Source organism: Lytechinus pictus, chromosome 15 (genome assembly GCF_037042905.1).
Source record: "Lytechinus pictus isolate F3 Inbred chromosome 15, Lp3.0, whole genome shotgun sequence".
Classification (NCBI taxonomy): Eukaryota; Metazoa; Echinodermata; class Echinoidea; order Temnopleuroida; family Toxopneustidae; genus Lytechinus; species Lytechinus pictus.
This window is the reverse complement of record NC_087259.1, coordinates 9,788,919-9,933,097: the sequence shown is the minus strand read 5'-3', so window position 1 is coordinate 9,933,097 and position 144,179 is coordinate 9,788,919. Positions and strand designations below refer to the sequence as shown.

The 144,179-nt window shown below is 36.7% G+C and overlaps 7 protein-coding genes and 1 long non-coding RNA gene across 20 annotated transcripts in view; 5 read left to right on the top strand and 3 right to left on the bottom strand.

Annotated features, from left to right (window-relative positions):
• Positions 1 to 3,968, top strand: part of LOC129277240 (uncharacterized) — a 4,801-nt gene extending 833 nt beyond the window's left edge. The window contains exons 2-3 of the mRNA XM_064110605.1: positions 832 to 1,113; positions 1,770 to 3,968. Of these exons, the coding sequence (XP_063966675.1) occupies positions 832 to 1,113; positions 1,770 to 2,050 (563 nt within the window). The 3' untranslated portion in view covers positions 2,051 to 3,968. The remainder of the gene's footprint in view (positions 1 to 831; positions 1,114 to 1,769) is intronic.
• Positions 3,969 to 9,503: 5,535 nt separating this feature from the next.
• On the bottom strand, positions 9,504 to 42,950 carry LOC129277729 (serine/threonine-protein kinase Nek7-like). 2 transcript variants are annotated; one of them, XM_054913880.2, is made up of 8 exons: positions 42,831 to 42,950; positions 33,024 to 33,166; positions 31,790 to 31,852; positions 30,920 to 31,030; positions 25,538 to 25,646; positions 24,448 to 24,650; positions 20,915 to 21,028; positions 9,504 to 15,792 (listed from the first exon to the last, which is right to left on the bottom strand). In XM_054913880.2, exons 1-8 carry the CDS (start codon positions 42,853 to 42,855, stop codon positions 15,679 to 15,681), a joined length of 882 nt encoding a protein of 293 aa, XP_054769855.1. In that variant the 5' UTR covers positions 42,856 to 42,950; the 3' UTR covers positions 9,504 to 15,678. The 2 variants fall into 2 exon arrangements, with proteins under 2 accessions (XP_054769855.1, XP_054769856.1); XM_054913881.2 differs by lacking the exon at positions 20,915 to 21,028 and adding an exon at positions 20,150 to 20,260.
• Positions 42,951 to 64,424: 21,474 nt separating this feature from the next.
• On the bottom strand, positions 64,425 to 90,832 carry LOC129277728 (aqualysin-1-like). Its single transcript, XM_064109963.1, has 8 exons — positions 90,661 to 90,832; positions 80,595 to 80,735; positions 79,193 to 79,322; positions 75,149 to 75,264; positions 72,165 to 72,306; positions 70,453 to 70,637; positions 67,388 to 67,559; positions 64,425 to 66,562 (listed from the first exon to the last, which is right to left on the bottom strand). Exons 1-8 carry the CDS (start codon positions 90,829 to 90,831, stop codon positions 66,417 to 66,419), a joined length of 1,203 nt encoding a protein of 400 aa, XP_063966033.1. The 5' UTR covers position 90,832; the 3' UTR covers positions 64,425 to 66,416.
• A 680-nt stretch (positions 90,833 to 91,512) lies between these two features.
• On the top strand, positions 91,513 to 115,170 carry LOC129277727 (aqualysin-1-like). 2 transcript variants are annotated; one of them, XR_010295779.1, is made up of 9 exons: positions 91,513 to 91,746; positions 101,458 to 101,598; positions 102,126 to 102,255; positions 108,090 to 108,205; positions 109,485 to 109,626; positions 111,157 to 111,347; positions 113,043 to 113,214; positions 113,803 to 115,045; positions 115,110 to 115,170. XR_010295779.1 is itself a non-coding variant. In XM_054913878.2 (8 exons), the coding sequence occupies exons 1-8, from the start codon at positions 91,576 to 91,578 to the stop codon at positions 113,946 to 113,948; spliced, it is 1,209 nt and encodes a 402-aa protein (XP_054769853.2). In that variant the 5' UTR covers positions 91,513 to 91,575; the 3' UTR covers positions 113,949 to 115,170. The 2 variants fall into 2 exon arrangements, 1 of the variants encoding a protein (XP_054769853.2); XM_054913878.2 differs by having other exon boundaries at positions 113,803 to 115,170.
• Positions 115,171 to 122,265: 7,095 nt separating this feature from the next.
• On the top strand, positions 122,266 to 124,981 carry LOC129278317 (solute carrier family 35 member G1-like). The gene has a single exon (XM_054914517.2). The coding sequence runs from the start codon at positions 122,820 to 122,822 to the stop codon at positions 124,203 to 124,205; it is 1,386 nt and encodes a 461-aa protein (XP_054770492.2). The 5' UTR covers positions 122,266 to 122,819; the 3' UTR covers positions 124,206 to 124,981.
• A 1,535-nt stretch (positions 124,982 to 126,516) lies between these two features.
• Positions 126,517 to 142,524, top strand: LOC129277238 (solute carrier family 35 member G1-like). Of its 11 annotated transcripts, none has more exons than XM_064110492.1 (3): positions 126,517 to 126,642; positions 127,824 to 127,970; positions 128,347 to 131,456. In XM_064110492.1, the coding sequence occupies exon 3, from the start codon at positions 128,406 to 128,408 to the stop codon at positions 129,708 to 129,710; it is 1,305 nt and encodes a 434-aa protein (XP_063966562.1). In that variant the 5' UTR covers positions 126,517 to 126,642; positions 127,824 to 127,970; positions 128,347 to 128,405; the 3' UTR covers positions 129,711 to 131,456. The 11 variants fall into 11 exon arrangements, with proteins under 11 accessions (XP_063966562.1, XP_063966566.1, XP_063966567.1 ...); XM_064110496.1 differs by lacking the exon at positions 127,824 to 127,970 and adding an exon at positions 139,643 to 141,706 and having other exon boundaries at positions 126,527 to 126,642; positions 128,347 to 129,745; XM_064110497.1 differs by lacking the exon at positions 127,824 to 127,970 and adding an exon at positions 131,771 to 133,161 and having other exon boundaries at positions 126,527 to 126,642; positions 128,347 to 129,745.
• Positions 129,810 to 135,038, bottom strand: LOC129274501 (uncharacterized). Its single transcript, XR_010295885.1, has 3 exons — positions 134,982 to 135,038; positions 132,632 to 132,749; positions 129,810 to 132,096 (listed from the first exon to the last, which is right to left on the bottom strand). It is a non-coding gene; the product is annotated as an uncharacterized LOC129274501 (long non-coding RNA).
• LOC129277244 (solute carrier family 35 member G1-like) lies at positions 135,323 to 136,561 on the top strand. The gene is made up of 2 exons (XM_064110214.1): positions 135,323 to 135,542; positions 135,871 to 136,561. The coding sequence occupies exons 1-2, from the start codon at positions 135,323 to 135,325 to the stop codon at positions 136,512 to 136,514; spliced, it is 864 nt and encodes a 287-aa protein (XP_063966284.1). The 3' UTR covers positions 136,515 to 136,561.
• Positions 142,525 to 144,179: the final 1,655 nt, after the last annotated feature.

Below are 144,179 nucleotides of genomic sequence, written 5' to 3'. Positions count from 1 at the left end.
TGGAAAAAATGAAAATGTTGGCGATGATGATTTTGATGATGACGTTTTTGGTGCATCCGTGATCCCTCACAATTCCTAAAGCTACAGTGTACACAACACTGTTGTACTGTAATGCATAAAATGAACATCGATGATTTTGTCTTCTAGTCCGTAAGAAGTCAATTGACGAGACCCATGGGATTGTCTGCTTGCCCTCTAATCCTTATACTTTGTCGACTCGACTAGCTTCTGGGAGACATGTCTTTTTACCCCCCCCCTTCCTTACTAAGTCGACTTGACTAGATCCAGGGAGGCCATGTTCCTGTCCTTGCTTCCTCACTAAGTCGATTTCATGAGATTCCGCGTGGAATGTCTTTTTATCCCCCCCTTCCTCACTAAGTCGATTTCACTAGACCCAGGGAGGCATGTTCCTGTCCTTGCTTCCTCTTGACATCATGAGATTCCGGGAGGCATGTATTTTTGTCATCTCTTCCTGGCTAAATCGACTTGACGAGATCCAAGAAGGCAGATGTTCCTGTCATTGCTTTCTAAGTCGATTTAATGTATCCATTGATGCATGTCTTCTTGTCATCTTGTCCTCAATAGAATAGATCCAAGGAGGTGTGTCTTTTCCCCTTCCTCTTCAAGTCGACTTATCTTCACTAGGTCAACTTGACGAGATCCAGAAACATCAATCATCTGTCATCTCATCTTCACCAGGTTGACAAGACTTCACCCAATGATGTCTTCCTTGTCATCTACTCATCCTTGAGAACCAATGAGGCATGTTTTCTTGCTATCTCATCCATGCATGTTGCCACACTTTCAAATGAATTTTTTTGTCATCCACAGAAATTCAACCAACCTCTACACAGCAAACAGCACCAATAACCACCACCACCACCCCTGCAAGTACTGCCCTAACCAGTACTACAACTCATCAAACAATGTCATCAAGAGTGTCAAGTTCCACCACCGGGTCTACCATGAGTAGTTCAACACAATTTATAGTTACCAGTGAGACGGGGCAAGGGTCAACTCATTCCTTTCTTTCAACTGATGCAATTCCGGAAACAGCGGCGACACTCACAACAGAGACAGCAGCAACTGCTACCTGTCAATCTCTGGTCAGAGGTAAATACTACTACTACTACTACTACGACTAATAATAAAAGAAATACTAATAGTAATAATGATGTTAATGACAATGATGATGCTAATCGTAATGACAATAATAACATAATAAAATAATGTCATGCACTGACAGGTTAGGTACATTTAAGGGAAAAATAGCCTGTTGAAGATAGAGTTCCATTGAACTGCAGCTAAAAAAAGTTGCAAATGCGAGCTTTCAGTTGGTTCTGTTTCAGGTGGCATATAATTTTTGAAAGCGCATTTGTTTGCAACTCTTTCTGCAAGTGATCCCATTTCTTGGTACTTTGAGAGGTAGAGTAGTTAACCAAACTCCAGGTAGGGTTGATGGAGCATTTTTCGAATAAAAAAAAAAAGTAGGTGACTATTACGTATGCTAAATCTGTCTCGAGGAGTACAGATCACTGGGAATCTGAAGGCGCACTTCCATTATGTCAGATAATCGCTCAAGTTGAAACATTGTTGTTTTTTCAAACCAAAATGCAACTTATTTTTATTTGCATCTTCTTTATTAGTCGAATTCTGCCCTAATCAACGGATTCATCCGGTCTCACAGGATTTGACTATGAAAGGCAAATTCATCCATATGAATCTCTCACTAGGAATTGTTTTGTCTCATCTATGTTGAAATCCTTCAGGTCGCGATGGTGGCCGCAAGGGCTACAGAACATTCCAACCACTTGCCCGGAACGTTGCCCTAACCGATGGCTATGTTCTGTCATCGTACATGGGTTCATCCCTTATCGAATGCAGCCAGTTCTGCCTTGCTGATCAAGGTTGCTCATGTTATACTTTCGTCGCCGAAGAGGGCGTTTGTCAGCTTGGTCAGGATTGCCCGAATCTGTCGATACATGCTTGGAAAAAACAGCAAGGAACTATAGCCTATTCAGAGCTCAAAGAAGGCCGCGGATGTTTCTAGGTCATTGGATCTTTTGGCCAGTCAAAGTGCACTTTTGAACAGGAAACAGAATGATGAGCCCATATTTTGGCACCTCTGTGAACTTTACGGAAAATGCCCCTCCGGAAGGCACACATAGGTGATTTAATTGCATGTTGAATTATCTTATTTCATAATCACATGGGAAAAAGGGCAAAAGGCTTTATTAATTTGTTCATGAAAAAAATATCTCTTGTAATACCACTTTTTGAAATGACTAAATGATGTGACTAGAAAACATAGAATTTTAAGCACTTTTGTATTTCAATTTAAGTCCTTTCAAGTACTTTTGGTAATAAAGAGCAGACGAACAATCACTTTAAGTAGTCATGAAAAAGAAGCATATGTCACTACGTAAAATAATAAAAGCTCATGCGAGGAAATATATTCCCCCCTTGGAAAATTGAGTATTTGCCCCTGGACTAGCCTATATATATATATAGATATATAATGTAGGTCATGATTAGCAAACAAAGACGTTGAACAAAAGGATTTATCTCTGTTAACGTGATGAGATTGATCATGGATACGATTGAATAAAAAAGAATGGGTCCGATTTGAAAGTGATGGAAAGCATAGTCATTTTCAACCATAATAGTCATGATAATATGAAATAATTATTGAATAATTCATAGTGTCTTCTGCCTTGGAAAGCAATTACGATCGGATTGAAATTAATCCTATTGATTTTGTGCTCTGATTCGTTTATTACGTTCGTTGTTTGGCTGATATATTTCACAATGTAATCAGAAGTTATAGATTGACAGAGCGAGAGGACTTTTTGTGAGGTTCAGTGGGCTCAAAAAACAGACAATAAGGCGAGGTATGTATTTTGTTATATTTTGTACCGAATAATTAAATCATGCTTATATCAAGGCAGGGGCGGCGGGACATATTTTCGTTTGGGGGGGGGGCAACACCAAAAAGGGCACCTATATGTCAAAATGGGCATTTTGGTGCAAACGGATATTTTTACCATGAGATTATCATCTACGCGAAATAGTTGTGTTTTTTGTAGTAATTAAAGTTGAGCAAAGCCATTTTGACGTAAATTCTGATTGATAAGATTTATAGTAATAAGGCTCATCCGCGAGCGAGCGGTTTGGAAAAAATATCAAATCTGAAGTTGTAAAACTTGAATTTTGGTCAATTATGGCGCTGATTTCTGTTGAAAGGGCATCCTTGCGAAATGTTGCAAAGGCCATTCGCGAGCTCAAACTTTTGTAATAAGACATGAAAAATAAAACGTTTTTAGCAGTTTTTGTTATCCTGAAAAGATGTGTAGACATATTTAACTAAAGAATTAACGCGAGAGCGATGCCCGAGCTGAAATTTTTAATATACTGACCAGAAAAGTAACCCGTTAAGGACTAAATTTAGTGGCTCATGAAAAGGATACATATCTTACCGGGATATCTTACCAATCGAATAATGCGAGCGCGAAGTGCGAGCTGAAAATGAGTGATATTCCAACCTGTAAACTGGACATTTTAAGCATTCTTGTAACCATAAACAAGATGAGTACACAACCTTAGTAAACAATTTTTTGTCAACATGTTGACAAAAGCTTTGCATTTGTTCAGTAATTATATTTGCATCCGTATGATTTCTTTTGTTTTCTTTTTCTTTCCTGTAATACATATATGTATGCATATGAGAATAAGTCTACTATACTTCCTTTCCAAGCTAGGGGGATCCACAATTTACAAGCTTTGCTTTTTAGTGGATCCCCCTCATTTCCATTTATGCTCTATATTATACTGTTTTTCTGTGTTTTTTTTTACGAAGTAAGAATGCCCTTCTGTAAAATTGTACTTGATTTGTATTACTTTAAATTACTTTGTATTATGTTTTGAATGGAAATGAAATAAAAGAATTGAATTGAATTGATATGAATACCATAAAACGGAGTCCGACATTACAGAACACTGTTTTAAAAATCAATCATTGTACTGAAGAAATCAATCATTGTAAATCAAACAAAATAGTGCCTAATGAAAGCTAGATGTAATAAGAGAAATGTTTTGTATATTGACTTCGAAACTTGATATTTTAAGCTCCATATCAGCCTATGAGCAAGATATGTATATTTCATAGAAAAGGCAATGCGAGCACGGAGTAGTCTGCAGGCACAGACCCTGATTGGAACTTTGATCAATAAGTGTGCCTCCACGCAAAGACTAGCACATACAAAACTTGCTGTTCAAATACAGAGCGAGAGAGCCTTCAGTACACAAGGCATGAGTAGGCTGCACATTCAGACCATTAACTCGAGTGAAGGGTTTGCCCAGCAGACTAAGCACGGAGCGTGAGCGAAATCTATAGTGACATGAAAGATATCCTCCCCTCACCTTATTTTATTCACTCGTCTTCCTCCTCTTATTTTTCCTCTTCACAAAAAGTGGGGGGGGGGGGGGACGCATCCCCCAGCCTGGGCTTTCCGTTGATGATGTATTTATTTTGTGTGTTATCGTGAACAAAAATTGAACTGGATAATGAATACACTCCAAAAGATCAATAGAAAGCAATAAAAAAATCGTTAGAAAAATCCACTAAGAATTAATTGGTTAATACAATACCATAGAAAGCAATAGTTGACAATTATAGAATCATTTTCCGTGAAAGCCTAATCCCTATACGTTCGCATTATCCTTTTCTTTTCAAGTTTGGAAATTAGGTTCCATGACAATTGCTCCGCCGACATTTGCTCCACCGACAATTGCTACGCAAAATACGACAACTCAACTGCTCCGCCGACAATTGCTCCGGACAGTTGCTCCGCCGACAGTTGCTCCGTCGACACTTGCTCCGCCGATATTTGCTCCGTCGACACTTGCTCCGCCGATATTTGCTCCGTCGACATCTGCTCCGCCGATATTTGCTCCGCCGACAATTGCTCCGCCGATAATTGCTCCACCGACATCTGCTCCGATTATACGACAATTGCTCCGCCGAAAATTGCTCCAATTATACAATTGCTCTGCGACATTTGCTCCGCCGATATTTGCTCCGCCGACATCTGCTCCACCGATAATTGCTCAGCCGTCATGTGCTCCGATAATACAATTGCATTAACATCTTACAAATTGTTTTGTTGTTTTGTTCTTGTTATTCGTTAATGTTTTATTTTAATTATTTCATTCTCCCCCTATCATCACAGCTTTCTGCTTAAAAAAAAACAAATCGCTGCCACTTGACAAATTGTAACGGAGAAGGGGAATGACACACTCCCCATTGAAATTGTGAATCTTTTTTTTTTTTGGGGGGGGGGGGGTGCTGGACACAATATCTCTTCTGCTTTCCAGCAACTTATACACCATACATTCGCGCGGGCTCCCCCCCCCCCCTCTCTCTCTCTTCTTTTTCGTTTTGTTCTTTCACGCTATTTATTTTCGTTGGTGACCGCTTGATTTATTGTATATTTATGAGCATTATAATTATTAATATTTTTTTTTTTTTTTTTTTTTACGTCTTGGGCCTTATCTAACCTTGCACCTTTTTTCTTTCCATTTGTTTCAAACGAAAGTATGATCATCACTGGCGTACAGATGGGGGAGGGGCGTGCTAGGGGTCACGGATCCCCCTTCTCCCTACCAATGAAAAAAAAAGAATAAAGGAAAGGAAAATAAATGTCATCCTTGTCTGGCCCCCTCCATTTTTTTGTTGTTGGCTCATTACGCTACTGGTGAGTTACTATATAAAAATAGACTTCGGATGTATTTTTTTTCTATTCTGTGCAATAGCGACAACATAAATATATTTTAATAAATGAATATATGTATGTATCTCTCTCATAACGTCTAAAAAAATAATGTTGTTTTTAAAAGACAATAAAATATATACCTGTAATAACATAGTTACACATTCATGAAACCCCATATGCATCTCACTGAATTTATAATGCGAGCACGAAGCGCGAGCTGTTATTAACCTGGAAAGGGGACATTAAAGATGTGAAAGTCATTGTAGCTTGTCCTGCATTGTGTGCGCCTCATCGGTGACAGGCTGGAATACTCCCCGGGAGTGGAGGATGTGCATACGTTGTGTGCGGGGATAGCTGATTAAAATGATGACCGGAGTGATAAATATGTAAGCGCTTAGATACATACAATGTCTTAATTGATAAAGATCTGAAACTTTCCTTGATTTTTGATTGGCTGAGGAGTACTGTTACTGTGGCGACTGTCGGATAAAACATGATCTGTCAAACATGATCTGTAGGATAAATTTTCCGACAAAGTCCTTCCATAAAACTTTCCCCAGTTCACCAAATTTTGCACAGAACCTAAATATTCCAAATATGCAAAACAAAAATGGGTTTATGTACTTGCCATTCTTGTTCAAATTCTTGAAAGGTTGTTTTTCTAGACTTACTGCAGTAAGTCTATCAAATAAATTGTTATCCAAAAAATACTCATAAGAATTTTTTGGATAACAATTTATTTGATCTTTCTCAATTTGCATATCGTCCCAACCACAGTGTGGGAACTCTCCTGGTCAATGTATCCACCTCCATCCTTCAGGGAATGGACAAAGGACAATACCGTTATGGTTAATCACACAGTTCTGCTAATACACTCGGTTCACTTTAGTGTTAGGGTCAGGCATATGAATGGTTTTAGTCTTATCTTTCCTGTCACTCACAGATTATTTGTGCAAATCTACCAGTATGCCTCTTACTGACGGTGTTCCGCAGGGTTCTGTGGGCGGGCCCACTTTATTTTCAATTTACTTGATTAGTTTGGGACACATCTTACCACGTCATATTATGAAACTCTATTAATAGTCTCCTTCAAACCAAACCAGGCTGATGCAAAAAAAAAAATGGAATCACCCGTCTTGAGAATTGTCTATCTGACATTCACTCATGGCTGGATAGTCATTCATTAAAATGGAATCCCTCCAAAATTGAGTTCCTTATTTATGGTTCACGGGCTCAACTTAGTAAGGTCAAGTTGTCATCCGTCTCTTTTCGGGATGTACCATTCGCCATTAATTGTGTGTTGCTTATTTTATGTAATAGCGCAACCTTGTGGTCGCTTTGGCTTGTTGAAGTGTTTTTACTGTTTTGCGTGCTTTGTAAGCACTTCGGTAGCATCTCCTACCTGCCGCGGATCGTGTTGAATAAAGAGTTCAAATTGTACGCCTTGTCTGTCGACTTGTTTGTTCTTTCGATTAATGTGTCCCAGACGTGTCGCAACCTAGGGCTCATGTTAGATTGTGGAATGTCTGATTTCGGGAATGCCTGGCTTTTCAATTTTCCCAACACCCAGCTGTCCAAACTCCAAAAGCTTCATATGCTGCAGAACGCATGGTCACCCTAGTACCAAGAAAACATGTTCATATCACACCCATTCTGAAATCTCTACATTTTCAAAATCTTTCTTGTAATCCATGCAATGAACGGTCCTGCTCAAAAACAATAAATATTAAAAATGATGAAAATAATAACAATGATAATAATAATGATAATGTATTAATAATGATAAAAATAATACATGCATTCAAACTAAAACCCCACATGAAATTTAATGCTGCTCGTATTAAAAGACAATCAGGACAGGAAATGTCCCTTTGAACCTCATTATTAATTTTCATTATATGTACTTCATCACTTTCCATATCACAATTCATGGAAGAGTGCAAAAAGAAGATCTCGATTTATTCTCGACTGTTGGAAGATAGAGTTCCATTGAACTTTCACTGAAAAAGTTTCAAATGCGAGCTTTCAATTGGGTCTGTATGTGGCATATAATTTTTGGAAGTGCATTTGTTTGCGACTCTTTCTGCAAGTGATCCCGTTTCTTGGTACTTAAAAAGGGAGGGTAGTTAAAGGGGAATTAAACCTTTGGAACAAGTAGGCTTATGTCGAAACAGAAAAATCAAAGAATAAGAACAAAGAAAGTTTGAGAAAAATCGGACAAATAATGAGAAAGTTATGAGCATTTGAATATTGCAATCACTGATGCTATGGAGATCCTCCCATTGGCAATGCAACAAGGATGTGTGATGTCACATGTGAACAACTTTCCCTTTGATGGACTATATAATACACCCAAAATGTCTCCTTCGCTTTTTCTTATGGTGATACAAACTCTTTATCCATGATGTATTCTTTAAATATCTGTATTACATGCCCTCCTATAGAAAGAACACATGCTCTACTGATAGATGTGATAAAAGAGGCAGTTTAACTGAAATATATACTAATTGAAAAGTAATTGGGAAAGTTGTTTACAAGTGACATCACACATCTATATCGCATTGCCAATGTGAGGATCTCCATAGCATTATTTGTCCGATTTTTCTCAAACTTTCGTTTATCTGTTTCTTTGATTTTTCTGTTTTCACACAAGCTATCTTGTTCCAAGGATTTCATTCTCCTGTAATCACATCACATTTCAGGTAGGGTTTGATAGAACAATGTTCGAACTAATAGTTTTAAAAATAAATCTTTTATGGGACTATTACTTATGCTAAATCTGTCTCGGATTATATCTCACAAGAAATCTGAAGGCGACCTTCTATGTTTAATGATTAATCGCCCGAGTTGAAACATTTTTTAAACATATTCTTCTGACCTAATCAAAATATTCCTCCGGTCCCACATTTGACCTAGGCAAACTCATCCATACGCATCACTCACTAAGAATTGCTTTGTCTCATTTATTTTGAAATTAATCAGGTCACGGAGGGGGTCACAAGGGCTACGCAAAATTCCAACCACTTGCCCGGAACGTTGCCCTAACCGATGGCTATGTTCTGTCATCGTACATGGGTTCATCCCTTATCGAATGCAGCCAGTTCTGCCTTGCGGATCAAGGTTGCTCATGTTATACTTTCGTCGCCGAAGAGGGCGTTTGCCAACTTGGTCAGGATTGCCCAAAACTGTCGATACATGCTTGGAAAAAAACAGCGAGGAGCTATACCCTATTCACTAAAGTATTCAGAACTGAAAGAAGACCCTGCATTTTTCTAGAACAACTAGCTGCATGTATATGGCAGGTCATGAATCACTTTGAAACATGAAACAGAATGATGGGCTCACATTGTGTGGACTACCCGTCATTATAGAAAACCAAAATAACACATCATTGGGGCTGGGTGATGTTTCACAAAAAAAATTAGCAGGGGCCATAGAACAAGAGGGGAACAGGCTTTAACCCCCATTTTTTCCACAACCTTTACAGAAACTTAAAGCCATAGGATTGTGATTTTTTTATGGTCAACCCCTCCCCTTTCAAAACTGTTCCTCAGCCCCTTGTTAAGGCTACAGAAAAAAAAGTTTGTGATATTGGAATGTAAATGGGAAGCTCTTAAAAAACATATCATTAAACAAATAAATGAATGCATATTTATATTAGAAAACAAAACCACCTTCATCGGGATCGACTTAAAAAAACATCCATAAAGAAGTCCTACAGATGCACTTGAATCAATATAATATAAACAAAGTTTTAATGCACACCAAACGAAGAATGATCAGTAGACATGTCACGGTAAATCATGTATCACATCACTACCAAACAAATGAAAACTTAGAGGAAAAACACTTCACACAAGAAATATGTTCACATAGATGATCCGACGAATGATTTGTAATCTTTGATAACTTATACACCCTTAAGCAAAATACACTCAATGTACCTTAAAATGTGAATGTTTCATTAATTCTGTCAATATTTAGGTTGTACATTTAATGGCATATCCAGCTATGGACAAAAAGTGTTTGATCGGGGTGGGGGTGGTAGAATCTACCCAGGGGCAGATCCAGGATTTTCCAAAGGGGGGGGGGGGGCACATTTTCACGGGTAAAAAATTGACAAGGAAAAAAAATGCAAATAAAAGCTAGGGAAAAAAAAGTGTTTGATCGGGGTGGGGGTGGTAGAATCTACCCAGGGGCGGATCCAGGATTTTCCAAAGGGGGGGGGGCACATTTTCACGGGTAAAAAATTGACAAGGAAAAAAAAATGCAATGTACCTTAAAATATGAATGTTTCATTAATTCTGTAAATATTTAGGTTGAACATTTAATGGCATATCCAGCTATGGAAAAAAAGTGTTTGATCGGGGTGGGGGTGGTAGAATCTACCCAGGGGCAGATCCAGGATTTTCAAAGGGGGGAGGGGCACATTTTCACGGGTAAAAAATTGACAAGGAAAAAAAAATGCAAATTAAAAAAAAGGTTGGTTTTGAAAAAAACAAAAAAATTAATGACATTTCGTCCACGAAAAAGTTTGACAAGCAAAAAAAAAGAAAAAAAGAAAAAGGTCTTCACTTTCAAAGGGGGGAGGGGGGAGGGCACACTTCTATTTTAACATTACAAATTTTCATTGTGCCTCTGAAGTTAACTTTAGTAAGGTCAAAGGCAGGGGAAGGGGGGGGGGGGAGGAGGGCGTCAAGTGGTGAATACTAGTCTTTTGGTCGGTGGTCCTACATGAAGCAGACTCTAGCCTTTGAAACAAAGGGCCATGGGTTCAAACCCCAGCGATGACACACTTTCCCTCGTCAATAATTGATCCACATTGTGCTGCATTCAAACCAGGTGAGGTGAATCGGTACCAAGCAGAATAACATTTCCTTTAATGCACCAAGCGCCTAAAAAAAAAAACAGGATATGAAGCCAGGGTATGGTCCTTCTGAAGTGTACCATTGAATGGGCAACTAGATACTGGATATGCCATTAGATGAAAGTTTGGTCAAAGGTCTTTCAAGGGTCTGAAAATGTGCAGCAATCATCCAAACCTTCTGCAGACAGACTTGGTAAAGGCCACCGCACACCTTACGACTGTTCGCGATCTGATTTGAAACAAATCGCATTTTACTCATTTTCTGGAAATGTGAATGGAACATTTCATTTTATTTGAGGTTAAAATTAATTGAAAGAATGCTAATATAATCATTTTGAAAGATTGCAAGCCTTTATTTTGGAGTAAAGGTCAAATTAGTTTCAAATCGTAACCAATCGTACGACTGCTACGACGTCATTACGACTAGATATTAAATTCGCTTTTATTCTAAGAAGGATGATAGCATAGTCACAGATTTGAACATAGGTATTCGTACAATGATTTAGAACATTACACAGTAAGATATTCCAAGTCTCAATATTAGCATCAAATTCTATACTACATTTTATTATAAAATTGGGTCGCAGACCAATCGTAAGGTGTGTGGTCGCCTTAATATAGCTAAAAAATGAGGACAATTTAAACTGTTTGGGAATTGCTAATGTGACGGACACAGTGATGGAGCACTTAACACCTATTGCTTGCTTATACATCTATGTAATTCCCAAACAGTATTCACATTGTAGGAATGTCAAGAGCATCAACAAAAACATGCCTATATCTACTTTTGTACTAGTATGGCTTTCATGGACACAGAAATCCTTACTTATCATCACTAAGGGGGGGGGGGGGGACCATGCCACTGTTATCACCCCAAGAGAGGACAACTGGGCCCTTTCACATTTATAAAACCAAATTTGTAATTAACAGTTTCGAATCATTTGATTTGATTGGCTAAGAGTGAACTGGTATTGAGCATTATAACGAGTCTTATGGAAAGGGACCATGAACAACATGAATCTTACATTATTTACAAACAGAAATAATATCTCATCTCAAAAGGTCACTATTAAAGCATCTTAAATTTATTTAAAAGGAACCCAAAGTCTGTGACCTACCAAGGACTTTTTTGGGTTCCCCTCCCCTAAAAAAAGAACAAGCACTGCTATTGATAGGATACAAAATATCTGAAAGAATAGGTAATCCACAGTACTCGACTTTAATGCCCATGTATTACAGAAAAGGGAAATGCTTTGTCCATGACAGGCAATGTAATTTACATGGAATAATTCAATTTACATTACATGTATATACCTATTAAATAAAAATATGAAGTACCGGTACATTATATGCAGACAGAAACTTTACAAATGTGTAAATTGTGTATTCATATATGTAATTTTGTGTGTTATCGTGAACAGTGTTTAAACTCACTAATAAATACACTCAAACAGACCATTACGAATCAATGAAAAATAATTCTTTAGAAAAAATCCACCAGGAATTGATTGGTTTAATATACAAGATCATAGTTAGCAATACTTATAGAATCATTTTCAGTAAAATTGAAATATTAATAGTTCATTTTCATACCCATCTCTCTGTATATCTCAAACACATCTGTCAATATTTGCTAGACACTGTCAAACATGTATCTTGCGTGTATTTACAAAAATATCTTTTCCTTTCTCTGTCTTTATTATTCACAATATATCTTTTCAATATATAATCTCGACAGCTACACGTACAGTAGCATCTGACAAATAGAAAATACTGTTACACCATACAAAAATTAATCACGATAGCATCATATTTAGGACACTAACATCAGGACAGTAATATGACCAAAACGAAAATACAGTATGACCAAAAATAAAAGTTGTTCCAGTTGTCAACTATGTAGAAGTTAGAGACATTTACCATGTCACCATATGCATGTATATGTTGTTGAATTGAAATGCATGTAAACTGGAAGTTCCAGAACATACATCTACATGTAGGATATTACAAAGAAGTTTCCAATATATTCAATATAATTATAAATGGCTTCAATAAATCTTCATATTTTTGTGAATGAAACAGATCACAGCATCCTTGCTGTAAACAATGAAGTATTTGAAATGAAACATCATCTTTAGGCACAAAAGACCCATCTAGGATGTCACAAAAATGCACATTTATAAACTGGCATATTGAACCACAGACACACTTCCAGTATTATCATCCTGTTTTGTACAGCTATATCAAAATGGATATCACAAAGGCTTTCATGAAAGTACACACAAGTAGAATCAATTTCTGTCAATCAAAAAAGAAAAGACACACAGTGACTAAATATTTTTCTTGAAGGTCACTTCAGAGTCAAAGCACTTTAGAAAATACATATACATCCACTAAATATACATATCATGGAATGCAGTAATAGCCAAAGACAAGAAAAGGGGAACTAGCAAGTGTTTCACAAAGCAAACATGATAGTTCAGTCGGTAGGGCCGGGGTTCTGGACTTCAGTGACCCGGTTTCAATTCCTGCTTTGCGCATTAATGCACTTTTAGTATTAAAAAGTCATACATCTTTATTACCAGGTCCCTCGGAAAGACCTTTAAGCCTTTGGTCCTCAGCTTAATTGAGGCATTCGTGCAATTCTTCATGGCAGCAGACAAATGTATTGAAATAGATTATAACATAAATATTTCTTATGGAAAAATAACACACACACGGCTTACCATACAGGTGGAAAGGAAATCACATATTCTGAGTATTTCATTACAGTTTAGGAAATCGTTATGCACACAATTAATACACATAGTATGACTGCAAATTATACACCTGTGCTCAATCTCACAAAGAATTGCGATTGATCAGATCAATTATAAGTATCATAATTACATGTATGTATGGCAGCCAGTAACGCCAAAATGTAGAATGCATGTTCGTTAAAAGAGTTTTCTGCCTGCCCAACAAATTTTGTTTTGGTGGTGCAATAATGCACTTAACACTGTACTTTTGTGCATAGGATTTCGCGCATCCTATGCACGCCAAAACAACCTTAGCAGTATGCATTCAAGTGCACTGCGTAAGGACGTTTTTGCACCAATGTGGTGCGCGAAAATCAAAATGTTTTGCTATTAAAGGACATTCTTGCGCCAACACAAGGATATAATGTAAGGTATTGCAATGCATGCATCATAGTCACGACAATTTATCTCTGCTTCCAAAGTGACACTATGTACAATTCCTAGAGGAAGAATCATGACTTCAATAGAGATTGATAAGATCAATCACAACTCTTTGTCTGACAAGGTCCTGAAGTATAATATCATCCACAATCAGTCCACCAAGTAGCACAAACATTTGAGATCAATCGCATAGTTGAAACACCACAGATTGGTTACTGGGCAGTCTTTCTAACAACATTCCACATAAACAACTTTTGAAACACTCACCAGTATTTCTTGTTGCTTCACTACTGTCAAGAAAATAATGCTATCATATAATATTCATTTTAATAGTAGTGTTCACAAAAAAATAAAATATAAAGTTATACAAGTATCACCATTGGGATCAGTGCTGAAAGAGAGATAAATATCCATCCAGTCTTGTCTAGAAATCTTAACTGCCCCTACTAATACCACTCACAACCTGGACGGAAACATAAATTTTTCTTGCCGTTAGCTATCGATGAGGAAATAAAACGGATAATCAGGAATTTTACTCTCTCACCTGTCTCGCTAATCTGTATATAACAGCATAAGTTTAAAATCAAAGTGATGCCATGTTTACTTTGTGTATTTATATACTTTGAGCTACAATGCAAGTACAAAGACATTCTGTGTTATTATGGTGGAGCAGCAATGGGAATGCAGTAGACTGGCATCAAATCCGACAAAAAATATGACACCCCTAAAAGTGCATAATACCCCCAATGAACAGGCAATAGTCTCTTTAACCATTAGTACCTGCTGCACAAAAACTTTGTTAGTGCTATACAGAATGTCCTAAAAACAGAGGCCCTGTTACAACCGGTAATGTCGCGTCATTGCCTAATGACACAACAATGTGTTACTATCATCTTGGATCAACGTTTTGACATCACAATCCAAAAGATGTGATTGCGTGGCCTATTGTTACTGATCTGTTAGCACTAACAATGTTTCTGTGTGGCTAGTTCAGAGGTTCACACATTTTTTTCTCCAGCTTTTAATAAATCTGTTTGCAAAATCAAATTGGCAACCATCATAATTTTATCAACCCTGTTACATGATTCTTAATATGAAGTATGATTAACCATGGACCTACTACTCAGAGAAGTAGGCCCATGACACAAGTAAAGATAAATGAAAATGGGCATATCTCATTGCCAATGTGCATTTTTTTAAATGGCGATTGTTATCATTCTATTGCCAATTCAGAGAGCATTCAAGGATTAGTCTCAGCTAAAGGAAGTTTTATTCAGATAAAGCACAATCAACTGCACTGAAAATAGTTTGATTCTTAGTACATTTTTCTCTTCCTAATGATTTTCCTTGAGTGATTGCTAGCAGTCAGATTGAAGAGTAATTCTGCAAAACCGTTTCCTAAAGGAGAGAGAACACCTTTATAACAATGTGAAAGATGATTTGTGGTATAAGACTGAGCCGTGAAACCTTCCTGCTTGTGGCCAGTCTGATCGCATCTCATGATTCAGTTTCTCAGCCAGGTCCTGCCGCTACATAGAGGAGAACCGTCCCTCCGTCTTTCAGGGCCCTTTAACATAAAGCTTAGCGATGAATTGCAGGCCGATTTTATGATCGATCATTTACCATAATTAATGCTTGAATTCATTGTAGAAACCAGCCTTATGATCGATTATAAAAGGTTCATGTTACCAGGCCTTGGCGGAGTGTGGGGCTGTGATCCATCAAATACACCCTGTACACAACACACTCACCTTCTACTCGGCACAGTACACACAGGGATATTAAGTTCATCTCGGTGTACCCTTGTTGAAGTATATTTTGTAGGGACATGGAAAGATAGGGATGGGACTACACAAGATAACTAACTTGACTGTACACTCTGCAGATGCATCTTGGTGGCCAGTTCCAGGATTGCAGAGATGTCGGGCCTTTGGTGTGGGTTGGGATGAATGCACATTGCAACCAAATTACAGAGCTGAAAAGGGTATAAAAAGGAGAAAGGGTTTAAAAAAAAAGCAAAATAAAACGGTAAATTTCCATTTCGTCCACTCACCACATGGTCTACTTTCATTGAGTCTAAAGCCATTCTGTCCATCAACGTTTCATCACAACCAGTTGGTCCAATAACCATTTGGTCCAATCACCACTTCGTCTAATCACCATTTCGTCTATCACCATTTCATCTAACAACCATTTGGTCCAATAACAGGTTGTTTTAATAAATATCCATTTCATTTCATTCATTTTGCACAATTAAAGGGATGGTCCAGGCTCAAAATATTTTTATCTTTATACATAGAGTTCACTGAGCAAAATGCCGAAAATTTCATCAAAATCGAATAACAAATAATAAAGTTATTAAAGTTTAAAGTTTAGCAATATCTTGTGAAAACAGACGTCATGAATATTCATTAGGTGGGCTGATGTCACATCCCCACTTTCCGTTTTCTTATGTTATTACAAAAAAATCATATTTTTGTCATTATTTCATACTTGCGTGAATAATATGTCTCCCTTATAATGACATAAGTTGCAGCAATAAATATCTTATGCACTAAATCAGTTGTCAATCCAATTTTTCTAGTTCTTAGAGGAAAATATGAATAAACCTAATTTCATTTAATAAAGTACAAAAGAACAAGTGGAGATGTGACATCATCAGCCAACCTAATGAATATTCATGACGACTGTTTTCACAAAATATTGCTAAACTCTAAAATTCAATAACTGGGAGAACAGTTTTCGGAACTGAAGTGGCTACCCTGGGTAAATATGCCGCTATTATTATTATTATTATTTGTTATCCGATTTTGATGAAATTTTCGGCATTTTGCTCAGTGAATTCTACTCTATTTATTAAGCTATAAATATTTTCAGCCCGGACCATCCCTTTAACACTAACATGTCGTCCAATTAGACCAAATGGTATATGGACTAAATGGCTATTAGCCCAACTGGGTATTAGACGATTGGTGAGTGGACAAACTGGCAGTTAGACCTTTTGGATAGTGGACAAACTGATGGTAGACCAAATGATAGTAGAAGAGTTGGCAATTGGAGAAAGTGGCATTAGACGAATTGAAAATAAACCTATATACATGTAATTACATCAAACTGTATGATATTAAATGTGACAGGACTGAGAATGTTAGATTTAAAATCTAGATAATCAATGGAAAGATTTCAGGCTTGCATCCACTATTTCCAATAGCCAATGCTGTAATTCATTTAACCCAATCATGGCTAAACCAACTTGGTCTACTGTTATTTTGATCTTATTACCATTTGGTCTATTACCATCACTTGGTCTGTTATATGGTCTAGTTTCCACTTTGTCTACTTTATCATAAAAAAATAAAAGTTAATTGAAGTTTATATTACACTCAAACGAGATTCACCTTGCGGTGTAATAAGTAATGGAGCATAAGTTTAAACAGATATTTTTTCAATGTTGAAATCAAATTTCATTTGGCACCATAACAAAAGTCAAAGGCCCAGAGCCTGGTCTTTTAGCAAGAATCCACGCAAGCATCTTTGCATCTCTAATTCTCACATGCAGAGCTGCCAACCTGTAACTTTAAAAAAAGGTATTTTTCAGCTTGAAAAAACATATTTGGTCAAAAAAGGATTTTCCCCATTTCAATATCTTTCTTGGTAAAATGCTCTTGCAACGATGTTGTATTTAATCAATGTTGGAGATGGGCTGTGAAAGGTGCATGGTTGTGATTGATCTGATCAACCACAACTATGGAAAGCCAGAATCATCAACATATAGAATGTTTTTTTTTTTTTTTTTCAAACTGTTTTCTAGACATGATGTACATTCATTTCTTTCTTGACAATTCAGTATGCTCTTCTTTGTTTACAAAGGGATATTGTGAAAAAAACCCGGAAGAAGAATTACGATATTGATGGATTACCATATAATTGAGGTTGATTGGATCAATCACAACTCTTTGTAAGAAGGGACCCACGATTTACGTACATACATGTATACGAGTCTCCAACATTTCAATTCAGAGCAGGGTCTTTCCCAGAGGAATTTCGAAAGCATCCTTCCATGGCTAATTCCCACATTTTGTCATATTACAAACAAACAATGGGGCTTGCTTGAAAACTACTGTGGAAGATGCGTAATATAAGTTTTAGGGTTGGATTCTCCCAAAAAAGATGCACCACAGACTTTTTTCAAGCTGCCTTCATGAAATACAGTGTATGTTAGAATTAACTACATGCAAAACAAGGTCAGGATGAAAGGAAGAGATTATTTGTTATCAAATCAGACATAATGGGATAAAGATTTAGATTTAGTTTGAAAACATTTAAAGTTACATGTACAGTAAGTATAGGATATAAAATGAAATTTTAGTTTTCATTTCTAATAAAATTGGGTAGTGAAAGTTTCAGTGATCAAAAAGACTGACATGAATGTAAAAAGTAATAGATTATGATAGATTTATCCAGTTGCTGTCAATTACAACAAGAAATGTATGATCACGCAAACATTCGCTCTGGTAACAATTGCTTCTTCACTAGAAAATACAGCTAGAATGGAGCTGTGAGATTATTTTTGGTTCAAAATATTGTTTGGATTATCAGAAGATAATGATTCAAGATAAACAAGAGTTGGTAAAGATGGAAATAGTCAATGGACCCAAAGACATTGAACGCACCTGTGATACCGATAAAAAAACCCATGTAGTTTATGATGGCAGAGGCTTACATGTAGCCACATTTATAGCTAAAATTACTGTATGAAGTCGGGTTTAATATAAGCTCTATTCTAAAGTTGTGGTTGAACTGCGGATAGCCAATTGAGACACAAATCTCTTACAGTACAGGATTGATTTATCAGCTCATTTGACAATGAAATCATTCTTAAAGGGATACTCCAGGCTGAAGATATTTAGATCTAAATAAATAGAGCAAAATGCTGACAATTTCATCAAAATCGGATAACAAATGATAAAATCCATCCATAAATGATAAATCCATAATTTATTGTTCGAAATAGACATGAAATGAAGTACTCCGAAAATTTGCTTTGCCCAATTGATCGTGGGCCCGGCGGCCGCTGTGCAGCGCCAGATCGACAAGGCTCTATCCCTTTAATTGTTGAACGCCAAACAGGGTAGCAGCAACTCCCATCTTTTTACGTCTTTTGGTCTGACGCGGTCGGGGTTTGAACCCCCGACCTCCCGGTTGTGAGACGGACGCTTTACCAACTGAGCCAACACACCGGTGTTCAATAATTCAATAATGAAGTTATTGAATTGTAAAGTTAAGCAATATTTTGTGAAAACAGTAATGAGTGTCATCATGAATATTCATTAGGTGAGCTGATGTCACATCCCCACTTTCCTTTTTTTAATATGTTATTACATATGAAATAATAATTTTTCCATTTTTTCATACAGGTGTAAACGATGTGTCTCGAATTATGATGAAATAAGTTGCAGCAATAAATATAAATGCATATTAATCAGTTGTCAATTTAATTTTTTAGTAGAATTTTTTTAAATAAACCTTACATGTACATGTATTTCATATAATAAAACACAAAACAAGAGGGGATACGACACCATCAGCCCACCTAATGAATATTCACGAAGACATGCCTAGAACTGTTTGACTGGAATAATGCATATCTTTAAAATCCAATAACTTTGTAATCTATTATCCGATCGTGATCAAATTTTCAGCATTTTGCTCTGTGAATTTTCCTCTAATCATTGAGATATAAATATCTTCAGCCTGGAGTATCCCTTTAATTGTCTAGGAAAGTATTATAAGATAGGTGCCTTCACCACAAAAGAATATAAAGGAAGAGCACAAACAAAATTATGTATATCCCATTTGCAAATCACTTGGTCATTCTTATTTTCCTCTTTCGTCAGATTGTGGAAGGATATAGGCATGAAATGCATTATTAAAGTCTATTATACTTGCCAAGATTTCGAAACCACCAGTCAAAATATTTTCCCTATATCTATACAAAATGATTCCGTAATTTCCTTCATCATTTATGTGTGTATTGAACTGTATTCAGCCATCATACAATACTCAACTATTTTCATGTTTGAATAGGTTTCTATTCCCTTGAAAAGTTGACAGAAGGCAATTACCAAAAGTTAACTTTTTCTTTCAATTGCCATGTATGTTAATTGTGTTTTGTATTTCTTCTGTCGAATAGAATAACAATATATAATAAAAACCAAAAATTAGTCAGTTGGATACATGTTTCTAAACTGTTGTTCTTCTTCAGGATGGTACATGTATAGTGTACCATTAATACTTTCATGGATTGAATATGGATGTCCATAAGTACTTACCTGTTTTGAGTAGTGGGCTGGTAAGGCAGGGTATTCACATTTATCAATCTTCTGGCAAAGAGAGTACAAATCCAAACCCTCCGCATAGAACGGTGAATGTAACGCTGCCATCTACCAGTTTACCATACACCCAACACACGTCCCACCATTACACGATTGAATCGTGAGAGGACACAATCACGTTTTTTTGTGTGTGTGTGTGTTTGCAAATGTTAGTTTTCAAATGCCAGATCGAAATATTTTGAGGGACGTTTTATTTTTTTGTTGTAAATAAATTTTTGCACACACGTGTGAATTTGGGAGTTGGTATAAGGTGAATATGGTGCAGCACACAAGACGGCAACAGGGGTGGGGTCACACACAAATATGAGAGATAGAGACACAGAGACAGAGGTAGAGAAAGCAAGGCAGAGAAACAGAGGTAGAGAGAGACAGACAAAGAAACAAATAGAGAAAGAGGGGAGGGGAGCGAAATAAGAGAAAGAGAAAGAGACAGAGATAAATAGAAAAATACAGACAGAGAAAGAGAAAGACAAACAGCAACAGCAATAGAAGAAATATAGACAGGGGTGTTTGGTCACGCACAATGATGAAAGGAGAGAATGTGAAAAGAGGGAGAGATAAATACATTTCATTAGTGATATGTTAATAATACACAAGATGATCGCACTCTGGTTATTCTACATAGTACAACACAACAAACCGATACTGCTTCACGACAGAATGCCAGTAACCGTGGCAACTAAAAAAAACACTCCACCCTACCTCCTGGGAGTAATGATCAGCGGGAAGGGGTGGGTAATCGCAGTTATCAATCTTCTTGCAAAGTGCATAAAGGTTCATCTTGTCGCCATAGAAGGGGGACTGTAAGGCTGCCATCTAATCGACGTGCAGACAAGCCAGGGTAGGGGTGGTGAGGGGGTGGGGGGGGGTGTAAAAGGTGAGGGGAAGAAAACAAAATGGTCAAGGGTGTTTAAGAATTTCAAAGGCAAGAATTTCAGGTTTGGAGTGTACATATGGCACAATTGTAAACAGTCACATACATTATGCAAATTTGTACAATAAAACATCCCTTTCTTTAAAGAGCATCAGTGAGCATTTTCGAGCACAGCATGCCAGAAAATTTGTTACATGAAGTTCCACAGCTCTACTGATCTATAAAAATCATCAAATTCAAATTTAGTATACTGTAAACCATAATAATTTCAGGAAATTAGATAGGAAAATGCCTAGAACGTGTAAAGGTGTCCTATTATTAGTTTTCTCTTTCTGCCAAGCCTGGACAACTGGACCCCAATGCAAAGAGTTGTGATCGATGCAGTCGATCACAACTATGGAAAGCCAAGAACGCCAACTCCTCTTATGAAAATGCATGTTTATTCAAAATAATTCCTAGATATAGACGATATACACTCGTAAGTGTACATTCATCATTGTCTTGACAATTCAGTGTGCTACTTATCTGTTCACATGTACATACAAGGATATTGTTCCGATTTCCAGTAGGAATGATTATGACATTGATGGATTTCCATACGGTTGAGGTTGATTGGTTCAATGACAGTTCTATGTAAAACGGGAACATTGTTGTTGTTTGCTTGATAAGTTTCTAAATTTGGGATTAAAATAGGAAGTACCGCACCTGGACCGCTTCCTCTTCATTCAATACAGTACAGAGTACAGTACCTGATAAATCTTTATATAAATTTGCAATGATTTATTCGTTTTTAGTAAGGAATAATCCTCAATATGCCCTTTACGTGCAATACATAACAAAAAGCTTCCACTTTACTTTCTTACTTTAATGTAATCCACGCATTTTCACTAGTATGAATTTTTTAGATTAATGTCTTATTAATTTTAGGGTTGGTAATATTCTATGCAATTTTGAAGAATAATTACATGTAGTTTGGGATTTTTCGAAGTCATTATGTCTATTGTCCTCAAAATTTTGTATGTATAGATATGCCCTGCAGTATTCTCCCATCTCGTATTAATCTGAAATGTAATATGCTTGAGAATTCATGTAAAGCATACCAAATTTCAGCCATCTGGCTACATGTATGTACATGTATGCAGTGCATTTGTGAAATAAATATCATAATTGAATTGAATTGAACTGAATTGAGAGGAAGAATGGAACGGGACGGGGGGAGGGGATGCATGACCTGTGTATGATCACATGTGGAGGTGTACATGTACATGTACGTAACTAACGGCTGGGAAGATTCTCCTCAATCTTATAATATGAACGCTCGAGGAGACATTGCCATCTAATCCAAGATTAAGGAGTTAGGTGACAACATTCAGAGGGGACGCGAGTCTTGATGCGCTATCAGTAGAGCAGCCGTTTTCATTGAATAGGTGGAGGAAGAGCACCAATGGCACATTCACATAATCAAACTTTCTCATGATTGCCCCAGTGCAATGGGGTCAGTTGATTGAAGAGTAGCATATTATAATACTAAAAAAAGCAATCTCTAAACTGATTCCCCTGAAGGCCTGGGGGATCAGTTGATTGAAGTGTACAGTATTATCAATAATTAAAGGACAAATCCACCCTGACAAAGAGATGGTTTGCATATGATAAGAAAACCCCAACATGCCTAACACTGAAAACTTCATCAAAATCGGATGTAAAATGACAAAGTTATGACATTATTAATTTTGCTAAATTTCACAAAATAGTTATATTCACATCCAGCTCAGTATGCAAACGAGGAGACTGAGGACATCATCCACTCACTATTTTCAATACACGAAATATGAAATATTCTAATTTTCTCCCCATTGTCATGTGAAACAAAGTTTTATTTCTCCCTGAATACATGTAATTATCATTGTTTTAACATTTTGTGGTTCAAACAAGAGGTCCTTATTGTCAAATCTGTAAAAATTGAAATATTGTATCTTTAAACAAGGGGAAAAAAACCCAAAAGAAATAGTGAGTGAGGGACATCATTGACTCTCTCATTTGGATATCACTAAGTTGTTCATGAATATAACTGTTTTATGAAAAATAAGCGAGATTTTTAAATGTCATAACTTCTTCATTTTACATCCGATTTTGATGAATTTTTCAGTGTTCTGCTTGTTTAATTTTTCTCTTTTTATTCAAATCAACTTTTTGTTGGGGTGGACTTGTCCTTTAAAGAAGCAATCGCTATTAAATGACTCTACAACTGCCTGGGGAATAATGTGAATGCACATGTAAACTGCATGTAGTGGAAAAACTTGGAGGTGAGAGGGCACAAAATAGGGCCTACATGTACATGTACATGCTTTGTACCAAAGAAATATGGTGCAATTCCAATATCAAATAAAACACATCCATATATGCATTACAAGCATTTTAACTAAAATCCCATATCAATTTGAATGCTGCTTGTATTAATAGACAATCAGGACAGGAAATGTCCTCTTGAACTTCCATATCAATCTAATTAATTATGGATGCTTCATAAGTTTCCATATCACAATTCATGAAAGAGTGCAAAAAGACTTCCATATCAACCTAATTTATACTATGTATACTTCATAAGTTTCCATATCACAATTCATGGAAGAGTGCAAAAAGACGATCTCGATTACCAGTGACATACGGATAAATTCAGTGTCATCAAAGTCTATGAAAATGAGCAAGTTTAAGAAATAAATGTCATATTGAAATCAAAACTTTTAATACATGATACTAAATTTCAAACTTTTAATCAACCAAGAGGGATTATTTGGACATACAATTTTCCGAGCAGGATTTCTCACTTTTCTATCTATACACCCCTAATATTCATTTTTTGTTTCCTTCAAGACAAACTGAGATTGTTTTAACTTACCCCCTCCCCTTTCCCCACTATAAAAAAAAACTTGCACTTCCCCTGATAACGACAATTTTGTACTCTAATGAAGAAAATCAAGTCATCTAAGTGTCTCCAATAATATAATTTATGAACGTAGTCAAGAATGATATAATTTTATGTTTTTTGACTAGGCTTTACTATCTGATAATAGCATTTATATTATAACGTTGTTTATTTAAATGCATACACATTTCAATACTGGGTATTATAATTGCACATGGAAACAAACACTCTTTATCTAAACATATATTGCCATTTTCTACCGATCTTATTTTTGTATATTTGTAAACCCCGACTAGTGAGGAGAGCTTTATAACAGAAACTAGTTTTTCTTTTAGTCATCCTCAGGCACTAGTCGGTGGTAATTTCTTCCTCTTGTACATATTCATGTTGTCTTTTGCCTGGAAATAAATGAATAAACAAATAAAAACAGTATCTCACCTCGTATAACAAGCAGCCAAGTGACCAGATATCTGATTTGAAGTTGTACCCGGTCTCGTGAATGCGCTCTGGTGACATGTAGTATGGCGTACCCACCAAGGAATGTGCTGCAGTGGTCTTGGAGCTGAAGAAACGCCCCAATCCCAGGTCACCTAACTTAACCTTGCCATCGGCGGTGATGAAAACGTTAGCAGGCTTGATGTCTGTGTAGTGAAGATATGAAGAATATTTGCATCAAAATAGAAGTACATGTAACAAACAAAATAAATTGCGCAAGATAGTAGCTTGCGCACAGTGTATTTTAGAGCGTAAGATGGCAGCCCCCATAGCCGTTCTTCAAACAAGCTACCTGGCAATAAGTTTTCAGTAAATTGGCACTGATTTTACATGTTTCCACTGTTTTTTTATTGGTTTGACATTGTACAGTATGAGAGATCATTGTAATTTATCCAAAATTTATTGAAATTTACTGTCATTTTATTTTTTTATTTTCAAAACAACCACATGCCCGATCGGGCAATCGACTTTGAGAAATGCTTGCCTGCACGTCATTTTCAATTGACCCAGGCAAGTGGGTTTGTCGCGCCCTGATACATATACAGTACATCTGGGCCCTGCTGCATAAAAGTTTAATACCATTATGGTAACTTGGTAGCTTTGCCATCCAATGGTAACTTGCATGGAAGCCTTGATTTTGATTGGCTGTTGATCATTACCATCATGGTATTTACCATTGGATGGCAAAGTTACCAACTTTTATGCAATGGGCCGATATTTGCCTTGGTATTGATTTTTAATACATGGTTGTAGTTCCGAAGAAAGGATCACCAGTTGTTCCTAAAGTCGCTCTAATACGAACAGCTTTATGAACACTCAACAGAAAGTAAGCCACAATACTATTTCTCAGATCATTTTCAGTTTGATTCACTTCCATACCACAGCCCCTAACCCCTCCATCTTAATATCTGTCTTTACCATGCCAAAAACGGGTTTACCACAATTAAATTTCAAATTAACCATTGTTAAAACTCTTTCTTAGATGGCTACACGCATATTTTACAAAGGAGGTAGATCGTGTGGGATACTGTACCTCTGTGCATAACTCTCCTCGTATGCATGTGTTCTAGAGCACTGCAAAGCTGCACAAAGTACTTCCATATGGTTCTCTCTGGAATCAATCTCTTTTGTTTCTTGAAATGCTGTATCAAAGAGGAAAAAACAAAACCCCATAAATGCTCCACGTTGTATTGTATCCCTTGTCTTAATAAGATTGTTGCATTGAAAGTGTACACACAGAGCAAAAAAATAGATTTACTTGGAAATGCGTTTCTTATGAAAGGGTTCATTTCCTTGCTCACGTCATGTACTGTATCGTTCATATTTTCCCAAGGGGAAAGGCGAGCTTTTTGTTTTTTCCATTACAGAGGCATTACAGAGGAATTACAGAGGCACAATAGGAAAAATACAAATTTTGCAGAAAAGGGGTTTATGAATATTATGGTTTCTAATCATACAGCTGAATCCTGGCAGAGTCATTGTGACATATTTGGTGTTGACTTTATCAATTGGACAGATAAAATATGTGTTAATATCCTGTCTCCAAAATAGCTCATTGAGGAAAAAATAAAGTTCATGGCCTGCACTGCTCTGACCAAATGTAATTCAAACCAAAGCAATCGAAGAACACTTTCAGATGAAGTCTTCTTTGCTACGTGACCTCTACATGAACCGACACTTGTTGCCTCTGAACGACCCACATCCAGAGTTAATCCCTCTTATTTCCTACAATACTCTGGAGTCACAACATTCATCCTACTGAACTCCTAACGACCCCCTCACCACCTTGTCCTGTCTCGTCTTGCGATTTCACATCTAAGCTATTACAGACTTGATTCGGACTGATCTCCATGTCCAATAAAATTAGGAAAGACTTTACATATCCTGTTGAGACATCCCGGGGGGGGGGGGGGGGGGGATACTCGACCAAAAGTGGTAGGGGTGTGCTGCGGGCGAGACAAAAAACGGGGGCCTTGGAGCGGGCTTATTGTAAAAAAGGATCAGGGTCCTCGGAACGGGCTTTGGAACTACAAATGCTTGTGAAAACGGGGGTCCTTGGAACGGATCCCCATCGTGTGAGTGCGTATGCATCCCTATGGAACGGGCATGCGTGCATGATGCAGCTAGCCCAGCCGCCGGGTGCGCTCGCGCAGAGGTGATGGTCGGACAGCGCTCTGAGGCTGCTTTTCACCAAAATTGCAGCTCATTATAGCAGATCAATGCGATCGGAACGGCGTAACGAAAAATATGCAAAGCTTTGGAGCGGATTTTTTTTCTTTTTCTCGATAAGAAGAAAATGATATGCTTTGGAGCGGCTTTCTTTGTTCTTTTTCTCAATAAGACAAAAATGCTATGCCTTGGAACGGAAATTTGAGTGCAAAAATGCATTATATACTGAGTGCACCCCCCCCCCCCCCCCCCCCCCGGGTGAGACATACACTGTAGCTGTTACGCAAGGCCCTGCATGTGAAATAGTTCTATAAGATGCTTGGCGACTTGAAAAACCAATCTGAAAACAAGGGGTCTGTTTTAACCCTAAAAGGACTGGGCTATTTGAGATGTATTGAGGAAGGGGGGGGGGGGAGGGGATGATGACCCCCCTTTCTGATCTCGGCCGCTGTTCGCGCCGAAATTCGGCATGCACGTTCTTAGCCACATAAAATACAAGCCAGTATAAAAAAAAAATCTGAAAATAATTCTATTTTAATTATCATGAATAAAATATGCAAATTTCTTCGTGAAAAACATTATTTGCAAATTTAACACACAATTTCACTTCAAATTTTCTTCTTGTAATCTAATTTAAAGGTTTCCACAAAGAACAAGTGGAACGCCTCTGGCAGTCTCGCCTGCATTACGCGATTTAATATAGCAGCAGTGCTAACTTTGAAAACTACAGGTACTATTAAATAATCATTCACAAAAACACCATTCATATAATGACATAATAGTAATACCACGTTCATTTACCATAGATGACATTTGAACGGTGACTTAAGACTTGTCAACTACACCCATGTCCACATTTCATTCACTCTATCCATAAACTTTCAAAGTTATGATGGCAATTCAACAATTACCCCAACATGGCCTAAGTTTATTGACCTTTACTGACCTTTGACCATGGTCATGTAACCTGAAACTCGTACAGGATGTTCAGTGATACTCGATTACTCTTATGTCCAAGTTTTATGAACTAGATCCATAAACCTTCAGAGTTACATGTAGGATGGTAATTTAACAAAGACCCCCAACACGGCCAAAGTTCATTGACCTTAAATGACCATTGACCATGGTCATGTGACCTGAAACTCGCACAGGATATTCAGTGATACTTGATTACTCTTATATCCCAAGTTTTATGAAATAGATCCATAAACTTCAGAGTTAGGATGGTAATTCAACAAATACCCCCAACACGGCCAAAGTTCATTGACCTTAAATGACCTTTGACCATGGTCATGTGACCTGAAACTCGTACAGGATGTTCAGTGATACTCGATTACTCTTATGTCCAAGTTTTATGAACTAGATCCATAAACCTTCAGAGTTAGGATGGTAATTTAACAAAGACCCCCAACACGGCCAAAGTTCATTGACCTTAAATGACCATTGACCATGGTCATGTGACCTGAAACTCGCACAGGATATTCAGTGGTACTTGATTAACCTAATGTCCAAGTTTCATGAACTAGATCCATAAATTTTCAAAGTTATGAAGGTAATTAAACAAATACCCCCACCTTGGCCAAAGTTCATTGACCCTAAATGACATTTGACCTTGGTCATGTGACCTGAAACTCAGGAAGGATGTTCACTAATACTTGATTAACCTTATGTACAAGTTTCATGAACTAGATCCATAACTTTTCAAAGTTATGATAGTAATTCAACAAATACCCCCAACTTGACCAAAGTTCATTGACCCTAAATGACCTTTGACCTTGGTCATGTGACCTGAAACTCGAGCAGGATGTTCACTAATACTTGATTAACCTTATGTCCAAGTTTCATGAACTAGGTACATATACTTTCTAAGTTATGATGTCATTTCAAAAACTTAACCTTTGGTTAAGATTTTGAAAATAATTCTCCCAACATGGTCTAAGTTCATTGACCCTAAATGAGCTTTGACCTTAGTCATGTGACCTGAAACTCAGGCAGGATGTTCAGTAATACTTGATTAACCTTATGTCCAAGTTTCATGAACTAGGTCCATATACTTTTTAAGTTATGATGTCATTTAAAAAACTTAACCTTAGGTTAAGATTTGATGTTGACGCCGCCGCCGTCAGAAAAGCGGCGCCTACAGTATAGTCTCGCTCTGCTATGCAGGCGAGACAAAAATTACGAAAGCCAATTTTTTTCTTTATGTATTTCTTTGTTTTTAGGATTTCTTATGTATTTCTCTGGTTTTTCATCTTTTTTTTTCATTGTTGTTTCAATGGAAATTATCACAGATCATTTAACAACTAAATTAAACCCTAAATTAATTAAGCAGACCAATAAGAACAAAAAATAATCACCCTTTAAAATGAATTTCATCTCCCATAGACTTTGCACACAAATTATAAAAATGAGCCATTATCTGCACGACATTGTCTCGTAAAAAGTCATGTGGTGTTGCGATGCTATACCCGTATGTCGCGAATTTGGTCTCAAAAGTTACGCGAGACTTCAAAGTAAAAATTCCTTTATTTTGCGACGCTGCCTTATTGTGTTTCAGAAATATCGCGCAAAGCGTTGAGGGGGGCATCATGGACCCCCCAGTCCTTTTAGGTTTAAGATGTTTGTAGGTTACACATGACATGAGAGATGTCTGATACCCCTTTCTTGAATATGTGCTATAAAGACACCCCTCCCCCATTCTGTTTTTTAAACCATTACGAATTGGGAACTTGAGCATTTTCTATAACCCTTCAAATTGTGAAAAATTATATACAGATGCTTGACAATAAAAACATTCAAACTAGGTAGGTACATGTAGGTGCACAAAGATCAGATTTCAACTTATAAGACCTGTCTTAATCTTTGATAATGGGTCACTAATCTGAACTACATGTATACCCAAATATCATTAAACATTACAATAACAAAATCGTACTTTCATTGAATACACGTTTTACCTTTCAGAATTTGAAGATGGCATTTTTTTCAGCCTTTATGATTTAAATTTAAATCTAGGGCCCCTCTCTGTAATGTTTTAATTTTTATTCAAAATAGCCATTGGTACTTTAGATATTTGGTAATTATTGGACACATACATGTATGTATACATTACATGAAAATCTACATGTAAATGGAAGTGAACTTTTTAGACACACTTGGTTCTGATGTGAAACACCATTCGGGTCTCTAGACCTAATAGTCGACAGCTACATGTAATGCACATGTATTTCAGCCTCTAATTGATTTGGAAAATAACGTAAGTGCCTTGTCAAAAGGTTAACCAAGATGAGGGAGTGAGAGCCACTTGGGATGGGGGATTTCCAATGAATTCCTTCCTTGCAAAGTTCAAACAAAGGGGAAGTCCCACTGCAAATGCGTGATGTCATGCACTCTGGCATTCAAGTGTGACATCGACCGAAATCCCCGGATAGCTAGTAACCCGGGATCAAGGCATGACTATGCTTTAATAAGATCTTCTTGGAAATTCTAATAATTCAATTTAGAAAACAACAGGATATTGATTTCTTAATAAAAAAGTGGGATATAAAGACAGTTTTGTCAAGACAACTTAGTTCTTTTGGAAAAGTGGCATTTCGCAATTTCTTACTCGCCAAAGAGGATAGGAGAAAATAAGAGAAAAAAGGTGATAAGACTTTTATACAACTTCAATTTCACATGTATTGATATATTTCAAAATGGCTTTTTGATGGAAAACTTGTATGGAAACAGTTGACACTGAAAAAATATAAAATCACACATAAGAATTCATGTTATCAAACATGTCTGTTTCATATTAAAACATAAAGCAAATTTGAACATCAGATAAATTGAGATCTTGATGCAGAAACTAAGTAATTTGAGGCAGATATAAAATGCCTCAATGGTGGGTTTGCAATGTTCAAATCTTAAAATGAATAGCAGCAGCCTAGAAGTTATACTAATTTATTTTCAGTACACCAGCTATGACAAAATCGAACCAGGTCCAAACCAAAATGATGATGATCCACAGCATTTATATTGCGCCATTTATCTGCAAAAACGGTTTAAAGAGTTCTACACTGTCAATTTCACAAAGTAACGAAGGGAATCAAGGGCTCAGGGAGTTCCAAAAGTGTGGAGCAATAGAAGAAGAATATTCTTCTAGAAAATGGTCGGTCGGAAGTTTGTTAGACTGTACCAACTCAGCGCTAATTTGTATTAAAAAAAAACAACAAAAACATTGCTAATTTTCATCATCCATTTTTACCTTGATCATCCTTGATAAGTCCCCTGCATCTGCCAACTCTAGTACAATGTTCAGCTCGTTGTTTTCAACAAATGACGCCAAATATTTGATCACATGATCGTGGTTTAAAGACTAAAGGAACAAAAGATGAAAAAAAAAACACTAAAAATATATCTAGAACAGCAACGGTTTCATTCTCATATCAATAACACTGTCTAGCATAAAACAAGCTGAGCTTTGTACAAAAAACAACAACAAAATAGTTTTTGTTAGACTTAATTTATGAGTAACAGACATGTTCCCACTTTCCCCATGGGCCAGGTAAACACAAAGCTTTGAGATGGAATGCAAATTTGAAAGAACAATCCTAATTGGTTCCTGATCAGTACTACAAAAAAAAACATTCATGCAACAATTATTCTGAATGGCCATTGTGATTTTATAGTAATTGGTTCCAAATCTTTAAGTGCTACAAAGTCCTTGATATACACGTACACGCACTTTCTTATCAAATCCAGGGCTCCGTAAAAAAGATTAGCGATCAATCGCTACATGAACTGACCAATCAATATCAATGTTACATGCGCATTAGGTTTAAAATACTGACCAGGGACCAATGAGTGCGGTTCTTTCATATTTGCGATTCATCGCAAACCTTTGTGTTACGGAGCCCTGATCTAAAAATCGAAATTTACCCACATCGTGCTGCACTCAGCCAATGTGAGGTGAATGGGTACCTGGTAGGAATTGATTCCTTGAAACGGAGTGCACATAACAGCTGCTCTGTTAAAGACAGCGTAGTATGCTGCCTAGAGACTTCTGATAAAAAATTAAGTGTTATCATTGTTTCAATTCTTTCAAGCAAGGTTTTAGGAGAGCACTCTCAATTACCTTCAGTAAATCAATTTCCTTTATACAGTCATGCCTGGCTTTTGCATCCATCATTTCAAATATCTGTGAATAAAAGATAAATTGCAAGTTATTTACAGAATACATGTAGAACACTGCTATAACAACTTGATAAAAGGGGCAGAGAAACCAAGACACGGCATACATGTAGATAAGAACAAATTACTGTACGGCAATTTCCAAAATATATGAACACTACAGATAATTTTTCTCAGAAAGAGGAAGACATAGCTTAAATTGGCAAATTTCTTTTAAATAACCTAAAATTGGAATATTCCTATTCAATAAATTGGCAGAAGTGAGTGTATTTTAAAGACGATTTCTGCACTCTGTAGATAGAGGCTTTAAGTTAAACCAACATTACAAAAGTTTTTGAGAAATGTCAAAGTCAAATGTGTACAGCTGGTCTGGATAGTGCACTTGTCCACCATCCAAAATATGATATTCAAAAGTTGCTCTGATACTGCTCGGACAAAGGTCCATATGAGAATTGGAAGATGGGGGTACATCTCTAAACATTTCCAGTTGCAAGAGAATAGCTTTCTATACTATTCTGCACAGTCCTGTGTAAAAAAAAGTGGGCGACACATTTGCTCTTGCGACAATTGCTCCGTGCTTAATTTAATCTAATATGTACATGCACAGTGTAGGGTAAGGGTTGCAATAAGGTTTTCTGCTAGGTTTAGTGTAGGGTATAGTGTTAAACCCAGGGTTGAAGTTGGTCATTTGATCAGTATGTGGAATTTAGAGCGGAGCAATTGTCACTGGAGCAAATGTCATGGAACAAAAAAAGGCTGCCCAAAGGAAATTTTGCGTAGCAGTCATATGGAGCAAATTGCAATGCGATACCTGGGCCCCATCTTACAAAGAGTTACGATTGATCCAATCAATCATAACTCTATGGAAATCCATCAGTGTCATAAATTTTTCTACAGGAAATTTGCACAATGTCCTTTGTATTGAGAAGCAGTGATTTTTTAAAGAAAACAATAAATGCATGAATATACATCATAGCTAGAAAATAATTCGTACAAACATGCATAATACACGATGACATTGCTTGCCGTCCATAGTTGCGATTGATCGGATCAATCGCAACTCCTTGTGAGACGGGGACCAGGAATATTAATTCCTGACAGATATCGTTCAAGTATTATATCATTCAGACAGAGCAGGGTTCTGAGGCCTAACATGAAAATGTGATCACCATTCTTACCTGGACTTTTTTAAGTGCCATGACTTTGTCGTTGACGAGGCATCTGGCCCGGTATACCTCGCTGAACTGTCCCTTTCCTATTCGCTTCTCAATATTGAAATTGCTCAGCTCGGAATACATCGCAGGATCCTCGTGAGCAAGCTCTACAGTGAGTCAGGGAAAGAAACAAAATGAAGTAGGGGTTGTTGCAAGCTGAAGCAATCTCAGGGTTCCAAGCTTTTCAAGTAAACAGACTTCCCTGATTTTTCTCTGATGAAGTTTAAAAATTCCCTGATAATTACTTACATGTAATTGTAAACCCATTCCCAGTTTCGCATACTGTTCAAGTTGTTGCAGTGAATTACATGTACTTTCAGTATCAAAACAATAATGTAAAACTAAGTAGTATCACCATAACCAGTCATTCAATGGATGTTGTTTTGATATGCAGCAAAATATAACAGAGTCTGAATGACTACCGTGCTTTCAAATTTTGGGCTGATCAAAATTCTGTTTTCCCCCTCATTTGAGGCATTTTTCCCTGATTTGAGGCATTTTAAAAATCAAATTCCCTGATTTTTCCCTGACTGGAAAAAAGTACAATAATTTTCCCTGATTTCCCTGATGGGCTGGGAACCCCGAACCTGCAATCTATCAATCGGATGTTCAGTTTAGGTACCTAAATCAATCACAAGAACTTTCAATTTATTGCAAATTTGCAACTGATCCATCCATCACTTGGAAATTATCTGCAACTGCTTGAAAATTTGACTGGTAGCAAGTTCATGTCAGGTCCTAAGTCTTAAACCTTGCAACAATACACGTACGGTACTACAAATTTGTATTAACTCTTTTATCTCTTGCAAATCATCTGCAACTGGAATGAGAAGGCTCAAGTCTGGAGAAGTTTGATCATTAATTTTTTCTGGCCTGCAGCCAGTGAAAAAGATCACACACTTATGGCACGCCCATAGGGAAACAATTATATATATATTTCACTTGAAAAAAATATGTTTCTCTTCTACTAAACCATTTCACTCAAAGAAATTTATATTTCACTTTTCAAAAAAATATATTTCACTTTTATAAAAAAAATATATTTCACTTTTCCAAAATATATATTTCACTTTTCAAAAAAAATATATTTCACTTTTCAAAAAAATATATTTCACTTTTCCAAAAAATATATTTCACTTTTCAAAAAAAAATATATTTCACTTTTCAAAAAAATATATTTCACTTTTCAAAAAAAATATATTTCACTTTTCAAAAAAATATATTTCACTTTTCAAAAAAATATATTTCACTTTTCCAAAAAATATATATTTCACTTTTCAAAAAAATATATTTCACTTTTCCAAAAAATATATATTTCACTTTTCAAAAAAATATATTTCACTTTTCAAAAAAAATATATTTCACTTTTCAAAAAAATATATTTCACTTTTCAAAAAAATATATTTCACTTTTCAAAAAAATATATTTCACTTTTCAAAAAATAATATATTTCACTTTTCCAAAAAAAATATGTTTCACTTTTGAAAAGAATAATTTCACTTGTTACATTTTAATTTTGAAAGAAAACAAATCCTTTCACTTTTGTTGGATATCACATGCGGCTGCCGTATTAGACCGTACGTAAAATTCATCTATCTATCTATCTACCTACATGATATATCTATCTATCTCTCTGCCTAATATATATCTATCTGTTTAAATCTATCTATCTATCCATCTATCTGTCTGTCTATTTATCTATCTATCTCTCGAACTATTTATTTTTCTATCTATCTAACAATTATCTGTTTAAATATGTCTGTCTATCTATCTATCTGTCTGTCTCTTTATCTATCTATCTATCTATCTAATATCTATTTATTTATTTTGATATGTCTATATCTGTTTATTTATCATTCAATCTATCTATCTATCTAATGATTTATCCGGCTGTTTAAATGTCTGTATATCTGTCTTAATTTCTATCTATCTGCCTATTTATCTTTATCTATCTATCTATCTATCTATCTATCTATCTATCTATCTATCTATCTATCTATCTATCTATCTATCTATCTATCTATCTATCTATCTATATATCTATATATCTATCTATCTATCTATCTTAAGTCTATCTGTTCAAAATATGTATGTCTATCTGTATGTCTACCTTTTATCTTTCAATCTAATATATATTGATCTGTGCAAATAATCATGTCTGTTTATTTGTCTGTTTATCTATTTAATATCTATCTATTAAATCTGTTAAATATGTTATTCTATCTGTCTATCTATCAATAAATATATCAATCTATTTTCTCTCTATCTATATATCTATCCATCTGTTTTTCTATCTGCGTATGTATCTATGTATCTATCTGTCTCTGAATCTATGTGTATATCAAATATAATATCATAATCACCGTTATCATCATCATCATATTTGCCATCAATCATCAGCATCATCCTCCTCGTCGTATTTTTTATCATCAATCAATATCTATCTAATGTCTATCTGTCTATCTATCTAATACCTATTTATCTGTTTATATCTATCTATATATTAATCCCTTTTATTAATATATATCTATCTTCTATTGATCAATCCACCTATCATTTATCTCTCCATCCATCGATCTATCTATCTATTTATCTATCTTTCTTTATACGTATCTGTTTAAATATGTATGTCTATCTGTCTGTCTATTTATCTTTCATACTTATATCCACTCATTTGTATAAATATGTCTGTTTATCTACGACCGACCACCTAATTCGTCCGCACGACGAATTAAAATCTAGTTTCTTTTTCACTTGTTACATTTTAAATCTGAGAGAAAACAAATCCTTTCACTTTTGTTGGATAACACATACGACGGCGGCTGCCGTATTAGACTGTACGTAAAATTCATTCCTCACGTAAAAATCCATTCCTCTCGCTACGTAAAACATTTCACTCTTGTTGCAAAATTCATTTCACTCAATTGCAAAAAAATACGTTCCTCTTTTTTTTCGGCCTGTAGGCGGCGCACATCATTGTTGGCAGGACGAGGTAACAGAGATGGTTGCAAAATTTTCGCTGTGCTGAGGGGAGAAATCATGAATCCGGTTGCAACACACAAAATGACAAGGATATGGGGATACCAGCGAACCCAATTACGACACTTTCCCACGCGTGCCCGAGAATACACCACGAGGTGGGCCCATGAACACAAAACATAAAGTTTGATTTTATTGATGATTATGCACAATAGCCAGTGCAATCAGCTGTTGCATTCTGCCCTACGATCAATCACTAACGTTTTGTAGGCATGATATGAAGCATGAATAGCTCCACGCATGGCACTACACTATCTCCGGAGCTAAATGGACAAGGTGTTGAAATTTCCCTTTTCTCCATTCCGTCTGTCTTTTACTTCATTGACATACGATAATCGCGATGATTGATGAAATGAAGCTTACAAAAGGCTACATTTCACTGGTCAACTCGCTTGTACTTCCGTTGCAAAACCAAATTCTCACCATTTTGTCACGGGCAGTGCTTCTTCAAACCAGACATAGGCGGTAAAGCATACATGACTGAATGGGTGAAGACGTCATCGCTTTCGGTGGACATTCTCGGCTAACACCAAATTTTTAGGGTTGAGCGATGACGTCATCACTTAACTTCAGTCCCGTATACTCACTTTTCATGTCTGTTCAAAAGACGGTGAAGTACTGCCCGTTCTGAGAGTAGCATTGGAAAACCCCCCATTCATGTCTCGGACAAACTGGAGAGAATTTGGTTTTGCAGTGCAGGTACAAGCGAGTTGACCAGTGAATTGTAGCTCTTTGTAAGCTTCATTTAATCAATCATTACGATCATCGTATGTCAATGAAGTAAAAGACAGACGGAATGGAGAAAAGGGAAATTTCAACACTTACCTTGACCATTCAGCTCTATAGATAGTGTATGTATAAAGTATTCATGCCCCATGCCTACAAAACGTATAGCCAGACCGTGCTAAGGTTAGTGATTGATCGTAGGGCAGAATGCAACGGCTGATTGCACTGGCTATTGTGCATAATCAGCGATAAAATCAAACTTTACGTTTTGTGTTCATGGGCCCACCTCGTGGTGCATTCTCGTGCACGTGGGAAAGTGACGTAATTGCGTTCGCTGATATCCCCATATCCTTGTCATTTTGTGAGTTGCAACCGCTTTCATGATTTCTCCCCTCAGCACAGCGAAAATTTTGCAACCATCTCTATTTCCCGCCAACAATGAAGCGCGCACCTACAGGCCGAGAAAAAAGAGGAACGTATTTTTTGCAATTGAGTGAAATGAATTTTGCAACAAGAGTGAAATGTTTTTCGTAGCGAGAGGAATGGATTTTACGTGAGGAATGAACTTTACGTACGGTCTAATACGGCAGCCGTCGTATGCATGTTATCCAACAAAAGTGAAAGGATTTGTTTTCTCTCAGATTTAAAATGTAACAAGTGAAACTAGATTTTAATTCGTCGTGCGGACGAATTAGGTGGCCTGTCGTAGATAAATAGATAAACAGACATAATTATTTAAACAAATGAGTGGATATAAGTATGAAAGATAAATAGACAGACAGATAGACATACATATTTAAACAGATACATATAAGAAAGATAGATAAATAGATGGATGGATGGAGGGATAAATGATAGGTGGATAGATTAATAGAAGATAGATATATATTAATAGATATATATATATATATATATATAACAGATAAATAGGTATTAGATAGATAGACAGATATTAGATAGATATTGATTGACGAAAAAATATACGATGATGAGGAGGATGATGCTGATAATGATTGATGGCAAATATGATGATGATGATAACGGTGATTATGATATATTTGATCTAAACATAGATTCAGAGCATGGGCGGAAATCCCAGGGGGGACAGGGGGGACGTGTCCCCCCTACTCAAAATAGTAGGGGGGACACAATATCAAATGTCCCCCCTACTATGTTTGGTCTTTTATGATGGTAAGAAATACATCATTCTAAATCGAAATAAAACATGTATTTGGGGACGAGTTGGGACAAGATGACCTTACTTTTGGGATAACCTTTTTTTTTTGCTTGTCAAATGTTCCCGCCCCTTGTCCCCGTAGGCGGACCAGGGGGCCGAGGGGCCCGCCCCCCCTCCCCCTCTTGGCGGAGCAAAAAAAAGAAGAAAAAAACGGAAAGAAAGAAGGAATAAAAGAGGGAAAAGAGAGGAGAAAATGAAGAGGACGACGAGTGCATAAAACAAGATGAGGGGAAGACTTGGAAAATAAAAAGAATCTTTCGATCGTGCCACTATATATAACATTTTAGCTCTCGCTTCGCGCTCGCATTGCCTGTTAGGTGATTTACATATCTTGTTAAATATGGAGCTCGAATGTCAAGTTTGGAAGTCAATATACAAAACAAATTTCACCTTGGAAATCGAACTTTCATTATTTTGTGTGATTTACAAATTGATTTTTAAAAAGTGCTCTGTAAAAATGTCAGTTTTATGGTCTGAATATTAACATTTGCTGCTTGCCTTACAATTTTTCTACAAAGTGCTTGAAATATAAAGCTGAAATTGACTCTTTTTTCAGATCGGAGTATCAAAGTTTCATGATTTACATGATTAAAGATGTACATGTATATAGAATGCTTAGATTCTAGGTCTAAATAATTTATGAAACACGCGCGCGCATGTTTATTCAGATACTCAACTTGTTCTCTATTTAAATCATTATCCAGTTTCAGATCACAATATCAATATATTTCTGCTCGCGCTTTGTGCTCGCATTATTAATGTGGGAAGACCCAATATTACTCATCCTTTTGTACATCATGAACAGAGTGGCCCATTTTTAGGTCTAAATCTCGTTTTTTTTTCTGCTCGCGCTTCGAGCTCGCTTCAATTATTAAATTATATAGCTATCCTGTTCACGATAACAAAAACTGATTAAAATTTTCCATTCTTTCTTTAGAAAGTTCAAAAATTTTCAGCTTGCGCTTCGTGCTCGCATTTTTTTATTGTTGAAATATGTAACGCCTTCATGGCTAAGTGCAAGCAGTCCTTAACAGTTACCTTTTCAACAGGTACCAGTTCAAAACGTATATAAAAATTTTCTGCTCGCGCTTTGCGCTCGCATTTTTAATACTCATCATTTTCATGATTTACAAAACATGAGTAGAGTGTCTCGTTCAGTAAATATTATAGGACTAAATCTCGAAATTTACGCTCGCGCTTCGCGCTCGCATCAATTGTTTACTTATATACCTATTCTGCTTGAGTTTCAATTCTTTAGGTGAAAATGTCAAAAAAAAATTAGCTCGCGCTTCGCTCGCATTATTTGATTGTTAAATGCTACTTTAACAGGTATCTTTTCCATCAGTTTATTTCTGCTCGCGCTTTGCGCTTGTAGTAATTATTAAGTTGCATACACATCTTTTTCAGGATAACAAACATTGCCCAGAATGTTCAAATTTAAGGAAAAAATACATAAAATTTCCAAAAAATTAGCTCGCGCTTCGCGCTCGCATCATATAAATAAGGATTATGATACTATATATTAATTTATAAGAATAAAGCTAAGAGGTGACTAAGGAGGACTGCCCCTTCAAAGAAACAAACAAAAATCTTCTTCGAGCTGCCGATCGGGGAAAATATGGCTGAAACAAATTTCCGCCCCCCCCCCTATTGGCGAAGGCTGGATCCGCCCCTGTGTCCCCCCCTACCTTTTGGGAGAGATTTCCGCCCCTGATTCAGAGACAGATAGATACATAGGTACATACACAGATAGATAAATAGATGGATAGATGTATAGATAGAGAGAAAATAGATCGATATATTTATTGATAGATAGACAGATAGAATAACATATTAAACATATTTAATAGATATATATTAAATAGATAAACAGTCAAATAAACAGACATGATTATTTGAACAGATCAATAGATATTAGATTGAAAGATGAAAGGTAGACATACAGATAGACATACATATTTTGAACAGATAGACATAAGATAGATAGATAAAGATAAATAGGCAGATAGATAAAAAGACAGATAAATCATAAGATAGATAGATAGATAGATTGATTGATTGATAAATAAACAGATATACAGACATATTAAAAAATATTAGATAGATATATAGATAAAGAGACAGACAGACAGATAGATAGATTCGTAGATAGATAGACATACATATTTAATCAGATAATTATTAGAAAGTCAAAAAGGGGCCTAAGCTTTCGATCCTAGCAGAATCTTCGTCGGAGGCAAAATGACAAACATATAATATATATATATATTAGGCCCCTTTTTGACTTTCTAATTTACTCCATTGGCTCTCTTTTATTAGATAAGCAGTTTTCAGCAGCTTCTTTTTGCCAGATAATTATTAGACAGATAGATAGAAAAATAAATAGTTTGAGAGATAGATAGATAAACAGACAGACAGATAGATGGATAGATAGACATATTTAAACAGATAGATATATATTAGGCAGAGTGATAGATAGATAGATAGATATATCATGTAGGTAGATAGATGAATTCTACGTACGGTCGAATACGGCAGCCGCATGTGTTATCCAACAAAAGTGAAAGGATTTGTTTTCTCTCAAAATTAAAAAAAAATTTGTTGAGAAGTGAAATATATTTTTTTTCAAAAGTGAAATATATTTTTTTGGAAAAGTGAAATATATTTTTTTGAAAAGTGAAATATATTTTTTTTGAAAAGTGAAATATATTTTTTTGAAAAGTGAAATATATATTTTTTGAAAAGTGAAATATATTTTTTTGAAAAGTGAAATATATTATTTTTTGAAAAGTGAAATATATTTTTTGAAAAGTGAAATATATTTTTTTTGAAAAGTGAAATATTTTTTTGAAAAGTGAAATATATTTTTTTAGAAAAGTGAAATATATTTTTTTTGAAAAGTGAATTATATTTTTTTGAAAAGTGAAATATATTTTTTTGAAAAGTGAAATATATATTTTTTTCTTAAAGTGAAACATATTTTTTTGATAAGTGAAATATAAATTTCTTTGAGTGAAATGGTTTAGTGGAAGAGAAACATATTTTTTTCAAGTGAAACATATATTTAATTGTTTCCCTATGAGCGTGCCATACACACTGGATCACAAAAATACATGTTAAGTCTTTAAAAATAAATATTTAAAACTGCAGTCGACTTGAAACTCTCATATACATGTACATTGTATTGATTGCGGTTCAGCGACTCTACCACCAGGCCATTTACTGAATGCAGGGTGCTACATATTAGCACTTGCCCGATTGCCCGGGGCAAGCAAAGTTAGAGTCGGGCAAGCGTTTTTGAAGTAAAGACCAAAACTACTTGCCCGAATTGGGCAAGCAAAATTCTTCACAGTAAAATGACAAAAATTAGGGTCGATATGATATTGACCCTAATTTGGTCATGGCAGGCAAGATAAAATCACTTTTGAAAAAGAAATGCAAGGTAGATCAGTTCATGTCAAAAGAGAGAAAAGGGTCAATGGTTTATACAACTGCAATACATGTACTTTCTTTTGAAGAGGTAAAACTTTTTCTGGATTTTTTTCGGGCAAGTAAATGAGATTTTCTGGCAAGTATATTACAACTATTTAAAATTTTACTTGCCCGACTGGGCAAGTGTTTCTAAAAAGTCACGTAGCACCCTGTGAATGTCATAGTCACAATAAAATGAAACAAATGCATACATAGGCTGGTTTTTAATCTGAACTGCATTTTTAGTCTGCCATGGTCAAAGGAATGGATTTCTTTTCAGATCGAATATGGTGTGAGTTCTTATTTCTTTAATAACCAGAGATGTGTGTTGGCCAAACAAGTCAAAGGGCAAAACTACTAGGTAGAAATTTTCTTTCATAGACTTGGCCTTGATCAATGCATCTCGGACTACTCCCAAATGTTTCACTTTCTTTTCACATTCCGTTGCTATATAGAATTACAGTTCATGATACAAATTATATCTGTAAGAATCTACATTGCAGTATTTGTACATATGATATCAGGGATGACACAAGGTCGCTGGAGAAAACCTCCCATAGAGTTTGTACACATGACTCGGACCAAGGTCAAGGCTGGAAAATGATACCTTGAGGCCGAGGTCAAGGCCGGCAAAATGAGGTGAGGCCTCGACTACATCCCTGATGACCATATTATAGATAGCATTAGATTGATTTATAGTGATTACAGAAAATTTGTCAAAGCATTTTATGGGCTATAATTTGTCACCGCCTTTGACTGACAGTGCAATAATTCTGATCAAAGAAATTTAAAGTTACAAATCATGGAATGGGACCTTGTTTTGCAAGTTGGTTTCAATCACATTAAAAGTGATCTTCTTCATGAAAAATCTGTGTCGTCCAGTACTATAAAAGGAAGTTCTGCCGGCCGTTATATTTTCAACTTCCGTACAGCAGGAATCAAATTGAGGATTCAAAGGGGCAAGGTCATTTTTTAATAAGGCACTGAAAGGAAAGGGGAGACAGTGCTCACTTTAGGGGGCATCTACATGTAAGACCATTATTAAAAAAAGAGCATCGATAGTAAAATGTACTTTTCATAGGGACACATGCACTGAATTACCACAGGGTACCAAGGCTTCAGCCTAGTAAGACACTTATTTTCGCCATAAGTTTACATACAGTATGTTTGAAAGGCCATCAAGGTCATTCTTTAGGCAACAGAGACCATGGCCTTGAGTGGCCTTTGGTTATTTCAAGCCCTCATAAAGTTTACTGCTTTTTTATTTGGATCAACTAGAAATAGAAAAGTTTACTTACGACTCGGTTGCTCAAAGTCAGCCATGGTTACAAAGGTTCTCTGATGATAATATTCAGAACTCCCTCATCGATGGCCAACCGCTTGCTTGTAACTACTAAAAGGGTCACACTGAAGATACCTGTATTGGAGAAAAAAAAAACCTAATGCTTTTTTAATAGAGCAAGTAGACCCTAGACAAATACATATACCCTATATTGCATTGCGCAATTCATGAAAAAATGCTTGACTTCGTGAAAAGGAACGAGTACCAGTACTTGATGACCCTTTGTAGAAGAGTAATGAATTAAAAATTTAGTTTAAAATATTTTTCATCCTCTTATAATACAATGTAGACTGGGATTTTACTATCAAAAGGTGACTCCTTTCCCCACATACATGTATACCGGGACATCAAAGACACTACAAGTGCAAGACTATTGTTAAAACAGCGCGACTACTGTTAAAACAGAGCATAATGAAATGCAGGGGAAGGGTGCCCGACAGTGTTGGGTACCTGTCTACATGTACATGTATGTACTGTACATTACCATGTCATCATTTTGGGTGGTGTATAAAACACGGGGGGAAATGGTCGACAGGAGCGATTTTGACATTTTTCCTCTTAAAAAAATGCTTACAAAAAATAGAAATAAATGTATGTATCTCAGAATTTTTTGAAGAGGGGAGATGGTATTACATGTATCCCCGTGCACCACCTCTCATACATGTATGCCCTCTCCCTCAACCCATACATGAACTTACATAGGCTTTAAAGGACAAGTCCACCCCAACAAAAAGTTGATTTGAATAAAAAGAGAAAAATCCAACAAGCATAACACTGAAAGTTTCATCAAAATCGGATGTAAAATAAGAAAGTTATGACATTTTAAAGTTTCGCTTACATGTAATTACACAAAACAGTTATATGCACATCCTAGCTGGTATGCAAATGAGGAGACTACATGTATGACGTCATCCACTATTTCTTTTGTAATATGAAATATGAAATATTCTCATTTTCTCCTAATTGTCAAGTGATACAACGATTAATACCTCCCTGAACATGTGGAATTAGCATTGTTTAATATGTTTCAGTCAAGTTGGTCCTTATTTTCAAATCTATAAAAAATGAAATATTGTATAATTCAAACAATAAAAAACAAAAGAAATAGTGAGTGATGGACATCATCGACTGACTCACCTAGTTGTGCATATCACTGTTTTGTGAAAAATAAACTATAAAATGTCATAACTTTCTTATTTTACATCCGATTTTGATGAAATTTTCAGCACTATGCTAGTTTGATTTTTCTCTATTTATTCAAGTCAGCATTTTCCTGGGGTGGACTTGACCTTTAAATTTCCCCCTATGATTTGTACGTAATGTACTGACAACAAATTATCTTTACAATGCCAGTCCCCATGTGGGCATTTTCACCACAGATGGACACAGAGGCAAAAAAATCAAATTGATATTCATGTCAAATGCTTTATGTTTTTTTTAATAATACAAGACCTGAAGTTTCTGGGACAATTTTTTTTTCCGACTCAGGCAGCCATTTTTTATTTCGAAATGGCCGCTAGAAAAGTATGGATACAAATTAGTATTGAAAATGGTATATTGATACATATTTTGTTTCATGACAGATTTTTAAAGAACAGGTTTGATCATGTTTCCCCCTGTGATTTAGCTTGCTATTATAACACTTTATAAATCCAATAGAAAGAAACACCAGTAATTCATTTACCTCATAAAAAAATATTGATGAAGAATGTGATAAGGTATGTAACGTCAGTTACCAAAAACATGAACTTTTTTTCTCATTTCCCATAAAAGAGGATATACATGTACATCTATTATATAAAACTTGGTAGATTTCCTCCTTAGGTATACCCCTCCCTTCTATACCAAAATTAAGATAATCAATTAACAATCAAGCCATACAGTAGGGTACCATTAAATATGTGTAACGTCAGTTACAAGTGTGAAAATGTAATGTCAACTACCGAGATGTAATGTCAGTTACCATGATGAAACGTTGGTTACCAATAGTGAAATGCAAATGTGGTCAATTTTATGGTGAAGAAATATTGTATACTTGTTATTTAAGTCTTTCACTTTGATAGTTAAATCACACCAGAAGGAGCTTGCTGTTGACTTTTAAAAGGTATAGTTCACAAGGAATACTATCAAATTATGAAGGAAGTTGCATTCCCATCGTACAAAAAAATTGTTTAGCATATACATGAAAGACATGTACCATTGTTTGTATCAAACAATTTTTTTTTTTTTGGGGGGGGGGGTGGGTTTTCGGGGGAGGGGGTACTTTTCCCAACCTATTGCCTAAATCTGCAACATTTGATAAGCTTAACATTGTGATGAATGGGGGTTTCCAGGGCCCCTTTTTTAGTTTCTAGGGATTCTTTTGAGCATTGCCGGGCTAAAAGTAAATTTCAGGTTTTTATACCTGTTTTAATAGTAGTGTAGATGTGTGATATAATTTGTGTTTTTGGTTTACAAGTATCTAGATGAAAAGTGAAATTTGACAGTTCTGATCAATGTTGCATAGATCTACTATAAAAACTGTGTCTTTTTTCTAATTTACAAATAGTTCAGTTTCAGTTTAGAAGCTGGAGTTTATTTTTTGACAGCTTAAAAAAGAAATTAGCAAAGAGAATGATTAAACAAATTGAAGAAAACTGATGAATATATGGAAATGGGTGTATCAGTCAGAAAAATCCATGTGTACAGTCAATTGATGCAATATTATTTACTATAGGAATACATGTAGCTGTTAAGCCCCCCCCCCCCCAAGTAAAACACACATTTCTTATATTTTGATAATTCAAAATGTGAAGTATTATGAAACTTTTATGATTTTAAAAAGCCTTACGGACATTTTTACCACAGACGAACACAGAGGCAAAAAAATCAAGTTGATATTCATGTCAAATGCTTTATGTTTTTTAATAAAACAAGACCTGAAGTTTCTGAGACAAAAATTTTTTCCGACTCTGGCAGCCATTTTTTATTTCAAAATGGCTGCCAAAGTATGGATACAAATTAGTGTTGAAAATAGTATATTGATACATATTTTGTTTTGACAGATTTTTAAAGAACAGGTTTGATCATGATGTTTTTGCCTGTGATTTAGCTTGCTATTATAACACTTTTTAAAATCCCACAGAAAGAAACACCAGTAATTCATTCATCTGATAAAAAAACATTGATGAAGTATGTGATATGGTATGTAATGTCAGTTACCGAAAACATGAACTTTTTTTTCTCATTTCCTGGAAAAGAGGATATATTATATGAAACTTGGTAGATTTCCTCTCTAGGTAACACCCCTCCCTTCTACACCAAAATTAAAGATTACCAATTAACAATGAAGCCATAGGGTACCATTAAATATATGTAATGTCAGTTACCAAGTGGAAAATGTAATGTCAGTTTATACCAAGATGTAATGTAAGTTACCATGATAAAACGTTGAAATGCAAATATGTGGTCAATTTTATGGTGAAGAAATATTGTAAACTTGTTATTTAAGTCTTTCACTTAAAAAGTCACACCAGAAGGAGCTTGCTATTGACTTCTAAAAGGTAGGCCTATAGTTCACAAGGAATACTATATGAAATTATGAAGGAAGTTGCATTCCCATATTGCAAAAAAAAAATACTATGAAATTGTTTTGTACATGCACTTACCAAGTACCTAATTTTTTTTTTTTTTTGGGGGGGGGGGGTAGGGGGTACTTTTCCCAACCTATTGCCTAAATCTGCAACATTTTTTAAGCTTAACATTGTGATGAAGGGGGATTTCCAGGGTCCCTTTTTTAGTTTCTAGGATTCTTTTGAGCATTGCCTCGCTAAAAGTAAATTCCTGGTTTTTATACCTGTTAGTAGTGTGGATGTGTGATACAATTTTGTTTTTGGTTTACAAGTATAGATGAAAAGTGAAATTTGACAGTTCTGATCAATGTTGCATGGATCTACTAAAACTTTTTTTTTTCTAATTTACAAATAGTTCAGTTTCAGTTTAGAAGCTGGAGTTTATTTTTTGTTGACAGCTTAAAAAAGAAATTAGCAAAGAAAATGATTAAACAAATTATGAAGAGAATTGAAATGCGACAGATATGAATAAGCATTGCTTGCACTGACCAGAATAGCAATCAATGAAACTTCATGGCTGCATGAGCTTCGGGGGAGGGGTACGTGTAGGCTAGGGGAGGAGACCCTTATTAATTTTGCCTTTTTTGAGGGGAGGGGGAGGTTGGAGAAGGAAAAGGTTTAAAAAGTCAATATAAAACTGATGAATATATTATGGGTGCATAGTCAGAAAAATCCATGTGTAACAGTCAATGCAATATTAAATTACTATAGGAAAACATGTAGCTGCTATGACCCACCCCCCCCCCCCCCCGAGTAAGTAAAACATACATTTCTTATCTTTTGATAATTAAAAATGTGAAGTATTATGAAACTTTTATAATTTTAAAAAGCCTTACACATAAGTACCAAGAAAATTATGCCTTTGAAAATCATACAGCACTGGTCAATGTTAATGTGTATTGTCAGTTACCGAGAAGTAATGATAAAAATGTTCAAATTAAAGAAAGGAATTAAGAAAAAGAAAGTTTTTTCATTGAAATGTTCCTAGAAACTCGGGTATACTTCCACATCAAGCTCACTTTCATGTGAAGCCCTGCACAGAAGATACAATGCAATGATTCCACACATTTGACTTCCATGTGTTATCTCTATGGCAAATTAAGTGTAATGTCAGTTACCAGCATGGTTGTGGAAAAATTATCATAGCCCCCAAAAGACAAAAACGATTTGTTTAATATTTTGACACATCTTAACCTAGTAACGGAGGTATATTTACATATTCAAATTATTACTCTATCTACTCAGGGACATGAGATATTTCAATTTTAATGAACACCCTGAAATTGCATGTCCTTTTGCGTAATGTCAGTTACCGACACATTTTTGCTTGCTGATGCGTAAAAAAATGTGGTTACATAGGAAACCTTAGTATCAGAGTATACAGCAAGGTTCACTTTATTAACTATATCAAAAGCAAACTCCCATCATTTGTTGTTTTAGAGATACACACAATGAAAGGTGTGAAAACATTGTGCCGTGTAATGTCAGTTACCGTGAAAATGCCCATTATGCCATTGAAAATCATATAGCACTGGTAAATGTTAATGTGTAATGTCAGTAGTAATAAAATTTTCAAATCACAGAAAAGGAATTAAGAAAAAGACAAAAAGTTTTCATTGAAAATGTGAATCTAGCAAGACGCGCGTGCATTTTTCGGCTACGTTCTAATGAGTTCCGGAGAACCCCATTTTTTATCTGGTCTGTTCCAGAGCATTGCATTTTTAGCAATCATTGATCCACGAGCCGTTCCAGACACAGATTTCGTTCCAGAGCCCCCTATTTTCGAGTTGGCGTGGCACATAAGTATCATGTTATAATTCAAGTACCCCCCCCCCCCCCCCGGTTGCTAACATGCTTTTGACACTCTTATTCCATGATTCAACTTGAACATGCATACATGTACTACACGTACTTATGCAAAAAAGCTGACCATATGACTACATGTATTGTAAGTACTTCTATTTTACCAAATTTTGCAAAAATCTACAAGAGTGCTATTCGACTTTCACTGCCATTATTCATTGCCATATTTGTACAGCAAGAGAAATTGAAAGTACAGGAATATGTACAGGAATTGTGAATGGGGAAAATAAGGCAAACCGAATAATAAAACAAATAAATAAATAACCACAATAAAAAATTGATTTGAATTAAAAGAAAAACAGAAAAACCATAAATTGTATTATTTATCAAGCCTACATATTTTGACCAACATGTAGTTCATTGCTGCCCAAATATGTATGTAAACATTGAACTCAAAATAGCAAATCTGCACTAAAATGGATCCCAACATCAACGCTGCTGCCGTACAGTATACACTATATGTATGTATATACTGCATAGGGAATGGGACACATGTACATGTATGCAAACTTGTCTCAATCCACGGCTTGCTAATGAAATGCTTGCCATCTCCATAGCAACCACTACCATACATGTAGGCACTCGGGAATTAATAAATTTATGCACTATAGGTGAGAGTACCTGGTACATGCAAGGACTCCAGTCATTTCACAGCTTTTATACGCAGAGCAGCTGGCAGTATTTACTGTGTCAAACTACGTGTGCATCCTTGCAATTGCATGCCATGAACATCTTTGCTCTAAAAGCTTTTTCAAGCAAAGATTTTTTTTTTATTAAAAGGGCAAACCATTTTATACCAGTATTTGATTCTAAAATTGTTTTGTCTGAGTGGAATTATTATTATTATCATCATTATTATTATTATATTCTTGTATTTTCTTGTAATTTTATCTGGGAATATATGTGTCTTGAACATGTAGATACTGTCCACTTTATATTTCAAGGCTTCATTCTTATTCTTTTCTTACCATAAATAAGACATGTACAGTGTAGGCCTACATATTTCTTGGGATCAATACACATAGAATAATACAGCAGCCAATCACACCAAATGTACATGTAGCTCCTAATTAATTAATGTGTGAAAAGTGATAAAGGAATCCAATAAAACTCGGAAGGCATGCATAAATCATTCACAGGCAGCCCTTGTGAAACAATGGTATATACTGTATATATATTTATTTATTAATTTATTTATTTATTCATTCATTTTATTCTTTTATTGATTCATTTATTTATTTATGTATTTATTCATTCATTTATTTTATTCTTTTATTGATTGATTGATTTATTTATAAAATATTAACAATTAAAATGAACAGATTTTATGCACCTCCACTTTCAAAATCATTCCGCAGCCCTGTATTTTGTTCATCCATGTAAATCTTATTATAACTACTGTACATGTAGCACATCAATGATGTGGAGCTCATCCGGCATCTCGCAACGAAATTTAACACAATTTTAATTTCAGCCCAGTTGACACTGTAGTGAATGATATTGGTGACATAAATTGAGGATATAGAATTGAAATTGATGAAGAAATGACATAGAAGCATTTTTTGTGATTTATGAATAAATTTCATATAAATCAGCATAAATAATTTTCTAGTCAAAATTTCTTAACTCTTGTGTAGAACCTTGATGAACCTCATGTAGCTCTCAGATGGAACAAAAATAATCAAAATCAATCAACAAATAAATAAGTATTTTTTGTGAGTTTTGAAAATATATGAATAAATTAGCATATTAATGAGTTTCAAAATTCTGTGTTGAAATTTTGTATCACCACCTAGAGCTATCATATAAAGCAAACAAAATTGAAACTGATCAACAAATGAAGGAGATAAATCATTTTTTGTGATTTATGAATGAATTTTGCATAAATTAGCATTAATAATTTTCTATACAAAATTTCAAAATTTTGTGTACAAGTTTGGTGTTCCCCATGCATCTCTACCAGATAGAAGGAAAAAGAAATCAAAATTGGTCAACAAATAAAGAAGAAGCATTTTATGAATTTTTAAAAATACGCATAAATTAGCATAAACAATTTTCTAGTCAAAAGTTCAAAATTCTGTGTAGAAATTTGGTGAACCTCATGACGCTCTACCACATGGAAGAAAAAAAATCAAAATCGGTCAACAAATTCAGAAGAAGAAGCATTTTATGTGAATTCTTAGAAATATGCATAAATTAATTTCGCATAAATTAGCATAGAAATTGTTCTACTCAAAATTTCGAAATTCTGTGTAGAATTTTGGTAAACCTCATGAAGCTCTACCAGATGGAAGCAAACAATTCAAAATCATACACACAATGAGAAATGTGTAAAATTGTGCCGTGTAACGTCAGTTACCTTGAAAATGCCCAGTACATGATTTCTATGTGTAGATCTATATGGAAAATGCATGAGACTTTCAGTGAGCAGCATGGTAAAAAATTGAGCTTGGAAGAATTATCACAAAAATGTTCCTACATGTACAGGCTAAACTTTACATGGGAGTTTAATTAAATTCTGTTTTTAATGACTACAGTCTCTACTTTGAAAATGTTATCCCTCTTTCTAATGAGTCAATATAAAGTGAAAACTATAACACAAGCTGCTATTTAAAGGAATAAATGTGAACTAAATGACACTGCGATGGACGTACAAATTTTGGGAGGTTGGACGTACACAGACGTACAAAAAGTGTACGTCTAACCGCTCGTTAATTATTTAATTAGTAGAAATAAAAATAAAATTTTAGGTCAAGTGGCTAGAGACCCTATAGTTAATTTTGCATTGACATTATGAATTTCCTGAATATTTTGTTTCCCTTGAACCCTAAAAAATCTAGTTTATTTGTGATGGACGTACACAACCTTTACATGTTATGCAATAAAACTTCAATTAGTTATCATTAAAAAACTCAAATTGAAAAAATCTGGACAATTTAATGTCTCAGCTTTCAAATGGTATGCAGTTTAAGTTTAGCTCATGAATTTTGAAATTTTACCGAGGTTGATACATTCACGGAATTGCCTTACTCAAAAAAATGCAATCATGTTTTCTTTGAATGCCTTGTGTCTAGGATGCAATTAGAGAATAGACACTGTGATATACATGTACATGTAGGCCTAGTTAACTTTCTTGAAATTTCTGAGGTCAACTTGAACACCAGATCATAATACATATTAAATTTGTTAATAAGGACCTGCAACCATATGCCTAGTCCTACATGTTAAATTTTCAATATTCATCCCTTCCAAATCATCAGAAAATAGAAGTCTTCCGGGGAAGTCATATTAATGCATTGAAATGCTATGTCCAAAGCAAAAACAATTTGGGGATGTATATCGTTGGCCTGTATAGTATTATATTATGCGCTATATGCCTACCTGTACAAGGCCTTTTTGTCCTCAGTTTAATGATTATTTATAATCAAGTTTCAAATTTTATTATTTGTTAAATAATAATTTTTATTTATAATTTGTTCTTCAAAACGGCATTTTGTATCATCGCTTTTAATATATGGAAGCTACGTCATAACGAAGCGGTTCAAGCCTATTGTATTTGCGGTGTTTACGAATGGATCAAGGGATCTACATGAAATCGGTCTGGTAAGAAACCTCTCATTTTTTATATTTATACTACATGTAGGCCTAACAGTTTGTTCGTGTATAAATAATAGGTATGTTACAATAGTGCCCTCTTGGTGCATTCTGAATGAGGCATTGAGTGTGTTGCCTAGTATGATCGCATGGGGACTGTGGGGGCATTGCTTTGCATGGTGTTTGCATGTGCAAGGAAAGGTTATTCCCCACAAAATCATTGTTATGACATAGTTGAATGTTTATGGCAGCTGTCTAGACATGAAAAAAAATCTCACTCAGTGATCTTTCAACTATGTGTACTACAGGAACTTTGGCCAAGTTGCATTCAACCTCTTGCTAATCATATTTACAGGTATCATCCCACCTTAAAAGGTATACTGAAGAGGAACATTTTAACTACATTGTGGTGAAATTTGAATGAAATCTACTGACAATGCTAAGTCTGTTTTTTATGTCCCTGTTTTGGCGGTGTCTGTAATTTTTGGGAGTGTTGTTGCGCAACGGCATATCATCTATAGGTCTATACATGTGTGATGCTGCACATGTGAGTGATGCTGTATGCATGGACGATTAATTATTAATTAATTAATTGATATATCAATCAATGCAGTATAGGTTATGCATAATTTGTCTGGTGAATTGTTAACTTTTACAAAGGTTAAAGCAGATTCCTGGCTTTAACTCCGAAAGTTGAATCGAGACACCTTCATTAATATGGAAGTTATAACTTATATTGTGTTGTGTGACAGCATTATTACGTCTTTCAATTAATTAATTTGTCAGGGTCACCAGTAAATAGGCTTGAATTGTAATGAATTCTTCTCAGTACACATTGCTGGAAGTTTCATATACAAATCTTCTTTCAAAAGGAAGTTTGCACATTTTTGTTTTTAATTAGAGTCTAGCGCACTTTGGTCAAGCACAAACTGTCAAGCACATCAAAAAGATATATGCATTTGACTCACTTCTAGCGATCTCCGACCTTAAAGGAGGAAGGATACAAGAGAGAGAGGTCCCATTTTAAGGTCACAACTTTTGTTTAAAAAAAAAGGAATACCGGTACATACATGTACATGTAAGAATTGAATAGGCGATTTGTAGGAACTTAAAACTACGATAACTTTCTTATTACTGGGGCTATTGAGATGAATGAGGTGTTTAATGAAACTAAAGGTCTTGATGAGCTCTAAATGATGCTATGAAGCAAACACCAACCTTGTGAGTTCTCAAATTTTTCGTCTAATGAGCGAAAGAGGGCGCGCGATTTATCTTCATATCAAAGACACTACAAGGGAAAGACACAAAAACTATCTTACACGTAAATCGATGTAAAGCGTTACGCGAAGTCGGCAAAGTGTCCAATCTTTTTACTGTAAAGACTTTGGTGGAACATTAATTGACAAACGAACAGTAAGCACTTGCGGGGCTTCGTTCAAGGTACGTAGAATTTTCTATATTTTTTGTTTAATACACTGTAGGCCTATGTCATCGCTTTGATTATTTTCCAAAAAGTATTATCGTCAGCTCAGCAAAAATAATAAAAAGTATGTTTTTTAAGTTATTGCATTTATTGGTGTCTCTATTTTATCAAACAATCATTGGAATTGCACATACAATGAATCAAGAATCTAGTTTTTTAAATACCGACAAGCTGAATTAAGGTTGTGAACTCTACTATTAGCGCCAACAACGACCTTCCTTTTATCTACCTGGAAGAAACATGCGAAGCCACTTTCCAGGCCGAGGTAAGCGATTTTGCTCTTTTTTGTGTCCTTTTTAAATAAAAAAAAATGTTAAAAATTGAAAATGGAACGCTTTTCACCAGAAAAGGCCCTGGTGAGTAGCGGAATGGGTTTCGGCTGACATCATTCACGTTATGAAGCGATGTTAACGACAACTCTAAAATCCATTGCGTAAACACGTTGGTTGTGCGAGGTGTGAGCAGTGACGTGGTGGTCCAGTTGGGCTACGAAAGTTTTGATAAATTGTCATGTTTTCTATTGTTTTAGGATTTACATGTAGGGCCTCAAGCCAAGGGCCCAACTGGTCCAAAGCCTAAAAGGCAAAGACAATTTTGGTGGACAACTCGGACCACCAAAGCTGCCATGCCAACTGACCAAGAAAAAAAGATGTGGAGGCACTGCCACTGGAGCCTGGCTTGATTTAAGTATTTTAACTGTTGACTAATTACTTACCAATGCTTCTGTGCGTAATTTGTAGGAATCAGCAGAGTTTCTTCTTCCTCCACGCCTTAGACGACTAATTAGTTAGATTCAGAGTCCGAGAGAGAGCTCGTCGAGTATTTAGCAGCGGCTGGCTCAATGACAAGAGCTCCTGGCTGTGCAGCTGATCTGACCTGGCGGGGCTTCCTGGCTTGTGTACCGTTCCGTAGTCCGTGGCAGCCGGCAGGAGCTGCTCTGACGCTAAACCCGACGCGAATAATACAGTTTTGAAGTGATACTACGGTGATCATGAATGATTTAGGCCACTTTCAGTTATCAAAGATTTCTTAGCTATTGTTAGGCCGGGTTTTATTTCAGTTTAAGTCTTGAGAACTTACAAATATATCAGTTATAGAGCCGATATCAAAAGGGTTTTTTTCGGTGGCGTCTGTCCCCAAGGCCAACTCGAGCTCACGCAATGTCAACAAAATGTAATGAACGTTGAGGGCGTCAACAGTGTACAAAATTTCAAGAGTTCCATCAATTTTGACAAGTTGTCAAAATTTTCCTGGGATTGTAATTGACACCGTGTAATTGACTGACGAGTATTAACGGCGGAGCAGATGATTATCTTTTGTATTTTTCTGGGGGGGGGGGCGCAACAAATGATGCCCCCCCCCCCTATTGAACAAATTAATTCTGCTCCGCCGCCCGATGATATTATTATGGAAAGAGATGGGGTATATAGGCCTATATTCTGAAAGTTATTCAGCTCAGAACTTCTTGATAAACAATGGATTGATTAATGACAGGCTTTAGCGTAAAAAATATGAAGGAAATATGTTATCATCATGTACAAAAAAGCCCGATTGCTTGATTGACAAAAGTGTAGCAAACATTAGAGGATTTCAACTTTAAAAGCATCTGTAAGGTTGTTGTACATAGTGGGCTTAATTAGAGAGCTAAAGAATAGTTGAATAATTTGACAAGCTGTAACGGAAATGGAAACATATCACCATCTTTTTAAGTTTTTGAAATATTTTGAAATCTGGTAATAAATATTTCCAGTTTCTCTCTCCCCCCTCCCTCTCTCTCTCTCTCTCTCTCCCGAACTCTTCCCCTGGCCAACAGCTTCTCCTTAATCATGTTAATTTTTAACAGCTTCTCCTTAATCATGTTAATTTTTAACAGCTTCTCCTTAATCATGTTAATTTTTTAACGGCCCGTGAAATACAGGACAAGGTATTCTTTACGATGCCCCCTTCAGCTTCCCAAAGCTAGAATTGAACATAAAAGAAAATCTTTCGCATATGTCGGACCCAAATTATTTAATGCACTTCCTTCAAATTTACAAGTTTGTACCTCCTTGTTAGTTTTTAAAAAATTATGCAAAGCCTTTCATACGAATTGATAAAGAGCGAAATGATATTCCTTTGATTTACAATGCTATGTATGTTTAAATTGTCACTTCCCACTCTATATTTTGGTGTTAATTGTTTCTGATGTTAGATATTTTGTATTTTGTATTTTTGATGTTGTTTGTTGTTGTTGTTCATAGTTATCTTGACATGTATTTTAAACTGCAGGGCGCCTTTGTAAAGCAGTTTTAAGAACTGAACAGGCCTACCCTGCAGTATAAAATAAATAAAACAAAATAAATAAATAAATAAATAAATAATTTTAGCTAATACTAGCCTATAGTTGTATTGTATTTATTTATCAGTTGTATATATTTAATATATTCTTTTATGGTAATTGATTTCATATGAATTCTTGTTAACAAAAATGAAGAAATTTTGTAAAATGGAGGAAAAAACATGTTTATTTGAAATGAAAATGAAAATATTTTAACCGGAGAGTAGGCCTATTAAATTCGTGATATTATTAACATATTTCTCTTTAATGCAGCATTCAATTAGATTATTCCTTATACTTAAGCCATTTGTAATTGATTAATGTTGATGTACAATTGTTTAAGTGTTATATTAAGTAATTTCCACTGTTCTAATTTATGATTTTATTTCTGTTAAGTTCATTAAGATTCCTTGAAATGCGCTATATAAGAAGTATATTATTATTATTATTATTATTATCATTATTATAATTATTATCATCATCATCATCATCATTATCACCATTATTATTGATATTATTATTATTATTATTATTATTATTACTATTGTTTTTATTATTAAACGACTCAAAAAGAGCGGGTGTTCTTGAAAAAGATATTACACCATCTTTTTCAATTGTCCTTTACAAGATAAATCATCTTTTTCATATGTCATGTAAACGTGTATAACGCTGAATAACTGAGGGTTATAGAGACTGATGTATCTTCTCGTTATATCGGTTGTTTTGAACTCGAAAGATTTTTCTCTATTGCATAATGGTTAGTTTCGGTCATTATCGCTCATTTGGTTTACGTAGCAGACGATGCTAGCCTGCTAGTATATAGTATACTTACGCAGACCCTATTGCAAATCAAAATCAATTCCGGACTCGATATTTGCTTCCTCAAACTATAGCTATATATTATAAATATCAGTAGGCAAAGTTTTGTAGTAGAAGAACATTTTTACTTTCAACATTAGATGCTTTAATTAAGTTTATTTGGACTGCATTAATTGTTTCAAATGAAAAGGGTCTAGAAACGGAAACTATCATGCGTTAGTCAAGTGACGTTGTACACAGAAATATGCCATGTTCTGCCTGCTCGATCTCAAAGTTTGGGGAAAAAATGAGATGTAACCATTATACCATTCATAAAGTATTATACATCAAACTGTATGTAATCTATTTAGCATTGAGATGACAATCAATCTCGACCTCTTTGACCCTTAGGGATATTCCACTGGGAAAACAAAGGTGCCAGGGTCTCGAAAATATGGGTGATTTCAGACCGTTTGCCATAGCAAGAGTTGTGAACATGGACACTTTCAAATGAACAGCGAGACGTAAATAGTAAATTAATTGTAATAATATTTACATCACATTAATGGAATTTGATAAAATTTTCACACTATTATCAATCTGGTGTGAGATTATTAATAATCATAAAGATATACCCGGATTTCTGCAATATTATGTTCATGAAAACCACTGTTCTCTGTGTTGAAGTTGTGTGTGTGGACTTTCGGACACTCAGATGCACGCGACTAACCATTATGAGTTTTCTCTTTTTTTTGCCCCCGCCCCCGAATGCTGTGTACGGCCGTGAAAACAACAACAAAACAAAAACAACACTGATGATAATAGTAATAATAATAATAATAATGGTGATGATGATGATGATGGTGATAATGATAATAACAACAATATACTGTTTGCAATAATATATTACTATTATTGTTGTTATAATGATAATAATAATAAGAATAATATTAATAATAATTATCATCATCATACGTAATAATGTTGATAGTAATGATAATAATAATGATAACAATAATAATAATAATAATAATAATAATGAATGATACTTTTCGCAACTTCACATTCATTCTAATTTCAAATTACATATAGGCACAAATCATAAAATCATTTATTAATGTAATGTTCATAATACAAAAGAAAAATATATTGCTCTTGATTGCACTCTTAGCTTTTGTCCTAATGTGTTTTTTTTTTTTCAGTTTGTATTGTATATCTGAATAAAGAAAGTCTATTGTTGATCTGCTTGCTCATGTGTTTTGTAAAAGTACTTTCATGCCTTTTTGATTAAGAAAAAAAAAAGTTTCCAGAAACTTTTCCCTTATCGTCAATGTAATACGACTCGACCTTCTTTCTCTAAATATTAATAGTGGCAAATTGTTTTTTTTTTGGTCAATTCGTCATGTGAAGTCGATGTGATCATTCCAGTACCCTGTCAGGACAAAGCGAACGTAACGAAACGTAAATTGTATAGCGCCACCTATTGCTATAAACATTATATTCATGGATAAAAAAATAGCTATCTCAGTTCGTATAAGAGCTTGATTCACACACACACACACACACACCCTCACACACCCACCCACAGAAGACATGCACTGAATGTTTGAAAAAAAGTATTCAGTAAGTGTGAACAATTGATATATCTCGTATTCCCTCTAATTTGCCACTAACCAGGGCCCTGCAATTTTTTTTTAAGCGGGTGCAGATGAAAATTTGACACGCAAAAAATAATGATAATAAAAAGGGTTTCACTAAAAATGATAATTAATTTAGTCCCGATAAATTTGACAAATACAGGAAAGGTTTTACTAATTTTATCTATGCTGCAAATGACGGACAAACCCCAGGCCTATAAACTGTAGCGGTAGCTGACTTCATTATGTAGACCCCGGGGGGGGGGGGGGCACTTCCATTGACAAGTGGATACCATGCGCGACCATGGGGTCTCGAAAAGCACCCTAAACAAGTATTTTCCATATTCTGAAAATGCACCCCATAACAAGTATTGGCGTATGAAACCCTATCCTTAACAAGTATTGGAAACAAAACGATACCCTTGGCAAGTATTCCCTGAATTGAACCCCTAAACAAGTACAGCGATATTTTACTTGTTATGTCACGGACGTCGGTTTTACCTTTACCTACATCATTGGGTTTAGAGTACGGCCCACCTCCCACACCTCGCGCAAATCGGACCCTAAACACGTTGACTGTTGCCGGCAAAAAGGACATCCTTAATATAAAATTTTAGTATTTTTTACACCCTCGCAAATATGACCCTAAACACGTAGCTATCCTAGCGAAATAAATACATTTTTCATTATTTTGAGGGTTTTTGAAACCCTTATCACGTTACGTACGTAACGTGCCCTATCTTGAAAAAGTCATCCTTTTTACGTTTTTTTTTTGGTCGCGCATGGTATCCACTCGTCAATGTTAGTGCCCCCCCCCCCCCGATGTAGGCCTATACCAACGTGAACTAGATATGATAATTTTAAAAAAGTAATCAGGTAATGGCGAAACGTGATGTGCCTTTTGCGACAGCAAACAAAATGCCTAAGTGAATTCAAAGAATTGCATTGGATATACAACATGATAAAACAGATTTTTATTATGAAATCGTTATAAATGCAGATTGATCCTATACGTACCACATCCTGTAGATGATTAACCTTAAATATTATTCGAATTATGGTTATTATCTGTTCGCTGATAACCGTTATGCCCACAAGACTTACTAATTTATCATTTAGAGCTACTCCGGGCCGAGAAATTGTAAAGAATGAAAATGCCTGTATTGATGAAACACCTGAAATTCATTGTTGAAATACCTCTTTAAAACACATTAGATAGAGAGTTTTCGCATTTACGTATGGGCCGCTCTCTATACAACGCACCAAGTTTGGAAAACATGGAAAATGCAAGTCAAATCACGATGGAGAGCTGAGAGGCTTTAAAAGTTGGTGGACGGCCGGGACAGCGTCGTCTCGTGACTCTTGAAAACAACAATATTTGCAATCGTCGGAAGACCTGCTGTCCCGGTCCACGAACTTTCGACTTGTAGAGAGCGCGACCCCGTAGTAAATGCGAAAACTCTCTAGTATCTTTTCGTCGGCTCGTCACCACACGCGTTAAAGCTTAAAAGCGGGTACATTCTTATCGTTCATAATACCTCCCCGATTTTTCGACAAGTTGAAAGGATGATTTGAGTTGTGCTGATATTGGCCAAAACTACCGGGAGTATCGGTAAATCATTAGGAGGTTAATCGGGCTACAAGTAATTTTGTCTTTGAGTTATCTTCACAACACTTACAAATAATAGTTGCGATTGATCCGATCAACCACAACTATGGAAGCCAGGAAAGTCAACATCGAAACCGCTTGTTTGTTCAAAATATTTTCTAAACATGATGCATATTCAAACATTCATGGTTTACCTGACAATTCAGTGTCCTTATCTGCGTTACCAAAGGACATTGAACGAATTTCCTGTAAAGAAATACCATAGATAGATTTCTATGTACACTGTAAAAAAAATTATACAACGCTGTTTACTAAATGAACCTTACAGTAATTGTTTAAACAGTTTAAACAACTGTTTAAATCTTAAGCAACAAAGTTTAATTTTCAATATTTAATTTTAAATGAATTAAACATGATTGTTTAAACGGTTAAACAAATACTGTAAGGTTCATATATTAAACAGCGTTGTATAAAATCTTAAACAGCCTTTTTACTGTGTATATAGTTTAGTTTGGTCCGATCAATCGCAACCCTTTGTAAGACGAGCCCTGGATGATACGAAAGAAGTAACATCCACGGTCATGTCGAGAATCAGCTATGAAGGGTGTGCATCAAGAGCTAATTAAGATCCTCGGGTAAAGATGACGGAAGAGAAAAAATGTTAGACGATGCTACTTGAAGATCCTGTCACAAACTTTCTAGACAAAAGGCCATGTCATATATAGGGCCTTTTCACACGTGAGTCTTGAATCTTTAGTGTAATGATGATTGCAATTCGTCTTTGGAATCATCGGACCTTTCACACGCTCACTCGAAAACTGTGATTTGATTCCCGAGCGAAGGCGGTATGTGTCCTAGGTGAGTTGTCAATCAAAGCACTGCATCACAATTCATGCAAATGCAAACTACAATGCCCTCATCTCGGCTCTGATAATGGGTGATTTCAAGTCCGGTGTTGGCCTTGGTGTTGAAATTTGGATTGCTTCCCCTTGCTCCAAAACCTATTCTGAGTTTGTAACACTGATCCACATCATATACTGACATCTCACCAACTAGTTAGTGACCTTTCGGGACCATCTTCATTGTAGGTTTGGTGTTATAATCGTGTAAAAATTGACCTAACACCAACACCAAAAGGTCAACACTGGACTTGAAATCACCCATTGTATATTTGGTTTTTTTTAGCCCTCCTAAGGCTTTTCATTGAGTCAAATAATTTCGAAATGTACAAAATAAAAAACAAAATATTACACAATAAATGAATGAACTCGAACAATAACAATACTTCACATTTCTCTCAAGTAAATAATGAATAAAGTGACATCCATTTAGTATTAAATCTGTAAAACATACCTGATATAGAACATCCGCTGTGTATCTCTCATGTTCATAATACTGAATAATTTTTTCTTCGCATATGCAAACACAGGATTTTTTAGATTTCTTGTGCAGAAATAAATATTGTTTAATCATACATACCAGACAATTCAATGCATAATTTTCCCTTCTCATCGAAACGAAAGATTATTGACATGCACCTGAGAACCTTCTTTTAACAAATTTTCTGTTTCCATCCATTTTTTAATACTAATTTGACATTCATAAAAAATGTGCAATATATTCCTGGGGGGGGGGGGGGGCACTTACATTGACGAGTGGATACCATGCGCGACCCCCAAAACACGTAAAAAGGATGTCATTTTCAAGACAGGGCACGTTACGTACGTAACGTAATAAGGGTGTCAAAAACACTAAAATAATGAAAAAAGGGTATCTATTTCGCTAGGAAAGCTACGTGTTTAGGGTTAGATTTGCGAGAGTATAAACAAAATTAATACTAAAATGTTTTATAAAGAATTTAATTTTTGCCCCAACAGTCAACACTGCGTGTTTAGAGTACGATTTGCGCGAGGTGTTGGAGATGGGGCCGTACTAAAAACCCAATGATGTATTATAGCCTTTTAGGTAAAGGTAAAACCGACGACCAACGTCTGTGACAACAATTAAAATATCGCTGTATTTGTTTAGGGGTTCAATTCAAGGAATTCTCGCCAAGAGTATCGTTTTGTTTCCAATACTAATTTTGTTAAGGGTAGGATTTCACACGCCAATACTTGTTAAGGGATGCATTTTCAGAATATGGAAAATACTTGTTTATAGGGTGCTTTTCGAGACGCCATGGTCGCGCATGCTATCCACTCCACCCCCCCCCCCCCGGGAATATATTCCAACTCCTTAATACAAAATGAACATTTTTCATTTTTTCAAAACAATTTTGATCTTATACATTTGTAATTCAAGAATAATACTCCATTTACTATCGATCTCTGACAATATTCATTTATTAACGGATGCCAGTAGCCAACGCTATAGCGATCCAATAGAGGGCACCAATATTTGCAGGACTGCTTGAATGGATTTAGCTTTTTGTTGAAACCATGCTATACACTGCAATGTGTTCCAAACATTAGTTTAATCAAAATGATAACAAGCATTATTATCAATGATTCCATCTTTTTTTTTAAAGGGAACTGACACGGATTCCTATAGCCATGTTGAATGTTTGGTCTTTCTTGCCCCCCCCCCTTCTTTTCTCATCTCATGATTTCTTCTACATCTCGATCTCTCCTTAGACTCATTTTCTCTCAAAATGACCCTTTTTACCTCTCAACTTCCTGCTTTTGCTCTCTTCTTGATCTTTCTTGGACACGGCTCTGTTTGTCATTTTCTCTGTGTTTTATGTTTACCTGCAGGAATACCATTTCATTCCATAACTTTTTTTTTATTATATTAAATCCAATATTAGTATCCTGCTTCCAATAAACTTGTTACCGAAATTAGGTGTTTAATAATGTTTTTTCGCTACCATTTTTCGATAGCACGTACCAAGTAAAAACGCTTTTTAAAATTTATTGTTATACAACGTTGTTTACTATTGTATGAACCTTACAATAGTTGCTTAAAGGACAAGTCCACCCCCCAAAAAAAGTTGATTTGAATAAAAAGAGAAAAATCTAACAAGCATAACACTGAAAATTTCATCAGAATCGAATGTGAAATAAGAAAGTTATGACATTTTAAAGTTTCTCTTAATTTCACAAAACAGTTATATGCACATGACGTTCGATATGCAAATGAGAAGACTGATGACGTCATCCACTCACTATATCTTTTGTATTTTATGATATGAAATATGAAATATCTTAATTTTCTCCTCATTGTAAAAAACAACGATCGATTCCTCCCTGAACATGTGGACTTAGCATGATTAGTATTGTTTAATACTACACTGTAAAAAAAAATCTGAATCAGTACTTAACACTTAATGTATGTAAGTAGAATTTATGATTTGTAATTATTTTTCGTTTTTTAAAGTAGTTTGTACATGTCTTTTAATTTACTTGATTTATTTTGGTTCAATATACATTTAAGAAAATTCACGTATTGCTAGCTTGCTTTGATTGAGTAAATCTAACTCAATTAGGCAAGAATGATTATTACTTATAAAATCAAGTTGAATGTACACATATTTTTCAAATAACGCCTTTTTTAAATAAGGCATGAATATTCATTAGAGCAAATAAATGTTTTTTTTAATAACTGCCATATCTATTTGTGTTTGAAATTGTTTTGGACAAGGGTGTGCTAACTAATTTATTCTTTTGTTGAATCAAAGAATGAGCAACATTATATAGTCATTTAGCAGAAAATTTCAGATTTATTTTTATTTTTCGGAAAATGCTTGTATAAAAGTGGGACGATGACTTGCAAATCACGAAAGTCCACTCCTCCTTTTGATTTTTCAAATATTTTAGTGATTTTTTTACTTAATTGAATTAAGTTATTGTAACTTAATTTTCTTTAGTAAAATGGATGCAAACAAACTAAGTAAATTTTACTTAAAACTGCCAAACTCATAAATACTTGAAAAAATTAAGGCAATATTTTGCCACAATTTTATTGAGTAATTTCAACTAATTTTTTTTTTACAGTGTATAGGTTCAGTAAAGTTGGTCCTTATTGCCAAATATATGTAAAAAATGAAATATTGTATAATTCAAACAATAAAAAAAAATAGTAAGTGAGGGACATCGACTGTCTCATTTACATGTCACTGAGTTGTGGATATCACTGTTTTGTGAAAAATAAGCGAAAGTTTTTTTCTGGGGTGGACTTGACCTTTAAACAGTTTAAAGAAATACTATTATGTAAAATCTTAAACAACAGAGATGAACTTTTCATACTTAATTCCCAATGAATAATTATGCATGATTGTTTAGACTGTGAAACAACTCTGTATGGTTCATTTTAGTAAACAACGTTGTATAATTTTTAGACAGCGTTTTTTTTTATCAAACAAGACGTGAATTTCTTCGTAATGATATATTGTATGATCATGTGCCTATAGATCTTGAACATCAGCCCCATTAAACCAGTGTAAACTGACCTGCATGCTGTATAAAAGTATGTTTCAAACTTTAGAAAGTGATTGGTTTTTTTAGTTATGCTTGACCCTCGAGAAAAAAAATCCCCCAAACAGCACTGCAAATAGTCGATTTTACACAAGGGCGTAAATGAAGTACAACATGAATTTAATGATAACATAAATACAAATAAAAAGGAAACGAACACAAGTAGTTGCAATGTTTAGTTTATTAAAGATAATCGAAAGATGTGGGGAAAGACAAAAAAAAATCATTGTAAGTTTTCACATTCTTTGCATGACATTCAGGGATAATAACTAATTTTTATCAAGTTAATAGTTACTGAAATCCTTCAATCTGATTGGCTGATAGTATTTTTTTAATACAAATTGTGCATTAATTTTGTTATCATAACAAGTCTTAATAAAACGGGGCCAAGGATTACAATGTCTTCAAAATGGCCCATCACTGAAAAGGGATTACCCTTCCACTGCTCTTATGTTATGTTCAAAGTATATATATAACTAACAAAAGCTAAATGACTCTCAGTGTAGGCCTAGTCCTTCATGCTTGCTTTGCGCGTGACCTCTGCCAGTATTGAGCCAATTTGTTAAAATTTTGGCAATTATCTTGCTTCCCAGATATCATGTTTTCAGGAACATTCAAACAGCATTTCATTATCACTTTCAGACTGGTTTCTTCATTGTTCATATCCACTTCTCCTCTTCCACCTCCTCCTTCTACTTCTATTTCTTCTTCTTCTCCTTCTCCTTCTGTATTCCGCTCTTCTCCCACTCCTTCTCTCGCTTCTAGTCCTATACCTCCCCCTCCCCCCATGAGACGGTACACAACAAAAATTGTGGTGTTAACTGGTGTACATAATAGAGGACCACACCAGTTATTTTACTCCGGTGTTAAACTTGACAGTATTAGTTTAACACCTGCAGGTGTTATGTTCAATCTCTAGGGTGTAATTTTAACACCTCATGGTGTGGTCCTCTATAGACACCAACTGGTGTCAGTTTTAACACCACAGTGTAGGGTGTTTTCGCTTCCACGACGCACAGCGTATTCAAGAACATAGGAAACGTATTGTCAAATACCATTCATGGCAAATCACAACCAAGAAGTCTTCGTCGAAAATTGATGAATCAAAACAGTAGTTTCGTCCTGGATGTGCTCTGGACAGAATTTGTGAAGCGTAATGACCAAACCGCTGTTCCGTTTCACAAATTCTGAACAAAGACCTCTTCGATGTTCTTTGTCATTAATTTTGACGGGCAATTTCAATACATTTACTGTGTCCTTGAATTCGTCCTCGTTGCAGTTGTGAAAACTTTTCTTTGTTACCGCAGGCTCGGTCACGATATTCGGGAAAGAGGTTGCATAACAAGGACCCAGTTCGAGCCGGGGGGGGGGGGGGGGAGGAATCCCGAATTGAACTGTTTTAATTTTGCAAAGTTTAGAGGTATTCCTTCCGAAAACTAAACCCAGATTTTGTAACAAATATTTTCTTTTCATATACATAGTAGACATTAGCAGACACCCACTGGTCTGACTGGCATTCTGCATGTGGGGGCTGGTACCCCTATTGGCCGTGGGTATATAGGCATAGTGAGCTGACCGGGCTTGTCCTTTAAATTGTCAGTGAACGGAGCAGCAAGCAGGCGGGCACCAGGCCGAATCAGGAGGTAGCTAGGAATTCTAGTGACTGAGGCAAAATTGCTTTCTATGAAATATTGCTACCATTTGCATTTTTCTAATATAATATTTATTTATAAAATTTGTTTTCGTGTATATTTGTAGTTTTATGTGTATATACACAGGACTTTTTGCCGGGCTAGCGCCATGAGTGTCTACTGACGGTGTGTGCGTTTCATGAAATGATACAATTATTATTATTATCATTATCATTATTATCATTATTATTATCATTATCATTATTATTATTATCATTATTTGATTTTCATCGAGCATGTATGTATAAAAACTACGCGGACGTTATATATAACACATTATTTGAATATAGTTTAATCGTTCATCAAATATATTTTACAAGTGAAATACAGCCTTGATGACATGATAAGTGAACAAATAAAATCTATGAACATGATGAATGCCGATCCCAGAATTTGCACGATCGAAGTTTGCTTTGGGGCCCCATGGTAACGGTTAGAACAGGCGATTGTAAATTATCTTCAGAAATTTAATCACGGGGTACATACAGCAGACGGTTTTCGGTGTCAGAAGGTAGACCACTAATAGCATTCTTGGTCGATGTGTCGATCAGGGTCGCCTTGATATCAGCAGGTGAAAGGTTGGGATTCTTAGATAGTAGTTGTGCTACAGCGGCTGTAGAATAACCATTAAAAAAATAGAGAAAAGAATGCTTGATTTCGGTTTAAAATTGAGGTAATTCTTTACGAAAGCAACACAACATCATCATTAGCAATGGAAATTGCAACAACGAATAACAATTTTCATTTGATTTTGTTTGATAATAAGGAGTTCATTGTTAGATGACATGTTCGCCAATAATGCAAATACTTGCTATTATTAAAACTGACATGACTGAAGCGGCGAGGTCCCCGGGGCTAACGCAGGAGTAGAATCACGTTTTCAGAAAAATATTTCCCTTGAACAATACAATTATATGCAATTTAGAGTCAAGCTAAGCCAAATTTTGTCAAAATTATCTTTTAGGGCATATGGCGGCCATTTTGAATTTCAAAAGTACAGCATTTATCACTTACATGTACAAAATGTAACATATTTAGTCACAAATCACGGTTTCAGAAAATATTTTATTCATAGATCACAGATCACACGCTTTTTATGGTTCTCATTTATGTGAAAATTAGTTTCCCTATAAGATTCGCACATTATAAAGTAGTTAGGGCTTGTGGCGGCCATTTTTAATTTCAAAATTCAGTTTATATCTCCTTCATGGCAACAAAAATATATTTCATAAAAATCATGTTATCAGTTTGTATTTCACTCCTTATACAACACAAATACAATTTATGTATGCATTTTATAGTCAAGCAAATCCAGATCGTATTGTAATAAAAATCATGCCATGCCAAAAATGACATAATGCAGGTCATCTTCCCCTCCAACTATGTCATCATTGTAATGATAGCCTAGGATGCCAGTATAGGTCCCCATAAAACTTACCGGTAACATGAGGGGTAGCCATGGATGTACCACTTATGGTCTTCGTCCTATCTGGTCCTCCGATCCATGCGCTCGGTATGTCAACACCCGGACCGAATATATCCACGCACGTTCCGTAGTTTGAGAAAGAAGCCTTTGCATCATTGATATCTGTTGCACCAACGGTTATGGCCTAAAAATAAAAAAATAATTGATTGATTGATTTTATTTGTCAGGTAACTATGAACAAGTACAAGGAAAATAAACAGAAGTGTATACCTTGACAGGATTTACCCATGAAAGCCGAGATGGCTTATTTCCAATGGGGTCCTTACATCAGTAATTGAAGACAATGTACATCTATGAAAAAACACCTATAGAAATCTACAAACTACATCAATAATAATAATAATAATAATAATAATAATAATAATAATAATTGCCACTGAGTTGTAGTAACGATTTCGAAATTAGTTTGTGACGTCCAATCACACTGACCATCACCCGACAATATTAAACCGAAGTGTCTGTCTTCATAAATTAAAAACATATATGTGCCAACGGAATGCCAAGAAATCGTGTAATTGCTGAGAAAACAGCAAACAAGAATGAAATTTGAGCACGATGCCGGATCGTTATCGTTTCCCAAGCGATAATGAGACACAGTCCTACTTGGGCTTATCTGTGTTGGAGTTTCCCTAAATTCAGTTAAAGGGATGCTCCGAGCCGAAGACTTTTATATCTCAATACATAGAGTAAAATGCACAGAGCACATTGCTGAAAATTTGATCAAAATCGGATAACAAATAACGAAGTTATTGAATTGTAAAGATTTGCATTTTCCGGTGAAACAGTTGGCTAGGTATGTCTTCATGAATATTCATTAGGTGGGCTGATGATGTCATATCCCTTCTTCTTATTTTTGTATTTTTTAATGAAATTAGGTTTATTCAAAAAAAGAACTAAAACAAAGGGATTGACAACTGATTTAGTGCATTAGTTATTTGTTACTGTAATTTATCACAATGGAGACACATCAATTACACATTCATGAAAAAATGAAACAATTATTATTTCATGTAATAACATAGGAAAAGGAAAGTGGGGATGTGACATCACCAGCCCACTTAATGAATATTCATGCCAATGAAGACATGCCAAAAACTGTTTCATCGGAATAATGCAAATCTTTAAAATTCAATATCTTCTTTATTTGTTATTCGATTGTGATGAAATTTTCAGCATTTTTCTTCGTGAATTTTACTCTATTTATTTAGATATAGATATTTTCAGTCCGGAGCACGTCCCCTTTAATAACTGTTCCAGATCTCGATCTACGATGATACTGGCGATTAACCTTTGGTTTACAGGCTTTCTCATGATATCATAGCGATTACTGCAACTACGTCCATTTATCTTAAAAGAGATGGGTTCGAAACGACATGCTATACCTGTTGACATATAAGGCCAGGGCAGGTTTCAGAAGAGTTAGAAGTAGAAATAATGTGAACTGGAAATCAATCCGGGGGAGAGGGCACTTCCATTGGCGAGTGGATACCAGGCGCGACCATGGGGTTTCGAAAAGCAACCTAAACGAGTATTTTCCATATTCTGAAAATGCACCCCTAAACATTTACGTTTATGGGCCTGCTAAACCCTAATCTTAATTTGAAACAAAACGGTACACTTGACAAGTATTCCCTGAATTGACCCCGTAAACAAGTGCAGGGATATTTTAATTGTTACGTCACGGGTAACGAAGGGTAACAAAATTAACTTGTGAAGTAAGTTGATAATCAATGTGTATCAGTGATAAACATGGTAGATACAGCAAGGGTGGAAATCTCTCCCCAAAGGTATGGGGACCAAGGGCTGGAAATTTGGCAAGCCCCCCCCCCCCCCAAAAAAAAAATGAAATCCACCGCCCCTGGACAGGTGCACAGTTGCCCCTCAGGAATTTTGAAAACTTAAAATACACTGCACACAGCTAGTATACTCTGCCCAGTAGCTTCATAATAACTGGGCCTATTAGTCGATCCTAGGCTCTTGTTTCCCCAGTTGGAGCATTTCACCATGTTCACCCTGGGCTTTGGTCATATCGGCCCAACATCGTCATGATCATTGTGTGTTTATTCTGCGAGCGCCAAAATCCTATTTGTATTATTGAGAGGCAACAAATCAGACATTACAAACCACAAAAAAAAAGAGCCCAGATTTGGTCAGATAAAGGTAATCAAGCAATTTGACCTTTCCGGTCAAAAAACTTTTTGATGGGATGTCAAGGGTATATAGTTCTGTACACTTAATGTTCAGTATAACGAGATAAATTAGTTGATGTATTACTCGACACAATCGGGGCAATTAAAAAAAACCCTATTGACCCCATTTTGACCCCCAAACATGGTCAACATGAATAACAGGAAAGATGTTCCTTGTCATGTCACCAATCACGTAAAAGTGAAAAACCAGACTTGGCCATTTTGTCGGAGTAGATGACATATGCTGCCTTGCTATAAGCAATAAGGCCATATACGTTCATAGCCCATCATTTGTTAAACTGGTTAGCTTTTATTTTCACCAAGAATTCGCAGAGGCTCCAACCCCAAGTACTTTCTGATCTGGAGATTCTGCCGCCTGGATCCCCTAGCAAACTTGGGGACTCCAACTTGATGTGCGCGAAGGATGAGCGTGAAGATAGCAGTAAGTAATTAACAATTAAATAAATCAAATCACACATTTTGGCTTAATAAAACTTCTTTTCATATATGATTATTCATGCATGCGATCTAAAAAACCCTACATTTTTGCGATACCTTTGATATGAACATTTTAATTCCAGTTTTTAAAAAGGTGTTTGGGCGGGAGAGAGATCGCTTTAAACGGGAGAAAATACATCTCAAGCAGGAGACACAGGGGATGGGTGGATATATTAAATCTCAAGCGGGAGAACGGGAGATTTTATGAAATTGGGATTTCGGGGGCTTTCGGCGGGAGATCTCCCGCCGAAAGCCTCCGAAATCCCAAGTTGGAGTCTCTGAATTCGAGCATAGTTCCATTTGCGTGGAATCCGGGCTAATAGAACCAACCTCTTGTACACGAGCAGGTGTTCTACTGCAGGCATCGTCGTTGTTATTACCAGCTGCTACAACAACGGGAATACCAGACTGAATAACGCTTTGAACGGCCTCGTCGGCTGCCGTGTTACGATAACCTCCAATGGACATCGAGGCAACTGCCGGCTTCACTCCAGACTTCACAAGGTAATCGCAGGCTGAAAGTATGACCAGAGAAAAGAGTAACATCCGATTAATTTATGTTATTCAATACTACTACATCCATCTGATACAAAATTATACAATGCGGTCCGGAAACTTGTTGGGGGAGGAAGGATCGGTCTCTAAATTACAAAGAGCATTTGTTTGTGTGTGTGTGGGGGGGGGGGGGGGGGGGGGGCAAGGGGTAGAGGGAGTACCAAAATTAGACGAATTCTAACAGGTGCTACAAGTAAAATTATTTTCGTTACACTCGTCTCCTCACTGTTCCCTCCATACAAATACATATGGTCAAAGAGCCCTTTCATTATCTGCCCCTGTACTCTGGAATTCTCTACCGTTAAATATAAGAACTGCACCATCCTTCCCCATGTTTAAATCAATGCTCAAACCTCACTTACTTTTGTTATAATTTGTATTAAATATTTTAGGTTTAGAGTTTAGGTTTAGTGGATATTTAAGATAAGGTTTAATGTAAAATTTAGTGATTTAATATATTTTGTAACTAAGTGCATAGAGAGTCTTTTATATATTATGCGCTATATAAATTTTAAATATTATCATCATTCAAGGCCCATTTGTTTATATTATGTAATTTCGCCTGATTTTTGGGGAGGAATCGAAAATCACACGATTCGGGAACGGTTATTACATAAGGAATCAGTCTATTTGTTTTCAATTTGCACCAAGACCTATACAGGCGCCATCTCGGCTTTTACAAAAATCTGCGTATTAAGTGGATACCAACGAACGTAGAGGGCAGCAACACACGGCATTGTTGCTATTAGGAAGGTCCACTCGATACGCGCATGCAATTTATATGACACCTAAGCTGTAAACAGGGTCTGCAGCACAAGACTAGCTGATGAGGCATTACTAATTCACAATTTATTGCATTCACATTGCAATGTATATTTTACCAAGTAGCAAAACACTAAGGTACTTTCTTCTCAAAAGCATTTCAGTGTCTCTAAACAAATATAATAGGGTAATTTCTATTCTCTGTAAGATTATTTACAATATATAGTCAGTGAGCGACAACGCACATTGATGGTCAGCTCTGAGTGAAATGTAATGGGAACTCCATCTAACTTTCATAAAAATAAGTTGTCGTTTGTTGGCGATCATTATACAAATAATTTATGTTTAAGAGTGCTGTGAATCATATCATCTTTTAGCGAATCAATTATTCTGTGCATTGCACGATTTTTAAATTGTTTTCACCTAAAATAGATCCTTGTCATTTGAGTTTTACAAATTGGATGCAAAAGCGCATGCATGCAGAGCTCTGAGCTAGCGCATATACATGAAACAGAAACACACCCTGGAAATACGAGTGGTTTCACGTGTATAGTGCCTGCCGGTGGTTCAGCGAGCGTGTAAAGGACAAAATCGGAAGGATAAAATAATGGATCCAAAATTGCCCGAATAATGACGTCATTGTAAAATGGGCTTAATTATCAATATCAAACAACCAATCAAATGACAAGGATCGAATTAGGTGCCATATAATCCTTGATATGTACCTGATATTAGGTAGCTCCATTGACCGGATCCACTGCAGGTAAATATCTTCAACCCATATATATTTACATTTGGTGCTGCTCCGTATATACTTGCTCCTGCTGTACCAGCACAATGCGTGCCATGTCCGTTACAGTCTCTAGCCTAAAATACAACAACAGTCAAATTTCATGTGACGATCTTTTTTTCTTTACGTCAAAAATTTAATGTATTAATAAGAGTTCTTCGCATGAAGAAGTTGAGAACAAAATCAAGTAAGATGAACAGAAAAACAAACTATCAACATTTTCATATCACTTTGACTTGGCTCCATCTTTCAGGATATCAAGGACGCCCATTCCTTTTTTTATTATTATTTATTGACATGTTGACGATGTCATTTCTTCATTCCTAACATTTCGTATATCAAGATCTTGATTTTAGACTCTACACACGAAAATATATTGAGATATAATTTGAATGACGGGAGTGGATATTTTTCCTGGTTTTTCTCGTTTCTAAAGAGCGTTCCATCATGGCTGATCGTATATTCATTTTCCGGGGAGCGTCAAGACGCGTAAAAATTTTCAAAGAAACTCAAAAGCGATAGAGCGAATAAATCGAACTTGCCATTGGGGCGCTTTGGGGTTTTTTAAAGTGAAATTTAAGAATTTCGTGCACACTTTTGATAACTTTGTTGGAAATCTTCTAGAAAATTAAGTAGGCCAAGTGCAACTCTCCTTCCTGCCCCCCCCCACCACTTCGCTGCGTACAACCTTGTAATCCACCACGGCATACTGACCGCCAGTCGGAGGCCACAACTGCTCGGTAAAAAAATATATACATGAGAAAATATCCGCCCAATAAACCATATGCATTGCTTTGAATGCGATGGTAGTTAGTAGTAGTAGTTGAATATGATGGCGCTCTTCAATCTCTCCGGATTATACGCGCCAGCCTTCGTAAAGGCCTTGGGACCGTTTCATGAAAGGACTTGTCGGATGTTTTATCCGACAAGTCCTGTTTTATCCGACAGTTACCATAGTAACAGTGCCTCTCAGCCAATCAAAATCAAGAAAAGATGTCAGATCTGACAACTTGTCGGACAAAAATATTGATGAAACGCCCCCCCTGGTCACACCGCCCGAGCGTTGTTGGAGCGGTCGTGGAGCGGTAGGGAGAGAGGGTCGAATTTCGACAACGCTCGTCACCGCTCACAAAATTGGGGGAAAAAAAATCGAAAACATGGGTGTTGCCTTAGCGGTGCACCGCTGAAGCCAGCGTAGCTTTAGCGTTGGTTTAACGGTGGCGAGCGGTCGCGAGCGCTGGTTTAGCGGTGACTCGAGCGTTGATAGAGCGGAGTTCTGCGCATGCGGGCGTCGCACAGTGGGCCAAAATGAGTTGAAAGTGCGCCAAAATTATTTTCCGTGTTATATTTTTACTTTAACATGTAGATTAAGGGTAATTTTGGGCGTAGAATCGACTGAACATAATTTAAAGCCCATATGACGTCACTTTGATACCAAATTTTGATTGGCTGCTTAAAACCTATCTGTGAAAAGAAAAATTACGCTAAACAATGTAAAGTATATTAACTTTGTGTTATGTGTTACTTTAAGATTGATCAAAGTGAATGTTGGTTTATGCTTCTCACATGCCTAAAAAGTGTGTGTGAGATCCTGAAAATAATTTTATGGCATCAAAATGATCATAGTAGATTTAAAAAATACTTTAAAATCTGAAAAATATTAACCGTGCTTTATCAAGCTGTGTAGACTTGGTTAAAACGCAGAGTATATAACACAACGAATGTTTTACTATGATGAGGGTTTTTGGCTGAAATTATTCTACAATTAACTTTTCTCTCTGGAAGAGGGCTGGGTAGCCCTTATATGCGTTATCAACCTTTATTTTGTTTACATTAATTATGCCCGGAATTTCATGGAATGGAAGGGGAATCGTCCCCGCCGTGCAAAATTGCAAAAATGAACGGCAATGTACACCCCACACGGTGCGCTGCGATGACTGCACGGTATAAAAATGACCGTTTTTGAACAGGTTTTTGGGGTGATGTCTCAAGTAAAATCGGCTCTAACATAAAAACGGGCAAAACGGGCAGCTAAATTTGGTATTGACTTAAAGCTTAGACACCGGGCGAAATGATGATGATAGAATTTAAACGGAAATCCACGGAAATCAAAACGTTTCTCATGTAAATGCAAAAAACATGGATTATCAGCCCATTTCGATTCCAAATGAGCTCCTTATTCATTTTTCCCCGTATTTATAGCCAAATTCTGGTACCGCTCCGACACCTCCATACCAACGCTAAACCAAGTTTCATCACCGCAATGGATCGCTACTTTAACGCCCAGCACCGTTCCAGCAATCCCATGTCCGCTCGGAAAACGCTTACAACCGCTCCACCAAAGTTTGTGAACCGTTTAATCACCGGCCGGGCAACGCTGGCGAAGCAGCGGTTGTCCAGCGTTCAAGATTTCTGCGTTGGCCTAGCGGACCCAAGCGTTCACGAACTTTCGTCTAGCGGTGCCAAACTTTGACTGGGCGTTGTCAGAGCGGTAGTCAACTTTGCTGGAGCGGAAAATTGCCCGCTCCTCACCGCTCGCAATATTTTGAGCAGCTCAAAACTTTCGGAGCGGTAGGAGGGACCATCAGTGGTGGCCGAGCGTATTCGGCGTTGCCTTAACGGAGGCCAACTTTGGTTAAACGGTGGTGAATGGTAGCGAGCGGTGATTTTTTCTCTCCGCTCCGCGACCGCTCCAACAACGCTCGGGCGGTGTGACCAGGCCTTTAGTAGGGCTTCCGCGACGGGAAAGCCCATTGGACGTTAATCCAAATGGCGACGATTATATGAATACGTTAATCTTAATTATAATTTTATTTAATCATAATTTTATCTAATTTTAATCATCTGATAAAATGCGCTATGACATCATGACGTCATATGCTTAAGGTCGACCAACTTTATGGCTTGCGCGCAACTTACTAATGGTGGACCATCGTCGGATGCATCAAAGACAGGGGAGGCTCGACCTCCAAAAAACAAACTGTCTGTGTAAATTCCTGTATCGGCGACATACACATTAACACCTGCTCCACAACCTGTATTAAAAATAAAATAATAATAATAATACATAAACCTCAGTGTCATGCCTTTTAGGAGGATATCGTAATTTGCAGACTATACATTTTTGTCACATCAGAAAAGTCATGGCATTTGAAAGGCCTATAGACAATATGCATATGACGTCATTGTCTCATTGCGCCCGCTCTCCCTCGGATAATTATGGAATACGCGTAAACGTTTGTCAAGCACCAACTGCAGATTGCCAACGCATCCGAGGCAATGGCATCAGCCTCCAAGATGGCAGTGCGAGGACGTCATACATAAGGTCTATAGTACACTTCTGCATGATGGTCGGGGTCGAAGCAATTCAATGTTCACGGGATGACGATATTGGAAACCATGTCATGTACGCGAGAAATAATTGAAAACCATTCTGAAAATAGTATACTTCTCGGACAAAAGTTTTGTGGTGATTTAAACAAAAAAGTCGAGCTCAGAAGGTGGAATATTTATATCAGATAGCAAAATGTTATACAATTGGTCAATTAGTACCACGTACGTGTTACTAACGCTTTTGATGATTTCTACTTGCAACAAAATGTTTGTTGAGAAGTTCGGATATTTAGCTTGAAGGAGGAGAATTACAAGCGGAAGTACCCGCCGTTGACGATGAACGAGATCAAATACCGCAGCATCGGCTCCATCGCAGTGCCACTGCAACTGGCATAATACAGGCACCGCAATAGCTTGCAGTTTTCAACAAACACTGCACTGTACTGGTGCAAAATAGCGAATATTTCGAAGTCCTAACTCGGTCTTTTCAGTTTATAATTCAATAAAAACGTCTAAAATAACACAACTTCTGTTCACTATAGTGTTTGAAGATGTATGAACCAGGAATTGAATATCCAGGTACACGGAACAAACGGTAAAAACTTGAAGAAAAAACAAATCAGGGAGGGGTTTAGATGCATGCATACATTACGCGGGGAGCAGGTCGGTGGTGTAGTCTGTGACGTCATCATTAAGACTGTTTGCGACCGCTCAGGGGGCCTGTACGTTGCACCACAAATTGTCGCCCCGCGACAATTTTGTGCCGATCTCAATTTGTAAGCATATTGAGCCAATTTGTGTAGGTAAAAGGAAACCTAGAACCACAAATTGTCGCCCATTACACAGTTACACAAATTGTCTTCAATCACCAGTCTGGAGTGTAGTGTATGTGCAGTGTGTGTCGTTGTTTGTGCTAAGGTTGTGTGCGTGTGTGTATATGTGTGCATTATTATTTTTTTAATTATTAGTTGGGGGTATATCCATTTGGTCTAGCAGTGGCAGTTGGTCAAACTCTCTGATCGTCTAATACAATACGAGCTAAACCCATTTGCTCTGGTAACAGTCTGGTCTAACTTCCGCTTGGTCTAATGTATAGGACTTGGTCGTAAACAATTGGTCGGTATAATACTGCCGAATCGTGGAATAGCCATATGGTCTAATCGCCTTTTCGTTTAAATCCCAAATAAATATTTCCAGTCGACCAGTTACATGAATTGACCAAGTGGTGTTAGACCAATTAGAAATTAGACCAAATTGAAATTAGACGGAATGGTAAATAGGTAAAATGACAATTAGATCAAAAGGTGAACTGGTTGTAGACGTAATGGAATTAAACCATGTATATAGGATGAGGCTAAATGGCCATTAGTCAAATCGGGTTTAGACCAACTGGCAATTTACCTTTGGGGAGGCTAATATAGAGATCAGCAGCAGAGCCTGTGGAAAATTCGGTTTTTATCCACATGGTCTAACAACACATGGGCTTAACCAATTTGGTCTACTGATAATTTGGTCTAATTTGCAATTGGTCTAATATATACTTGGTCTAATTCTCATTTGGTCTAGTGACTAATTCGTCTAATAGTCGAATGGTCTATTTGCAATTGCAACACGACATGACCAATTTTTTTTTTCTTAAGTGTGAAGTAAAATGGGGCGACAAATTGTGGTGTCCCCTCCTCCACAAATTGTCACCTAAATTATGCGGCAATTTGTGCAGGGGCGACAATTTGTGGTGCAACAGGGCCGGGAAGTGTCTCTGTATCTCTCGCATTTCCATGGCATCTATGAGACTCTTTAGTGACATATTTGTGTATAACAAGACTAGACCTTTCAATATATAACTTGACTGTAATCATCACTTATCGTGAAGTTTCTTTCGATGGCTATTTTAAAGGGAAATTAGTTAAAGGACAAGTCCACCCCAACAAAAAGTTGATTTGAAAAAAGGAGAAAAATCCAACAAGCAAATCACTGAAAATTTCATCAAAATCGGATGTAAAATAAGAAAGTTATGATATTTTAAAGTCTCGCTTAATTTCACATAACAGTTATATGCACATCCTGGTCAGTGTGCAAATCGGCAGACTGATGACGTCATCCACTCACTATTTCTTTTGTATTTTATTATATGAAATATGAATTATTCTAATTTTCTACTCCTTGTCAAGTGAAACAAAGTTTTAATTCTCCCTGAACATGTGCAATTACCATTACTTTAACAGTTTATGGTTAATTTAAGTTAGTCCTTATTGTCAAATCTGTAAAAATTGAAATATTGTATTATTCAAACAATAAAAAACAAAAGAAATAGTGAGTGATGAACATCATCGACTCTCTCATTTGCATATCGCTGAGTTGCGCATCGAACTGTTTTGTGAAAAATAAGCGAAACTTAAAAATGTCATAACTTTCTTATTTTACATCCGATTTTGATGAAATTTGCAGCGTTATGTTTGTTTGATTTTTCGCTATCGATTCAAATCAACAATTTTTTGGGGTGGACTTGACCTTTAATTATCCAATAGCTTGATATTTATCTTTTTCAATTTATTATTTTTTACTTCAAAATCTAGAATGAAATTCTCTTCGACAATTCCAGTAAAACGCGGAAATAACACAAAAAATATATAGGCCAGTATTTAATGAAACTATTACAATAATATACAGCACATGTATGGAACAAATTATACATGAACAACAGCTTTGGCAACAGTTTGAGTATCTAAGTATTTGTTTTAATCCAGCTGAGGCATGGTGGCTTGTCATTGTTCAAAACTCATTTATACCCGAAAAAGGAAATCTTATTGGTGGCGTCGAAAATCCTTTTCTCTGACGGTCAATTGGGTTTGTTTCGCCCTTGCTGGTAACCCATCTCTGTGGTCTAGTAGTTGAGGTACCGGCATTCTAGTTAAGCTGGGGGCCATGGTTCGATTCCCGGCAGATACATTTTTTCGGTCTCACCAAAGTTTCAAAAGGGTAGGTAGCTCTGGGAAACCTTGATTTAAGCTTCGCCTACCCCTTTTCTCTTCATTAATTTTTGTTTACAACATATTCAGAAAAAAAAGAGTTGCCAAGACTGTTTCTCACATATACATGTAGATATGTGGGTTGTGGGGGTGTGTGTTAGATAAAGAAAGAGAGAGAGAGAGAGAGAGAGAGAGAGAAAGGCAAGGAAGGAAGATATGATTGCAACAGTTAAAGTGATTGGTTAACATTGGTTTGACTTTTAAAAAATCTGAGCTAGAAGGTCAGACTTGTCACCTGTGTCTGTGATATGTTACAAAAATGAATCCCAGAAAAAAATTGCGTTCTAAAATAATTATTTAGTGCTTAAAAAATTGAAATATAAAGTGACCGAAAACACCATCTTAATTTCATCCCATACACTTATGTGTACTATTTAGGCGTCTATAAGACGCCTATTTACAAAATCGGGGTTTGCCTTGTAGTTTTAGTTTTTCATTCTCAATAATGGTTGTTTTCAGGGTTTATTAGTTCTAATACATGCACTTGTACACATGTTTCATCTTGGTTTGAGCATTTTTTAAATCGGCTGCTCACAAAGTTAAACAATACCTTTAAAAGGGTTATTATATTCATCATATAAAAAAAGAAAATAAAACTTACCCTTGGCCTTGTAAGCTCCATCCAGAGGCAATGAACGCTGATCTATGCGATCCAGACCCCAAGACGAAACAGCCGCAGTGTGAATTTCACCATCTTCCGTAATGTACTTGATCTCCTCTCGGGCCAAAAGCTATCAAGAGATAATACATCAAATATGACTGTGACAAATGTTTTTGCCCGAGAGTGAAATATGTTAATTAAGAGTAAAATTTAAGAGCAAAACATTATTAGCTCGAAAACCATAGAGCAATATGTATTGGACATGTCCAATTGTTTCTTCAATATTGGAATGGAATAAGCTTGATAATTCAATTAGAACAGCTCCTTCTGTCATTTCATTTAAGAGAATGTTTAAAAGAACTTGTAATTTATAAATAACTTGCGGAACATCCACTGTTGTGCGTATTTTGTGTTAGCATGACCTTGATGATTTGGTGTATATTATCAGTATTTTCAAGATGTCGTTCTTAGTTAATTTGATTTTAATGATATTTGATTATACGTCAAACGAGTGCCCGTCTGCGTTTTGTACTTGCTGCTAAGTTTGTTAATGTTTCGTTTTACATTCAAATCCTAATGTGAATCTTAATGCCGTAACATTCTGTACATACGTTATGCATTTTGTAAATATGTTTATTCAGGGCCCCATGGAAGACCACTACTTATTGGTGAATGGGCTACCCTGTCAAAATATCAGAAATAAATAAATAAGAAAATAAATATAGCGTGTCCCTGGGAAGCGGGTGTGTTGGGATAAAAAATCGCCGTTCTCAGTGCTCTGCCATGTAGGTAAGCTACACGAAGGCTTGTTTTCTCAGTAAATCCGAAAAGCGTTCAATTACTAACTAATACCTTGGTCATATTTGCTCTACGGCGGCCGTACGGCGAGTCGAAAACAGCCGTTTTATTAATTTTAATTCAAACCACCTATATGTAGTTGGTCCAAAAAATGTTGAAACGGCTGTTTTCGACTCGCCGTACGGCCGCCGTAGAGCAAATATGACCATGGTATAAGTGACAAGGAGAATCTCTTAATGGTTCCAAGCACTGATCTGTATACAGACCAATGATTCCAAATTGGAAATCCACTTCACAACAACGCATTGCTCCTGGCGTTGCTGACTTGTATTTTCTTTCGTTTCATGATTTTAAGTTCATAATGCATTTTTTCTGGTTTTGTGGGCTGCAAAATTGTGTACAATTAGGTAAATCATGTCGACCCTGTTTCTCTTTATCAGTTCCAGGGTCCGTTACAGAGAGTTGCGTTTAAACGCCGCTCTAAAGATCAAGCACAATAACTTCGAATATTCGCCTATGACTGACTCAAAATCAAGTTGCATTTGATTTCTAGAGTCGCAACAGGCCAATGTATTAATTTACATTGATTATGTGATACACATACCTTTTCGAGAGCCTGGTTGTTGAGTTTAGCTGAAAACCCATTGATGGCAGCAGTGAAGGTGTGCTTGATAGAAACATCGCCGAAACTTCCCGAGAGGTCAGTCAGAAGAAGTTTCTTGATCACTTCGACGTCATAACCGGGCTGCATGATCAAATGAAAAATCAATACTTTTGATAATATTTGATTTTACAATAACATAATTTTAACGATTTTTTTAGTATTTCACAATAATATATTGTAACAAAACAAAAGTAGTGTTTCACACTTAAAATTCCGCATGACGTCACATTTCATTTTTCTTTTTTATATTCATCGATCGTTATATTATACCTCGAAGGAACATGATTAAACAACATCCACACTCCAAGTTTGGTAGGTATATGTAAACGTGACACTAGATAATATTATGACCACATGATTTCCTTATACTTACATACAGAGGGGAGGGGGTGGCTTTCGGGCCACGGACCCAAACATTATTTTTCAAGACAAAGAAAAGTTGCACAACAAAGGGTGAAATACGGAAATCCATCCCAAAATTTCATGTTTGTATTTTTAAAGGTTAATGTTTGTTGCTCGTTAGCAGGGTTTTATAACACATCCCCCATACGCTATGTCTGGGTCCTGACATTGTTGTGCTCATTTAGTCACCGATTCCTGTTTAGCCCAATTGAAATCCTTTTTGGAATATTTCCCTGTTTCTAAAAGATATAATGGTGATACAATTCATAATTTATAGATCTTCATCACACATACCCATGACCATCTGAAATTGAATTCCGTTTTTCCTTCTTTTGGAATTACAAATGGGCCAACATTATCGGCTAGCTGATATCTTTCTGCTATTTCTACCGGCAGTTTACGGTTTAGGGGTACCACGATTACATCAGGAAGGGAAAGATATTCATTCGAGCCAATACATAGGTGAATGACAAAAGTGTATGTATGTGATTTGCCATCTAACATTGATTTTAGGAAGGGCAAATCACTCATAGGCGGATCCAGCTTTTGGCGAAAGGGGGGGGCGCACTGCCGAGCGGCGCACATATTTTTGCACTTCACCGGCGCCATAAAAGAAAATGTTGAAAAAGGGGTAAAGTCTGACCCTGTCAAATGTCCTTTTCAAAATGTAGGATTTCAAGTCATGACATTTTGCATGACCACACGAAGATAATATTTCCGGGAGGGGACGAGACTAGAACAAATTTTAGAAAAATACAAACAAACAAAAAACGAAAGAGTAAACGGACCGAGCTGCTCAATGGGACGATTTTTTTTTTACAAGTGTAATATAAGTATTTGGTGCACATTTTTCATAGTTTTCATGAAATGTTAAGGGGAAAAAATTGTTTTTCACAACAGCTGATCGCGAATTTGCCCCCCCCCTTCCCCCTTGCTGCGTACAGCCATTCCCTGAAGTCCACTTAAATCTCATTATAACAGAAAATATACATAAGTATAATCTTTCTAAAAGATATATAGAGAGGGATAGAAAAACTTAACAAAGAAAGTAACAAGCAAAAAGTAACACAAATTATGCATGTTATGTGCGATTTATTTATATGACTCATGAGATAGAGACACAAATCTCACCAACAAATTAATGCGAGCGCGAAGCGCGAGCTGAAATTTTTTAAGTATACTGACCTGAAAGCAGGAAAAAGGTGCCTTTTTAGGACTGTTTGTAGTAACTCATGAGGAGGATACATATCTCACTACACAGATAATGCGAGTGCCGAGGGCGAGCTGAAATTTCTTTATATTCTGGCAAAATTAAATGCTCGATATTCTAAGCATTTTTGGTACCAATGATTAAGATGGGTATCTACAACAAAAAAAACAATAGATGCGAGCGCAAAGCGCGAGCTTAAAATTTTGATATTTCGATCTGAAAAAAAAAAAAAGTTCAATGTACGTTTTTGATATAGAACAAGATTATATCCAACAATAGATCATTGCAAATAGAAGCGGGAGTTCTTTTGAGGTTCAGAACTGAAAACGAGACATTCTATTCACCTATTTAATCATGAAAAGTATGGGGGTTTGCTACAGAAATGATGCGAGCGCGAAGCGCGAGCTGAAATTTTTTATATTCCAATCTGAAAAGCGGACAATTTGAGCACGATTTTAAATAAAGAACGAGTTGTGAAGCTCAATCTCACCTTTTCTTACTAAAGCATTGGAAAATAAGATCAAAATTAAAGGATTTGCTCTACACTTTTGTATGATTCTGGGATTTTTTAAAATAAAAAATTAAAGATTTCATGACATCTGTGGGCAACTGTCCCGCCCCAGTTATTCGTTATGACCATTCAACAATACAATGTATAACCAGGTGCCGCTTATCATTCTTGACTGGCGCCGATCTAGATTTAGGTGGCGCCGGTTACGACAAATGCAGCGCCGATTTGTCTTGACCGGCGCCGATTTAAACAAGTAGTGCTGATTATTTTTTACCGACGTCACATAAGATTCAGGCAGCGGCAATATATGCGTCGATTTAGAACTAGGAGGCGCCGATTATTCTTGACTGGCGCCGATTTTTAACCAGGTGATGCTGATTATTCTTGTCTGGCGCCGATTTGGATTTAGGTGGCGCTGATTATTTAAGTTGATCGGCGCCGGTTAAGACTCAGGCAGCGTCGATTTACAACCAGATGGCGCTGGTTATTCTTGACCAGCCCCGATTTAGATATAGGTGGCGCTGATTATCCTTGATCGGCGCCGGTTAAGAACGCAGGCAGCGCCAATTTCTCTTTACCGGCGCCGATTTATAACCAGATGGCGCCGATTATTCTTGTCCGGCGCCGATTTAGATTTAGGTGGCGCTGATTATTTAAGTTGATCGGCGCCGGTTTAGACTCAGGCAGCGCCGATTTATAACCAGATGGCGCCGATTATTCTTGTCCGGCGCCGATTTAGATTTAGGTGGCGCTGATTATTCTTGATCGGCGCCGGTTAAGACTAAGGCAGCGCCGATTTATAACCAGATGGCGCCGATTATTCTTGTCCGGCGCCGATTTAGATTTAGGTGGCGCTGATTATTCTTGATTGGCGCCAGTGAGATGCAGGCAGCGCACTGCTACCGGCGAAGTTATTGGTAAAAAGGTAGTTAAAAGAAAAGATAAGGAAGATGATATGATTGTGCTTTGCTGGTGGATAGTCTTTTCTTTACTTTTTCTAATGTTATACCAGTGTATATTTTTTTAAGAAGCGCCTTTTCTTTTCTTTCCTTTATTTTTATTTTTTCAAGCGGCGCGCCTTTTCTTTCTTTTACTTTTCTTTTATTATTTATTTGGAGCGGCGCCGCTCAAATATTAGGGGGGGCGCGCGCCCCCTGCGCCACCCCCCTGGATCCGCCGATGTCACTGAACTTCCTTAACCCAAATGGGAAAAAAAATATCACTTAGCTTTTGAAACTATGTTACTGTCTGTGTAATTGAGGCTATTTCACCGTTTCAATTAGATCTCATCAGGGTCCCACAACACAAAGGTTAGCAATTGATCGTACGCATGATTTTCACGATTGATTGTACACTGTAGTCAATGCAATCAATCGTAGACAAATTTTCTACGACCATTGCTAAGCTTTGTGTTACGGGCCCCAGGAGATGTTTTTATAAGATGGGGGCGTCGTGGTCTAGGGGTTATACGACTCTCGTCTTGCGATCTGAGGGACGTGGTTCTAATCCCAACCATGCCGTGTTTTCCTTCAGCAAGAAATTTACCCACATTGTGCTGCACTCAACCCAGGTGAGGTGAATGGGTACCCGGTAGGAAGGATTTTCATCGAATGCTTGAGCGCCTGTATGGCGGCTCGGCTACAGCCGGGATAATAATAATTATGATACCAATTTTTAAGCGCATTAGAGTATATTAATATATTATCTGCGCTATATAGATAGTCCATATTATTATTATTATTATAAAATGCCGAATGATTTCTGATATGACCCGGTCGATCGACACATAATTTTCTGTTCAGATATCAACTGGTAGTGAAGAGCAGTCCCTTTAATATCATCCCAACTTGTTAAATTGATTTTAAGTGCAATTTTAACACTCGTGTCGCATGGTGACATTCTTAACGCGCATGAGATTGTCATATGGTTGTGCTACACAAACATCGAAAGTGGACTGAAGCCGACGTCAGAATTTTGTGTATCACCAATGTTTCTTCTTGTTGTTGTTCCTTTATTTTGTTTTGTTTTGTGTTTTTTTATTGCTGGACTGACGCCGCCCCGGACTGAGTCCACATTTGGAAGTTGTATGAAGGCGCCTTTAGTTCTACAGTTGGTATGTGTATCACCTCGTGGACTCATGTCGGCTTTGATCACTGAACTAGATATAGATCATATAGCAATAGTAATTGCTAGCGAACAATGGAAAATATTGGCGTGAAAAGAACGGCGACTCGTGTCACGTTAATAGGCGACATGGGGCCTGCTTACGTATATCAGGGGGCTATTGATCTCGAAGCAGCTTATTGTGTCCACTTTCGGCTATAAAGTGTAACGCCACCAACAATGCAGGCGCGAAGGTGGCTTCAAAGGCGGCGTCGGGGGCGGCTTGAAATCAGGCGAATGTGTATCAGCGGCCGCAGTGACCTTCATAATAGAGCTGTGTTACGTGTCTGGTTGGATAGATAGAAGTTCTTGTTATTTTTTTTCAGGTTTTTTTTTTGCATTTCATTGATTTTGATTTAAGACCTTAAGATCCCATAAGCTACTAAAAGCGATCCAACCTTTCTTGTTCTTTACTCTTCCCTTTCCTTACTGAAATTCTTAACCGTGATCTGCATAAAATCTGATTTTCGGTTTAATTCGATCCGATTTTCATTTAATTCTCAAAATCCCTTCATTATTCATGCTACAAGCAGCTTGGGTCTTATTATGTCGCTGCTTAATTATTAAGCCTCTTTTCCCGGCCGCGATTTTTCTTTTGTCGGGACATTTAGTCAGGCTACGCCTCATGAATATTCATTGACACGAAACGTTAATTACATCGCAATTTCTGACACATCAATCGACTCGATTCATTTGGTGTAGCTCAATCAGTAAACCAATCCCACAGTCGGTCTCAAGGACGCAAGTTCGCGTCTCGAATGGAACACCTTTTCACAGTTTTTGTTTTCATTAAAAGAAAATAGAAAGTCCAAGATTTGTGGTCTGATTCAAAGCCTATACGAAACAGCCTATTATTATCGTCATTCCCACTTCCCTCTCGCGTCGGGTGCACAAGTACTGACGAAAAAACAAAATCGCATCCCGACTCCTTTTCGCCTTCGGCATACACTCGACGTCATGCCCTGGAACATCTCCATCTTAACACTTTCTTTGCATTTCCTAATTATTTATCAAAACGATAATTTTAGTTTGGTGATGATTATTTAGTTATACGTATATATTCAAAATACTAGGCGTACCGGGACACTTTTAGTATTGGGGGAACGAAGCTAACACGGGGGGGGGGGGGGGGGAGGGGACTTTTTAATGAATTATAATATTCGCGTTTAGAGAGCATTTATAATAAAGTTCTTTGGAATTAACCTGACTTAAAATTCACTGCCGCGAAGAACTATTATCGTATCCAAAGAAAACTTTTCATTTTACTAAGTACACTGTACGCGCAGAGCTCTCAGAGTCTATCCGAATAGAAACTAAAGTATACATCAAAATGTATGTATGTATGTATGTTTTATTTATTTGATTACGGGATAAAAATCCTGCTTTCAGCCGCAAGGCTGTTTTTCAGCAAGTCCGTACATAAAAGTTGAAAAACATAAAACAATAGAGTATAAATCATGAACAAAATAATAATTACAAACATTTGAACAGATATAAGTTACATGGATGCAGTGGCGTACCTAGGATTTTCCACAGGGGGGGGGGGGCAAAATCGGCCGCCAAAAAATTTGACAAGCCAAAAAAAAAAAAAAGGTCTTCAATAAAAAAATATAGGTTTTCGTACCAGAAAAAAAATTGACAAGCAAAAAAAAAAAAAAAAAAAAAAAAGGTCTTCAATACAAAAATATAGGTTTTCGTACCAGAAAAAAATTTGACAAGCAAAAAAAAAAATAATAATAAAAAAAATAAAAAAAGGTCTTCAAGCTCATCAGGGGGGGGGGGGCAAAAAGGTATTTTAAGCTCGTCAGGGGGGGGGCAGGTATATGTCTTTTGTATGGGTTGTTGCTCGTCAGGGGGGGCAGAGTGCCCCCCCTGCCCCCCCCCCCCCTCCCCCCGTAGGTACGCTAGTGCATGGATGACATCTCAGTTATACTTCCCTACCGTTTTAAGGGCGTTCCACGGTAAGAATGATATCCATGCCATTTTTATCAAATTTGACAGAGAGTAAAGATTAGAACCTTAATATTCCATAAATAAAAAAGATAACATGAGTACACGTGCTTGATTTTTTTCTTTATTTCTTGCTATCGAGCTCTGAGGTTCACCCAATTGAGAGTTCTCGAAAATTACCCAATCGAGAGAACTGGGCATATTTTTACACCTCACGAGATCACAAGGTTGAGTGTAAACCTCTATTACTCTAGTTAAAATCCATTTGAATCTCATCACATTTTACAGTTCAGGATTGTATACCAAACATGGCAAATCCATTTAATAATATTCATTTGCCATGTTCGCTCTTTTATTTACGAAAAAATAGGTGAAAGATAACAAAAATGCATCCTAAATATTAAAAATTTCTATAACGAATTAAAGAAGTACAAGTAATGCTGAACCTTCTTAAAAACCAATGCCATTTTCACCAAATATTTGCAAAGCTCATGTGCTTGTTTTCACACTACCAGCACTTTTGTTGGATCAAAGTAAAAAAAATATCATAAACGCGCCAAATTCCAAACAACTCTCATTCTGCAGCCTGTTCATTCATTGTGACATCATTGCGCATTTCGTGAAATGTGAATTCCCAGCCAGGATCGTTGCCCCCCCCCCCGCACTTTTGTTGGATCAAAGTTTAAAAAAATATCATAAACGCGCCAAATTCCAAACAACTCTCATTCTGCAGCCTGTTCATTCATTGTGACATCATTACGCATTGCGTGAAATGTGCATTCCCAGTCAGGATCGTTGCCCCCCCCAAATTTTGAAAACTGAAAACAATATAGTAAATGCTGCCATAAGCATCCTGCTCAAGATGTAAAGTGCTCCAAAACAGCATTTTTGTCTCTTCAAATTTTAAAATGTACCCATCCGGTCACTGTTGGCTTCCAACACTATTTGTCACTAAGTCTACATTGACTTGATTTATCTGACTATTATGTGCATCATTTGAGCTTAAAACTGCTTTACAATGCAATGTTTTACCATAAAAAAAATAATACAATTTTCTATATACAGCACCGCTTCCTCGTAGGCATGGTAGATAAGCAATTTAATTTTTTTTACTAGCTATGAGGTACCACAAATTCCTATTTCCCTGATTTATCTACTTATCTAACTTTCAAAAAAGAAAACGGATACATCTTCAAGACTATGTTTTTTTTGTAAAAGCACACAACTTTTTTTAGATAGGAATAATCCTCACTCCGTCTAATAGAATTATTCCTGTCCCTAAAAAATATATTTGTTTATTATGTATGAAAAAAATAAAATATAAAAAGAAGACAGATATTAATTAGAAATGAGTTAATTCTGTTGTTTTCAAGGGGGTGCATGGGATCCAGAGCGCTCCGCCTCTCCCCAATTGGTGGCGCCAAACAGTGAATGAGAGGAAGAAGAAAAGGAAAGATAAGGAGTAAGAACAGTAAATGAAATAAAGGGAGGGGAATGGTTGGAAATTGGATATATTTTTCGCGTAAATATATAAAAATCAAAATTTCGCGCGCGCAGTGGCTGATGTTTAATGAGATAAATAAAAGGTCTGCTCAATAGGCCGGATAAAACTGAGCTTACTTATAAATCCATTAAAAAAAAAAATAATTACACACAAATGATTCTTCTCGCGTCTCGAGTTTGCATTATTTGTTTTAGCGTTATACGCATCCTGCACTATTTTATTCATATTTACAAAATAGTTACAAAATTTTCAGCTCGCGCTACGCACTGGCATCAGCTGTTAAGTTAGATACCCTGTTCATGGTTACTGAAAACGTTCGGAAAGTCCAGCTATTATCTCGGAATATCAACAATTTTCAGCTCACGCGTCGCACTCGCATTATTTATTTGGTAAGATATTACTTTCATGATTCACTGCAAACAGTCATTAACAGGTTCCTTTTCAGGTCAGTATATTAACAATTTGAGCTCATGCTTCGCTCCCGACTTTGTGAAACATGCAAAAAAATTCGTGTCCGCCTTTGCCACTCCCTAAATATTCTTCTGCCCCCACTTGCCTCTCCCCTAGTTCATATTATAAAACAAATCCTGGTGTTGCCACAGTATATCTCTTTGTATCAACGATTGATACGCTTTTCACATTCGTAGTTATTGAATTCAACAATCGCAATAATTGTATATAAATTTCCCCCTCTAACCTATACTGTGTATGTTAATAAATTGATATAGTTCTTCGATGATTATATATCATGTTTATACCTTAATAATCAGTATCAATGCGTAATTATAGATTCAATGATCTCTCCAGACTTCATGTAGCGTGCAAAGAGTCACACATTTCCATTTCGGTCTATTCTTAATTGTCACGAGCCTAATTGCAACATGAACGCACAAGATATTTATATTCTACCGATATTTTATTTCTTACAAACAGGTTATTTACAAAAGAGTATTCATATGATTCGCCATCAACACTAAGGAATGGCAAGCACCGATCATCCTATTCCAATATGGTGAAGAAATATTTACTGAACATTTGGAGCTACTTGTCTGGCGGAAGAATTAGAAATATTTTATTGTTCAGGTGATGAATTTGCTCCCGTCAGGAGATATCTTCATAAACGTCGAATTCGTTTTTTCTTTAATGAGCGGGTCGATGTACCTTTTTCTGGTCGAATATGGAACGTCAGATATGTAGCCTATCCACTGGTAATAAATATTAGACCGTCTAATTTCAGCATTATTTTAATGACTTTTTAATGTGCCGTTTTATTACACGGGTCTAAGAAATATTATTTGCACGAGTGGCACTGATTGATTGTCTCCTTGGTCCGAGGCGCATAAACTAGTATATTTGTTTCATTTATTGATTTCTGCAACACTTTTCATAAACACATTAACAAAGAAAAAACAATAATAATATATGCATAACTGACAAGCAAAACATTGAACAAATTTGCATTTTCTGCGTGGCAACCCCACACATTAATCACGTTGTTTAAACACGCCACTCTAACAACTATTGTTAAAAGTTCTAAACAGGTTATTTAAAGTTATTAACAATTTGTCTTAAAAACAATTTACAAGAAATAACAATCATTTAACAATTTAAACAACTTGATAGAGTGGTGGGGTTAAACAATGTGATTAATTATAGTTAATAAAATTTAATGCGTAAATTATATAGCGTTTGCTTAAAATCATTGAGGCTCATCAAAAAAGTATTAAAGAGTACTCGTGACGTCGTCATTTCCTTTTAATGTAGGGCCTACACTTTAGATGTAACAGTCTTACAAGTTGTAAGATTGTTGCATCAAAAGTGTGCAATAAAACAAAATTCATGATGAGGGACGTAATATGAAATAAAGAACTCTGAACTAAGTTCAGAGTTCATTGAACCATAATATCTCATCACTAGTCTTAGTTAAGTATCATTCATTGTATGTTCACTTTGGTATATTATTATCATTATTCAAACTTCATATCAAATCACTTGATAATATACATAATTAAAAGGGAAAATGTCAAACTAGCTTGAGAATGACTCGGCGCACGTTAGTAAACAATCTTTAAGTTCCGACATAAAAACAAGTTCTGACATAATATGTACACTAAAAGAAACCATCCCTAATGTCATATCAGACAGCCTTAAGATGATTTTAGGGATCAGAATGGCTTCGGATGAGACTCTGCTTGTCTTAGAAACGGGGGCATAATGAAGAAGGTGGGATCGACAAGGGAATGTAGTCTGAGCGACACTGACTCACCTTCAGTACAACTATGTAATGGTCTTTAATTGCCTCTTCCACCGTGTAGAATGTTGCATTTTTAGCACTTGTGGCTACCACTAAAGCTGACAAAATTACGACAATCAACTTCATCGTGCTTCTTCGCTGTTCGATCCTTGCTCGCCAAAGACGATTTAAAATCTTGCTCATGAACAATCTATATTTATGCGTGAAAGTTTCAGCGGTGTCACTGACTAAAGATAATCCCAGTGTTACAAAAAGAATTACAAACCTGGCACAATTCGAATCGGCTTTCACGCATTGGTGGGAGCTAATGATCGGTGACCCCCCCCTACCCGACAGGAGTGCATGTTCTTATCCATTTTATTATACATTTATCAATTTTGTATTTAATTTGGGCCATAAGTTGTTTTTTTATAAGGGAAATCGATAAATCGGTCTTGCAAGATTATCTTGGAATAATCTCAGATCATATCACATTAAGATTAAAAGCAGCTTACATTGAATGGTCTGTCAGAAAAGTGACAAAGAACAGTGCTCTACAAAATGGGACAAAGTCCTCGGCAGACATTGGAAATCCAAAGAGCAAAGGTGAATATAGATCAATCCTTCGTTTAAGCCGTTTTTTAAATCTTAATGTAATCTGATCTGAGATTTGTCCAAAACAATCATGCGAGTGTCATTTCCTTAGGATTATCGATCCATAAGAAACTTATGGATCAAAATTGATACAGAATTGATAAATGTAGAATAAAATGGATAATAACACTTCTGGCGGATCATGCGGATAGGGGGTTTACCGATCATTAGCTCCCACCGATGCGTGAAAGCCGATTCGAATTGTGCCAGGTTTGTAATTCTTTTTGTAACACTTGGATTATACCTTTAGTCAGTGATACCGCTAAAACTTTCACGCATAAATATAGATTGTTCATGAGCAAGATTTTAAATCGTCTTTGGCGAGCAAGGATCGAACAGCGAAGAAGCAAGATGAAGTTGATTGTCGTAATTTTGTCAGCTTTAGTGGTAGCCACAAGTGCTAAAAATGCAACATTCTACACGGTGGAAGAGGCAATTAAAGACCATTACATAGTTGTACTGAAGGTGAGTCAGTGTCGCTCAGACTACATTCCCTTGTCGATCCCACCTTCTTCATTATACCCCCGTTTCTAAGACAAGCAGAGTCTCATCCGAAGCCATTCTGATCCCCAAAATCATCTTAAAGCTGTCTAATATGACATTAGGGATGGTTTCTTTTAGTGTACATATTATGTCAGAACTTTTTTTTATGTCGGAAATTAAAGATTGTTTACTAACGTGCGCCGAGTCATTCTCAAGCTAGTTTGACATTTTTCCTTTTAATTATGTATATTATCAAGTGATTTGATATGAAGTTTGAATAATGGTAATGATATATCAAAGTGGACATACAACGAATAATACTTAACCAAGACTAGTGATGAGATATTATGGTTCAATGAACTCTGAACTATTTATTTCATATTACGTCCCTCATCATGAATTTTGTTTTATTGCACACTTTTGATTCAACAATCTTACAACTTGTAAGACTGTTACATCTAAAGTGTAGGCCCTACATTAAAATGAAATGACGACGTCACGAGTGCTCTTTAATACTCTTTTGATGAGCCTCAATGATAACGCTATATAATTTACGCATTAAATTTTATTAACTATTATTAATCACATTGTTTAACCCCACCACTCTATCAAGTTGTTTAAATTTTTTAATGATTATTTTTTGGAAATTTTTAAGACAAATTGTTAATAACTTTAAATAACCTGCTTAGAACTTTTAACTATAGTTGTTAGAGTGGCGTGTTTAAACAACGTGATTAATGTGTGTGGTTGCCACGCAGTCAATCTTAGCTTATAGTGGCAACCCCTGCAACCTTCTAAAATCGATATGTATTAATAGAAAATGCAAATTTGTTCAATGTTTTGCTTGTCAGTTATGCATATATTATTATTGTATTTTCTTTGTTAATGTGTTTATGAAAAGTGTTGCAGAAACCAATAAATGAAACAAATATACTAGTTTATGCACTTCGGACCGAGGAGACAAACAATCGGTGCCACTCGTGCAAATAATATTTCTTAGACCCGTGTGATAAAACGGCACATTAAAAAATCATTAAAATAATACTGATATGAGACGGTCTAGAATTTATTACCAGTGGATAGGCTACATATCTGACGTTCCATATTCGACCAGAAAAAGGTACCTCGACCCGTTCATTAAAAAAAAAACGAATTCGACTTTTATGACGACATCTCCTGACGGGATCAAATTCATCACCTGAACAATAAAATATTTCTAATTCTTCCGCCAGACAAGTAGCTCCAAATGTTCAGTGATATTTCTTCACCATATTGGAATAGGATGATCGGTGCTAGCCATTCCTTAGTGTTAATGGCGAATCATATGAATACTCTTTTGTAAATAACCTGTTTGTAAGAAATAAAATATCGGTAGAATAAATATCTTGTGCGTTCATGTTGCAATTAGGCTCGTGACAATTAAGAATAGACCGAAATGGAAATGTGTGACTCTTTGCACGCTACATGTAGTCTGGAGGGATCATTGAATCTATATATAATTACGCATTGATACTGATTATTAAGGTATAAACATGATATATAATCATCGAAGAACTATATCCATTTATTAGCATATACAGTAGGATGGGGGTCGGGTGTCCGGACACTATATTTTTGAAGCCTTCTTTTTTGTCTTTGGATTACACTAAAAATGTGAATTCAATAGTTGTAATCATCTACTATTTTGTTCTCTATAATATTTCCTAACATTTTGTACTAAAAATTGATGAAACTTCGCTTGTATTTTTTTCCGAATGACTTTCTAAAATTGATCGTCCGGACACACAACCTGTCCGGACACACAACAACTGGGTAATATACAATTATTACGATTGTTGAATTCAATAACTACGAATGTGAAAAGCGTGTAAATCGTTGATACAAAGAGATATACTGTGGCAACACCAGGATTTTTTTTTATAATATGAACTAGGGGAGAGGCAAGTGGGGCAGAAGAATATTTAGAGAGTGGCAAAGGCGGACACGAATTTTTTTTGCATGTTCAAAAAGTCGAGAGCGAAGCAGGAGCTCAAATTGTTGATATACTGACCTGAAAAGAAACATGTTAATGACTGTTTGCAGTGAATAATGAAAATAATATCTTACCAAATAAATAATGCGAGTGCGACGCGTGGGCTAAAAATTGTTGATATTCTGAGATAATAGCTGGACTTTCCGAACGTTTTTAGTAACCATGAACAGGGTATCTAACTAAACAGCTGATGCCAGTGCGTAGCGCGAGCTGAAAATTTTGTAACTATTTTGTAAATATGAATAAAATAGTGCAGGATGCGCATTACGCTAAAAACAAATAATGCAAACTCGAGACGCGAGAAGAATCATTTGTGTATGATTTTTTGCTTAATTTGATTTATAAGTAAGCTCCGTTTTATCCGGCCTATTGAGCAGACCTTTTATTTATATCATTCAACATCAGCCACTGCGCGCGCGAAATTTTGATTTTTATATATTAACGCGAAAAAATATATCCAATTTCCAATCATTCCCCTCCCTTTATTTCATTTACTGTTCTTACTCCTTATCTTCCTTTTCTTCTTCCTCTCATTCACTGTTTGGCACCGCCAATTGGGGAGAGGCGAAGCGCTCTGGATCCCACCCCCTTGAAAACAACCGAATTAACTCATTTCTAATTAATATCTGTCTTCTTTTCATATTTTATTTTTTCATACATAACAAACAAATATATTTTTTAGGGACAGGAATAATTCTATTAGACGGAGTGAGGATTATTTCTATCTAAAAAAAGTTGTGTGCTTTTAGAAAAAAAAATAGTATTGTAGATGTATCCGTTTTCTTTTTTTTTGAAAATTAGATAAGTATATAAATCAGGGAAACAGGAATTTGTGGTACCTCATAGCTAGTAAAAAAAAATTAAATTGCTTATCTACCATGTCTACGAGGAAGCGGTGTTGTATAGCTAGAAAATTGTATTATTTTTCAATGGTAAAACATTGCATTATAAAGCAGTTTTAAGCTCAAATGATGCACATAATAGTCAGATAATTCAAGTCAATGTAGACTTAGTGACAAATAGTGTTGGAAGCCAACAGTGACCGGATGGGTACATTTTAAAATTTGAAGAGATAAAAATGCTGCTTTGGAGCACTTTACATCTTGAGTAGGATACTTATGGCATCATTTACTATACTGTTTTCAGTTTTCAAAATTTCGGGGGGGGGGGGCAACGATCCTGACTGGGAATGCACATTTCACACAATGCGCAATGATGTCACAATGAATGAACAGGTGATTCAAACAAGCACATGAACTTTGCAAATTTTTGGTGAAAATGGCATTGTTTTTCAAGAAGGTGCAGCATTAATTGTACTTCTTTAATTCGTTATAGAAATTTCGAATATTTAGGATGTATTTTTGTTATCTTTCACCTATTTTTTTTCGTAAATAAAGGTGCTGCTAGCCTTAAAAGAGCGAACATGGCAAATGAATATTATTAAATGGATTTGCCATCTTTGGTATACAATCCTGAACTGTAAAATGTGATGAGATTCAAATGGATTTTAACTAGAGTAATAGAGGTTTAAACTCAACCTTGTGATCTCGTGAGGTGTAAAAATATGCCCAGTTATTTTGATTGGGTAATTCTCGAGAACTCTCAATTGGGTGAACCTCAGAGCTCGATAGCAAGAAATAAAGAAACAAAAATCAAGCACGTGTACTCGTGTTATCTTTTTTATTCATGGAATATTTAGGTTCTAATCTTTACTCTCTGTCGAATTTGATGAAAATGGCATGGACCTCATTCTTACCGTGGAACGCCCTCAAAACGGTAGGAAAGTATAACTGAGATATCATTTTGATGTAAACATTAGTTTCTAATCGGATAGACTCTGAGAGCTCATTAACGATCGCTCGCTCTGTGCGTACTTAGTAAAATGAACAGTTTTCGTCAGATACGATAATAGTTCTTCGCAGTGAATTTTAAGTAAGGTTAAATCCAAAGAAAATTATTATAAATGCTCTCTAAACGCAAATATTATACTTCATCAGAAAGCCCCCCCCCCCCGGCCCCCTATAGCTTCGTTCCCCCATTCTAAAAGCGTTGCAGCACGCCTAGTACTTTGTATATATACGTATAGCTAAATAATTATCACCAAACTGAAATTATCGTATCGATAAATAATTAATCCCGAGAAAATGCAAAGGAAATGTTAAGATGGAGATGTTCCAGGGCATGACGTCAAGTGTATGCAGAAGGCGAAAAGGAGTCGGGATGCGATTTTTTTTTCTTCATCAGTACTTGTGCACCCGACGCGAGAGGGCAGTGGGAATGACGATAATAATAGGCTGTTTCGTATGGGCTTTGAATCAGACCACAAATCTTGGACTTTTTATTTTCTTTTAATGAAAACAAAAACTGTGAAAAGGCGTTCCATTCGAGACTCGAACCTGCGTCCTTGAGACCGACTGCAGGATTGGTTTACTGATTGAGCCACACCAATCGAGTCGAGCCATGAATATTCATGAGGCGTAGTCTGATTAAATAAACCCACTCGCATCGGGTGCACAAGTCTCGACAAAAGAAAAATCGCGGCCGGGAAAAGAGGCTAAGCAGCGACATATAGATAAGACCCGAGCTGTTTGTAGCATGAACAATGAAGGGATTTTGAGAATTAAATGAAAATCGGATCGAATTAAACCGAAAATCAGATTTTATGCAGATCACGGTTTAGAGTTTCAGTAAGGAAAGATCGGATCGCTCTTCGAAGCTCATGGGATCTCAAGGTCTAAAATCAAAATCAATGAAATGCAAAAAAAAAAACCCTGGAAAAATAATAAAAAGACACGTAACAATGCTGGCGTCAGTTTAAGAAGCTCTATATGTAGGTCACTACGGCCGCTGATACACATTCGCCTGGTTTCAAGCCGTCTCCGACCCCGCCTATCAAGCCACCTTCGCGCCTGCACTGTTGGTGGCGTTACACTTACGCCGAAAGTGGACACAATAAGCCGCTTCGAGATCAATATTCCCTGATGCACGTAAAGCAGGCCCCGATGACGCCTATTTACGTGACACGAGTCGCCGTTCTTTTCACGCCAACATTTTCCATATTTCGTTAGCAATAACTGTTGTTTGCTATTTCTAGTTCAGTGATCAAAGCCGACATGAGTCCACTTGGAGGTGATACACATACCAACTGTAGAACTAAAGGCGCCTTCAAACAACTTCCAAATGTGGACTCAGTCCGAGGCGGCGTCAGTCCAGCAATAAAAAAAAATAAAAATAAAATAAAATAAAATAAAGGAACAACAACAAGAAGAAAAATTGGTGATACACAAAATTCCGACGTCGGCTTTGAGAACAGTCCACTTTCGCTGTTTGTGTAGCACAACCATATGAAAGTCTCATACGCGTTAAGAATGTCTCCATGCGACACGAGTGTTAAAATTGCACTTAAAATCAATTTAACACGTTGGGATGATATTAAAGGAGAACTATATTGATTATGAATGTGGTCTTATTATATGTCAATGGAAAGGTAATGATGTGGGGATTATCAGTGGGTCATTCAAAAATAACGAAAATAATACATAAGGTGAAAATCGCCGATTAAAAAACGCTCAAAATGCCTCTCCGAAATATGCCTCGCATCGGTCTCTGAATTGACTTGAATTTAATGACGTCACTTTCTGTACGAGATGCGTACTGGCTCTCCCACGTGAAGCTCCACTTGCATGCAAAACCTAATGCCAGGGTACGTTTTCTCCACACTGTCACTGAATACTTCGATCACGAAATGAAAGAAAACCCAGAATTTTATCTAGATTTGGATTTTCAAATTGATGATTTTGAAGATGAAGAGAATGATGATGAAATGAACAACAAAGTGACGTAGTTGGAGGTAAAATTGGGGAATTACGCCGATGATGTCAGACAATTCAACTTGCAACACGATCACATGCCGATTCGCTACCTAACTCATGCAGCTGCTAAGTGCTAGCTACACCGCGCGGGCCAAATTGAATTCATGAAAATGAATTACCACACTGTCCAGACAGAGTCTCTTACCTCTGTGACTATGAAGAAGGAAAATAATTATAAAACTGTACTTACAAACAAGTGAATGTAATCCGAACCTGAAGGCAACTCAACGAATAGCAGCAGACGATATGCACCGACGATAAACTTCATGTGGCTGGGATAGATTGTCACTCGTTCTGTTAGATGTAATTTTTATCTCATTAATTTCACAAAATTACGAAACTCGGGGAATTATTTATCTATATAAAAATATAGTAACATCTCGTATTATTTTTTAAATTACGATAAAACCTTTTAAAAGCTCGTATATGTGATCGTAATCAAAATCACAAACATGCCGTATTGCTTGCTCGCCAGTGGCTGAGAGAGTAGATCTATGCACGTGTTGCACAGCTCTCAATCAAGCTACGCATGTTGGGGATCTTTTACGTCTAATTTAATTTTACCTCAACGTTTTCCTTCAAAAAACGTTTTATCGTAATTTAAAAATTATACGAGATGTTACTATATTTTTATATAGATAAATAATTCCCCGAGTTTCGTAATTTTGTCAAATTAATGAGATAAAAATTACATCTAACAGAACGAGTGACAATCTATCCCAGCCACATGAAGTTTATCATCGGTGCATATCGTCTGCTGCTATTCGTTGAGTTGATTTGCCTTCAGGTTCGGATTACATTCACTTATTTGTAAGTACAGTTTTATCATTATTTTCCTTCTTCATAGTCACAGAAGTAAGAGACTCTGTCTGGACAGTGTGGTAAGTCATTTTCGTGAATTCAATTTGGCACGCGCGGTGCAGCTAGCACTTAGCAGCTGCATGAGTTGGTAGCGAATCGGCATGTGATCGTGTTGCAAGTTGAATTGTCCGACTCCTCATCATCGATTCCCCCAATTTACCCCCAACTACGTCACTTTGTGCACTTCATCATCATTCTCTTCATCTTCAAAATCATCAATTTGAAAATCCAAATCTAGATAAAATTCTGGGTTTTCTTTCATTTCGTGATCGAAGTATTCAGTGACAATGTGGAGAAAACGTACCCTCGCAACAGGTTTTGCATGCAAGTGGAGCTTCACGTGGGAGGGCCAATCACGCCTCTCGTACAGAAAGTGACGTCATAAAAAATCCCCAATTTCGCGGACGTAATTCTGCGTGTTTGAAGCATTCAGAGAGAGAACTTTAAACTATCAATTAACTGAGTTCCATCGGTCTCCATGATAAATGATGTACACCATCGTGTTCTCCTTATTTTCTCCTTTGATTTGATATATGATTCTCCATTTTTACGATTTTCAATATATTTCTCCTTTAAAGGGACAGCTGTTCACTACCAGTTGATATCTGATATTTCATATCTGAACAGAAAATTATGTGTCGATCGACCGGGTCATTTCAGAAATCATTCGACATTTTATAATAATAATAATATGGACCATCTATATAGCGCAGATACTAAACCAAACATTTTCCGTTCATATCATTGAACAGGCAATGGCGTCATAAGGCAAAAATTTTGAGGGGGCGATATGGCGTATCGGGCAAATGTATATATATATATAAGCGAGCGAGCGAAGTGAGCGAGCAAAATATTTTTGACATCTTTATTGCAAAAAATCCAATTTTGTGATAGATTTTGACATAATGTTAAAAAGATGATATCATATTCACCCTCCTCTCTTTCCTCTTTTTCTCTCTTTTTTTTGTACGCCACGGTGAACAGGATTTTTGTTATGAACTTATGATTGTGAGCATCAGGGCGAAGCTCTATATGCTTGAGGGGGCCGAGTATGGCGCTTTTGGCAAGAAGTAGCTTAATATAGGTCCCGAGCGAGCGAAGCGAGCGAGATAAAAAATCACCTTTTCATGAGAATCTAACATGAAGATAGATTTTAACGTGATATTCAGAAAAATATAATACACTTTCCTTTCTTTCCTCATTTTGTTTGTTTGGTTGTAGAACTTTTGGGGGCCATGGTCCAAACTCATCCATATAACAGTGCTTTATGGGTGGCTCCAGGGCAGAGCCCCGGAACCTCTTGATATCAAAGCCATTTTAAACCTTACAGATGGCCACTTATTTTAATCAAATTGCGTGTATATTTATATAACTTTAACACAACACATAAATTCAATGCAATTGTGTATCGTAATCATCCAAATATTGTGAGGGGCACACCATAGCAAATGTGGGAAAATTTGTAAAAAGTCGCCAGCGAGCGAAGCGAGCCAAAAAAAAAAGGCCTGTTGAAATGAAATTCTAATTATGTGATAGATTTTTACATTATTATAGCAAATATCATGTCATATATTTCTTTTCATTCATCTCATTTCGCTGCCTCCTTTATTTTCTTTTATTTCCCCTTGGCTGTGGAACCACCCCCCGGTACGCCAGTGCTTCAACGTAAAGCTTAATGCAGGAAGGGTCCATATAAGGGCCCGTTATAGAACCCATTAAAGGTTACAGATGAAGAGCCCCCACTGCACGGGGTCTTGACTCTTGGACAGAGCCTTAGGAGATTTAGCAAGTTTATGATAGACTTTCATACGACATTATGCTATATACCATCCGTTTTTCTTCCCGCTCGTTATCTCAATCCTCGGCAGCCCGGTAGTGTACGTTATCTTGTCCCTATTCTTTATTTTCCAATTTAGATTTTGGCTAATTCCATTCTGCCTTTATTTCCCGCTTTTGTTTGCCTTTTTGTCATCTTTAATTTATTTCCCTGTCTTACTAATCATGCTAATGTATTTGTATATCGGGGCGAATTGTTCTTTGTCACTTGTTTTTTTTTCCTTCCTTTTCCCGTTATCTTTCCGTTTTCCCTTTTTTATGTTTTTTCTTAGTTTTCTTTTCCCTTTTCCTTTCCCTTCCCCCTTTTTTCTTTCCTTTCCCTTTCCCTTTCTTCCCCCTTTTTTTTTTCTTTTTCCCGGTTTTTTTTCCCGGTGAGCTCTGCCCCCCCCCGCCTGTTACGCCACTGCCCATTTGTAATTCCAAAAGAAGGAAAAACGGAATTCAATTTCAGATGGTCATGAGTATGTGTGATGAAGATTTATAAATTATGAATTGTATCACCATTATATCTTTTAGAACCAGGGAAATATTACAGAAAGGATTTCAATTGGGCTAAACAGGAATCGGTGACTAAATGAGCACAACAATGTCAGGACCCAGACATAGCGTATGGGGGATATGTTATAAAAACCCTGCTAACGAGCAACAAACATTAACCTTTAATAATACAAACATGAAATTTTGGGATGGATTTCCGTATTTCACCCTTTGCTTTTCTCTTTTTGTTGTGCAACTTTTCTTTGTCTTGGAAAATAATGTGTGGGTATACGTGGCCCGAAAGCCACCCCCTCCCTCTGTATGTAAGTGTAAGGAAATCATGTGGTCATAATATTATCTGGTGTCACGTTTACATATACCTACCAAACTTGGAGTGTGGATGTTGTTTAATCATGTTCCTTCGAGGTATAATATAATGATCGATGAATATAAAAAAGAAAAATGAAATGTGACGTCATGCAGAATTTTAAGTGTGAAACATTACATTTTTTTCGTTTCAATATATTATTGTGAAATACTAAAAAAATCGTTAAAATTATGTTATTGTAAAATCAAATATTATCAAAAGTATTGATTGTTTATTTGATCATGCAGCCCGGTTATGACGTAGAAGTGATCAAGAAACTTCTTCTGACTGACCTCTCGGGACGTTTCGGCGATGTTTCTATCAAGCACACCTACACTGCTGCCATCAATGGGTTTTCAGCTAAACTGACCAACACAGCTCTTCAAAAGGTATAATCAATGGAAATGAATATATGCATAACCAACTTGAAATCATGAAACAACAAACGTAGAGGGCAGCAACACCGACAACAATGGGTTGACGCCCTGTACGTTCGTTGTCATGAAATGAATTAGCAACTTATAATCATTGATCTGTATACAGATTGCTGATCTGAATACTATCAGATCAGTGCTTGGAATCATTACGTGTCCCCACGCACTTAGTTGATAATTGAACCATGGAGGTAAAAAGAATGGAGAGACAACGATATGCAAATAGCTTCCAATTTCTACAGAAGTACGAAAGAATACATAATGTGCACTGTAGCCTTTGGTGGCGACCTATGATGCCGTCAGTTTCAAGCGAAAACTGAAAAGTGATATGAGTTGAAAATAGATAACTGGGATATGTCCTTATTTATTTGACCATGCAACATAAATAACGAACACAAGTCATGGCGAAATATACATGAAAGTCTTATTGTATTTTGGGCACAAAAACATTTTTCACAGTCATTATTTATATCTTTTAATAGCTTCTGGCCCGAGAGGAGATCAAGTACATAACTGAAGATGGAGAAATTCACCCTGCGGCTGTTGCGTCGTGGGGTCTGGATCGAATAGATCAACGTTCATTGCCTCTGGATGGAGCTTACAAGGCCAAGGGTATTTTTAAGTTCCAAAGATTGACATATTTTTCTTTAAAGGGATGGTCCAGGATGACAATTTTTATATCTCAATAAATAAAGTAAAATTGACAAAGCAAAGTGCTGAAAATTTGATCAAAATCGGACAGCAAATAACGAAGTTATTGAATTTTAAAGATTTTCATTATTCCGGTGAAACAGTTCGAGGTATGTCTTAATGATGAGTGTCATATACCTACTTGTTCTTTTGTATTTTATTATATGAAATTAGGTTTATTCATTTTTTTCTACCAAAAACTAAAACAATTGGATTGACAACTGATTAAGTGCAATATGTATTATTGCCGCAACTTATTTTATCATATTGGAGACACATCATTTACACATTTATGAAAAATGAAACATTGATGATTTTATGTAATAACATAAGAACAAAGAAAGTGGGGATGTTACATCATCCAGGGGCCGCGGAAGCGGGGGGCTAGGTGGAGGCTTCAGCCCCCCCCCCCCACTTTTTTTTCTAAAACCGTGTACAAAAACGTAAAAATGACCATAAGATTGTGATTTTTTGCAAGGTCAGCCCCCTCCCACTTTTGGCTCAGCCCCCCCCCCACTTTGAAAACCATTCCGCAGCCCCTGTCATCAGCCCATCTAATGAATATTCATGAAGATGTGCATATATAACTGTTTTCACAAAATATTGATAAACCTTAAAATTCAATAACTTTGTAATTTCTCTTACGATTTTGATGAAATTTTCAGCATTTTGCTTTGTGAATTTTACTCTATTTGTTTAGATATAAATGCTTTCAGCCCGGACCATCCCTTTTTAATTAATCTAAGAGCCTTCATCTTGTTGCAATTAAAAACTTTCTCCCTGGCTAGCTCTCCCCCTCTCCATGCTCTCTTTCTAGCACACTATCGCAACCCTCCCACACAAACATTATATCTCTCTAAATGTAAACGAGCGAGTTCGTCACTCGATGTTATTGTAACGAACAAACGTTCACTCCTCATTGAGCGGTTATTCACTCTGATCCGAGTGTTCAGCACTATATTTCGTCGTCCGCTACCTCACTCGTCTTCCGAGTGGTCAATTTTCCTTACTGTACACAGCCGATCTTTCGCTCAATATCACTCGTGTTGTCGAGTGTGTGACCAAGGAGAACTTGACCAATACGAAGCAAGCGAATTTCGCACTTATAACCAATCACAAGTGGGCACGCCATTGCTCGAGAATCGCGCATCGCATCAACATGGCGAATACAAACCCATTGGGAAGAACTCCTGAAGTCTTCAGGCATCCGAGTGATATCGTGTTCACTCTGCTTTTCACTCGAAAAGGGATTGTTCTCCATCTAACTACTTGAACAAGTGGAATTTCACTCTTTTTTGAGAGGATTTCTATATTGACATATTATACATATATAGACATATATAAATTATATATTCATATGTCTTCAACTCACCCTCTCCTTCACACACGAACACACGCACACATACATAATTATACATACACATTTAGCCGAACCGTCCCTTTTTCCTGACGAAGCGGTTCGTTCCGGTTGCAATATACAACCAGTTGGGGTAGAACTTTTCTATTTCACTTCTGACTCTTCGCTCCTAGCCAGATCAAATCTCACGGAATCGCAAAACCGACATGCCCAAACAAATCCGATGAACGCCACACAACCATGTCAAGACCGCATACCGCTTATTTTATGGGGATGCGAGGACGCCCATACCAGTCAGTCGGCAAGCCCTCAAAAAGTAGCTTCTTTTATCCAAGTGATATTCATAACTAGAGGGGTTTTGCATTGTTAATGAGCTTGGTGGGGATGAAAACACCTTTTTTATTCGGCCATTGCTGCTCTAAATATTGACCAAATTTCATGTTTTTGGTATCATTATAAAGAAGAAATATCATTCTTTTAGGTCACGTGTCTGGATTTTTAAAACAATTTTGTAACATAGGTGAAACCATTGATCTAAAACATGAAACAAAATAATTATTTTCATGCAACAAAACTTGTTGTTTTTACACTTAATTACTGGTTGTGCCCTAATAATTTTTAGACAATGATAAAGCTGAAGATCTAAGCTTTAATATGATATAATTTTTATAAGAAGAGGTATCTTAGATAGGTCAGTAGCCAGCTTCTCATAGGCCAAGTACATTTAGCAGTTTAAAAACAAGAACACTGCGCTCTGATTGGTCATAGAAACCACACACCCACGCAAATTCCAATGTTCCCACACTGGGCCTCTGCAAGGTCACACTCACCATGTGGTAATCTTATCAAATTACCCGCGCCTGGTGTTTTGAAAACACTAATCAACCAATCAGAACTCTGGATTTTATGCTACTCAGAAATTTCAGAAATCTCGTCTTGCATTTTGTTGGAAAAAGCTGGCTGCTGACCCATCTAAAAGGTGCCACATATCAAAAGTGACATAGTAAGAAAGTACAGAGTTTGAGCGTTCTGATGATATAAATAATGTTTGTGCCTAAAACACACAATTTTGCACAATTTGCAAGAGAAAAAAGAGGAAGAAAATTATGTTTGAGGCATCTTTTCATGCTTAAAATTCACTTATTTATCAAAATATTTTATTCAAAAGAAATAATCAGTATAAAAAAGTAATGTTTACTCTTTCAAATGGTAGAAAAATAATTAATTTTACTCAAGGAAAAAGTGGTTAAATTCTTTGAGAAACAAAGTCTCACAATTCACGAGATTTTGCAGGGACATGAATTCAGCCACGAGAGGACTTGGATAAATCTTGCTCATTTGCTCATTAACACAGGGGCTTGCAGATAGACTGATACGGTTTATCTCCAATTCGTCTAATGCCAATTCGTCCAAATGCCAACTCGTCTACTACCATTTGGTCTATCATCAGTTCGTCTACTCACCACATGGTCTACTTTCATTTAGTCTTATGCCATTCCGTCTAATAACCAGTTGGTCCAATAGCCATTTAGTCCATTTACATTTTGGTCTAATTAAACTAAAGCGTTGATTGTGCAAAATGAATGTCAAGTAAATGGGTATTATACCAACTGGTTATTAGACGAAATGGTAATAGACGAAATGGTGATTAGACGAAGTGATGATTGGACCAAATGGTTGTTAGACGAAACGTTGATGGACAAAAAGGCATTAGACTAAATGATGATATACCATTGTGGTTAATGGACGAGTTGGCAGTGGACGAACTGGCAATTTACCGCCCATACACGGTACTTCTCACTCAATACGCCTATCCAGTAATTCTACCCTTCCCAGTAATTCCAGTATTTCCAGTAATGCAGCTATCTCAGTCCTACCAGTATTATTGCCAGTATCATTTTAAACTTTCCTCTGTTTCTGACATTCAGGTCCTCCTACTTCCTCAACCATGTATCCCGTCGCTCAGTTTGAATAAATAAATAATTACACGCATATAGCCGAAATATTATTATGTCTTCAAATAAAACTATATAGAACGTGCTTACCCTGTCGCGCAGATTGCGATAATTATGGGACAGAATTTCGAGCGCAAATCCTCCGAAGGCACACTTAAAGGGATGGTCCGAGCTGAAAATATTTATATCTTAATACATAGAGAAGAATTCACTGAGCAAAATGCCGAAAATTTCATCAAAATTGGATAACAAATAATAAAGTTATTGAAGTTTAAAGTTTAGCAATATTTTGTGAAAATAGTCATCATGAATATTAATTAGGTGGGCTGATGATGTCACATCCCACTTTCCGTTTTCTTATGTTATTACATAAAATCATAATATTTTCATTATTTCATACTTGTGTGAATAATATGTCTCCCTTATAATGAAATAAGTTGCAGCAATAAATATCTAATGCACTAAATCAGTTGTCAATCCAATTTTTCTAGTTCTTGGAGGAAAATTTTTGAATAAACCTAATTTCATATAATAAAATACAAAAGAACAAGTGGGGATGTGACACCATCACCCCAGCACCTAATGAATATTCATGACGACTGTTTTCACAAAATATTGCTTAACTTAAAAATTCAATAACTTTGTTCCCGATTTTGATGAAATTTTCAGCATTTTGCTCAGTGAATTCTACTATATTTATTGAGCTATAAATACTTTCAGCCCGGACCATCCCTTTAAAGATAAAGGCCAGTTGTGGTAACGATCTCAAAATGACTTTTTACAGAATACAATGTAATGACCACCCAAGTGTCTGTTTGTATGAATACAAAATATGTGCCGGAGGATTCTTGAAGAAATTGTGTAATTTCTGAGAAATAAACAAAATAAGCGCGGATTCGGGCACTTCCGTCGGGTCTTTATTACAGCAATAATAATATACACTGTCCCACGTGTGCCTATCTGTGTTGGCGATCTCCAGTGTGATCGTTTTTTTCAGCTTGGATTTTATGATTTCACAAAGTTCAGTTTATGTAACTGTACCAGATCTAGATCCACGATGATATAGTAATACTTAACCTTGGTTTTACAGACTTTCTCACGAAATCAGTGTTTTACTGCAACTATACTTTCATTTAGCTTTAATGCTCGGCAAACGGTCTAACATGAAACAAGATTAGTGGGTCCCTCCATTTTCATCTTAATTTAATTTCTATTGAAAAATAGTATACATACATGTATTTAAAACCTACAATGTGTTGCCCAAATTGTCTAAGTGGTTTTTTTTTCACAACATATGTATAATAATTTTTTTTTTGCAACGGATACAAATATTTGTTGATGGAAGTGAAATAAATAAATTTGAATTTGAATTTGAAATTTGAATTGCATGATCGATCAGGCTCAACGATTCAAGATGTCGCTTAATAATTGTTAGGCCGTAAATAGTAAATGGTCATAAAGGAATTAAATGTTTTAGCGTTAATGCTAATATAATTTCTCTTTATACGAAAACCGTGAAGAATAATTAGACATACATATTCAACGTAATTATAAAGTATTAACATCGATGTTTCGCTGTATTAGTGGAGGTGTCGTGGCCGATTGGTCTAAGGCGTCTGAATATCCATGAAAAGTCCGGGGTTCGATCCCCGGCCGCGGCACCTATGCCCCTGAGCAAGGCATTCAATCGACAGTGCTCTTTAATCCTGCATTAAAATAAATGGAAATGCTATACGCATTCTCGGTAACTAGGTGTGCACTTGTATTTAAAAAAATAGTTGTGATAATGTATATTTTAAGCAAAAACCCTTTGGAATCGATTACAAAGGATTACTAGATTTCCAAGCAATTATATATATCAATGGATTAAAAATAATTCTATGTACTTGACCGTTCCAAAAACGATGCTTGACATGAAATAAACCTTTTATTTTGTTACAATATATAAATATAAATGACGAACAGAAAATAAATATGTTCATCTGGACTTACTGTTAACCTGTCTGCTCCCATTGATTTCAGTCTGGTGGCGATCTTCAGGCTTATTAAAATACAGATTGGCAATCATTTCTCTGGTACATGGCATAGTTTCCACATCGTCATCCCGTAAACAGTGAATTGCTCCGCTCATTTTGCAGGAGTCTAACCATGATAGAACTTATGTATTGACGTCATCGCACCGCCATCTTGGAGGCTGAAGCCATTGCCTAGACCACGATGCGTCGGTGATATCTTCAGCTGGTGTATCTCTTGACAACTTCCTATATTATCCGAGGGAGGGCGCAATGAAATAATGACGTCATATGCATATTGTCTATCTGTCTATCGAATGCCATGACTGTTCTGATATTGCACAAATTAGTTGTCGGCAAATAAGGATACCTTCCATAAAGGGATGAAGCTGAAGGCTATGTATTCATTTACATTTTTATTTTTTCATACAGGTTGTGGATCAGGTGTTAATGTATATGTCGTCGATTCAGGAATCTACCCAGACCATTTGTACTATGAAGGACGAGCCTCCCCTGCGTTTGATGCAGTCAACGACGGTAGACCGTTTGTAAGTTATTACAGTTGATCGACCATATGCATATGACGTCATGATCTCGTAGCGCCCTCCATCAGAGGATTTGTCACAGATGCATGCACCAGCTGGCATTGCATGCAAGGCAATGGTCAATTCAGCCTCTAAGATGACGGTGCGATGACGTTAATGCATAAGGTCTATTCTGCCCAACTTTGGCAAAAGGAAGCAAGTGACACATCAGTCAAATTTGAGTTATTGTTTTTTCTGAAGCACCCTTTGTATGTTGCTATATTGTTATTGTTCATTTTACATGTATTATTATGATTTTTTTTTCTTACATTGGGGCCAACGAGCAGTTGTGCTTTCTTTGACCCCTCCACGTGTAATATATCTATTAATGTTATTGATTTGTATATATGTATATTTTGACTGTGGAAATAAATTTGAATTTGAATTTGAATTGCACGTTCAGGCAAAATATTTGGAGGAAATTATCGTTCTATGGAAAGGTAATTGCATTGACGCCTTTGTAAATGACGAACATATACACACATTGCTCATTTACAACAAATTATACTTTTGTAACTTGCTTCCTCTTGCCAAAGTACGATAGTATTAGTCGGATATTTTCTCGTCGAATATTTTTACCGGGCTATTATATGGCTATGGACCAGCGGCCGACTTGCTGTGGTTGGTTGCATGGTCATTAGCAGCGGGGGGGGGGGGGGCAGAAAGGGACCCCACCGAAATAATGAAAACCTTAATTTTTTTCACAATAATCAGCAGAAGTGTGCACGATTTTTTTGGAAAATTTCTCTTTAGCAGACGCAAAAGCGCCCCGGGGCGGTCGTCTTACTCTATCGCATTTTTTTTAAATATCTTACTTATCGATATTTTGTGGTGGCGACGTGGTCTAGTGGTTATGGCTCTCGTCTTTCATATGAGGGACGTGGGTTCGATTCCCAGCCATGGCGTGTTTTCTTTCAGCAAGAAATTTACCCGCATTGTGCTGCACTCAATCCAAGTGAGGTGAATGGGTACCCTGTAGGAAGAAATTCCTTGAATGCCAGAGCGCCTGTAGGCAGCAGGGCTATAGCGGGGTAATAATAATATGGTAATGCGCAGTTGAGTATATGAATATAGAAATTGTGCAATATACATGTGTAATTATTATTATTATGTTTATTATCAGATATGACGTAATGGTCTCAAATTTTACATGCTATGGAAAGTTATTGATACATTAAATTCTTTGATGATAAAAATCTATTTTTTAAAAATCGTCACATGAAATACGACTTTTTCATTTTAGGGGATAGACTGTCTTGGACACGGCACACACTGTGCAGGAACAATAGGAGCGAGCATGTACGGAGTAGCACCAAATGTAAATATATATGGGTTGAGGGTACTTGATTGCAGCGGCTCTGGTCAATGGAGTTCCCTTATAGCAGGTACATATCAAGGATTATATGACACCTAAATAGATCATTGTAATTTGATTGGTTGTTTGATATTGATCATTTAGTAAATTTTACAATGGCGTCATCATTCGTGCAATTTCGGATTGATTCATCGTGCAAGTTTTGATCCATACGATTTCGTCAATTGGGCACCCCATATTCATGGCCCACTGCACATTAGACAAGAGCGAAACCAAAGTGCACAAAATGTAATTTCGGGCATTTCGAGGTTTTTATATATTTTTGTTTCCATGCCCAGTTGAAAACGATCAATTTGAAGAAAAATTTCTTAACAAAGTATATTTTTTAAACCCAACTTAATGGATCAGAAATGTTCTTGACCTTGTACCAGAACCTGAAATCAGGGAGTTGCCTCCTCACAACTCCCTGCTGAAATTATACTCATCTAAATTTTGATATCTGATAACCATTATATTCATGTTTCCCTTGTTTGTATTTTGTTTATCTTGAATTTCAAAATTATGTATAAAATGTAAAATCCTAACCTTTTTTTATCAATTTCAATTGATATGAATATTGAGTTGACCCAAAATCCATTCATCCATTTCCCGATAGGACTAATTCATGACCATTATAAGAAGGTTAAATCTTAGCCTTGATTAAGTTTAGATTCTGATACAATAACATTGTCAAAAGTTCATTGACCCTAAACGAAGTTTGACTTTGGTCATATGATCTGACACTCATGCAAGATGAAAATTGATACTTCATTATTTAATTACCCATACGCTCGTCAAGTTATGATGACTTAAAAAAATAATTGGTAAAGATTTCAAGTTGATACCCCCACATGTTTAAAGTTCTTTGACCCTAAATGACAATTGACCTTGATCATGTGACCTGAAATACATGCCATATAAACATGTATAACACACTGGCTATATATTTGCCTTAAGGAAAGGTATGATCAGGTCGCTATAAATTTGCAACATTAAATTTGAACTTTTATGTGAGTTCCTAGTCTGGTAACTCGAAGAATTTCGTAAAATTTTATTTTATTGATACCAATAGATTCCTTGACCTCAGAAACGATGAGTTATAGGTGCCAAAAATTACGAGTCTAGGACTCTAGGTTACTTAGAAGCCGAGATAATATCGAAAACCCTGTTTTTGAAAGCCATTTTGTAAAATCCAAGATGGCGGCCATCTAGGAAACATTGTTTTCCTAATTCCTCATACCTTTACCAAAATGTATAATTTGCAATCTAAAAAAACGGCGAAATTACAAAGTGATGATGGGCCTAGTTAACGAAAGACTTCATCCATGACGTAACGAAAAAAACTATGCTTGTTGCGCCAGGTAGGAATTGTTTAATTTTGGTAGGCCTATATTACTTGCCCACCCCTCTTCCTAAGACACATACAAATACTCTGTGTAATTTACAGCCCGACCCCAACGGGTTTATGGACCACATGTTGTATAATTTCGTATCTGATGGATGAACTATCGGATGACATTGATTAATCGGATGTTACTCTTTTCTCTGGTCATACTTTCAGCCTGCGATTACCTTGTGAATTTTGGAGTGAAGCCGGCAGTTGCCTCGATGTCCATTGGAGGTCCTGCTAACACGGCAGCCGACGAGGCCGTTCAAAGAGTTATTCAGTCTGGTATATCCGTTGTTGCATCAGCTCGTAATGCCAATAGTCCTACCAGTGCCTGCTCCTCTTCACCTGCTGGTGTACAAGAGGTTGGTTCTATTTACACCCGACCCATTCACAGTGTAACCCGGGGGTGTTTCACAAAGATGCAAGTATGACTTATTTCGCACTTAAGATACAAGATATTATACAAAGCGCACTCTTATTGATCAATACGCAGTAGAGCGCGTCCTCTTCTGATGATCTGACCAATGCGGTCATGCCTTTTATACCGCACGCAAACAGACATTTAAGTGCGACTCTAAGTCATATGCTTAAATCTTTGTGAAACACCCCCCCCCCCGGATTCCACTGAAATGAGAACTCGAATTCTTGGACAAAATCTTGGTCCCATTGTATGATTATAGTTGCGGATCAGATCGAACTCTTACGGGCAGTGAATTTTTCAAAAAAATATTGACAAAAAATGTCACCGCTCAATTTTACGGGGTGCGCAATGAAAGTATCCTATGGGTTGCACCATTATGTTTTAAAATGGCAAGGGGTTCGCCCGCATCTATCACCACCGTGACACCTAAAACAATACATACAGTTAAGGTCATATCACATTCATTATTATTTTTTTTGTGTATTAACTACCACTTCCTTCATTACTCCCTATTCTCCTTTATTCATCTGTGAAAATATAAGAATAAGTATTCCTAACTCCTCTTTTTCATCTAGTCGTTCTGTTGACCAAGACAATTAAAGGAGAATGAAACCCTTGAAACCAGCTGAATCCATATCAAAGAGAAAAATCAAAGAAACATATTGTTGAAAGTTTGAGGAAGATTGAATGAATAATAAGAAAGTTATGAGCATTTGAATATTGAGATCACTAATGTCATGCATGTAGATCCTCCAATTGGCAATGCGACCAAGATCTGTGATGTCACACACGTACAACTCCCTCATTACTTTAGTACTTATTTCACTTATATTCTCACTTTTATTGAGTCTATCACAAGGTGATGTGTTCTCTTTATGAGAGGACAAGTACAGAGGTTTCACAACATTATATCATTGATGAATCGTTTGTCATATGATTAGAATGAGCAAAAAGAGATGTTTTGGGGTATATTTTCAGTGTCCAAAAGGGGAGAGTTGTTCATCTGTTACATCATAGATCTTGGTCGCATTGCCAATGGTAGGATCTCCATAGCATTAGTGATCTCGACATTCAATTGCTCATAACTCTTTTATTGCTAGTCCCATTTTACTCAAACTTTTGTTGATCTTATTCTTTGATTTTTCTGCTTTCACAAAAGCTAACTTGCTCCAAGAGTTTCATTCTCCTTTAAGGTCTCTTGTTTGGTGCAAGCTCACTGATTGAATCATGAAATCTATCATGAAGATCGCCAAAACATGAGGGTCAGTGTCTCACTATTGCTTGGAAAAAGACCCGGCATCGTGCCCGGGGGGGGGGGGGGGCAGTCAAATATATTGATGTACACACGCGTGACCAAAAAAAACGCGTTTATAGGGGTGTTTTTTCAATTTTGGACGCGGTCCGCGCGTGGACTCGTTAAGGGTATCAAAAACACCGATTTTCAAGAAAAAGGGTGGTTTGCTCGAATTTCATTCTTGTTTGCTAATTTCTCAGCAATTACACAATTTCTTCGAAAATCCTTTGGCATATTTCGTGTTTTTGTTATGTTGGCTATGGTCAATTTGATTCGATTATGTACGAAATACATTTCGAAATCGTGACCAAAACTCGGTGGCATTTATCTTTAACTGTTTAGGCTATAACCGTTGGTGCAACAGATATCAATGACAGAAGGGCTGATTACTCCAACTACGGGACGTGCGTGGATTTATTTGCTCCTGGTAACGATATAAAAAGCCTATGGATTGGAAAACCGGATGACACGCGGACCCAAAGTGGTACATCTGTGTCTACCACTCACGTTACCGGTGAGTTTTATGGGACCTATAGTGACACCCTTGCGGGTCAGATTATTACGAGTTGGACATGGACGGGGGGAGGGGGGGGGGGGTGGGTGATGACCTTAATGCACCATGATCATGCTTACTTAGTGGCAATATATATACATACATGCCTTTGAAAATGTAACCAATATATAATTCATCAGTAACCCAACTTGATATTCAGTAACACCTCCCGTAGCATGAGGGATTTTGTAATAAAAATAATAATTTATTTACCCAGGGTAGACATTTCAATTAAAAAAAATGTTCTTCTGACGGGCCCGGCATTACATACCATGTTATTATAACCAATCTCCAATCTAAATGCTGAGCGCCTAGCAAGAAGCCAGCAGGTCTTACATTTTGGTTTGACTCGGCTGGGGAGCGATGAGGCGACCAACCTTCGACAATGACCTATTTTCTTATCTGTGATTTGACCGGCATTTTCAATTAATAGATTCTGAACGTTGCAGAATGCGTCACCGAAGTGGATGCTGAAATACGCTACTATATCTCACTTTTTAACCAAAATCAAGCATTCTTTTCTCAATTTTTTTAATGGTTATTCCACAGGCGCTGTAGCACTACTGCTAGCTAAGAATCCCAACCTTTCACCTGCTGATATTAAGGCGACCCTGATCGACACATCGACCAAGAATGCTATTAGTGATCTACCTTCTGACACCGAAAACCGTCTGCTGTATGTACCCCGTGATTAAGTTTCTGAAGATTATAAGTTACAATAAGTTCTCACTGATCGGCGATGATTTCTAACCGTGAACGCGGAGCCCAATATATAAACTTTTGCATAAACCTTGTGTATACAAAAAATATCGTCATTCAGAGATATTATAATTTTGTTCAGATATGTCACCAAGGCCGTATTATTTTTACTTGTAAAATGTATTTTATGCAAGATTTCACTGTATTCAAATGTCTTCTTTATTTTATTTTTTTCTATTACCAATCATTTCATAACGTCCGTGTACTTTTCGTACATTCATTCTCGATGGAACTCAAAATGCAGTATATACTTAGAATAGAAGGAGGGGGAAGTGTGGGGGGGGGGGGGTTGGAGCAAATACTAGTCCACTAACCCACCCTTTCCGAGGCGGTCAACCTTGCGCAAATGTTTGCTCCAGATTATTACAGATACCCTGGCTTTTTAATGATGACATATTTTTACCCACTATCAACGTCTCTGATTAGAAGCGAAAGAAGAAGGAGGAAGAACAGAATAATAAAAAAGAAGAAACAGAAGGAGAAGAAGATGAAAGAGATAAAAAAGAAGATGAAGTAGAAAAGGAGGGATATGATGATGAAGTAGAAGAAAAAAACACTTGATCTATGTCATTGTTAATATGTTCAGTGCACTTGCCCAAACAAAAATTATTAACTGGTGTAGACGTGATATATGGCAGGTAATTTTCCATCATCCCCGATGAAAACAAAAACATACACAATATTTCTTTAACTAAAGGTTTTTTATTTTATAAAAGTATATAAATTCTTTATCCTATTTTTTGTAATATAATCAGATATAATATTTTATACTGGTTATGGACTGCGGATATGAATAATGAGGAAAAAACCCGTCTCAAGGTAATAATGAAACGCTTATTGAATACTCCTGAATACTTGATTTCTGGAAGGCCATATAATTGCCATACAAACAAATTGACTCATCACTACAGAAAGTCGCATGCAATGCAAGCATGTATGGTACGAGGCCTACATCGACAGTTTTAATTTTTGCTCGTCACAGTTTCAATATGAGAGCACTGGAAGATCATTTTTCTTGACATTCTAATCCTGGGCCCGCGTTTTATAAAGACTTGTTTAGATAACAAATGCACAATTTCTATGAAATATACTATCAGCCAATCAAATTTACTAAATCTTTCTTTTCTTTTGAGACAATAAACATTGCAACTAATAGAACCTGAGTTCCGTTTTCTTTCTAAATTGTTTATCTTACCATTAAATGTTGTACTTCGTTTGCGCCCTGTGTAGGCCTACAGATCGGCCATTTGCAGTGCCGTTTGGGGAACATTTTCTCGGGGGTGGGGAAGCATAATTAGAAAAAAAAAACGTCTTTTGAAGTTTCAAGCAAACTTGTGTAAGGCATGCCGGTCAGTTTACCCTGGTTTTAATGGGGCTAATGATCTTGGTTCATTACGAAGAAATCCATATTTGTACCTGCTATCGAAATCTGCAGGGAAAAGGGATTATTAAACATTTTACTTCCCTATCGAGTTTATTAGAAGCAAGAGCTCAATATTGGATTTAATATGACCCCCCCCCTAAAAAAAACTTCAAGCAAGTTAACCTGAAACAAAGAGAAGAGGACGAACAGAGCCGTGTCAGAGAAGGATCAAGACGAAAGAGAGTAAAACGAAAAGGATTACACTGAAAGAAAATGAGTCTAAAATGGAAAGATCGGGATAGGAGCAATGATGAAATGAGAGGAGGGGTGGGTCAAGAAAATTCAAAATGTTGCTCATTGTTGATGATAGTGCTTGTTATTGTTTTAATTAAACCGTCGATGTTTGGAACAGATAGCAGACATGCCCGCAGACATATAGACTGAGGCCCGTATTCTGAAGTTGGGTTCATTTTAAAGTCTGGTCTAAACTTGTGGTTTAAAGGTCAAGTCCACCTCAGAAAAATGTTGATTTGAATCAATAGAGAAAAATCAGACAAGCACAATGCTGAAAATTTCATCAAAATCGGATGTAAAATAAGAAAGTTATGACATTTCAAAGTTTCGCTTATTTTTAACAAAATAGTTATATGAACGAGCCAGTTACATTCAAATGAGAGAGTCGATGATGTCACTCACTCACTAATTCTTTTGTTTTTTATTGTTTGAATTATACAAAATTTCAATTTTTGCGAATTTGACGATTAGGACCTCCTTGCCTGAAGCACAAAATGTTAAAATAATGGAATTCCACATGTTCAGGGAGGAATGAAACTTAATTTCACATGACAATGATGAGAAAATCAAAATATTTCATATTTCATATAATAAAATACAAAAGAAATAGTGAGTGAGTGATGTCATCAGTTCCCTCATTTGCATACCGACCAGGATGTGCATATAACTATTTTGTGAAATTAAGCAAAATTTTGAAATGTCATAACTTTCTTATTTTACATCCGATTTTGATGAAATTTTCAGTGTTATACTTGTTGGATTTTTCTCTTTTTATTCCAATCAACTTTTTGTTGGGGTGGACTTGTCCTTTAACTATGGATAGCCCGCAATTGTGACACAAATCTCTCACAGTAGAGGTTCATAGTGTCAGCTTTCTTAACTGTCTGGGAAGGATAAATGAGATAATTCTATTCACCATTCAAGAATTATGAAATAGCACAGTAAACATAAAAAACATGACATGTTTGGCTACCCATAATTTTAGCACAGAGACAACGGTATAAGTTAAACCAGAGTTCAGAATACGGGCCCACGTGTCGAGATGAACTGCCTATTACATGTGTTAAGGGCACTGTGAATTGGCTCCAAACTTGGTTATCCCAACTAATGAAGGTTTCAGGCAGTTCCACGTGCGAAAGATTCGTAGAATCGATCCTGCCAGAGAGAGAAAATGTATATACAGTATATATATATATATATATATAGATATAATATGAGCATTTCGCACCCCCTTGTGGGCGTGAGTTTGTGTGTGAGATATATAGGTGAGGGTATATGGGATTGAATGAGTGTGGTGGTGTTTGTTTGTGCATGGACCTACTAGCTAGTAGGTCCATGGTGTGACAGAGAGAAAGAACGTGAGTGGGTGATAGGGGTGGGAGCACTAGCGTACCTACGGGGGGGGGGGCAGGGGGGACACTCTGCCCCCCTGACGAGCCACAACCCATACAAAAGACATATACCTGCCCCTTTTTTGCCACCCCCCCTGACGAGCTTTAAGACCTTTATTGCCCCCCTCCCCCTTAATGAGCTTGAAGACCTTTTTTTTTTTTTTTTTTTTGCTTGTCAATTTTTTTTTCTGGTACAAAAACCTTTATATTTTTATTGAAGACCTTTTTTTTTTTTTTTTTTTTTTTTTTTTTTTTTTGCTTGTCAAATTTTTTGGCGGCCGATTTTGCCCCCCCTGTGGAAAACCCTAGGTACGCCACTGGGTGGGAGTATATTTTATGTGTGGGTGAGAAGGTGTGTGGCCAGGATAATTTTGCACTATCATGCTTTCTTTCATATATATATATATTTTGGTGGCTATTATCTGAGCAAGGATGGGAGAGAGGGGAATTAAAAAATTCTAAACTTTAGGTCACTCCCAAAGCCAAAAATATTTTGCCCTATACGCCACGTTCTGCCCCCTCCCCCCCAAAAAAAGGCCGTTATGCCGCTGATTACTTATTTTGAAACGTGAACTCACAATTTTAGGTGTTAAAAGCTGTGCCTTGTATTTATTTTTCCATCAAAGACTTGCATGAATGGAACCAGACACCATCACTGTATGGGGGGGGGGGGGTGATATGAGAAGGAAGACTGAATTTATTGCATTTTTTTCACTAATAGTAATAATCTTAATAACCCTTTATCGACAATCATCAGGTCATGATTGTCATATGGTAACAACTCAACGGTTTTGAAAGTGAGGGGGGGGGGGGTGACCATGCAAAAAGTCATAATCAGATGGTACTTTTTGCGTTTTTTTTTTGCTCACGGTTTTGGCCCTGACCATTAGACTCTCTTTAAAACGCAGCTCTTGTTGACGTATGAAATTAATAATGGTGGTTCAAGTCTACAAGAGGTCAATTACAGAAAAGGAAATGGGCGGGAGATGAATTGTTACGCCCTATGTTGGAAACAGATTGTACACACACTATGTTAGACATTAACTCTATATGTATATTACCTTTTTATATGGATGTACGATACCAAGGAAACATGTGCGATCTTGGAATTTGTGCATTGTGTGATTATTCATATAGATGTATTGTTCGTCAAATATTAACAGATAAATGTGATAATGGAATCTAATACAAACAATCCTTTGATCTCGGAGACTAGCATACCAAACGAATCATTCAATTATGGATGGTTCATGAGCAAAAATAGACTCCTTAAAAATCAGACACATCATGATTGTCAGATGGTAACAACTCAATAGCGAGGTCTTGCTCAGCGAGCCTACGAACAGGGACTTTCAGAGACGCGGGGGTACGACAAGCCCCTTTAACTCTCTTCATAATATATGACGAAATACAATTATTGATATATCAATAATTGTTTTTATATAATGTATATGGGGAATTCATTTTTTTTCACATCAAGAAATAAAATTCTCGACATTGAGAATTGCATATCTTGGTACCAGGCGAGGAAATAAGAATAAATGTTTTAACTCATAAGGGCTAACCTTGCAATACGTCCGCGTCGCTTAGCAAAGCTGCTGTGAGTGTTGTCAAACGGGATCGCTGAAAGTATGCTCTTATTGTTTTTTTTTTACAACAGCTAACTGTTTATCTATTACCCTATTATATGAATTGATCCACACATTAATCAGATTATCATGATTATAAAGCGAATAAAGCAAATTCAAATCACTGACCAAAATAAGTACAAGTTAATATATTGTAATATATTTAAGGTCACTTTTTTAGAAAATAAATAAAAGAGGGCTGAGTGAACTGTCCTGGGTAACACCAAAATTTAGGCCTATATTTTGCCAATGAAAATTTCGGTCATCTAAGCTCACCAACGGGGCCTAAGAATTCCATAATATTACATTTTGTAAATATTTGATATTTATAATCTACCGTTAGCAGTCTGGTGTCAGATTTCATGGGAAATTTTACACCAGACTGCATTATGGAATTTGACGGAATGATTATGTAATAGATACGAATTTGGTGCATGCATAGAGATGCTGAAACACTGTCAAAAATGAGTTTTTCTCAAAAGTTCAAATGACACTAAGGACTTACTCAAACATTTTATAAATTGTTCATAAAGAATTTACGATGCATTGCTATAACAAAGAAATTACTTGATTATAAATCAGTATTGAATTCACATAGTTATGTTACTTAAACAAATCTACAAAATTAACTCACCGGTGATGCGGAATTAAAACAATGCTTGTACAGAATTATTGTTGAAATACCCTGTCAAAAACAGGTTCTCCATTCTCATACTTGAAAACTTTTGACATGTTTGATGATAGAAACTATACAAAACTATAGAAATGATGAAATCAATGAAAATAAAATCGGCTGAGGACCCATGCCCAATTCATCTTCTTCTTCTCTAGCTGGCTGGGGGTGTCTGCCCCAAGAGCACTTTTCTACATGTTCGAAGGAAGCAAGGTGGTCAAACGTAATTTGCATATTCCAATCTGAAAAATCCTAAACACAAAGTAATGAATGCATTTCAATTAAGTCTGGCATAAAGACACTAATACAAGACTTCTTTCACGCTGGACAATTGAACACCTTTCTCCACCACTAAATAACATCTGGCATAATAGAAACTATATACACTACAGTGCGTCTAAAAAAAAACTATACACTTTTGAAAGGGCTACCAAACAAAAAATCACTTTGGGGGACTATACCTATATATATGGAAAGCCAATGAATTCAACTTTCAGATGACACCAAAAAGTTGAAAAACTATTCATGCTTGAGTAAGCAGTACCCACTTAAACAAAGGGTATGAAAATTAGGGTGGGCAGGAATTAGCCTTTCGATTTCTGTCAGTTTTTGAGAGGCGAGTCCCTCGGAACTTGCAAACTTAATTTAATTTAAATTAAATTAATGTTCATTCATGATCGATTTAAATTGTTGGAGCAAATTTAATGAATTATCAAATTGAAATTTCATGCATGAGTGAGCGTGAATTGCAATCTTTAGTGCAGCATGCTTTACAATCAGGATCTCAGCAGTGTGTTCATTGGAGTCAGGAGAATAGGGGTAAGATAGGACTTCAGTGGGTGAAGTAAGCTGATGGGAAAGGGGTCAACAGAACGTTTAGCCTCCCCACTTCAGCTCCGTTCCTCCCCCCCTCCCTCCTGTGAGTTTGAGATTGATTGCTATTACATGCACGCATTAAGTCTAGAGTGGACTGTCAATTTGATAATAAATTCTGAAAATTAGGTCATCAACTTTCACTTATCAATCGTTCAATCAACAGTACGTTAGTAAATCAATCAATGTGATCAATCAATATTCACCTTTTTCAATAAATTATCAATCAAACATTCAGCTTTTTCAATAAATTATTTCATAAATCACCATAATTAGTCAAGCTCTTAATAATCATTCAATGGAAAAGAAAGACCCATCAACCGTAAGTCACGAGGCATTTAAGTTTTTAATACCATCCAGGAGAAAGAAAGGGGTGGAGGGCGAGTACATGACATGTAATTTGTAAGAGAACACAAAGAAGAATGCCCCTTAAACCCAGTCTTACCCTATCTCACCCCCTTGCATGTAAGAGGTACAATAACATTACTCTGACTCTCACAAGCACACTTGCTAAGATCCACATAATAAACTAAAAATGCTACACTAAAATTACAAATCCTTTTTACTCATGTATTACATTTCAATTTCGTAACTCATGAAATTTGCGTAAGAAACCAAAACTGATCTAAATTCATCAGTAATTTAGCATAACACCCTTCCCTTAACTTTGCAAGTTCCAAAGGACTCACCTCTGAAAAACCCTAGAAGGCCAATTCCTGCTCCCCTTAGCAAAGGCAAGTCTCTCAGGAGGGGTGAAAGGTGTAGGGAGAGGGAGAGAGGGAGGGAGGGGGGGGGGTTAAGTGATCTGTTGACCCTTATCCCATCAACCTGCTTCCCTCACCTAAGTCCTAACCCTTCCATGATCACATTGCTGAGATCCACGTGGTGAAAAGTTAAAAATTGTATTTCATGTTCTCTGAACTTCTCTCATGCTTTAATTGCAATTTAATTATTCTTGAAATTTGCTCTAAAAACCTAAATTGATAAATGCTTGATCATTGATTTATTAGAACACCCTCAACTTTGCAAGTTCCAAGGGACTCACATCCAAAAACTGAAAGAAATTGGAAGGCAAATTCCTGCCCACCCTAATTTCCATACCCTTTGTTTAAGTGGGTAGTGCTCACTCAAGCATAAATAGTTTTCCAACTTTTTTGTGTCATCTCAAAATTGACTTTATTGGCTTTCCATATATATAGGTATTTTCCCCCATAGTGACATATTTTTTGTTTGGTAGCCATTTCAAAAGTGTATAGTTTTTTTTTGAGACGCACTGTAGAGCACTACATCCTGACTAATGGATCCTGCTAAGTATCGTCGTACAGTAGAAGTAGAAGGAGAAATAGAAGTATATACACGATTGAAAATTAAACCTCTTTTTTTCCAACACTAATCTTATTTCGTCATCTTTCACTACCAATGGCACATACAAAGTACGTTCATGCTCTATCTATTTCACCTCTCTTTTAATCTGTGTTATTCCCAGAGATGCACAAGTAAATTCAATTATAATTCCACTTTGACATGGGTGGCGCCATCACACGGTTTAATACAGTTTGAGAGTCAAAAGTCAGATTATCAGTGTCCTGGGAATGATTTGTAAGAGAGGAGGCTGGTTTGTTACGGAAAAATATAAAACAGAAAACAAACAGATGGTAGACTCGTAAATGGGGGGGGGGGGGGGGGGGGTGGTCGCGCCGGATGTACCCCTCCCCATTCATACGCAATTGCTTGTTTTCGACAGCTTAGATATGATATATTTACATCATTAATAATTTATATTATTATTTAATATTGAAAAATAAATGCGGAAGGGCGAAGCGAGTAAGCTAAAAATGATCCGTATCCAATTTATACCAAATTGTAATAAATTACATCTCCTAAATGTTAATAAAAGATTATATCAATTAAGAACATGAAAGACAAACGGAAATTCCGAACTTTGAGGAATACTAGGGCCTTATTAAAAAAAAATATGGGTGATAAACGGATTAAAATGAAGAGAATTATAGTCTTCGTATTTTTGGCTGCAATTTACTTTGTTTTATTCTGCCATTGTTGGATTCTATAACTTTTAAAGATTAGTTAACTCCAATGGTAATGCCCTTTGTGCAAAGACAAACACATTGATCTTATGAATAAACAAACGGCGATATACTGTCATGTCAAATCACATCTCATGGAGAAAATCGGGTATCAAAATTTCATGATCTCAAGGGCCAATAGTCCAAATTTACAATCATGGCAAATTGAGGTAAAGATACAATTTCAGACATCTCAATCAAATTACCGTGTTACAGCAAAATAAACATCTACCATGTCTACAGAAAAGGATTCACGAAGTTCTTGGTTATTTGAATTGCTTTTTTTTTACAGCAGCATACGCCTTTGGATTTGAGAAAATGCCCTTTATAATATATTGACGCCATACACGTAGACCAGTGCAATTGAAGTATTTGATGAGACCTTGATTATTTGATTTGTCTTTTTACAACAACATTATCGTCCATTTACCACCCATACGTCTTCTAAGAGAGGAAAATATAGCCCTGGTTAATGTACACAATGGATCTCGTTATCGCATTATGACTCGACAACCTGAGAGAAAACGTATGACAAATGGATTGTTAAAAACACCCTATCATAATGATATGACTATGTCTTCGAAAAAAGGGGAGGGAACAGAGACTCCGGCAGATTGTTCTTTTGTTGAAGGCAAACGGGATGATGGATTTGAAAACGATGAAAGATCTATCCAGGACGTGACTATGTCTTTGAAAAGATGCGAGGATACCTTGACAAGATCAGATTGTTCTCTCGTTCGAGGCGAACGGAATGCTGGATTTGAAAACGATGAAGAATCTATCCAGGATTCTGCTGAGGATTGTGAGGACACGCAAATCGCCACCCAGATAGAACATTCTGACATATCTTCTGTAATCCAGAAGACCGACCTTGCGGATGAGAACAAACCAAAAGAGTGCGGTGGCTCAAGATGGAGTAGATTCCAGATCCCTCATATAGGAATTGTGTATACAATTACATCAGCTGTGATCCTGTCACTCTCTGGCATGATCGTGGTGTACCTCTCAGGAACACTGGGTCCGAACCAGCTTCTATTTTCCCGGACAACTATACAGCTCCTCTTTTGTCTGCCGATGAGTGCTCTCAACAGGGTTTCCTTTTCACACAGCCGCAAAGCCTACGGTCTTCTTTTCCTTCGGTCTATCCTTGGCGCAATCAATACATCCCTGACTTACATAATCTATCAAATCATGCCGGTTTCAAGTTCAAAATCTATTCAGTACAGCGCTCCTGTGTTTGCAGGACTTCTTGGTTGGATATTTTTAAAGGAATCCTGCTCATTTTTGGACACTCTTTTCTCTTTTCTGACTCTCGCTGGTGTTTTCCTGATCGCGCAGCCACCGTTTCTCTTCGGGAATCCAGAATTGGATGGCATAGCTTTCGATGCGAGAGTTCTTGGTTCGGTACTGAGCCTCTTAAGCGCTTTCCTTTCCGCGACCATCTTGATCCTCATGCGAAAACTTGGGTTTTATAAGGTTCCTTCGTTGGTCGTGCTTATTTTCTATTCAATCTGTGGGTTATTCTTATCCGCATTTCTCACGACCGTCTTACAGCAATGGACACTGCCTGGATGCGGAGGGGATCGCATCATTCTCCTTGCCAATGGAATTAGTAACTTCTCCTCCCAAATCCTAATCTACCTCGCCCTTAAAACGGAACGGGCTCAAACTGTTGCTCTTGTCCACTCATGCGACATCCTCTTCTCATTCACCTTAGAATATTTGTTCTTCGGTGTCATGCCGAACTATATTACAGCGATCGGGACCTTCGTGATCATCACTAGTTTTGTTGGGATTACCTTGAAGAAATTGTGGGAGAGTCGAAAACTTAAAGATAGGCAAGAGGGGAATGGGGAAGACAACCAAAGCGGCACCTCCAACAGCTGACAAGGGAGTCAATTTCGTTAAATACGGACACAACGTCGCACAAAGCCTCCGTCATTTCAACAATTGTTCAAATAGTCTTCTTCAAAGAAAACGAAAACATTACTGAGAGAGAGTCCTAAATATCATTATTTAAAACTTGAAAAAAAATCATTGTACGGAAGAATCAATGGATGACCAAAATTAATGCTATCTTTACTTTTGTTAAGTTGAACACGAGATGTAACTCCAAAGAAATGCCTAATAATGAACCTTAATAAAGGTTCAAAAGGCCGTCAATTATTATTTGCTATGATTTTCTCGTGAATGGTATTGAGTCAAAACATATTCTGCTTTTTCTTGTTCATTTTTCCAAGCAATTGCCCCCCACCGGAAAATAATGCATTACATACGCCCACATAAAAACCCAAGTTAATGTAGCAATGAAAACAATATTAAAATGAAAGAATAAATAAGACATCATTACACCTATCAGCAGTCATAATTGAGATAGGTTAACAGCAAATGGCTGATTGCATTACTAAATTTGATAGAGTGATGAATCGGTATGGATTTGTTGTATACATGCATGTGTGTCATTCTGTTTAAGAAACCGGCACGATAGCACTTGATGTCGTTTACCACCTATACAGTGCGTCCCAGAAAAAACGAAACCGAGATTAAGCGATGATTTATCATAACTTAATCACAAATACAGTAGACCAATGACCTACCAATGTAAAGCTTAGAATCTCTTCTTTCATCTGATATTACTTAGATTATTCCTCATTCACGCATGAGTGAGCAAAAACAATTTGAAGAAAGGATACCAAAAACTCATTTGGCGGGGGTATCTGAATTTCAAAAAGAAAATCACATGCCTAAAAACTTCAATATCGGCTCTTTTATTTGATACATTAATCACAACAAATGGTCAAGAAGTAAAAAAGTTATGTTCCCTCGAAACAATGCTTGTATTTCCATAATTTCATTAAATAAACGTGTTTTCACCGGTTTCCCACAGAAGCTATCGCATGGTTAACAAAAGACTTAATGCATGGCTGATCGTCAACAAAACGGAGTGTCGAGTGAGTTTGAACGCTAGCCTGTAAGGCCTCTTCATTTTATGAATTTATTGAAATTCAAGCCTTATTTCATATAACTAGAACTTTGTTCTTTCTTAACCATTTTCTGTAATTGAGGTATCAAATTAAAGAGCAGATATTGATCCTTTTCTTTTTGAAACCCCGATACAGCCCACCAAATGACTTTTTGGTATCCCCACTTCAAATTGATTTGCTCACTCATGCATGAATGAGAAATAATCTTAGTAATTTCAGATGAAAGAAGAGATTCTAAGCTTTAAAATGGTAGGTCATTTGTCTATTGTATTTGTGATTAAGTTATGATAAATCATCGATAAATCTTGGTTACGTTTTTTGTGGGACGCACTGTATAGTATCAGGAAATCAATACAATGATAATGTCCCGAAAACCGAGACAAATTCTGGATTTGCAAGAATACAGTATTTTCAATACCAAATGAACATTTTTTGAAAATAATTTTGGTCTCTATTCATATTCGTTTCATCCAACTAACGGTTTGATGGTGGGTAAGGGTGCGTGTGTGTGTGTGATGAGGGTGTGGGTGGATGTGTGTGTGTGTGTGGTGTTATGAGGGTGTATGTGTGCGTGTGTGTGTGTGTGAAAGAGGGAGGGAAGTGGTTGGGTTGTGGTATTCGTGCCTGATTGGTATTAATGATGTTGATGGGTGTGAGTGTGCATGTCGGTGTGTGTGTGGGAGGCTGAGTGTGCGCATGTGTGAGTGTGTCATCGAGGATCCGACAATATGAGAGGTATGTGGATAGGCATGGGCGTATTTGCGGTAGTGGTGGTGGGGGTGCGTTTAGTCTAATTTGAACATTATTTCTTGAAATAGAGTATACAGACAGATTGCTTAAAGGAGTTTTATGTAGTCTACTTCTGCTACTTTGATGATAGAACGTGACTAGGGAGGAATTAATGATTAAAACATTAATTCAAAACAACGGAATACAGATAAAATGTCGTTAAAGGCGGTGATCGGAATACTGTTCATAAATTGAGCGAAATAATGCCATAATCATAAGTTATTATTGATAAAGCACCATTTTATCATTTAAAGGGTGTTTATTATTTGATTCTTACGACATTCAAAGATAACATTCAGCCTAATTAGACAAATGATCAAGAATACATCGTCATGAACATGTTGTCTGTTTCAATATGAAGTCCAAAGTTTAGTGCATTGGGCAGCCACATCAAGGATTGCGTCGATAACAAGACATAATCTTACGTGATTAATCATTCAACAAACGCTGTAAATGATCAGCAGTCCCTACACTTGTCGTGCCCTTCGTGCGCAGATTTTGACGATATACGAAAAGGTACAGTTTTAATTGATGAGTCTTGACTAAAAAAGGTGGGTTTTGCATCGGCTTGATATGGCTATTCCAGGTAAAAATGAAAAGTCTAAAATCCCGATTTCGATTTGTGTAAAGCTTTGAATTTCATCGCATTTTACAGATACCTTATCAATTATGACGTCATACTTTATTCTGCATTGCTGTTTATTTTGAATGTCATACAATTCAAAACTCTGTTGAATTAAACAGGCATGCATGTTCGTGCTCAGAATCTACAACTGTTTCACAAACCGGTTGAATAAGCAGAAGAGCGTGAAGAAGACGATACAATATACCAACATATCCTAATCCAGGTAGCTTTGATCAAAATAGTATTTATTTTTAGAAGAACGGAGTTACAGAGACATCAACATAAATAATTCTGTCATCTCACTATCATGGCTATGATATAGATTGATAAGGAGTGGATGCCATTAAGAAGCGAATTACCATTTCTACCCATATTATTTGCACTTCTACCATTATAACTATACCATCACTAATACAAGCATCAACACCTACTTCTTCTACTAATACTACGACGACGACAACGACTACTGCCACCATTTCTTCTTGAAAGACAACTTCTACTACTACTGCTACTACTGTACAACTACCACTAATACTTTTACCACTTCTCCTTCTACTAACACTATTACTATTAATACAACTTCCACTACCATCACCACCACCACTATACTACTACAACTATTTACTACTACATGGCTAATACGTTTTCTACTTCTTCTACTACTACTTCTACTACTTCTACTACTACTACTACGCCTGCTGCTACAATACTATTACCACTGCTGCTGCTGCTACGACTGCTACAGTAATCATAATAATTATGATATTGATAGTATTGAAATAATTAGGATAAAATAGTGATCATATCCAATGTATAGATGATGAAAGATATCTAACTCTTAACGATAACATAAATAGTTATATTACAGATTATCAATAGATAAATGAATCCCAATGACACGCAATTCTGAAGATTACTTTTTGATGAAAAATATTATTATTATTATTTTCTGTTTAAATGGAGTAAAAAAGACAACACATATTTGAATGTCTTTGATATTTGAATTTAATATATTTATATAAACTTTAAGATTGTGTATCATAACTTGCTAATCATTTGCATACAAATCAGGGATTATATCATTTATTAATCTTCTTGTCGATGTAGACCTGGTGGGTGTTTCATAAAGCTGTTCGTGACTTACGATGGACTGGTGACCCTTTCTTAGGAACTAAATCAGATCCGATGTTAATCTGATGTAACAGACCAACGGACTAATAGGAAAAGTGATCACTAGCAAAAAGGATATAAAAGGCAATCAACCTGTGGATTTGGTATTCTTTTTTAGGAACTCCACCATCGGTCTAAAAGAAGTCACAAAGATTCAGTCTGTTTTTGCACCTTTGCTATTATTATCATTTAGGTTTCATAAAATAAGTCATTGTACTTTCAAAATTTCGATGATATTTTAAAATTTTAACCTCGGTTAAGCTTTTGATATTGATACAACATGGTAAAATTGTTTTGTCGGTAAATGAAGAAATAGGAGATAGAAGAGTAATACTCCCATCTGCCCATTAAAATGACGTCACCTTTATTAAAATCATCTTGCTCCCTGATCAAGTACCTTGACGCCGCCAATGAAAGTAATACATTAACCATCATTTATTTTTTTGCATTGTACTTATAGAAATACCTCTCACTCTAGCATCGATATATCCATCGCTTTTGACTCGGAGTGTAATAATCATGGACGTTCATAATCTTCCCAAGACTGAAAGAACTCGAAGCCAAAGTGAGATCTTGAGACACCGTTCTTCATTAGTAATCTCAAGAACTCTTGATTCACAAAATCGGACCAGAAGTGATCCTTGCCTAAACCCGAATGGACCTTTTACCCCTTCAACGATTTGCAACGCAGTATACGAAACTTTTGGGGAGCTTGATGAAATCAACGCTAAAAATTTGACTTCAGATTGGAGCGATCCTTCAGACTTTAATAGCTCGAACAAAAGTCACTCATCTAAGAGTGATAATGAGTCAGTCTCTACACAGGTTGCTTGCTCGATAAATCGTTATAAAGGCGTGACACTAGCCCTGCTTTCAACAATAATCCTGTCTTTTGCGACATTAACGGTGGCACTCCTAAGTGGAAGAGTGTCATCCAACGAGGTGGTCTTTGCACAGATGCTTGTTGAATTGTTGCTGTGCTTGCCATTAGCCACCCTAGAAAGGGTGTCTGTTATTCTTTCAGGGAAGGCTCTCTACCTTGTCTTGGTTCGCTCTATAATGGGATCAATCGGCACGACACTGGCTTTCTTTGCTTTTCAGGTAATGCCAATCGGCAACGCTAAAGCGATCATCTACACTTCACCAGTATTCACCGGACTCTTCAGTTGCATATTGCTTCATGAAGCTTGCCCTGCCTTGGACATTCTGTTATCCGCCTTGACACTGTCCGGTGTTCTATTGGTCATCCAGCCGCCTTTTATATTCGGAGGAGAACAGACATCCACGAACATCCTAGGACCGATATTTTGCCTCATTGTTGCAGCTTTGGCCGGTCTTGTCTTCATTAGCCTTCGGAAGATCGGATCGTATCGGATCCATCCAATTGTGATCTTGATATATTTTTCGTCCGTTGGAATGGTAATGAGTGCAGTTCTTTCTAGTGCCCTCCGCGAGTGGGTCATACCACGATGTGGCAGAGACCGTATACTGCTTATTCTCACAGGAGCTCTCCTGTTGATGTCCCAAATCTGTCTAACTCTGGCGCTGAGATACGAGAAAGCTACGACCGTCTCTCTCATCAGGACGTGCGACGTCCTTTTTACGTTTATCCTAGACTATTTGTTCTTCGCGATTATCCCAAATGCCATAACGATATCTGGCGCGCTGTTGATCGTTGGCAGTCTCGTTGGAATCACCCTTCACAAGTGGCAAACGGAAAAGAAGGCATCGGCAAAAGCTTCTGAAGAGCAGACGCCAAAACCAGAACTCAATGAAGGATTCAGTGGTGACAACGTGTCGATAACAAGTTCAAGAGAGGCATAATACATTGATGACAAGAACTTGGAGAACTTTAACAGGTAATGACGTATAGTTATTATACAGTCCGTGCCGGAAAAAAAAACTATGATTTTTCGGTGATTTATCAAATCGTAATTACAAAGACACTTGACATTTATTAACATTATTCATAATTTGTAATATTATTGAATATTGAAAAATAAATGCGGAAGGGCGAAGCGAGTAAGCAAAAAATATCCGTTTTGAACTGATACCAAATTGTAATAAATTACATCTTCTAAATGTTAATAAAAGATTATACCATTTAAGAGCATGAAAAACAACAGAAATTCCGAACTTTGAGGAATACTAGGGCCTTATTTAAAAGAAAAATCTTGGTGATAAAGTAATTGAAATAAAGGGTATCATAGTCTTTGTATTTTCGGCTGCAATGTCCTATATGATTTATTCTGCCATTTTTGGATTCTATAACTTTTAAAGATTGGTTAACTCCAAGGGTAATGTCCTTTGTGCAAAGACAAACACTGTCATGTCAAATCACCTCTCATCAAGAAAACCGGGTATCAATATTTCATGATCTGAAGGGCCAATAGTCCAAATTTACAACCATGGGAAATTGAGGTAAAGATACAATTTCAGACATCTCAATCAAATTACCGTGTTACAGCATATTAAACATTTACCTGTCTACAGCAAAGGATTCACGAAGTTCTTGGTTATTTGAATTGCTTTTTTTTAACAGCAGCATACGCATTTGGATTTGAGAAAATGCCCTTTATAATAAGTATTTGACGGAGTCCTTGATTGTTTGAATTGCCATTTGACATGTTTGACAACAACATTATCGCCCATTTACCATGGATACGTCTTCTAAGACATGGAAATATAGCCCTGGTTAATGTACACAATGGATCTCGTTATCGCATTATGACTCATCAACCTAAGGGAAAACGCATGACACATGTCTTGTTAAAAATATCCTATCATAATGATATGATTATTGGGGTGTTGCAAGAAACTTGCGATTGAACGCAAATCGAACGCAACTCCCAAAATTGAGCGTAAGTCCTCCGATTAAACGCAAATCTGCAATTGAACGCAAGTTACGTTCAACCCTGTTGCAAGAAGTTGCGTTTGATCAATTGAACGTAGATCAAGCGCAAGCTTTGCAATTGATTGCAAATCGAACGTAACTTGTGTGAGATTTTGGAGGACGCGCAAAATTTGCGCTTGATTTACGTTCAATTGATTGACCATAGGCTTGTAAACATAGGCTTTTTTTTTTTTAACTTTTGTAAATTATACCAGTTTCAATTTCCCATGGGTTTTTTTCAAGAAAAACTTAAAATAATGTTATTTTCAACCTTCATAGGCCTCTATACAGCAATTATGCCATTGTTTTCACAAAACTTCACTACATTCTCTTCTAATATCATTTTAAAGTGTGTCAATCACCCAAAATATTCTGCTCTTGTTATCAGCGGTCATGGAATATTCAAATTGTGATTTCTTAAATAATTTGTATGAAGAAATGTTGAAGAAATAATAACTTTCCATAGGCACAAAAGCCACTCTTTATCAAAACACTTCATGCACTGGCAAATTCTCAAAAATATTTCTGAGGGTTTGCAGTAAATACAATTCAGAATTTGTTTTGCAAGAGCACCAAATTGTTTCAATGCTTTCATTCATAAATATAATGAATAACATGCCTAATTAAGTTATTGTAGTTTGATTTTCAAATAAAACATAAATTTCAAGAGATTGCTACACTTCAAAATCGAAGCTCTCTTGTTTCTCTTTAATCGTGAGATTGCATCGTAGATATATATCACATTTGCATACAGGGATGAGGTCGAGGCTGATTCTTCCGAGTCATGAGGCAGCTTGAGAGAACTTCCCATAGATTCTGTAAAGTGACTCAGACCAAGGCCAGCAAACTGTTGCCTCGAGGTCAGCATTGACTACATACCTGCTTGGAATTGAAATGATCCATTGATTTGTGCACAAAAAAGAACACTGCTCAAGAAATTCATAATTGATGGACCTTTTATTTCTATTTTTCATTGTTTCTTGCTCCCGAGGAATTACTTCTGAGATTCAGTTATATAATTTCATCTCCATCGAGTGTTTCACCACAGAATGTCTTGTTTGGAATTGACGTGTATCATGCAGAAGACCAGTCCTTAAGGTTGGCATGAGGAATCCATAGAAGTCCAGTCAGGAAAGCGACAAGCGTCTCTGCTTGAAGGAACAAATCTGGTTTCCAGAAGCAGTCTAATTTGAGATGAATTTGGAGAGCTCCATGGAGTGAAGTTTTTAAACCAGCAAAACCCTTATTCTGAAGTCCACTTCAATAATGATGTTACTACAGACAGGAGCAGCTCTGAATTCAGTTCTGATAATCAACCTGTTCATAAATAAATAATAATATAGGAAATAATGCAAGCCCATAACTATACATAGCTTGGGTTGGTTCAATTTTGTCCTTTCAGTGCAAGAACGCCCTTAGCAAAACATTTTATGCACCCCATCGGTGCAGAAATGCCATTATGCGTGCTGCTAAGGGCGTTGTTTGCACCGACATGATATGATAGAGGGATAGTGGCTTAGTTCTGAGACCATTATAATTGGCAAGTTGCCATGATGTAATCTAAAAAAAAGTGTGAGCCGATTGTTTTTCCCCAAATCAATAAATCATGAAATTAAAATACGCAATAAATTAAATCAATGAAAGCAAAATATACACTTTCATACAGTACACCTTGGACGATGAGCACAACAACCACCCCCCCCCCATCAATGACGTGTCTTCATTGCTGAGAAATTTCCAGTCAAGATAGGGATTTGTTTTTGCCTTTTTTCATTTTGCATTATCCTTGGTACAGATTTCATCCCCAACCCCATTTCGATCATGGTAATAATACAGTTTACATTTAACCTACCATTTGATAAAATGAATCAATCAGCTGGTTGCAAGAACATACATTGTAGCAGACACAGTTATGGAGGTTCTGAGGTTTTTTGTTTATTCCAGACTTCTTTGTCATCGTATCCATTAAACTGTAGTAAGCAATTAAAAACAAAAAGCAAAGAGATAAAACATGTTCATGAAATTAATATACAAGTTAAGCTCAGTTGCCAGTGTGTTAACCATTATAGTAGTCCTAGGGTGTTTTGATCATAGTCACTTCTGGCCTGGGGAGGGGCATTATGGTTCCTCAGCCATGGGTGACACAATTGAATAATTTATGAAATCATACCTTTTGCTTTAATTTACAAAAAAAAAGCCCGTAATGGTATACTTTGGTGTACATGTTCCTTTCTAGAGCATTCCTAACAACTTTACTTTAAAAATCTGGTATCAAAATAAATTCCTTTCATGTTTTTTTAATCTTTTTTTTTTATTTCTTAAAAGCATTTTTCTATCTTTTTTTCAGACAAAGATCATCAGTGACATTAAATTACTATTGTCAATAAAAAAAATACCCAATTATGAATATTGACTTTTTACATGTATTCATGTTTTTGTCTGACATGTACTTAAACACAATGTTGCACAATTTCCTAACCCTGCACCTTTGGCATTGGAAATTTGGTCTCAAAAGTTGTGTGAGACTTGAAAGTAAAACGTCAGTCAGCGGTGCCGTAATCAAATTTTGAGTGGCAGATTTATTCTGAAAAATGTCAAGTAGGACCATATGCCCCCCACGAGCATTATGCTTGATGTAAAAAAAAATCATGATTATGCATTCGTAATGATGCACCATATGAGACACCCTTTTACTGAAAGCACTTGGAAAAGCATTGTAATCATCCATTCATGTGCTTGTATAAAAATCAATTTAAAAGTCAGCTACATAATAGGGGGGGGGGGTACTCACGAAATAAGGCATACAGGGATGTGCCGCTGGAATGGGTTGCTTTTTGGGAAGAAATCCCTAAACATGGGGTATGGATTTATGCTGAAAAATCCCTAAACATGGCCCAATTTTTAGATACTGCATGGCTTTAAATATGGGTCCATATTCTACTCCATTTTCTTAGGTGCAAATACGAATTGACCTTACATTTTGGGTGATAACCTTTTTTTTTTTGCTTGTCAAATTTTCCAGGGGAAAATGTGCCCTCCCCGTTTGAAAATCCTGGATCTGCCCTGTAATTAATTCCTAATGGGTACCTTTTTAGCCAAAATTACATGTAAATATGGGTATGGGTTTTGAGCCTTCAACCGCACACCTTTGTCCAAACCAAATCTAAGTACCCCCCCCCCGGAATAGTAGATCTACATATTAAATCTAAAAAAAATGTATTTACATGTATATCTAATATGTGATGGATATTAAAAATGTGACTCATACAGCACATCATTACAAATCAATGACACAAATAGACTGTCCTTGCAAATAACTTTTTGTGCAATCTGCCCGTAATTTTTTTTCAAAGAGCCCTGGGCTGGCAACTCCCTATTCAATGTTAAAACTTCCCCAAGAATGTGGCAGATGTGGCCAAAAGGTTAGCCCAATAACATCTTTGAAAATAATTAATAATATACATGTAGACCCCCTATACCTTTGTTATTTTTTGGCCTGGCGAAAAATGTGGAGAACCCCTCCAAAAAAAAATGAATAAATAAATAAAATAATGATAAATACAAAAAATCCTCCAAAGTCAAGAGCAAAATTTTCATTCTATCCCAGGCAAGGCCAAGGAAAGTCATAAAAAGGGAGGTTAGACAGACTCTTAAAAAAGAGAGACTAATGGAGAGGATCTAATAATGGTAGTCTTTGATTTAGAGCCTATCATTAAATTAAAAATCCTTTAGTTAAAAACAAAAAATTGCTTTCTGTCGAGTGTTTCTCAAAAGTTGTGGCCATTCGACTGCATTGAATCCATTTACTGGATGGTTATTCGCCGTTGAAACTGATATAACTTAAAAATCATTTCAAATATGAACAATAATAATCTTTTTAGGTCATTTTCGATGTTTCATACATAATTAGAGCCTACAAATTTACTTGCTTCAGGGTGATTTTTAACAGCACTGCACCGGCAATGTCCTGCCGTGTTGTTGGTACAACAGTGCATTACCGACACAAAAAGTCAAGTGTGGGACTGGGTTTAAACTGTGTGGTAAAAAAAATTTTGAAGGTGAAATTTCGACTGGCGATAAAGATACATTTTCACTTTTTACAAAATAATTTTTTCCCTGGCATAGGTCTAAAACATATAAATTCTCTGAAAACATACATAATGGAGAAAGAAAGCTCTGAAAAATGAATATTTTCTACTTACTCTCTTCCACAATCACGATTATCGCAAGGATTATTTTGCTTCATCAGCTAGTCTTGTGCTGCAGACCCTGTTTGCAGCTGCAAATCAGCTGCAACTTGCGTTCAATTGCAAGCCTTTTTCTTGCAACGCAAATTGGCGATTGATTGCTAGTTGCAGTCGATCGGAATCGGCTGCAAAGTTGCAGTCGATTTGCAATCAATTGCAACATAACTTTCTTGCAACGCCCCATATGTCTTCGAAAAGAGGCGAGGGTACAGAGGCTCCGGCAGATTGTTCTTTTGTTGGAGGCAAACGGGATGATGGATTTTAAAAACGATGAAGGATCTATCCACGACGTGACTATGTCTTCGAGAAGATGCGAGGATACATTGACAAGATCAGATTGTTCTCTCGTTCGAGGCAAACGGAATGCTGGATTTGAAAACGATGAAGAATCTATCCAGGATTCTGAGGATACGCAAATCGCCACCAAGAAAGAACATTCTGACATATCTTCTGTAATCCAGAAGACCGACCTTGCGGATGAGAACAAACCAAAAGAGTGCGGTGGCTCAAGATGGAGTAGAACCAGATCCCTCATATAGGAATTGTGTATACAATTACATCAGCTGTGATCCTGTCACTCTCTGGCATGATCGTGGTGTACCTCTCAGGAACACTGGGTCCGAACCAGCTTCTATTTTCCCGGACAACTATACAGCTCCTCTTTTGCCTGCCGTTGAGTGCTCTCAACAGGGTTTCCTTTTCACACAGCCGCAAAGAGTACGGTCTACTTTTCCTTCGATCTATTCTTGGCGCAATTAATACATCCCTGATATACATAATCTATCAAATCATGCAGGTTTCAAGTTCTAAAAATCTATTCAGTACAGCGCTCCTGTGTTTGCAGGACTTCTTGGTTGGATATTTTTAAAGGAATCCTGCTCATTTTTGGACACTCTTTTCTCTTTTCTGACTCTCGCTGGTGTTTTCCTGATCGCACAGCCGCCGTTTCTCTTCGGGAATCCCGAATGGGATGGCATAGCTTTTGATGCGAGAGTTCTTGGTTCGGTACTTAGCCTCTTAAGCGCTTTCCTTTCCCCGACCATCTTGATCCTCATGCGAAAACCTGGGTTTTATAAGGTTCCTTCGTTGGTCGTGCTTATTTTCTATTCAATTTGTGGGTTATTCTTATCCGCATTTCTCACGACCGTCTTACAGCAATGGACACTGCCTGGATGCGGAGGGGATCGCATCATTCTCCTTGCCAATGGAGTTAGTAACTTCTCCTCCCAAATCCTAATCTACCTCGCCCTTAAAACGGAACGGGCTCAAACTGTTGCTCTTGTCCACTCATGCGACATCCTCTTCTCATTCACCTTAGAATATTTGTTCTTCGGTGTCATGCCGAACTATATTACAGCGATCGGAACCTTCGTGATCATCACTAGTTTTGTTGGGATTACCTTGAAGAAATTGTGGGAGAGTCGAAAACTTGAAGATAGGCAAGAGGGGAATGGGGAAGACAACCAAAGCGGCACCTCCAACAGCTGAGAAGGGAGACCATTTCGTTAAATACGGACACAACGTCGCACAAAGCCTCCGTCATTTCAACAAGTGTTCAAATAGTCTTCTTCTTCAAAAAAAAACACGAAAACATTACTGAGAGAGAGTCCTAAATATCATCATTATTTAAAACTGAAAAAAAAAATCATTGTACGGTAGAATCAATGGATGACCAAAATTAATGCTTTCTTTACTTTTGTTACGTTCGAACACGAGATGAAACGCCAATGAAATGCCCAATATTGAACCTGACTATAGGTTAAAGGCTTTCAATTATTATTTGCTTAGATTTTCTCGTGAATGGTATTGAGTCAAAACATATTCTGCTTTTTCTTGTTTATTTTTCCAAGCATCTGTTACCCCGGAAAATAACGCATTACAATCTCTCACATAAAAACACAAGTTAATGTAGCAATGAAAAAAATGTTAAAAAAAAGAAAGAATAAATAAAAGCATCATTACACCTTTTTCAATTGGATTATTGATGACGACTCATATCAGCAGTCATCATTAAGATAGGTTAACAGCAAATGGGTAATACCGCGATTGCTTTACTAAATTTGATAGATTGATGAATAGGTATGGATTTGTTGTATACATGTATTTGTGTCATTCTGTTAAAGAAACCGGCACGAGAGTACTTGATGTCGTTTACCACCTATAAAGTATGTATCAGGAAATCAATACAATGATAAAGTCACGAAAACCGAGACAAATTCTTGATTTACAAGAATAAATTATAATAATGATAATAATATGTTCATTTATATAGCGCAGTTACTATATGCATATACTCAACTGCGCTTTGATACTTGGTATTATTTCATTACTCGGCTGTAGCAAAGCCGCCATATCAATAGGCGCTATATAAGACGTTCAAGGAATAAATCCTACCGGGTACCCATTCACCTCACCTGGGTCGAGTGCAGCACAATGTGGATAAATTTCTTGCCGAAGGACATTACGCCACGGCTCGAATTCGAACCCACGGCCCTCTGTTTCAAAGTCCGGTGACTAATCCACTGGGCCACAACGCTCCACAATTATTTTCAATACAAGATGAAAAAAAAAATTGAAAAGAATTTTGGTCTCTGTTCATATTCGCTTCAGTTTCATCCAACTAACGGTTTGAGGATGGGTTGGTGTGCGTGTGTGTGTGTTGTGTGTGAATGATTAATTGCATGCTGGTGTATGAATGTGCACGTGTGTGTGAGGGTGGGTGTGGGTGTGTGTGAAAGAGGGAGATGGAGGGAGGTGGTTGGGTTGTGATGTTCGTGCCTGATGATATCAATGATGTCGATGTGTGTGAGTGTGTATGTGTGTGGGAGGCTGAGTGTGCGCATGTGTTAGTGTGTCATCAGGGATACGACAGTGTGAGAGGTGTGTGGATAGGCGTCGATGTATTTGCGGTGGTGGGGGTAGTAGACTTGGCCTAAATTGAAATTCATTTCCTGAGTAGTGCATATACACACAGATTGCTTAAAAGAGTTTTACATAAGTCTACTTCTGCTACTTTGATGAAAGAATGCAACTAGGGTAGAATAAAATAAAAACATTAAATAAAAAGAACGGAATAAATATAGAGGGTCGTTAAAGGTGCTTATCGGAACAGAGCTCATAAATTGAGCGAAATAATCACGACATAATTATAAATGAAAATTTATAAGGCACGATTTTATCAATAAAAGGCCGTTTATTATTTGTTTTCTTATAACATTCAGAGATAACATTCAGTCTAATTACACTTAAAGACAAATGATCAGAAATGCATCGTCATAAACGTGCTGTCTGTTTTAATATGAAGTCCAAAGTTCAGAGTATTGGGCAGCCACGACTGAGTCGATAATCAAGACATAATCTTACGTGATTAATCATTCAACAAACGCTGTAAATGATCAGCAGTTCCTACACTTGTCATGCCCATCGTGAGCAGAGTTTGACTATGTGATATACGAAAAGGTGCAGCTTTAATTCATGAGTCTTGAGTAAAAACGGTAGGTTTTGCATCTGCTTTATATGGCTATTTCAGGTAAAAATGAAAAATATATAAATCCCGATTTTGATTTGTGTAAAGCTTTGAATTTCATCTCATTTTACAGATATCTTAACCATTATGACCACATACTTTAACATTCTGCGTTACTGCTTTTATCATTAATTTTGAATGCCATAAAATGTAAAACTCCTGTTGAATTAAACAGGCATGCATGTTCGTGCTCAGAATCTACAGCATGAAGTTTCACAAATCAGTTGAATCAGCAGAAGATCGTGAAGAATACGGTATATACCAACATATCCTAATCCAGGTGGGTGTTTCATAAAGCTGTTCGTAAGTTAAGAGCGACTTTAAGAACGACTGGTGATCCTTTCTTTTGCTAAATAATATTCACCATTAATGTTCATTGGTGATTATTTAGCGCGTAAGAAAGGATCACCAGTCGTTCTTAAAGTCGCTCTTAACTTGCGAACAGCTTTATGAAACGGCCCCCAGGTATCTTTTATCAAAATAGTGTTTATTTCTAGAAGAACGGAGTTACAGAGACATCAACAAAAATAATTCTGTCATCTCACTATCATGGCTATGATTGATATAGATTGATAAGGAGTGGATGACATTAAAAAGCGAATTACCATTGCTACCCATACTTGCACTTCTTTTGGCGTAACAGACAAACGGACTTAACACCAACAAGAAAAGTGATACCAGCAAAAAAAGGATCGAAAAGGCGATTAGTTAAACCTATGGAGTTGGTATTCTTTTAAGGAACCACCTTCAGTCTAAAAGAAGTCACAAAGATTCAGTCCTTTTCTGCACCCGTTGCTTTTATTATCATTTAGGTTTCATAAAAAAAGGTCCTTATACTAATACTTTCAAAGTCTAGAAATTTTAAAATCTTAATCTTGGTTAAGCTTTGGATATTGATACAACATGGTAAAATTTCCTTGTCAGTAAATAGAGAAATAGGAGAAAGAAGATGATTACTCCCATGTGCACATTAAATGAATTTACCTCTATCAGATTCATATTGCTCCTCAATCAAATACCTTGACGCCGCCAATAAAAATAATGAATGAATTAATTAATTATCATTATCGTGTTTGCATTGTACTTATAGAAATACTTCTCACTCCAGCATCGAGATATCCATCGCTTTGACTCGGAGTTTAATAATCATGGATGTTCATAATCTTCCCAAGACTGAAAGAACTCGAAGCCAAAGTGAGATCTTGAGACACCGTTCTTCATTAGTAATCTCAAGAACTCTTGATTCACAAAATCGGACCAGCAGCGATCCTTGCCTAAACCCGAATGGACCTTTTACCCCTTCAACGATTTGCAACGCAGCATACGACAATTTTGGGGAGCTTGATGAAATCAACAACATCAACGCTGAAAATTTGACTTCAGATTGGAGCGATCCTTTAGACTTCGAAAGCTCGATCAAAAGTCATTCATCTAAGAGTAACAATGAGTCAGTCTCTACACAGTTTGATTGCTCGATAAATCGTTATAAAGGCGTGACACTAGCCCTGCTTTCAACAATAATCCTGTCGTTTGCAACATTAACGGTGGCACTCCTAAGTGGAAGAGTGTCATCCAACGAGGTGGTCTTTGCACAGATGTTTGTTGAATTGTTGTTCTGCTTGCCATTAGCAGCCCTAGAAAGGGTGTCTGTTATTATTTCAGGGAAGGCTCTTTACCTTGTCCTGTTTCGCTCTATAATGGGATCAATCGGCACGACACTGGCTTTTTTTGCTTTTCAGGTAATGCCAATCGGCAACGCTAAAGCGATCATCTACACTTCACCAGTATTCACCGGACTCTTCAGTTGCATATTGCTTCGTGAAGCTTGTCCTGCCCTGGACATTTTGTTATCCGCCTTGACACTGTCCGGTGTTCTGTTGGTCATCCAGCCGCCGTTTATCTTCGGAGGAGAACAGACATCCACGAACATCCTGGGACCGATCTTTTGCCTCATTGTTGCAGCTATGGTCGGCCTTGTCTTCATTAGCCTTCGGAAGATCGGATCGTACCGGATCCATCCAATTGTAATCTTGATATATTTTTCGTCCGTTGGAATGGTAATGAGTGCAGTCTTGTCTAGTGCCCTCCGCGAGTGGGTCATACCACGATGTGGCAGAGACCGTATACTGCTTATTCTCACAGGAGCTCTCCAGTTGATGGCCCAAATCTGTCTAACTCTGGCGCTGAGATACGAGAAAGCTACGACCGTCTCTCTCATCAGGACGTCCGACGTCCTTTTTACGTTTATCCTAGACTATTTGTTCTTCGCGATTATCCCAAATGCCATAACAATATCTGGCGCGCTGTTGATTGTTGGCAGTCTCGTTGGAATCACCCTTCGCAAGTGGCAAACGGAAAAGAAGGCATTGGGAAAAGCTTCTGAAGAGCAGACGCCAAAACCAGAACACAATGAAGGATTCAGTGGTGACAACGAGTCGATAACAAGTTCAAGAGAGGCATAATACATTTAAATCAAATGACAAGAACTTTGAGAACTTTAACAGTTAAAATGTATAGTTATTATACAGTCCGTGCCAGAAAAAAAACACAACAAAACAAAACTAAGAATTTTCGGTGATTTATCCAAACGTAATCACAAAGACACTTGACCTATCAAAGTAAAGCTTTGAATCTTCTCTTTCTCCTGATATAACTCAGATAAGTAACGAGAAAAAACATATTTAAAACCACCTAAAAGTCACTTATTCGGTGGTATGCCTAAAAATTCAATATCTACTCTTTATAATGCGCATCCTACAGCACAGAACATTTTCAAGATCAAAGTTCTGTTCATTAATATAATGCTTTAATTTCAATAATGTAATAATGGGGACGTTTTACAGACGAGCTGCCTGAATTTTTCAACACTCGGTTTTGTTGACGATCAGCCATGCATAGTCTGGAAATCCGCGAAAACATATTTGCTTAAAGAAATGGTGGAAATGTGGGTATTATATCAAAGAAACAGATCTTTGTTAGTTGGGGTTTGTGACTTTCCCCTAGAATTAATTGATCTGTTTCTTATAAGTTATTAATGATTAATGCATATAATGAATTAATGGGAAAACGAATACGACAAGGGAAAGAAAAGGGATGATTAATGTAAAATTAAATGTGCTATGCTTTATTTTTATTAAATCCTTTGATCAAATCGAAGAAAAAATTGTGTGTTTGGTTGCAAGATGAGTCCCCTATCCTTCCTTATTAATGGAACACGGTCATCGATGTAAATCACTATGAACGAATACAGTCCACTGGAAGAAACATTTGCATTTGAGTAGGTAATACAACGTTGGTAATACCCGGACGCTAATATTAGGGTCCCCTAACACAAAAGTTAACGCTTAATCATACACTTGATTTTTAAGATTGATTTACATTATAGTCAATAGAATCAAACGTAGAAAACTGCTCTACAATCAATGCTAAGCTTTGTGTTACAGGGGGGTTACAGGCCCCACAGATCTGCTTTTCGTGTGCAAAATTCTTTCCCGCGACACCCGCATCATACATGCATGTACATTACGACTGATGGCTGGAGATATTCGAAATGCAGGACCTACAAAAGATTATGACATGGATAAGAAAGTAGTTTTTCAAACAAATCGAGTACATATTGAGTAAGGAAAAAGTTACTGAATTAAGACTTAGATATAGATCATTACAGTCCATCGAATCGGTATTGCATTTAATGTGGATTATTGGTGGATCACTGGTAATTGATTCCATGGGTCAGATCACCAGTGGCGTAACAGGCGGGGGGGGGGGGGGGCAGGGGGGGGGGCAAGCTGCCCCCCTGGCGGATTTCACCGGGAAAATAAAATAAAAACGGGAAAAAGATATTTAAAAAAAGGAGGGAGAAAGAAAGGAAAAGGGGAAGAAGAGGGGAAAAGGAAAGGAGGAAAAGGGAAGGGAAAAAGCGAAAAGAAAACGAAGAAAACTTTTTTTTAATGGAAAAGGAAGGAAAGCGGGAAAATGTAAGAAAGAAGAACATTTGAGAAAGAACAAATCATTTTGAAACAGGCCTATGTATGCAATAGCATGATGGGAAATAAATCAAAAGATGACAAATTGACAAACAATAGCGGGAAACGAAGGTAGAAACAAATTAGTCAAACACAGGGGCCGCGTAACGGTTATCAAAGTGGGGGGGGGGGGCTGAGCCAGAAGTGGGGAGGGGGCTGACCATGCAGAAAATCACAATCGTATGGTAATTTTTACGTGTTTGTACATGGCTTTGGAAAAAAGTGGGGGGCTGAAGCCCCCCCCCCCCCCCCGCGCTTCCGCGGCCCCTGAAACACAACCGGGCTGCCGATGATTGAAATTAAAGAGCGGGAAGAAAGATGGACTGCATACAACATTCTGCTATAAGCTTGCTAAATTTTATGCAAATAAGCTACCTTTGCCCCATGCAGACCCCACGCAGTAGGGGCTCTTCATTTATAACCTTCAAATGGCTCTATAACGCCCCCCGTTCAATCACGTTCAATCACTGGCTTACAGGCGCGGGGGGCGGGATCTTGGTTCCACACCCTAGAGGAAATAAAAGAAATTATAGACAACGTATAATGAAATGAATGGAAACAATGAAATGTGTTATTTGCTGAATATAATGGGAAAATCTATCACATAATTAGAATTTAATTTCAATAGGCAATTTTTTTTCCAGCTCGCTTTGTACGCTGGCGACTATTTACAAATTTTTCCCACATTGCTATGTTTTGCCCCCTCAAAATATTTGTTTCATTACGCAACTGGGTTGAATAAATGTGTTGTGTAAAAGCTATATTCTGTATATGCCCGCGATTTGATTAAAATAGCGGCAATCTGCGAGGTTTAAATGGCTTTGATATCAAGAAGTTCCGGGGGCTCCGCCCCGGACCCCAACCGTACAGCACTGCGTATGGAAGGGATGGGCCTTGGCCCAAAAGTTTTACAAACAAGAACAAAAAAAGGAGGAAAGAAAAGCAAAGGAAAAGTGTAGGATATGATTTTACTTACTGAATATAATGTAAAAAAATAGCTCAAAGTTAGATTCTCAAGAAAAGGTGATTTTTTTCTCGCTCGCTTCGCTCGCTCGGAACTTATAAAGCAGCTTTTTAGCACATGTGCTATACTCCGCCATCGGTTTTTTTTTTTTTTTTTTACTCTTCACGCTACTGCCACAAAGAATCCTGTTTACAGTGGCGTACAGACCACAAAATAAAGGAATCTATAGAGAGAAGAGTGAAATATATTATTCTCTGGATATCATGTCAAAATCTATCACAAAATTTTTGCTCGCTCGCTTCGCTCGCTCGCAACTTTTTTTAATGATAAATTCTGCCCGATACGCAATATCTGGCCTTCTTAAAATAGTCGCCTCATTACGCCTGTTCATACCATGGTATGACCGGGAAATTTTTGGCTCTTGCCCCCCCGGCTTGCCCCCCTGGCCACCGACCCCTGTTACGCCGCTGCAGATCACCTCTCCAGCCGAAACCATTCCGTATGCGTTGATATGTACACAGCATATGCAATAGGCCTATACATTGTGTGCTAGAGGCATATCGTTTGTGTAGGAGTAAACAAAACAAAAAACCCCTCAAAATCGACTGAAATTCAGACGTATTTGCGGGTTTTTTCTT

Coding starts and splice junctions, on each gene's coding strand:
- LOC129278317 (XM_054914517.2), top strand. CDS start 122,820: ATGACTCGACAACCTGAGAGAAAACGTATGACAAATGGATTGTTAAAA.
- LOC129277728 (XM_064109963.1), bottom strand. CDS start 90,831: ATGAGCAAGATTTTAAATCGTCTTTGGCGAGCAAGGATCGAACAGCGA. Junction 70,638..72,164: donor ATGGAGCTACCTAATATCAG/GTACATATCAAG, acceptor TCATACTTTCAG/CCTGCGATTACCTTGTGAAG. Junction 67,560..70,452: donor CACCTGCTCGTGTACAAGAG/GTTGGTTCTATT, acceptor TTTTATTTTTAG/GCCATAACCGTTGGTGCAAC.
- LOC129277729 (XM_054913880.2), bottom strand. CDS start 42,855: ATGGCTGACTTTGAGCAACCGAGTC. Junction 33,167..42,830: donor TGACTTTGAGCAACCGAGTC/GTAAGTAAACTT, acceptor GACTCACTGTAG/AGCTTGCTCACGAGGATCCT. Junction 25,647..30,919: donor ACTTATCAAGGATGATCAAG/GTAAAAATGGAT, acceptor TCTTTGATACAG/CATTTCAAGAAACAAAAGAG.
- LOC129277727 (XM_054913878.2), top strand. CDS start 91,576: ATGAGCAAGATTTTAAATCGTCTTTGGCGAGCAAGGATCGAACAGCGA. Junction 101,599..102,125: donor CCAACACAGCTCTTCAAAAG/GTATAATCAATG, acceptor ATCTTTTAATAG/CTTCTGGCCCGAGAGGAGAT. Junction 109,627..111,156: donor ATGGAGTTCCCTTATAGCAG/GTACATATCAAG, acceptor TCATACTTTCAG/CCTGCGATTACCTTGTGAAT.
- LOC129277244 (XM_064110214.1), top strand. CDS start 135,323: ATGTCTTCGAGAAGATGCGAGGATACATTGACAAGATCAGATTGTTCT. Junction 135,543..135,870: donor GTGCGGTGGCTCAAGATGGA/GTAGAACCAGAT, acceptor CTGTGTTTGCAG/GACTTCTTGGTTGGATATTT.